This window comes from Bos javanicus, chromosome 19, assembly GCF_032452875.1.
Source record: "Bos javanicus breed banteng chromosome 19, ARS-OSU_banteng_1.0, whole genome shotgun sequence".
NCBI lineage: Eukaryota > Metazoa > Chordata > Mammalia > Artiodactyla > Bovidae > Bos > Bos javanicus.
The window spans coordinates 56,732,209-56,870,434 of NC_083886.1; the positions used below are offsets into that span (position 1 = coordinate 56,732,209).

The 138,226-nt window shown below is 54.8% G+C and overlaps 5 protein-coding genes across 14 annotated transcripts; 2 read left to right on the forward strand and 3 right to left on the reverse strand.

Moving 5' to 3' along the window:
* The first annotated feature begins 8,207 nt into the window (after nt 1-8,207).
* RHBDF2 (rhomboid 5 homolog 2) lies at nt 8,208-33,159 on the forward strand. Of its 5 annotated transcripts, none has more exons than XM_061392750.1 (19): nt 8,208-8,313; nt 18,848-19,045; nt 23,056-23,221; nt 24,071-24,213; nt 24,700-24,895; nt 24,979-25,182; nt 26,072-26,200; nt 26,578-26,690; nt 26,824-27,018; nt 28,029-28,140; nt 28,361-28,435; nt 28,622-28,783; nt 29,725-29,834; nt 30,029-30,092; nt 30,185-30,279; nt 30,481-30,556; nt 30,688-30,788; nt 30,952-31,105; nt 31,794-33,159. In XM_061392750.1, exons 3-19 carry the CDS (start codon nt 23,078-23,080, stop codon nt 32,211-32,213), a joined length of 2,493 nt encoding a protein of 830 aa, XP_061248734.1. In that variant the 5' UTR covers nt 8,208-8,313; nt 18,848-19,045; nt 23,056-23,077; the 3' UTR covers nt 32,214-33,159. The 5 variants fall into 5 exon arrangements, with proteins under 5 accessions (XP_061248734.1, XP_061248735.1, XP_061248738.1 ...); XM_061392751.1 differs by having other exon boundaries at nt 8,215-8,313; nt 18,919-19,045; XM_061392754.1 differs by lacking the exon at nt 8,208-8,313 and adding an exon at nt 8,373-8,697.
* A 661-nt stretch (nt 33,160-33,820) lies between these two features.
* AANAT (aralkylamine N-acetyltransferase) lies at nt 33,821-51,113 on the reverse strand. Of its 3 annotated transcripts, XM_061392755.1 has the most exons (4): nt 48,440-51,109; nt 35,102-35,338; nt 34,657-34,811; nt 33,821-34,319 (listed from the first exon to the last, which is right to left on the reverse strand). In XM_061392755.1, exons 2-4 carry the CDS (start codon nt 35,262-35,264, stop codon nt 34,014-34,016), a joined length of 624 nt encoding a protein of 207 aa, XP_061248739.1. In that variant the 5' UTR covers nt 35,265-35,338; nt 48,440-51,109; the 3' UTR covers nt 33,821-34,013. The 3 variants fall into 3 exon arrangements, with proteins under 3 accessions (XP_061248739.1, XP_061248742.1, XP_061248741.1); XM_061392758.1 differs by lacking the exons at nt 33,821-34,319; nt 34,657-34,811; nt 35,102-35,338 and adding exons at nt 47,089-47,563; nt 47,854-48,093 and having other exon boundaries at nt 48,440-51,113; XM_061392757.1 differs by lacking the exons at nt 33,821-34,319; nt 34,657-34,811; nt 35,102-35,338 and adding exons at nt 47,090-47,563; nt 47,854-48,090 and having other exon boundaries at nt 48,440-51,111.
* LOC133233012 (serotonin N-acetyltransferase-like) lies at nt 46,587-47,169 on the reverse strand (the record flags this gene model as incomplete). The annotated part of the gene is made up of 1 exon (XM_061393087.1): nt 46,587-47,169. A coding segment is annotated over one exon (390 nt), but the record flags the coding sequence as incomplete, so codon positions are not given.
* Nucleotides 51,114-58,119: 7,006 nt separating the features above from the next.
* Nucleotides 58,120-107,741, forward strand: UBE2O (ubiquitin conjugating enzyme E2 O). Of its 2 annotated transcripts, none has more exons than XM_061392759.1 (18): nt 58,120-58,593; nt 95,533-95,592; nt 95,700-95,810; nt 97,857-97,954; nt 98,459-98,522; nt 99,170-99,313; nt 99,587-99,696; nt 99,844-99,994; nt 100,198-100,670; nt 101,009-101,163; nt 101,390-101,502; nt 101,596-101,724; nt 102,252-102,341; nt 103,115-103,811; nt 104,010-104,146; nt 105,118-105,321; nt 105,429-105,486; nt 105,600-107,741. In XM_061392759.1, the coding sequence occupies exons 1-18, from the start codon at nt 58,183-58,185 to the stop codon at nt 106,256-106,258; spliced, it is 3,864 nt and encodes a 1,287-aa protein (XP_061248743.1). In that variant the 5' UTR covers nt 58,120-58,182; the 3' UTR covers nt 106,259-107,741. The 2 variants fall into 2 exon arrangements, with proteins under 2 accessions (XP_061248743.1, XP_061248744.1); XM_061392760.1 differs by having other exon boundaries at nt 99,844-99,919.
* Nucleotides 107,742-108,626: 885 nt separating this feature from the next.
* SPHK1 (sphingosine kinase 1) lies at nt 108,627-113,035 on the reverse strand. Of its 3 annotated transcripts, XM_061392762.1 has the most exons (6): nt 112,597-113,035; nt 110,788-110,982; nt 110,329-110,554; nt 110,139-110,250; nt 109,922-110,037; nt 108,627-109,688 (listed from the first exon to the last, which is right to left on the reverse strand). In XM_061392762.1, exons 1-6 carry the CDS (start codon nt 112,637-112,639, stop codon nt 108,884-108,886), a joined length of 1,497 nt encoding a protein of 498 aa, XP_061248746.1. In that variant the 5' UTR covers nt 112,640-113,035; the 3' UTR covers nt 108,627-108,883. The 3 variants fall into 3 exon arrangements, with proteins under 3 accessions (XP_061248746.1, XP_061248747.1, XP_061248745.1); XM_061392763.1 differs by lacking the exon at nt 112,597-113,035 and having other exon boundaries at nt 110,139-110,233; nt 110,329-110,481; nt 110,788-111,600; XM_061392761.1 differs by lacking the exon at nt 112,597-113,035 and having other exon boundaries at nt 110,788-111,434.
* Between the last annotated feature and the right edge of the window lie 25,191 nt (nt 113,036-138,226).

Below are 138,226 nucleotides of genomic sequence, written 5' to 3' on the forward strand. Positions count from 1 at the left end.
ATTCAAGGGCTAGACGAAAACCCAGCACAATTTCTAGCCAGGCTAACGGAAGCCCTACAAAAATATACAAGATTTGATCCCATTTCAGCAGAGGGCACCATTGTCCTTAACACCCACTTTATCTCCCAATCATCCCCAGACATCTGAAAGAAACTAAAAAAGGCAGAAGGCCCTCAACCCCCTCAACAAGACCTTTTAAATTTAGCCTTTAAGGTTTTCAATAATCGGGAAAAACAGGCAAAGCTAGAGAAGGCCCAACGAGATCAGGCCAAATACCACCTTTTAGCCATTGCCCTTCATGGCTCCAAATTTCCATCAACCAACAAAGGCAGGAAGCCGTGTGGGCCCTGCTTCAAATGCGGCAAAGAAGGCCACCGGGCCCACTCACGTCTAAAGCCAAGGCCCCCTCCAGGCCCGTGTCCCAGCTGTGGCACAAAGGGACATTGGAAGGTTGGCTGCCCAAATCCCCCTTAGGGATCCGGACATCCCCTCCTGGTCCCGAGCAGCAGTCCTCTGACCCAGCTCTGCCCAGCCTCCTTGGACCCGCCGTTGAGGATTAGAGGTGCCCAGGGCTCCAGGCCCCGACTCTTGCCACCTCTAAGGAGCCCAGGGTAACTCTCACAGTGGCAGGTAAGCCGATCTCTTTTCTCACTGACACAGGGGCCACTTACTCTGCTCTGCCTGCCTACTCCGGAAAAACCAAGGTCTCCCAGGTCTCTGTTGTGGGGATTTTCCAATAACCGAGCCTCTACCTTGCACACTTCAAGATACCCCATTTTTGCATTCTTTTCTCATACTCCCCAAATGCCCCACTCTTATTCTTGGAAGAGACCTTCTCACAAAGTTCAAAGCTTCTATTACTATCCCAACCCACCTTCCAATCTAGCCTGGTTGCTGCTCCTTAACACCCACCACCTCTGCAACAACAGGCTCCTTTCTGTTTTCCTAGACAAAACTCTGTAAACAATTCTCACCCTCAACTAGGAACTGTAGCATGGCACCCCTGTAATTACACTTCACATCTCTCCTTCCGTTCAGGCCGATCGGTCTACCACGTCTCGGGAACTGCAGGACATTCTTTCGCTTTCTCAGGGAGACTCCCTTCTACTCCTCTTGTGGGGCTACGCTGGCGAGGTCACTGTCAGTTTCAGAGACTACTAACAAGTTCCCAGAAAGACTCCTATTTGCTATCGATTTCAGCTGTTGTCTTCTTACTGCTGGAATGTTTTTCTCATGTGGAGCCACCGCCTATTTATATCTTCCCATTTATGTCTTCCAGCTAACTGGACAGGAACATACACCCTGGTATATCTGACCCCAGATACTTCAATTGCCCCTAACAATCAGACCCTCCATATCCCGCTAACTCATAACTGACCCCAGATGGGCAATTCATTTCTCTATTGATCAGTTTAGGAACAGCGGCTGGGGTTGGGACAGAAACCACAGGACTCACAACCTCTTTAAACTACTACCAAAGCCTTTCTAAAGACCTCACTGAGAGCCTAGAAGAAATGGCTACCAGCCTTATAACTATCCAAAACCAGCCAGATTCCCCGGCAGCTGTGGTCCTCCAAAACAGAAGGGGGTTAGACCTTCTAACGTCAGAAAACGGGGGCCTATGTCTATTTTTGGAGGAAACTTGCTGCTTCTACACCAGCAAATCAGGCGTTGAAATCAGCAAGAAATCTGACAAACAGGCCTCAAGAACACGCCAACACCTCAGGAATTCATGGGAAAACTGGCTGAACAATTGGAATTGGATGCCCTGGGTCCTACGCTTTCTAGGCCCTCTCCCTCTGCTTACCCTTATTCTAACTTTCAGCCCAGGTTTAATGTGTCTCTTTTCAAAATTTCTTCAGGGCTGCTTACAAGGCTCCACCAGCCGAACTATCCACAAGCTACTTCTAACTCACTCAAATTATCATAATCTTCGACCCCACACAGATCCCCTTGACCCACATTCCAGCCTTTTCTTATCTCATCCCCACGATGCCCCTGTCCCGAAGGAAGCAGTTACAGAAGACTGACCTTCGGCCCTTATCCTAAATCAAAAAGGCTGGAATGATAGGGTCTACATGGGGGCTCATTGTTAAGATGGCTCATTATGTTGACCTCGCAAACAAAGAATAAAATCACAGTGACCCTTGAGACTGACCAAATTGCCCAAATGACTTTCTGTTTTCTCACTGGTGTCTATCTTCTGAAAGGTACAAGACCACCAGATTCCAGACCTTTGGCTACATGACCACAGGACTCAGCTACAGGCTAAAAATTAACCATCCCTTCAGAGAATTCTTCATTGGCGGGGTGTAAGAAAGACCCCGTCGGAACGGGAGGACACTGGTTCTTCCCAAGGGCCAGTCACCCTCTCGTTTTCCCTCTAATAAATTTCCTTTTCTTGCCTGACTGCCCACCTCACTCTCTTTTTCTCTGCACTCGCCTTACAGCAGGCAGTTCTCGGGGTGCCCGGGGTCTTTTAATCCTCAAGCAGCCCTGTAGAGGGTCACAGGACAACCTGAAAGACATTCAGGATGGCAGGGAGAAGAGTTACATAGGCTTTTGCATCTTACCGACATTCACTAGTCCTCTTAAGAGGCGCGCCCGAGGCCTTCTGCCTGTAACCTTTAACTGCCAACTGTATACAGAGGAAAGGAAATCTCCCTGGTCCCTTTGACCACAGGTGGCATCCCTTGGTGCAGTACCGCTTAGCGACACTAGGTGGCGGCCCTGCACCATCAATGCCAGCAGCAAGCGGAGGCAGATGCTGGTTCCCTTCTCTGGAAAACCCCTCCGTTTCACCCACCGAAGTCCATTCTTTCCTGACTTTGTCCTATGGAGCCCGTGGGTGAGGGGAGGTAAACCTAGAGCATAAACGGAAAGGAACTCTAGGGTCTTGTGTTGGCTAAATTCTGAAGAGAGAGGATGACTTTCTCAACACACTCCACCATTTGGGTCTCCAGGTCCCGCCCCACTCCGGTCCCTGGACTCTTAGCAGCCTCTTCACTGGCCTCCCCATCTTCATCCAAACCAGTCTGTTACTGTGTGGTCCATGGAAAGAGCTGGAAAGAGTGTAGGACTTGGGTCCAGCACTCTCCTCTGGGCTCCACCAGCCGTGTGGCCTTAGGCACAGCCCTAAACCTCTCTGAACCTCAACAAGAAAGTAGACATATCCCTTCATTCAATAGAACTTCATTGTGTTCTAAAAAAAATTGGAGGGGATATATGTATACATATTGCTGATTCATTTCCTTGTACAGCAGATTAACACAGCACTGTAAAGTAATTACGTGTGTCAGTCGATCAGTCGTGTCTGACACTCTTTGAGACCCCATGGTCTGTAGCCCGCCAGGGTCCTCTGTCTGTGGAATTCTCCAGGCAAGAATACTGGAGTGGGTTGCCATTCCCTTCTCAGGGGCTCTTCCTGACCCAAGGATCGAACCTGGGTCTCCGGTACTGCAGGCAGATTCTTTACTGCCTGAGTCACCAGGGAAGTAATTATACTCCAATAAAATAAAAATAAATGAGCCTGTAGGAAGAAAAAGAAATTTAGTTTAAATCCTAGCTATGACTAACAAAGAAACCGCTAATATTTTACTCCCCAGGAAAGGTATGTCATCAGAGCTTTTTTGAGTTTGCGAACTGATGACTTCAAGGTCCTTTGCCCTTCTCTCCCAAGGGTCACGATGTCTCATCTCCTTGATCTGAATGTCACGAGGGAGCCTTGGGATTGCTCAGACGTGAAAGGAAGCCTGTCATTCTGCTGGGTTGGTCGGTGGTTTCTCCTCTCTGCTGCCTTCCTGCAAAGCGGTGCGTACAAAGGGCAAAGCTTCTCATTTTAAAACTGAGTGTGTGGTCTTTACTCACAAAGCCTGTTTCGTCATTGTAAAACTCGCCCTGACCTACCTTGCAGGATCGCTGTCAAGATTGAAAAACGTAAACATGTCTGACAAAGCCCCCTTTCACAGAGAGCTATGTGAGTATAAAATAGTAGAATGCAATTTCTCAATTAAAAAAAAAAAAACAAAAACCCACCATTGGGACTTCCTTGAGAGTCCAGTGGTTAAGACTCCATGCTTCCAGTGCAGGGGGTGTGGGTTTGATCCCTGGTGGGAGAACTAAGATCCCACATGCTTCACAGCATAGCCAAAAAATAAAAAATAAACCAACCTCCATTACTTACAAGATAAAATAAAAACACTTTATCCTGATCCTTCAGAGTCTCCAGCACATGCCCACCTGCCTGCCCAGTCTTGCTGCTGTCCACCATCCTCCCAACATGTCCTGTGATGCAGCCCACCCCAGAAACCAGAAGTTTTCCCCCAGAATCACCCCTGTGTCTTCCTGCTTGTTCATTCCACCTGGACTGTCCTTTCCTCATTCCTCCCTATCAAGATCTTTCCTATATCTTTAGGCGTATTAAAAGAAAAGCTTAGACTGTGCTTTTTGGTTAGTTAGAAAATTAATGCATGCATATGGTATGAAATGAAAAACAAGTCTCTGTTTCTCTTCTCTTAATTCCCCTCCCTCAAATGCAAGGTCACTCCACAAACACACTTCCAGAAGTTTATGTGGATCTACCAGCATATATATGTACATTCTCTTTAAATGTAGGTAAATGGAATTATCGCTTCCCTGGTGGTTCAGTGGTAAAGAATCCACCTGCCAAAGCAAGAGATGCAAGAGACTTGAGTTTGATTGATCCCTGGGTCAGGAAGATCTCCTGGAGAAGGAAATGCCAACCTACTCTCTTATTCTTGCCTGGGAACCTACCATGGACAGAGGAACCTGGCGGGCTACAGTCCGTGGGATTGCAAAAGAGTTGGACATGACTTAGTGACTATACAACAACAAATGGAATTATAGCTATACTTATATATTAACATGTAACTTGGATGTATTCCAAATCAACATAGAGAGAGGTGGGCTCCCTGCTTTTAACAGCTGGGTGAGGGACTTCCCTGGCAGTCCAGTGGTTAAGACACTGCGCTTGCAATGCAGGGGTCACTGGCTCCATCCCTGCTTGGGGACTAACATCCTACATGTTATGTGGTGTGACTGGGGGGGGAAGAAAAGCACACAGTTGAAAAAGATCAGAAAAAAAAAATAACTGGGTGACATTAGCACAAATCCCCCCTGTACTATTTAACAACCTTCTCTCCAACAGGTGCTTGCTGTTGCAGCCAATGCTGTGATGAGTATCCCTGCCCCATGTGGCCGGGCAGGGAGACGTTCCCATGGGACCATCCACGACGTCAACCTCCACTGCAATCCCTCCCCTCCTGGGGTCTCCTGCAGACTCTCCTTGGAGTTCCTGGGCTGAGCATTTGCCAGAAGCTAGAGTCAGATGGGGACTAGGTTCAAATACCAGTTGCTCCATCAACATCTCTGCCTGCGTCAGTGTTCTCATCCCTACAAAGGAGACGATAATCATGGTACCACTTCTGGAGTTGTCTTGAGTATTATATGCAATAACGTGTTATAGCCCCTGGATCAGGGGAAGGACTCAGGATGGCTCGCTGCCCTCTCCTTCCCCCTCTGATATCCCATCTACCCTATGGAGTCCCAAGCTTTGCATGTGGGCCCTGGTCTAGTCGTCTGCACCCTGCAGCTTCCCCGGATGTGGATGTGGTGGTGCACAATAAATAAATGGCCCCTGCATGTGCCGTGAGGCGCAGTCCTCCAGCTTTGGCCTGACCCCCACTCCGCTAGGCCTGGGGGATGGGGAGGAGTAGAGGTGCCTTTCTCTGGATGGTCCACAGCACCCCCGAGTCCCTCCCCCTCTTTCCTTACCATCCACCCCCATCCGGGTCAGTGATAAATAGCAGGAAGGTGGGGGTCAGGAGCTTCATAAAAAGCCAAGGCCCTGGCCCACCCTGGGACCAACATCACTGTCTGATTCTGGTCCCCACAGGGACCAGACACCGTCTGCCTCCCCCACCCCTGGCTGGTGTCTCACTTCAAACTTGGCTCCTCTGGGCCAGCCACATCTCTCCCAGGGGTGGGTCTGGGGGGAATAAGAGCCTGCTCAGGGCTAAGAAAGGGGCATTTGGACACTGGAGCTCACCCGAGATCTCAACACCGCCCCTGCGCCCCCACCAATGATTTTATTCGTCTAGTCTACCGCAGGAGGCTAGGCCAGAACATCAGCATCCAGAGGAGGGAACAGGGGCACCTGGGCAGCCAGACCCCAACCAAGGGGTGGGAAGGCCAGGACGGAGTGACTGGGCACCAGCAGGGCGTCATTCGGGCCCACACATACTCGGGGGACCAGTTAGCTGGGTCCTGAGGATAGATGCCTCTGGGAAAGGAAGGTGCAGGGGTTTGGGCCCGGCTGCAGGGCACATGCTTTGAGACGTCCTGCAGAAGTGGGCACCTGGGGTGGAGGGGACTCTGCCTGCCCCCACCCCAGTCGAGCTACAGGGCCAGGGGCGAGGCTGCAGCAGAGGAGGGAGGCTAGGAATCAAAGCTGAGCTCCTCTGGGCTGAGAGCAAGTAGAGAGACTGGCTCAAAGTTGAGGAGACATTGAGGTCCTCCTATGATAACAGTAACAGCAGTAGCGGTTAACAATAGCAGCTGCTCACAATTATGAGCACGTGCCTCCTGCCCTTCAAGGGGCTTCTTATAAGAGACAGGGCCTATTTTTCAGTTCAGTTCAGCCACTCAGTTGTGTCTGACTCTTTGTGACCCCACGGACTGCAGCACACCAGGGTTCTCTGTCCATCACCAGCTCCCAGAGCTTGCTCAAACTCATGTCCATTGCGTTGGCGATGCCATCCAACCATCTCATCCTCTGTCCTCCCCTTCTCCTGTCTTCAATCTTCCCCAGCATCAGGGTCTTTTCCAGTGAGTCAGTTCTTTGCATCAAGTCCCCAAAGTATTGGAGCTTCAGCTTCAGCATCGGTCCTATTTTTTATCAGGGCCTATTTTTATCTCCATTTTTATTTATTTATGCAAGATCTTAGCTCCCTGACCGGGGATCGAACTTAGGCTCCTAGCAGTGGAAGCACAGAGTCCTAACCACTGGACTGCTGGGAAATTCCTTTTACTCCCATTTTATTTATTTATTTATTTTTAAAATGAATTATTTATTTAATTCAATTATTTGGTTGCACCAGGTCTTAGCTGTGGCTTGTGGGATCTAGTTCCCTGACCAGGGATTGAACCTGGGCCCCAAGCCTTGACAGCACAGAGTCAGCCACTGGACCACCAGGGAGTCCCTTACCCCATTTTAAAGAGAAGGCAGCTGCAGGCCCAGGGAGGCTGAAGGATCTGAGACTCCTGTGGCGGTAGAGATGCCGCCACCAGTGGTTTCATGGGTAAGAAGGTGGGATAGGGTGGCTGCTATGTTGAGAACAGGCTCAGACAGGCTCTGCGGCCAGAAGGCTGACCCCGCAGTCCAATCTCCAGATCTTGAGTGCTTTCCTCGGACGCAGGCACCTGTGAGAACCAAGGTCCTGCCCCATTAGGAAGGTTCCGTGTCACTGGGCCAGAGGCCACACGGGTTTGTGTGTTTTTTTCAACTGGGTCTCCCCTAAAGGAGATTCCTGGAACTTTACCAGAGACCCCGCCGCCACTCAGGCACTCAGTGAGGGCTTCTCCCAGTAGCAAACCCCAGGTCCCCTTCTGTCCTCGGCGCCAGGCCTGGACGCAGTGCCGGGGGCGAGTGGGCGGGGGAAGTTGAGTAAGAGCGGGTCTCAGCCAGGCAGGGAGCCTTCGCTGCAGCAGGATGCGGGGGAGGGCGCGTTCGCGGTGGACTAGAGTCTAGAGCAGCGATGGAAATCAGAGGAGGCGTCCCGGAGGCGGCAACCGCAGCAGGACTTGCAAGCGAGACTCTCCAAATGAGTTTGAAGGAACGCCTGAGGGCTAAAAGGCCCGAGGGAACAGGCTCGTTTGATCCAGGGATGAAGGCTCTGGGAGGGGGCTGTTATTGGAGAGGCTTTTCTTGGAAGTTGACGGGATGATGGCACTTCAGACCTAGATTATACGTTTTATCGGGGGAGGAGAGGACGGCGCCTGGATGAGAGTAGCTCCGGCGGAAAATAGGGTTTGCCCGGGCGGGGACAGCGCGACCCTGGAGCTACAGAGGATGCTGGCCTAGGGGACCGAGAGAGGCCCCGTCCCCAGAGCTCGGGCCCGCCTCCAGGACCCGGCCCCGCCCAGGCGTCCGGCCCCGCCCCCGGCCCCGCCTCCGCCGACCGCGCGCAGGTAGGGAAGAGGCGGAGCGCTGGGGCCCCGCCCCCGGGAGCCACTACCCAGCGGCCGGCCGGCGCAGCTTGGAGCTGAGTCCCGGGGACTTGGGGCCGCCGGGAGGTGAGCGCGGGGCACCGGGAGGGGCCGGTTCGCGGCAGCTGGGCGCCGGGCGCCAGAGGGGCCGCGGGGTCGCGCCCGGGGCGGCGGTGCGTGACCGACGAAGGTTCCGGCGCTGGCTCCACGTGGGCCGATACCGGAGGCCGGGGCTGGATTGGGACGGGGCCCCTGGACCGGGTCTGCCGGCCCCTAGGCTCAGCTCGGATAAGACACCTCTCGGGTCCCTGGGCCACGAGTCACCAGAGGCGGGGACAGGATGACTGAGCCGCAGTTTAAAGTCCCAGGAGGAAGAGCGGGGGGAAAGCCCCAGGGCAGGACCGCGCAGTCCCGCCTTGCCCCAGAAGCGCCCGGAATTCAGACCTTCCCCGCCCCTCCACTTTCTCCTGGGTGAGCTGCAGCGGCCAGGGCGGAGTTTGTTCGGCCTCCCCGGGGTGGAAACAGGTGCCGCAGCCAGGCCAGACTGGAGCTCAGAAGTTGGACCCAGGAGTCCTGACTTCTGGACAGAGGGGCTTGGGAAGGTGCCCCCCCCAACCTTCTCCGTTCCCCCAGGGTACTGCGTTGGGTTAGAGAGGAGTATGTCCCTAGGAGCCCGGGGTGAAAGGCCAAGGGAGAAGGTCTGGAGTTGGAGCTGAGAAGGGAGTGTCTGAGGAGGGGAGGGCTTGCGGACTGACCCCCCACGTGGACTGGCTGCTCTTTCCCAATGGCTAGCCTTAGGACCCTGTGTGGGTGGTATTTGCTGAAATGTGATGGGCCCAGCGTCTGTGTTGTGTTACTGTCACTCACGGTAGGTGAGGCAGAGCAGAGTGGAAAGTGAAGCTTCTTTCAGAGCAGTGACCCTCAAACGGGCCTGGGGGAGTGATTTGCCTGCCAGGGAACATTCAGCAGTGCCTGGAGACGTTTTGGTTGTCACACCTGGGGGTGGGGGGGGGGAGGGTGAGTGTTGTGGCTCCCAGCATCTAGCGTGTAGAGGTTGGGGATGATGCTAAACATCCTGAGGTGTGCAGGACAGCCCCCTACCATGAAGAGTTATCCAGCGGGAAGTGTCAGGAGTGCTGTGCTGAGCTTGGCGTGGTACCGGGTCCATCGGATTACTTCTCACTGACTGCCCCTCCCTGCCTCAGTTTCACCAGGTTAGAGGAGAAATAAACCCAAATGAGATAAGCAGTAAGAAGGCGTGAGGGCAGTCCTGTCCTAACAGCAGGCCACCCTTGGTGCCACCAGCCTCTTCCCTACTTAAACCCTGGGCCCTGCATTAAGCAGTTCTCGGTGCCATGGGGGAGGGGCTGGAAACAGGGGCTCTCTCACAGCTGGGTCCTGGAGTGCTTCATCCCCAGGGCACCTCCCACGCCGGGTGAGCCAGGGCAGCCCTGGGGGTCAGACATCAGCACAGTGTGGAGGGTGGGAAGGGGGCAACTCTGTGCTCAGAAACTGCCCAACCCTTGATTGCTGGGCGGGCCTGGATGCCTGACACCATGTGACCGGCTGTCATTTTCCCTTCTGAACCTACTTCTAACTCCTCAGTCACTTATACCAGGAAAATAACACCCGAGGAATAACAGGACACATTCCTTGCCGCTTCACAGTCTGCTTCCTGCCGGCAGTAAAACGTTCCACGGTGGCTGTGGGAACTCTGGGTGAGATGAGAGACCCAGGGTGGGCCCTGATGCTAGACAGCGAGGCCCCCCCTGCTCATGGTGTTAGCAGAGCCCCAGTGAAAGATGGGGGTCATCAGAGCCACAGGCCAGGGGGTTCCCCGGTAGGGACAACTCTGAATTAATTATTTGCCTTGGGCTCCCCGCTGTGCAGGGAATTGCAGCGGGGGCTGTCATAGAAAGGGCAGGATGGGATGAAGCAGCCGTCCACGCCCAGGAGCCCAGGTCCCCTCACTGCCCTCCCTGCCCACTTCTTGACAATCTCCATTCCCACGCCCACCCTCCATCCTGTTTACTTGTGGTCCCTGGCCTCCTGACCTGGGAACCCTGGTGGGGTCAGAGGGCAAGTGGCAGTTTCTGGTTTGACTTTTGCTTTGGGGGGGCTTCTCTTTAATCTTTTAACTTTAAAAGGCTGGAGTGAGGCTTTCACCTTTTCAGCTAAAACAAAAACAAAGCAACCTGTAATAGCAACCTCCCATCTTCTGTGTGCCTCTGAAGGCATAAAGCAGCAGTCAGACTTGCACAAAGCTGTTCAGGAAGTAATCAGCAGGGCCTCACGTTGAACCTGGGCCACCCCTTCCCAGGTCCAGCCCTAAAACCCTGTGCCACCAGCTGGCAACAGAGTACCAGGTGACTTCTACCTCACTTACTCATTTCTGAGTACCTGGTGTGACACACATGGACACACACACACACCGGCACACGCTCACTGCCCAAGGTGGGGACTCCTGGTCCTCTAAGAGGAGGAATGAGTCACGCCATAAAAGCACTGGGGGCCGCTGGGGTCCAAGCCCAGCTCCGGGTCAGTGGTGGTGGCCAGACTTCTCTGCAGGGTGTGTGACTTGCTGTGTAAACTCTTCCCCAGGTGAGGTCTCAGATGAGAGCAAGAAGTCAAGGGATGGTGTGTTTGTGCCTGTGACTTGAATGAGCCATCTGGCACTTCCCTGTGGGTTGGGATGAGGGGTGGCGGGATTAGGGCGGCCCCGCCACCTGCCTGCCCCCTCGTGTAGCATCAAAGGGGATGTACACTCCAGACTGCAGGTCCTCTTGGGTCTCCGTGACGCCCACTTTGGGACAGACCTTAGTGATGCCCTGGCCACCCTTGGGGATTTCCAGAGTGAGCTCACGCCTCTGCTCCCGGTTTCCCGTCCAGCTGGGCCAGCCTGGGGAAGGAGTGGTGACCGCGGTGGGGGGCCTGCAAAGCAAGGGCTGCTCTCGGGACCAGCATAAAGAAAGCATTTTCTTCTCCGCATCAGAGCAGTACAGACAGCCTCCGTGTCCGCGTTCTCTCATTCAGTAAGTTTATCTAGGGACCCAGATGCAAGGCTTGCGGTTTCAGAGCCTTGGGAAGGCACATTCTGAACCTTCCAGGAAAGTTGTTCAGTCGCTCAGTTGTGTCCGACTCTTTGCGACGCCATGGACTGCAGCACGCCAGGCTTCCCTGTCCTTCACCATCTCCCGGAGCTTGCTCAAACTCATGTCCACTGAGCCGGTGATGCCATCTGACCATCTAGGAAAGTGGCTGGCACTAAGTGGGCAACGCAGACAAGGTGGGCCCATCAGGGATGCTGGCCGGGAGGGTGGTGGTGGTGGTGGGAGGGGCTGATTCCCAGCTGGGGGAGCCAAAAAACAAGGCCCAGATTCTGGCAGGTGCCTGGGCTATGAAAGTGTGGTCAATAGGATGGGGCAGAGGGTCACTTAAATATTCTGTGCCTCAGCTTCCCCAGCGGGGTCACAGTGGTCTGCCTGGGAGGATTCCAGTGGTGGTTCATGTGAAGCTTGGGCAGGTGTCTGGCTGCACGAGGAGCGTGGTGAGGGAATAACAGGGACATGTCTGTGTGCCCTTGGGATGGACTCGTGGTGAGGCCAGAGGTCTTACCATGGCCTGTTGGGGGGACAAGCTGAGAACAGGCTGTGGAATGGCATCGTGGCTGTGTCATCCTCTAGAAGTGGCCGGGTCCAGGGTGGGGGACCTCAGCATCATGGAGGCCATGGGAATGGAGGATGGGTTTTGGAGGAGGGAAGGGAGGACCAGGCTGTGAACTGCTGGCCCCCACCCTCCAGCGTGTGCGTCATGTTGCTGGGTGGGGTGGGGGGGGTTGTGGAGGCCGTGACCCTCAGCCCTGCTCCCCGCTGGCCGGGCTGCCTGGAGCTGGGAGCCGGGCCAGCTTGGCTTTCTCTGCCTCCCACATGTGGCCCCAGAGTTTGTGCCACGAGGATCCTCGGGTGGTCGTGCCCTCTCCTGGTGGCTCTCCCAAGGTCCTGCCCCCTGGTGCAGACCCCAGAAGGCCTGGAAGAGAAGGGGTACCTACGCAGGACTGGGTAGAAGCCAGCCTTGGAACTGCAGTCTGGCCCGAGTCCTGGCTCATTAGCTGATGGCTTTATCAGCCAGTGACAATCGTGAGATAAGGACAAGGATGAGAGAATGGTTGTGAAAGCCCTAGATAAGCTGGGAAGTGCCACCAAGCGTTAGATGATGTCATTTCTACTTGGTGGGGGGATGGGAGGGGCTCATGAGTCAAAGGCCTGTGCACCCCAAACTTGCCCCAGCTCCTGAGTCACCACCCCCTGCCCGCTCTTCTGCCATTTCGCCTCACCAGTTCCCAGATAGCAGGAGGCCACAGCCCCACGGCCTAACCGTGTGACCTCGGACAGTTGCCTTTACCTCTCCGAGCCTCAGTTTCCCCACCTGTCAAAGATCTGCTGCCTCCGGGGCACTTGGCTCAGATGTAGAAACCAAGTCAGCCATGGTGGCGGAGCCCAGCCAGGAATAAAAGAAGCTACACATTACCCTCCACCAATTTTCCCAGGCGCTGGGCATTCACGATCTCATGTCATCTCTGCTGCATCACCCCATTTCACAGCAGAGAACACTGAGGCTCAGAAGTCATAACTTGCTCATTCTTCCAGTGGATAGGTGGCCAAGCTAGAGTGTGAGCCCCCTCAGTTCCCATTTCTCGATGAGAGGACCTCAGTGGCTCCAAAGCAAGGTGGAGAGATAGAGCTGGTAATGCGTGTGGAGAGCCCCTCTGGTCTGAGGGGCCTGGCTGGCCCAAGTCTACGTGTCCCAGAGCCCTCGCAGCAGGCATCGGGACTGGGGCCAGCTTCTTCCAGGGATGGAGCAAGCCCCAGGGCAGGATTCTGGGAAGTCTGGTTTATTAGCTCCTTAATGACTGTTTACAAGCTGAAAAGTGTCTGCCTGGCATCTTCACTCTGTGCTAACGGCCGACCCCAGCCTCCAGGAGTGTGGGGCACCCTGCACCCTGTCCTGAGCGTGTTGAGGTGAGCGACCCCGGGCAGCCCAGGGCCCGACAGTGGCTGAGTGACAGCGGGCGAAGCGTTTAACCTCTCTGTGGAATATCAGGCTTTGTCCCTCGGCTCCCCAGCCTCCCAGGGCGACCCCATAACACACCGAAGCTCAGAGACGCCAAGTGGCTTGCTTAATATCACACAGCGCTCAGGGCCGGGCCTCTGACCCCGTCTCCCCGAGTAGGACAGCGTTCTCATTGTCTGGAGCCAGGCCACAAGGCGGGGATGGAAACTGGGTGGCCTCCGCCCTCTCGAGCACACCACAGAGGCCTGTTCTGTGTGCCGGGGTTGGTTGTGTCTGCAAATGCCTCGGGGTCTGGAGCCCCTGGCAGGAGGGATGTGGGCCTCTCCTCCTCCCCGACCCGTGTTGCACCCATCCCCTCCCACCACTGAGCGTGTGCTAGGTCCTACCGGTTCCGAGGACCAGTGGAAACCCAGCTCCCAGTGCCTGAAGATTCCGAGAGAGGCACACTCCTCAGGAGTGTCTGGAGCAAAGCCTGGTTCACGACAGGTCTGGGTGAGTGTGGTGCCCGGTGGTGCAGGTACCCCCACCCCCTCAGGCTCCCTCCTGTGCCCTGGTATCCAGCCTGGATGGACCAGAGCCTTCTGGCTATGCTCCAGGAGCAGTAGAACCAGGAGGGAATAGACCACCTTCCCAGAGGAGGCCAGGCTGCCGGGCAGAGCATCTCAGGACCCAGCCACTCCATCCCTTCCCGCTGTTGTCCTTGAGCAGCCTTCGGCCCCCAGCTGCTAGAGGCTACTACTTTCCTGAGGTCTGGAAGGTCTCTGCCCAGCTGTGTCCCTGGTCTGCTTCCATCAGCAGCTCCTGGAGGCCAGGGATTCCAGTGGGGCCTTGGGGAGGGCACTGTGGTGGACAGGGCACAGCATCGTGGTCGGTTGGGGCCATCTGGTGGCATTTCCCTCCCAATAATGCCTGTCCCCCGTATGTTACCAACAGCGGCCCACACCTTAGGATGGGGGGCTGTGTGGCTTGGGCAGTTCCAGCTGGGTTTTGGAATTGGGATCCCCACAGGGATGGGGCATTCACATCTCTGCCAGCCAGCCCCGCCCCCCACTGGTGTGTGGTCCTGAGCAAACCTCTGGGTAGTACGGGGTGGGGGCTGGGAACACGGCAACCTGTCCTCCTCGCCCCTGCATGCTCTTGGCAGCGGCCTGGAGCCCGGCGCCCACGTCCCGGGTCTGTGGTCGGCCGTGACTCCCAAGCCACCCCAGCCAGGGAGCCCAAGCCTGGTTTCGGATGGGGAAGGTTACCAGGTCCTTGACCCTGTGCTCAGATTCTGTATCTTCTCGAGCTTGAGCAGAAAGCAGGATCAATCCAGGCCTCCCTGGGCCAGGGCCCTCTGTGAGTGGGGCCTCTCCCTGTGGTTGGGGCGCCAACCCACAAGTGGTTTCATTTTTCCTCTCTGTTGGGGGGAGCTGGGCTGAAGGGCGGCCTGTGAAATAAGTCTGCCGGCTGGCTCCCCTGGGGAAGTGGGTGCTTACCAGGAGGCAGGGGGTCCCGGGGAGGGCTCCCGCTGGCCTCTGGAGACAGATGGGCATCCCCTCCCCACTCTCCTTCCTCTAACTCTAATGGTGGGATTTGCGGCCCCCACCTGGGAGACTTGCCTCCCTCCCTTTTCATCTGTCCATTTTTGGTCTTCCTGATCCTGTCCGACCCTCAGCTGGCCTTCTTGGCTCTTTCCTGCCAGGCTCTCCTATCCGCACTCACTCTTGCCAGGGCAGGGAGGCATTCAGGGTGAGTCACTGGCTGCTCGGGCCAGCGTGGGGCCGCGGGTAGGGAGCCCGGCCAGGTGGCACCTTTTACATAAGCTGCCCCTTGCCGGGCCTTGCAGCAGCCAGAGCAGCCCCCCACTTCCCCCTGGCCCCCACCCCAGCTCAGCAGAGCCAGGGCTTTCATTGGGGGATTGCACACTGCCCAAGGGCCTGCTTCCTCCTTGCTGCTTTTTTCACAGCGGTTCCCAGAACAGCTGTGGGGAGGAAAAAAGCAGGTTTCGGTTTCTGTGACAGGGAAGCAAGTGGGGGGAGAGGCCACTTCCTTGCCCTCCTCCCTCACCCCGACATCCTGTGATTCAGCGGGGGGACAGGCAGGACCCAGCTGCCTGGCCACCTCCCTTCCCTCAAGACTGCCCGCCTGCCGCCAGCTGGGGGGAACCTCTGGGCCAGATGGTGGTTTCTTCTTCCTCTGTTCGGGGGGCCTGAGGCCCTCGTTTTGGGGGATCCCCTAACCTTCCTGACCTTATGGTTCAGAAAGCCCCTCTCAGGAGGGGCTGCTCATCCCTCCTCCCAGGGACCCCTCCCTCTCCTGTGTCCCCACGTCTGGCCACACGCAGGCTGAGTCCTGTGTCAAGTTGCCCTGCCTGCTTCTGGCTCAGGAGGTCCTCAGAGCCCCAGGGGGTGTGGAAAATCCATCCAGCGTGAGCAAGACCCGGGGTGGCTTCAGAAACTGCTGGTGTGTCAGGGGGGTGGGCAGGTGGAGAGAGAAACAGGACACCAGAGTCAGATTCCCAGGGATGGAACCACACCTGGGGGCAGGTGGGGCGGGGACAGTGGGCCCATGCAGCCTGGGGATGGGGCAGCTGCCCTGGTAGGGCTCCGGCGGGGGACCCACTGCGGGGAGGCCTGGCTTGCCCTGGCTGTGGCTGCCAGGACAGGGCTCAGCTGGCGGTGCCCGGCCCCACCCTGTGGGGAAACCGGATTCCCTGGCGAAACCAGCGTGCAGTGTCTGAGTCTGCGTTTCTGCCATGTGCGTCTGATCCTAGGCTATGCCTCTGGGCGTGGAAGCAGTGGGGTTTTAGACTCTGGGTGTACCTTGGGGTGACTTGAACTTTGTACTGCACTTGCTCTGGGTATGTACCCCCCTAGTCCAGGGTGGAACCCCTTCCTCTCCCCAGGCCCCTTTGGGGTCTCCTGGGTACCCTGGGACTGAAGGCCTTTTTCTGGGACAGGCCCCCAACAAAGTCCGAATTTTATGGGCAGGTGGCAGTGGTCTAGCCAGGTGGGTCCTGCCCTCAAACCCCCCCACCCCTGACCCTGGGCTGGATGCTGCAGCAGGCCTGGCGGGGGGATCTCAGAGCAGCGGATGTGACTGGTCAGGAGGAAGCCTAGTCCCAGGACGCCACAATTTCCTCTGCAATGAGCAAGCACTTCTGGGGCGCGGGAGATAAATGTTGGGCGGGGCAGGCGCTCCCAGCGCTCCAGCACTTTTTCTGCCATCTGGGCTTCTCCCCGCCCTAGACTGGGTTATGGTGGGCACCCAGAGTCTGTCCACAACCCCTGAATCTACCCCAGGCACCTGCCACCCCCAGCTCCTCCCTCCCCGAGTCCAGAGGCAGGGGCTGGGCTTCTGGTGCCCCCACCCCCCGTGTCTGCATCAGCTGGGGGCATACCCACTACGGGGGGGAGAGTGACAGGCAAAGTGGTGTTTTTATGCCCAATATGTGGGCTCGAGGATGTCACGGCGGGGCATCATTTTGTCCAACCCCCTTGCGTAGCAGACAAGGAAACTGAGGCCGTGGAGGTCACGCTGCTTACAGGCCAAGGCTCTGGGCACCACGCTATGAGGATGGTTAAATGGCTCCGCATGAAAAGGCGCCCCTGCCCTGCCTCTGCTCTCCGGGACTGGCCACTTCTCTTCGGGACTGCTAAGATTTCCCCTGGGTGGGTCCAGTCCCCCCTCCCCCAGCCTTGGATTGAGTCTGCCCTTCTTCTCACCAGGAGCTCCGAGTCACCCAGGGATCCAACTGTTTGGTGACCTTACTGAGCTCAGGTGTGGCAGCCCCAGACTCGCCCCCAGCCTTCCCCCGATGCCTCCACTCGTCCTTGGTGCCAGTTTCCCAGGGCGGTGCCCGCCTGGTGCCCTCTCACTGTGACCTGGTCCCAGGGGGGGCCCAGCGGGAAAAGTTTCCGTGCTGGGGCCCCAGGCGAGGCTGTTGACTTGGAGCGGTCCCCTGAGTGGTGCCAAGTGGCGTCTGAGGCGCCTGCCGACAGCCCATCTGCTCTGGGGTGCAGGTCAGAACTCCCCACGTGTGCGAAAGAAGGAAGGATGCCCAAGTCTTGGCCAAGCCTTAAGCAGGAAGCGTTCCGGGCCACCAGCTGGGCCTCAGATAGCTCTCTGGCACCCCCTCTCTACCCAGAGCTCTCATCTGCAGTTGTAGGACTGGAGGTGAGAGGCCTGCTCAAAGCCAGAGGAGTGCTACCCTGTGGAATCGGGGGTCCCGGGCCCTCCCCCAGCCTCCAGTTTACCCCATGGTGGCCCCTTGGATACTTCTGGTGACCCCAGACCGCTGAGAAGCACAGTTTGCAAAATGCTGAGATGTTCGACCAAGTTCCTCTCCAGGCTGGACTCTGCTCTGTCTCCCTGATAGGAGGCTCTCTGGCGGCAAGTGTATTCCTCATTTAGGGAGAAGGGGCACCTGTTCCCAAAGAGGCTTCAGGCCCTGTAGCCAGAGCAGCCTAAGTCCCAGCTGCTCCCCATCCTGGCTGTGTGAGCTTGGGCAAGTTACTCAACCCCTTTTGAGCCTCCATTCTTATCCACAAAAAGGTAGTTGATAATATCTACCTCAAAGCAAGTTTTGAGGACAGAGTAGGATAATGCATGTAAAGGGTCAGGCAAGGCCTGGCCCACCTGGGGCCCTGACCCCGTCCTGCCCCCAGCAGCCTCAGGGGCTCCATCAAGGGGCCCCTCCTCTGCTATACCAGCATGTCCCCTGTGCGGGACTTCTCAGAAACAAAGCCATGCCCTCAAGGTGTTCACTTTTTTTTTTTCTTTTGGCTGCAGCACACAGCATGTGGGATCTTAGTTCCCCTAGTAGGGATCAAACTCTCACCCCCTGCAGCAGAAGCACAGTCTTAACCCCTGGACCACCAGGGAAGTCCCACGAGTTGTTCACTTTTTAATCCTTTTATGGTGTGTGTGTGTGTGTGTGTGTGTGTTAGTCAGTTGTATCTCTCTGCGACCCCACAGACTGTAGCCCACCAGGCTCCTCTGTCCATGGAATTCTGCAGACAAAAAAAACTGGAATGGGTAGCCATTCCCTTTCCATGAGATCTTCCCAACCTAGGGACTGAACCCGGGTCTCCTGCATTGCAGGCATAGATTTCACCTAAACTAATTGTTAAAGAGCCGAAACGACAGCAAAACACGCCTGAATCCTTTAAACACTGCCTTGAATATCTGCCTTTGTCTAATTGAAAAGAAATCTTGATCAGAAGATAGCCAATAATGCCTGCATTTTTAAAAGTTTAGTGTTTCTAATGAAGTTCTCTAGAAACAAGAAAAGAAAGTAGGGAGCGTATTGATTATGGTTCCCAGCCCAGAGCCCAGGTCTTTATGTGGTTTTGTTAGATACACGCCCAGAGGCCCCTGGCGTCTGGGCAGTCTAAAGAACCTAGCTTATCACCACAAGGGGAGAAGGAGAGGGGTTATTTCTTAATCTCCCACCTTTGAAGCTGGTGGAATTATCCCCATTTTATAGATGAGGAGACTGAGGTCAAGAAGATGGAAAGATGCATTGGTCCTGACATACCCCCTTGAACCTGCCTCCCCTTCCTTACAGGCTGTGAGCACCAAGGAAGCAGCCCTGCCTGACCCGGAGTCATCTGTCTTTCCATCTGTCTCTGCCTCCAGCCACCTCTCCACAGAGCTGAGACTTGACCCCAGAGCATCTCTGCAGAGTGAGGAAAGGACTAGAACATGCTCTAAAGTCCTCAGCAACAAGACTCAGGGAACTGCAAGCTCAGCCCACAGCCTGAAGGTAGGTAACTGGGTAGCCGAGTGGCGTGGACCCCGGGTACCAGCTGCTTTCCTTGCTTGCTTACCTGACTTGCAGCAAATATGTACTGATGCTACCCGTGGGCCAGCACTCTGCTGACAGTAGAGATGCAGCTGTGAATAAGGCAGAAAGAGGGAGACGAGCAGGGTGAAGCGACGGAGAGACACGTGGGGTGGGAGGGGTGCTGCCTCGGGCAGTCCGGGAGGGCTCCTTGGAGGAGGTGGCACTCAAGCTGGGACCAGAATGATGAGAAGGAGCCACCTGCGTGCACAGGTGCTAATCTGATCTGGGGAGAGCCAGCAGGGTCCCAACCAGAGGCCCAGCATTTATGGAGCACGTACTTGTAACTTTTTTTTTCTTAACCGTCTTTATTGAGTTACAGTTCACATTTAATCTATACAATTCATGTAAAACTCATCTACTTCAGGACGTTTTCATCATCTCAGAGGGAAACCGCCGTCCTTTAGCTGTCACCCCCCAGCCCTGAGCCATGACTCATGCTTCTGTCTCTGTAGATGTGCCTCTTCGGGACTGCATTTGGACCCCTGGCGTACGCGGTCTATTTGTGTCTGGCTTTCATTTAGCATGAGGTGCTCCGGGTTCACCTGTGTTTAGCCTGTCTCAGCGAGTCATTCCCCTTCATGGCTGAGTAATAGCCCCTTGTGTGGATTTAGCGCATTTTGTTTACTCATTTGAATGTTTGTTTTTCCCCATAGATCATAGTGCCCTTTTTTTAACTTTTATTTTGTATTGGGGTGTAGTTGATGTGTCATGTTGTGTTAGTCACAGGTGTATGGCAGAGTGATTCAGTTACACATGTACATGTATCTACCTTTTTCAGACTCTTTTCCCAAACTGCAGAATTTTTTTTAAATTGCACTGGGTCTTCGTGGCTGTTCACGGGCTTCCTCTAGTGGAGAGAAGTGGCTCTTCCCCGTTGTGGCGTGCGGGCGTCTCTTTGCGGTGGATCCTCTCATTGTGGAGCACAGGCTCAGGCACACGGGCTCCGGGTTGTGACTCAGGGGCTCCAGAGTGCAAGCTCAGAAGTTAGGATGCGCAGGCTTAGTTGCTCCGCGATATGTGGGATCTTCCAGGACCAGGGTTCAAACCCGTGTTTTGGCAGATGGACTCTTATCCACTGTGACACCAGGGAAGACCCACCGCAGAATACTGAGCAGAGCTCCCTGATCTATATAGTAGGTCCTTGTTGATTGTCTATTTTGTGTATAGTGGTGAGGAGGAAGGAAGGAAGGGGTGTGTGCTCAGTCATATCCCACCCTTTGTGACCCTGTGGACTGTGAAGCCCTGCCAGGCTCCTCTGTCCATGGGATTTCTCAGGCAACAATGCTCGAGTGGGTTGCCATTCCCTTCTCCAGGGGATCGTCCCAACCCAGGGATCGAACCCTCGTCCCATGCGTCTCCTGCATTGGCAGGCTCATTCTTTACCTCTATGCCACTGGGAGCCCCAGATATAGTAGTGTGTATATGTTAATCCCAAGCTCCTAATCTATCTCTCCCCCTTTCCACTTGTATTTTGACGAGCGTTTGGCTTGTTTCCACCTTTGAGTTCCGGTGAACGTGGAGCTATGAACATTCTGGAACGAGTGTCTGTGGACGTGCCGCCTAAGTGCATGTCATGCGTGCAGTCACGTGATGCCCAGGATGTCTCTTTAGGGGAGGGGGTTATTCCCCCCATAAGGTGAGGACCTAGGTGACCAGTGATCAGAGGCAGGTCAAGCCCCAGGCCACCCAGCTCCTGTCTGTGCTTTTGACCATGACCCCCCAGCACCTCCTAATAGAGCGGCAGGTGTAGGGCAGTGAGGGATCCCAGGTGGCCCGATTGGGGTGAGGGTGGGACCGAGGAGGAGATGAAGGGATAAGGAGACTCACCAGCGGCCCCAGTGAGAAGTCTGAACTTGGTTTTAAGTGAGAACTGGAGATCCCAGCCTAGTGTTGAGCATGGTATGATTTGTGTTTTAAAAGGCGAACTCTGCCACTGGGTGGAAATGGTCCTGGGGTGGGGGCTCGAGGGGGCAGCAGATCAGGAGGAGTCAGGGGGCTGCTGGGACCCTTCAGGTGAGAGGTGAGGGTTGGGGAAGCAGGCAGGCTCCAAACAAAGGTGGCTGCTGTGTTGCCCTGACATCCAGCACCTTGGCCTCATGTGGCCCCACCCCGATCAGAAGATGGATGTGAGGGAAGAGAAATCAGACCTGCCCCAGCAGCCCTGGGATGCAGGGAGAGGAAACAGCAAAGGATTTTAGCAAGACAGAGGTCACAGGGCAGAGTGAGAGGTGAGATGGAGAGACTAGTCAAGTCAGAGGGCGCTCGTTCTGTTGGGTCGAAGAGGGTGTGGGAGTCAGTGGCACCTGTGAGGATGGAAGAGCCCCAGATGTGGGTAAATCGCTACTTCCTCCTGGCTGGGCCATTTGGAAAGTTCCACTGAAACTCAAGACGCACTTATTCTTCAGTCCAGTCGTTCCCCTTCCACTGTTTGTCTGTTATAAAACTTGGAGGTGGCGCTAGTGGTAAAGAACCTCCAAAGCAGATTCATAAGGAGACAGGGGTTCAATCCTTGAGTCAGGAAGATCCCCTGGAGGAGGGCGTGGCAGCCCACTCTAGTATTCTTGCCTGGAGAATCCCCATGGACAGAGGAGCCTGGTGGGCTACAGTCCATGGGGTCGCAAAGAATCGGACACGACTGAAGCGATGTAGCATAGCACAACACGTGTGATGTAGGCAAGGGTGTCCTTCACACTGGACACAACTCTAAGCAACCATCAGTCTGGAGCTAAGTAAATCTTGGTACATTCCATTCTTAGAAACCTTCCCAGTCTTCAAGACAGATCAGGTAGATCTGTCTGTCTGCATTGACAGAGGAGGATGTCCATGCTGTAGAGAAATGATAGAAGTGTTAAGTGGCCTTCCCTGGCATCTCAGGGATAAAGAATCTGCCTGCCAGCGCAGGAGACGCAGCTTTTATTCCTGGGTCGGGAAGATCCCCTGAAGAAGGAAGTGGCAAACCACGCCAATATTCTTGACTGGAAAAATCCCATGAACAGAGGAGCCTGGTGGGCTACAGTCCATGGGGTCTCAGAGTTGGACACAACTTAGCAATTAAACAACAACAAGGAAATGTTAAGTATCGTGTCCTTTTCCAGGTGCAGAGAAGCATGCGCACACCAAGCTCTTTCCCGGAACACGGGGTGACAGGCGGGCCAGCAGTTCACTTTCCTTTAGTTGTCTGAGTCTTTTTCTTTTGCAATGCTCGTGTATCATTTTTATCACTAAGATGTAATATTCTTCCTTTGTAAAAAGAAAAAAGTGACAGATGGCAGTTTCACTTACCTTTGAAAGAGGAACTTGGCAGTCCAGGGGGACAGGGACTAGCACGGTGGCTTTCTCATGCTCCCAGGAGTTAGGTTGGACCTTCCCTTCCTCGCTCGCAGCCCAGGGATTCCTTCTCTGAGAACCACCCGCTCCCTGCACAGCTGTGGGTCCCTTGTTTGTGAGCCGCCTGGAGCCTTCTCCCTATACGCCCCAAGCCCTGTCCCAGGGACGAAGGCAGGGCCCTTTGTCCAAGGAATCTGCCTTCCGGGCCCCTGGCCTGCTCTAGCCCGACTGATGGGCAGGCCAAGATCACATCCCTTCTGCATCCCTGGTCCTCACATTCCTTTCTGGGTGTGGTCCTCGCCTGAAGCAGAGAGACCAGAAGCAGAACGAGGTGACAAGTTGGGGACCTTCCAGGCTCCTGCTGGCCTAGAATGCAAATGAAGGGATGAAAATAGACCTTCTCACCATACCCCACCCAGTCCGATCAGTGTGCTGCTGTGGGGTTTAGTATCCGGAGTCAGTTTTGAACCAACTGTCCATGGGTTGTTCTCAATCTGGGCTGCCCGCCATGGCACGCCCTGACACCCTGCACTGTCCCCGTGCCCGCCAACATCCTGCTGCCTCTCGACGATACACCTGTGCCCCCTCCGTTGCCCTTCCAGTTGCCCTGCCCCCTTACCCACCATGGCCTCCGATGACAAGAACGGAGAGAGGGTCTCCTCGGTGTCCAGCAGCCGCCTACAGAGCCGGAAGCCGCCCAACCTGTCCATCACCATCCCTCCGCCCGAGACCTCGGCCCCCAGCGAGCAGGCCAGCATGCTGCCCCAGGTAAGAGGGGCCCCCTCTGTGTCCCCTGGCATCTCTAGGGCAGTTTCACTTCCTGGAAGGGGGCCCTTCCGGAGCCTGTTGGAGCCCCTGCCGTAGGCTTCACCCACTGCTTCCTGGCCCCCAATGTCACTGGGAGTGACTTCTGAACTCAGGAACTCAGTCTCGTGGCTGGCCAGGGAAAATAGGAAACTCCTGTCAGTCCCACCTGGGAATCAGCTGTTTCCGGCCCCAGTCCCTTCTTTTATTTATTTTTATTTGGCTATGCCAGGTCTTAGTTGCAGGATCTAGTTTCCTGGCCAGGGTCCTGAACTTGGGTCCCCTCCATTGGGAGCACGGAGTCTTAGCCACTGGACCACCAGGGAAGCCCTCTGGCCCTGGCTGTTCTGCGGGTGGTAGACTGTCTGTGACTCAGGGGAAGGGGCACCCCGACTCTCAGCGCTTTGCTCATGCAGGAGAACGGGGATGAATCACTGTTGCCAGCATCCCAACCAGTGCTCCATAAAGAGTCCATTGAGAACCCGCTGCTCACAGCGTGGGCTCCCGTGCAGTCCGGGGCCCCGGGGTGGCGGTCTCGTGCCACCCACGCAGCCAAGGGCGCTTTCAAACACACAAAGCCGGGCCAATCTGCAGCTTAGCCATGGCCAGGACCTAGAGAGGGAGCCCTGGGGAAGTAAGTGCCAGGCTCCCAGACGAGGGCCCATCTGACCCTCAGAATGAGAACGCGGCTTGGGGTCAGCTGGGGTCGAGGTTTGTCCTGTCTTGGTTTTCACATCGGAAGCCAGAGTAGAGGCAGCCGGGGAGGCTCGGAGCTCTACAGAGTCACAGCCCGTCTCCCTCTCCCACCTCCAGGAATCCGGAGGGCAGAGGCGCAGGAACCCGGCCCTCCTGAAGAGCGTCAGCCTCCAGGAGCCACGAGGGCGATGGCAGGAGGGCAGCCCAGAGAAGCGTCCTGGCTTCCGCCGCCAGGCCTCGCTGTCCCAGAGCATCCGCAAGTGAGCACACGTTCCGCCCCCGCCTACATGCTCCCCCATACAGCAGACCCCCCTTCCCCACCCGACGGACTCTGACACTCCGGGGCCCCAAGCCCCTTTCTGGGAGGCGTGGACAAGCAGCCCATGTTCCAGGCTGGGGAAACTGAGGCCCGGGTGGCTCTTGCCTGGCAGGAAGACCCGGCAAGGAGGCTGCAGGGGGTCAAGGAGCTGGGGGTGGACCCTGCACTGCAGAGGAGGGTCCCCCTCTCTCCCCCCGGCCCCGGGCTCAGCCCTCAGGCCCTGGACTTTATTCCCCTGCCTCTGCCCATCCAGTCCCTGGACACTTGAGTCGGGGAGTCAGTCTGCCCCCCACCCCTCACTGCGCCCACACATGTCCTGTCCCCTCCCACTGCACACACACGCACCCTGTCACCTCCCCACACACGTGGCCTGTCTTGCTCCCGCCGCCATGGTGACATGCGCCCTGTGCCCTGTCCGCCCCCGCAGGGGCGCGGCCCAGTGGTTCGGGGTCAGTGGAGACTGGGAACTGAAGCGGCAGCACTGGCAGCGCCGGAGCCTTCACCACTGCAGCGTGCGCTACGGCCGGCTCAAGGCCTCGTGCCAGCGGGACCTGGAGCTCCCCAGCCAAGAGGTGCCCTCCTTCCAGGACACTGAGTCTCCAAAGCCCTGCAAGATGCCCAAGGTGGGCTCCAGCCGGGGATGGGGCCATCAGGGGACTCGGCCCAGCTCCCGGCGGCCTCTGCTCACTGCCTCCCTCCCGTCCAGATTGTGGACCCCCTGGCCCGAGGACGGGCATTCCGCCACCCGGATGAGGTGGACCGGCCCCACGCCCCACACCCACCGCTGACCCCCGGGGTCCTTTCCCTCACCTCCTTCACCAGCGTCCGCTCCGGCTATTCCCACCTGCCCCGCCGCAAGAGGATCTCTGTGGCCCACATGAGCTTTCAAGCTGCTGCAGCCTTGCTTAAGGTAAGGATACCTCTGCCTGGCCTGCTCCCTCTCTCCCCCATTCCAGGCACCTGCGTCTGTGCCAGGGCAGTGGCTGCTCCGGGATCCCTGGGCGGAGAAGGGGGCTACAGCCCAGCAGGCAGACTCACCCACATCCTTCTAGCCCCGCTTCTCCCTAGTGCGGGCAGCTGGTTTCTGCACCGACACATACACAGGAGAAATAGGAAGTGAAATGTACAGTCACCGCTCCCTGACCCATGTTTGTGGAGCCCCTGTTACATGCTGGGCACAGGGGCACTGCAGAGAGAATTGAGCCAGTGACCCTGCCCTAGAGGAGCACTCAGCTCAGGTGAGGGGAAGATGTCACCATGCGGTGTGACAGGTGCTGGGGCCCGCCCAGAGGAAGGGCTGCCCCGTCTTGCCCAGGAGAGGGGCTGATGTCAGAGAGGGCACTTGAGAGGTATAAAGAAAGTTTCACCAGGAAGGGAACAGCATTCTCAGCAGAGGGAACGGCATATGCAAAGGCCTGGGGGTAAGAGGCAGTAGCAGGTAGATTTAGTGAAGGGTGGTCACAAGAGGAATCATGGGAGGTGGAATCAGAAAGGTCAGCAGGGGCCCCGTGTGCTGTGCCAGGAAGCCCGAACCTTGAGAGTAAGGGTGCAGGGTGAGTGGTGGGGTGCCAGGTACCCAAGCCCAAAGGCGGGAGGTTGCCAGGAGAAGCTGGCAGCCAACTGCAGACAGAGTACTGTGTGCAGGCCTGGGGAGGAGCTGCAGCCCAGTCCCGGCCTCCACAGACACTCCTGCTCTGCGCGGGGTCCCACCTCCCTGGGAGGATGGCCTTGACACCCCTTTGGTGTCGGGGCAGGACCACCTCCCCTGGGCCTGACGCCCGTGCCTCTGCCCCACACAGGGGCGCTCAGTGCTAGAGGCCACAGGACAGCGGAGCCGGGTGGTCAAGTGCAGCTTTGCCTACCCCAGCTCCCTGGAGGAGGACGTGGTCGACGGGGCGGAGACATTCGACTCCTCGTTTTTTAGTAAGGCAAGCACGGGGTGTGTGGGCCCTCCGGGTCAGGGGGCTGGGGTGGGCAAGAGCTGTGGGAAGAGACCCGACTTCCCATCGCGCTCTGCCGGGAGGCCCTCAGATGTCCAGAGGCCTGTCCGTGGGATGGGGGTGCTGCCTCTCGGAGCTCCCAGGCCCCCCATCTTTCATTGGCAGAGCGAGGGCCTGGGGTGGGGCAGGTGCCAGCTGGGAGAGTCACCATCAGGGCCCGCAAACACGTGCCTCCCCTTCCTCTCTCCCCGGGAGCCTGTCCGACGTTGTCCTGCCCTTGAATTGAGCTGCTGGGGGGGCAGGCCGGGAGACAGTGACTCCTCACACTGTCTCTTGCTGTGTCCCTGACTCCACCCCTACCCCAGGAAGAAATGAGCTCCATGCCCGATGACGTGTTTGAGTCGCCCCCACTCTCCGCCAGCTACTTCCGGGGGATCCCACACTCAGCCTCCCCAGTCTCTCCCGACCAGATTCCCCTGTGAGTTCCAGGCAGTCCTCCCGGGTGTGGGGGGCGGGGTGGAGGGGTTCCCCAGATTGCAGGTCCCTCCTGGTCCCCTCCTCGTGGCAAGGAGGGGGTGAGGGTACCCGGCTGAGACCACCGTCCTTACCAGGAAGGAGTCCAGCCGAGCCCCGGTGCCCCCCACCAAACGCGGCAAGCGCATCGCCTCCAAGGTGAAGCACTTTGCCTTCGACCGGAAGAAGCGGCACTACGGCCTGGGTGTGGTGGGCAACTGGCTGAACCGCACTTACCGCCGCAGCATCAGCAGCACGGTGCAGCGGCAGCTGGAGAGCTTTGACAGCCACCGGTGAGCCGCCGGCCGGCCCGCCTGCTCCGAGACCTGGGGGTGCTCACTGTCCCGGAGGGCTGCTCCCAGGAGAAGGCCCAGGGAGAGGGGCTGGGAGCCATCCAGGAGGTACCGGGGGGCTTCCAGATCCCCCTGGGCCCTCTCCTGGAGCATCCCTCCTTGTTCAGCGAGCCTTTGATGAGCACCTCTTATGTGTCGGGGGAGCAGGGACAGTCCCCGGGGTCACCCTGCGAGTGCGCACGTCACCCGGGAAGAGTCGTCAGGTGTTGCTGCCTCTCCTTGCTTCTGGGCCCGCTTTCTCCCTGGGTCCCAGACAACAAGCATTCACTGAGTGCCACACAGGCCCTGGGACAGCAGAGCAGGGCAAGTGTGGTAGATCAGAGGCGTGGTTAGAAGCGGTGACCCCGAGTGAGGAGCCTGTGGAGAGGGACTGTGTACAAGACCTTCGGGAAGCCAGAGGACTGGGAACAGGCCATTCTGTGTACAGTTAGCAGCAACCTGCTAGACTTTGAACCCCAGATCACAAAAAATTAAGTGATAGCAGGTGTGGAGTGTGTCCCAGAGAAGGAGGACAGAGAAGGGAGTGAACCAGAGGCTGGGGAGGCATGTGGTCAGGAGGAGCAGCAGTTAGCTGGGTGAAAAGAGAAGGGCAGAGCATCTCAGGCAAAGGAAGCATCATGTGCAAAGGCCCCGGGGCTGCAGGGGTGCGTTCCCAGAACTGCAAGAGGAGAGGAAGGAGGCCAGGAAGGTGGGCAGGTGCAGCAAGGCCTGGCCACCAGTGGGAGTGGGCAGCATTAGACTTGATTCCCAGAGCAGCGAGAAGCCACGGGGAGGGTTTCAGCTGGGAGAGAAAGGCATAGAGGTGCGTGTTAAGAATTGCGGTGGTGAAGGACGAGTCTGAGCAGAGCAGTGGAGGGTTGGGAGCAGGTAAGAGCTGTCAGCAGCTGGTGTCACAGGCCTGAGGGTCAGGGTGTGAGTCCAGCTCTGCTGACCCGAGGCCCTGCCCGCAGGCCCTACTTCACCTACTGGCTAACCTTTGTCCACGTCATCATCACATTGCTGGTGATCGGCACGTACGGCATCGCGCCCGTGGGCTTCGCCCAGCACATCACCACCCAGCTGGTGCGTGGGGCTCGGGAAGGGGGTCTCCATCCTGGGAATCCTAGCCTCCCCCACAAGAGGCATCCTTGTCTTGGGCCACCTGGTCCCTCCGAGGCACAGACCTGGCCCAGGCAGGAGGGGGCTCTGGGCTCTCCTCTGCTTTGCCTCTCAGCGCCTTCCTGGAAGCCCTTCCCTGGGACCGAGAAAGCCCTGACCCCGCCTCCTTCCACCCCTGCGCCAGGTGCTCAGGAACAAAGGTGTGTATGAGAGCGTGAAGTACATCCAGCAGGAGAACTTCTGGATTGGCCCCAGCTCGGTGAGGCGCCCAGGCGCGGAGGCATCTCAACAGGGAGCCCCCTGCCCCTGTCACCCCCAGCTGGGCAGAGAGGGGGGTTGTGTCTAACCTGGAAGACCCCCTCAGCAGGAGCACCCTCGGGAGGAATGCTCCCGGCCAGGTCTGGGCCTGAGCTCACCACCCCCTCCCCGGCGGCCCCCTCTCCAGATCGACTTGATCCACCTGGGAGCCAAGTTCTCACCTTGCATCCGGAAGGACCAACAGATCGAGCAGCTCGTGCTGCGGGAGCGAGACCTGGAGCGGGACTCGGGCTGCTGTGTCCAAAACGACCGTTCAGGCTGCATCCAGACACAGAGGAAGGACTGCTCGGTGGGGGCCTGGGCCCTGCAGCCCTGCCCGGCCCCGCTTGTCTGCTGGCTCCACTGGCCCAGCCTGGGGGAGGGCCCGGCAGGGGCAGTGTCAGCACACTGCACCCATCCTTGTCTGCCCTCCCCAAGCTCATGCCCCCTCCCTGGCTTCACACCCCCCTCCCTGGCTTCACACCCGCCTCCCCGGGCTCGAACCCCCCGCCCCCTGGCTTCACACCCCCTTCCCTGGCTTCACACACCCCTCCCCGGGCTCACGCCCCACTCCTCGGGCTCCAAACCCCCCTCCCTGGGCTCGAGCCCCCTCCCTGGACTCACACCCTGCTCCCTGGCTACACACTGCCCTCCCTGGGCTCACACCCCCCTCCCTGAGCTCACACATCCCCTCCCTGGCTTCACAGCCCCTCCCTGGACTCACACCCCCCTTCCCTGGCTTCACAGCCCTTCCCTGGCCTCACACCCCACTCCCTGGCCTCACACCCCACTCCCTGGCCTCACACCCCCCTTCCCTGGCTTCACAGCCCTTCCTTGAGCTCACACCCCCCTCCCTGGGCTCACACCCTCCTCCCTGGGCTCACACATCCCCTCCCTGGCTTCACAGCCCCTCCCTGGGCTCACACCCCACCCCCCTCCCTGGGTTCACACAACCCCCTCCCTGGGCTCACAGCCCCCTTCCCTGGCTTCACAGCCCTTCCCTGGCCTCACACCCCACTCCCTGGCCTCACACCCAATGTAGGCAGCCTGGCACAGGGAGAGTATCAACCTCCCCAGCCCCAGAGAAGTGAAAGCTAAGTCCTGGGAGTGTCAGCGAGGGGTGGGGGTCTGGGAGATGAGCCAGAGACCTGGACAGCAGGGAATGAGCCTCTGCCCTAGAGGGACCCCTGCCCACTCTGATGGGCATGACCTTGTCCAGCCTGCCATGACCAGCCCTTCCCCACCCTCCAGGAGACTCTGGCCACTTTCGTCAAGTGGCAGGATGATACAGGGCCCCCCATGGACAAGTCTGATCTGGGCCAGAAGCGGACTTCTGGGGCCGTGTGCAACCAGGACCCCAGGTACCCACGGCTGAGCTCTCTGAGATGAGGCTGAGTGTCATGTCATTGGTGCCACCCGTGGGGGTGCTGCTGGTGGGCGTGGTCGGCTGGGGTGCTGGCTGGTGGGCGTGGCCGGCTGGGGTGCGGTCCGGGGGGCGTGGCAAGCTGGGGGTGCCGAGGCCCCACATTTTGCCCCCTCCAACGTCTACTTCCAGAACCTGTGAGGAGCCGGCCTCTAGTGGTGCCCACATCTGGCCCGACGACATCACCAAGTGGCCGGTGAGTGTGCGGAGAGGAGAGCGGTCCAGGCAGGGCAGGGAGGCACCTGCCCGCCACACAGCTCCATCTCCACTCCGTGCCCCTCCCGGCAGATCTGCACGGAGCAGGCCAAGAGTAACCGCTCGGGCTTCCCGCACATGGACTGCCAGATCCGGGGCCGTCCCTGCTGCATTGGCACCAAGGGCAGGTGAGCCGGCCTGGGCCGCGGGCCCGAGCCCCTGTGCTCCTCCTCTGCCGCTGTTCCCCCGCCCCCTCCATCCATGCTGTGAGGGTCCCTGAAGAGGGGCACCCATCCTGCCAGCGACGCCTGCTGCAGCCAGGCGCTGGACACCGGGCGAGGGATCGGGACTCAGTCCCCTGACGTCCGCCCTTGCCTCTCCGTCCCCAGCTGTGAGATCACCACGCGCGAATACTGTGAGTTCATGCACGGCTATTTCCACGAGAAGGCCACACTCTGCTCCCAGGTGAGGCGGGGCCCTGGGCACGGTGAGCAGCCTTCGCGCCCTCCCACAGCGGGCATCTGGTCCCAACCCCGCACACCAGGGCCTCCCACCCGGCCGGGTCCCGGGGACTGACTGCCGTGCGCTCGGCCCAGGTGCACTGCTTGGACAAGGTGTGTGGACTGCTGCCCTTCCTCAACCCCGAGGTCCCCGATCAGTTCTATAGGCTCTGGCTGTCTCTGTTCCTCCACGCTGGGTAAGAGGCCCCTCACTGCCCACCCCCCAGGCCCCCGTGGTACCACCTGGACCCCTGGAGGAAGGGCCCCTGAGCCAGGGCACAACCTGCCGGGCCCCGGTGCCCCCCAAGTGCCTGGCTGGTGGCCACGGGCGGAAGCCGATGCCCGTGTGTCCCCGCCCAGCGTCATCCACTGCCTCGTGTCTGTGATCTTCCAAATGACCATCCTACGTGACCTGGAGAAGCTGGCTGGCTGGCACCGCATCTCCATTATCTTCATTCTCAGCGGCATCACTGGCAACCTCGCCAGCGCCCTCTTCCTTCCGTACCGGGCAGAGGTGGGGACTCTGGGCACTCTGGGGACTGGGCGGGGTGGGGCTAGCCCTGCCACTTCCTTCCCCTCCCCACCCCACCCCCACCACTACCCGAGGGACGCACAGCCCCTGCTGTGTCAGGCTCAACAGTCTATGGACAGCTAAGCTGGGGGCTTCCTGGCCAGTTCCTTAGTCTGTCCCTGGGCACGAGGGAGCAGCGATGCCCCCAGGTCACATGTAGGGTCACCTCCAGAAAGACCTTCCTGGACCCCCCCCACCCCAACCCCCACTTCATTTCTCCCAGTGATCACAACCACCGCCGGCCAGCACGCCCCTTAGCTACAGGCTGGGTCATATGAAGTCGCCCTCATGTGGCCGTTCTTGCTAAGAAAGCAGGGTTTGTGGGTCAGTTCCACCTCACGCTCCAGGCTGATTCAGCGTCTGTCCCCGCCACGTGCACTGCCCGGAGCAGGCTGGCTGTCCTGCTTGCTGTGCCCACTGTGCACGTAGGGTGGGCGGAATGAGTCCAGCTGGGTTCCGGCGGTGCTGGCTGCACCTCAGCCCTCAGCTTCGGGGTCCGCACCCTGGGAGGGCCTCACGGACAGGATGACCTGGGTCCCAGGGCTCCAGCCTGGCTGTGCCCAGGGCTCCCCGCGGGCTCCCACCCGGCGCCTGGAAGTGACTGTGTCTGTGCCCCGCCCACCCGCCCCAGGTGGGCCCTGCAGGGTCGCAGTTCGGCCTCCTGGCCTGCCTCTTCGTGGAGCTCTTCCAGAGCTGGCAGCTGCTGGAGCGGCCCTGGAAGGCCTTCCTGAACCTGTCGGCCATCGTGCTGTTCCTCTTCATCTGCGGCCTCCTGCCCTGGATCGACAACATCGCCCACATCTTCGGCTTCCTCAGCGGGCTGCTGCTGGCCTTCGCCTTCCTGCCTTACATCACCTTCGGCACGAGCGACAAGTACCGCAAGCGCGCCCTCATCCTGGTGTCGCTGGTGGTCTTTGCCGGCCTCTTTGCCTCCCTGGTCATCTGGCTGTACATCTACCCCATCCACTGGCCCTGGGTCGAGTACCTCACCTGCTTCCCCTTCACCAGCCGCTTCTGCGAGAAGTATGAGTTGGACCAGGTGCTACACTGACCACCTGCCCAGTGGGGCCGGCACGGCTGCTCCCACCCAGCTCGGAGGATGCAGGGACTGTGTCTGGACCGAGCTGTCTGCCTGCACAGCGCCCTGCCCACACCCCAGAGACCCCATGGGGCCAGCCCTGCTCCCAGGAGCCCTCCCCCAGGAGAGGCCAAGTCCGAGGGGAGACGCTCCTAAAGGCAGCCTTCATGGGGGGCCAAGGCCCCCCTTCCTCAGGCCTGGGCTGGGGGACACTCGGAGCCTGTGCATCTCTGCAGCTCGGGGCCCAGGCCCTGACAGACCTCCACTGCCCGGCCGTCAGGACCCCTCCTGGTCCTGAGATGCTGCTCAGCTCCTACCTCCGGCTCTGCTGGTACGGTCCCCAGCCCTCCCCATTACTGTGAGCTAGCTCCTCCTGGGGATGAGGCTGGGGTTCCCGCCGGGTTCCCAGCCCTGCCTGGCCACGGTCCCCTTCCTATTGTCCCTCCCCTCTCTGTCCTGTGAGTCCATGCTCGGCTTCCATCAGTGGCCTGGTGAGCCTCCCCATTACGCTCCTGGACCAGACCTCGAGGGAGAGGCTTTGGCCGTGGTCTGGGACAGAGAAGGAGCAGAGAGACACAGCTGGACTGGGAAGCTGAGAGCCTGGGCTGTTACCCAACAGAAGCTGAACCCACCAACCCACTCCAGGGCCCCCAGGCCCTCCCAGCCAGCGCTTCCCCTCGAGTTAGTGTTCAGCCTCCTGGGGCTGGACTAATGCCAAGCAGCTCACCACCCTCTGTCTCACTTCTGCCAAGAAAGGGGCAGGGCCACCCTGTGGACCTGTGCCCAGGGGTTGCCAAGGTCAATCAGGACTTTTTTTTTTTACCAATTTATATTATGGTCCTAATTTTTTAAAGTAACGCTAACTTTGTATGGACAACGTCTGAAATGAATTAAATGAATTAAATTCTTTAAGATAGGACTAGCTTTTGACCTGAGGCCTCAATAAAATAAAAGCTGGAACTTTAGGGGTGGGGTGGCGGGGGTCAGCCATGAGGAGCAGGGGTCAGAGGCGTGACCCAAAGGAACCGTGGAAGCTTGTGGGAATTTTGAGGGATTTGTTAGGGGCAGAAACCAGGTTGGGGTCACCTGGAGGGTTTCAGGAGGTATGCTGAGACGATACTGGTAAATCCTTGGACTCCCGCGCTACTCCAGCCCCAGCTGCTTGTAGAGATAGTCAGGGGTCTGGCTGGGCAGAGGGGAGGGCCAGCCTGGCAGAAGCGGTGCTGGAGCTGGGGGTGCAGCTCTTGGCCATTCACTGCACGTCCCCCAGCCCTTCACCCCACACCCGACGAGGCACAAGCACAGTTACTGTGGGCAGAGGACCCAGGGCACCTGGGGTGGTGGGACAGCTGGGAGGTGGCCCCTGCCCTCCCCTCCCACCGGCTGCCCGCACTCCAGGGATGAGGCCCAGAAGGGGCAGCCGTGGGTCTGGGGGCATAGGGGCTCCTTTGGTGAGACGCAGAAGCAAGGCTGCAGGATGCCTCCCACTGTCCCCAGTTCACGGACCCAGCACGTGTGGGCGCAGTATGGATGCAGGGGGTCTGGAGGGCCTGGCATGGACAGAGAGGAGCACACAGTACTTGCGCCCCAGGAGGGCACCTGGGCTGGGAGCACTGCCCCACTTTTTCTTTATTTCACCCATTCTCCCCGTTCTGCCATCCCCTGGGAATCACCGTCTCCCTTCAGACCAAGCAGAGTTGGGGGACGGCAGGACAGAGAAGGGGACCAACTGGGGACAGGGTAGGAGCCCCCGACTGTGGGCTCCCCAGGGGGTCAGCGGTCACTGTTCCGGCGCAGGGCGGCGTGGCCCCGCAGGGAGCAGTGCATCTCCGTGAAGGTCAGTGAGCCCACGACGACGGCACACGGGCCCGCGGGATGGAAGCCGAACCTCTGGTAGAAGGGCACCAGCGCGTCCTCGCACATGAGCACGGCCCGGCGCACGGCCGGCTGGCCGCCCGCGTGCTGCAGGTAGCGCCACAGCAGCACGGAGCCCTTGCCCTGCTGCCAGAAGCTGCGGTGCACGACCAGCGCGTGCAGGTGGGCCGTGCGGCCCCCGGGCCTGTGCAGCGTCAGCGACTCCTGGGGCGAGAGGCGGACACGACTCAGGGTCGCCTCTGTGCACCCCAAAACCACCCCCGCTGGGCCAAGAGCAGCTGCCCTGCGAGTCCCCAGTCAGCCCCCTTCTACCCAAGTTAGGAGCTATGACCCCGCCCCTCTGTGGTCCCCTTCATCAGAGCCTTGAGCCCCAGAGGACTGGGCTCTCTTGCCAGGAGAGGACGCACCGTGAGCTCCTGTGTTGGGTCTGGAGGAAGACATCCCAGGCTCCCGCTCCTCCCCCATCTTCTGCCTCCATGGGAAATGGTCTCCTCCTTTCCTGAGGCCTTCCCGGGACTGGGCAGGTCACCCCCATCCTCACCTGAGTAAGTCTCTCCTCGTCCCACAGGGAGCCAATGATGAAGACCACGGGGCGGCCCTCCACGAACCAGCCCAGGGACAGCTCGGGACACAGGGTCAGGAAGTGCTGGACCTCGTCCAGATTCAGGGGGCAGTTGCCGGAGACAGAGATGAAGGCTGTGTCAGGAAGCACGAGTGGGTGACCCCCTATCCACTGAGCATCTGTGTGGATGCTGGGTGGGCTCCCCGGGTCCCCAGGCCTCCCCTGGGAAAGCATGGGATTCAGGGCTGCTCTTCCCCGCACTCTCCTGAAACACGCGTGTGCTCCTGTACACGCACAAAACACACCATCAGACACTCTGGGGGCCCATCTGCCAAGGACAGGGGACTCCAGGGTCTTCCCCCAAGGGCAACAGGAGCAGTGTTCCCCAGAATCCTTGACCCTGGGGGGCCAGGGAGCTGCTCACCCTCTCGCTCAATCTCAAACACGCCTGCAGCGTCCTCTGGGGTGAGGCAGCGGAACTCGTTGGCGGGGAGTGTGTGGCGCCGCTGGCGGCCTGGGGACCCTGGGATCCCAGACGGCAGGTGCAGAGGCGAGGGTTTCAGGCAGTGGATGCTCGGCGTGGACATCCTGGGTGCGGCTGCCACCCAAGGGGTCCCCAACTTCAGAAGGGGCCTGTGTGACAAGGAGGGTCCCTCCACACCTGTTGGAGAGGGGCGATGGTCAGGGGGCTGGTCCTCATCTCCCAGGGAGTCGTCCAGGGCGATGGCACCTCTTGCCTCTGTTGCAGGAGACCTGGAGTGGGGAGTCTGGGCGCTAGGGCGGAGCGGGCATGTAGGGCATCGATTCCTCCTGCCTTGTGCCTGCTCTGGCTCCCTGGGCCCCTTTCTGTCTGTCTCCCTGACCCCCGTCTATGTGCAGATCCAGCCGTGCCTCTGTTACGAAGCCTGTAATCTGCGAGTTGCACTCTCCACCCTCCTCTGCCTTCTCTCTCCTTGTCTCCAAGCCCTAAGCAGGGGACTCCTGTTCCTGGGAACCTGTGAGAGGATCCCACTTACCAGGACCACAGGGCCAGTTACCCCAGAGGCCGTCCTTGGGCTCAGAAGCCAGGAAAATCCAGGACCTGCTTTTGTAGCAGGTGTGGCCGGGCAGCGCATGACAGTGTCCTCAGAGATTTCTAAGGCAATGCCCCACCTCCATGTCACCCCAGGCAAGACGAAACCAGCAGGGCTGTGCCCTGTCCCCAGCCTCTGAGGGCAAAACCTTAGGCTGGCATGCAGGACACAGAGGGGATTACAGCAGCTGATGAGGCCCCAGGGGTTGGGGAAAAGATCACTTGGGACCGCTCAAAAACAAAAGTCAACTGAGTCCATTCTAAGATCAAATTGGCTTTATTCAGGGATTCATGAGTCAGAAAACTAAGATCATGGCATCTGGTCCCATCATTTAATGGGAAATAGATGGGGAAACATTGGAAACAGTGTCAGACTTTATTTTTGGGGCTCCAAAATCACTGCAGATGGTGACTGCAGCCATGAAATTAAAAGATGCTTACTCCTTGAAAGGAAAGTTATGACCAACCTAGTTAGCATATTAAAAAAGCAGAGACATTACTTTGCCAGCAAAGGTCCGTCTAGTCAAGGCTATGGTTTTTCCAGTGGTCAGGTATGGATGTGAGAGTTGGACTGTGAAGAAAGCTGAGTGCCGAAGAATTGATGCTTTTGAACTGTGGTGTTGGAGAAGACTCTTGAGAGTTCCTTGGACTGCAAGGAGGTCCAACCAGTCCATCCTAAAGGAGACCAGTCCTGGGTGTTGATTGGAAGGCCTGATGCTAAAGCTGAAACTCCAATACTTTGGCCACCTCATGCGAAGAGTTGACTCATTGGAAAAGACCCTGATGCTGGGAGGGATTGGGGGCAGGAGGAGAAAGGGACGACAGAAGATGAGATGGCTGGATGGCATCACCGACTCGATGGACGTGAGTTTGAGTAAACTCTGGGAGTTGGTGATGGACAGGGAGGCCTGGTGTGCTGCGATTCATGGGGTTGCCAAGAGTCAGACACAACTGAGTGACTGAACTGAACTGAACATGAGTCAAGCACCATCCCACCTGGCAAATAGAAAGGATTCCAGGGCTTCCCTGGTGGTTCAGTGGTAAAGAGTCCGCCTGCCAAGGCAGCAGACACAGGTTCGACCCCTGATCCGGGAAGATCCCACTTGCCATGGAGCAACTAAGCCCCTGCATCACAACTATTGAGCCTGTGCTCTAGAGCCTGGGAACCGCAACCACTGAGCCCAGGCAGCCTAGAACCCCTGTTCTGCAACAAGAGAAGCCCCCGCAATGAGAGGCTCGTGCACTGCAACTAGAGAGAGCCCGCATGCACCAACAAAGACCAAGCACGGTCATGAAGAAGCAACTAAATATTTAGAAAGGGGTTCCAAAGAGTTGTACGAAATTGAATGCCTTCAAAGGCTGAAGGAGCCAGGAACGAGGAGAGAACTGATGAGGAATTCCTTGATGGTCCAGCGGTTGAGTCTCGGCTCTTTCACTGCTGGGGCCTCAGCTTCAATCCCTGGTCGAGGAACTAAGATCCAGCAAACCAAATGGTGCAGCCCCAAAAATAAAAATGATTTTTTTTTTTATAATGAAAGAGCAGATGAGGTCTATCAGGAAGAGTATGTCACTAATGCTGACCAGGAAATTCCAGATTGACTGGTTTAGCATTCCAGACCTGAGCAAGGCAGAAGCTGCCAAGAGGTTAGGTATTAAAACCTCAGTTTGGTGCCGCTTAGCACTAGGGACTCCATTTTGGGCTTGTCATTGATTTCTAAACAGTGTTAAGCCTCAGGGGTCAGGCTCTAACCTCTGCTCTGGTGTTCACTGGTTGGCTGGGGCATCACCCTCTGTCCCCTGGGGACCTGGGCGCACCCTCCTCTGAGGGTCCTTCCAGCCCTGGCAGCCCAAGATTGCTGCATTTATAGCACTTGATACCTGCTGAACCCTGGATCAGAGTCTCCTTTAATCCACATGACAGCTCCGCCCAGTGAGTATGAACCCCATGTCAAAGAGAGGGAAACTGAAACTCAGAAAGGTGAGGTGAGCTGTATGGCCCCATCGATTTTCCAAATGACCAGTTCACATCTTCGCATCTCTCCTCGCGGTCATCAGTGTCCTCCAGTCAGGGTCTACCAAGCAAAGGGAGCTAGTGAGCCACCTGTCAGCTCAAATCTGGTTCCCAGATGGGCAGGTGGGACCAGTGAGCCTGGAGACACACACATGGCTGCAACTGTGCAATTCAGACCTTGCTGTGTCCACAGGGACAAGCCTCTGAAGGGGCTCCATCGCTGACTGACCCTGGAGGTCCTTCCGCATACATTACCTCCTCCGTGGTATAGGTAACCAAAGTCTGGTTCTGCACGTGCACCTCTTTCTGAGCGCTTTGGGGAAGATCTCCAAAGGCAGGGTGTGTGTGCTAAGTCACTTCAGTCGTGTCTGACTCTGTGTGACCCCGTGGATTGTAGCCCACCAGGCTCCTCTGTCCATGGGATTCTCCAGGCAAGAATACTGGAGTGGGTGGCCATGCCCTTCTCCAGGGGATCTTTCCGACCCAGGGATGGAGCCCAGGTCTCTGGGGTCTCCTGCATTGGCAGGTGTGTTCTTTTGCCACCTCAGAGGATCAGTGCCTGTCGGGGGGCGGGGCTTTTTAAAAATCCCAGCTGCGTGCAGGATCTTAGTTCCCTGATCAGGGATGGAACCTACGCCCCCCTGCAGTGGAAGTTCAGAGTATTAACCACTGGACCACCAGGGAAGTCCCCTCAAAGGGAGCTTTTGGGGAGGTGCTGGAAATGTAACATTACGTTCTTAAATTTAGCTTGTGTGATTTTGTGCATATTTGTTCTACTTGTTTACTTAAATATCCAGAAGACTGCTTTGCCTATCAGGTCCACTCCAGAGTTCCTGGTCTACCTTGGCTTCACCCCATGGGCTCCTGGTCTACCTTGGCTTCACCCCATGCCCAGGGCTGCCCTCTGGTCTTAGTATCTGATGTGAGCTTTCCCTCCTGAACTAGAGTCTCAGCAAACTGCCTCCTGCTCCCTTCTCCTATGCCACTACCCCAGCCCCTCTTCAGGCCAGCAGATGGCCCCTGGCTTCCCTTTCTACCCCCAACTCACACCCCTCCTGCAGCTCTCAGCCCCTCCCTAGCCAGCACCCAGCCCTGTCCTTCACTGACACACACCGCCTGCCCTATCGGCCCTTGGCTTCTACTCCCGCACAGCAGAGCTGACCCCTGTCCACACACCATGGAAGGAGCCCCTGCTGTCACCAGGACCCGGGAGGCACTCCAGTGCTGGCCCAGCCAGGTGCTGCTGGGCCCACCTGGCCCTGACGCTGGAGTAACCTCAGATCAGCCCAGGTGCCCCCACACCCTTTCACCCAGGGCCCCTCTGCTGTCTGAGGCCCAGCAGAACCTCCAGAGCTCACATGACCCCTGCTTACCCCACCTGCCACTGAGCAACTTCCTGTCTTTCCCCTTCTGGGAACCCACGACTGACTTTTCAGGACTGACCAGAAGACTTCCTCAGGTTTGGCCTTCACACCTGCTGGGAGGAACATGTCCAGGACCTGGGCTGGGCACCCCCACCTCCAACCTGGGGTCCCAGAAAAGGCCTCCTCTGATAGGGGCTTCCCAGGTGGCTCAGTGGCTAAAGAATCTGCCTGCCAAGCAAGAAGACGTGCGTTCTGTCCCTGGGTTGGGAAGATCCCCTGGAGAAGGAAATGGCAACCCACTCCAGTATTCTTGCCTGGAGAATTGCAGGGACAGAGAAGCCTCACGGGATACAACCCATGGGGTTGCAGAGTCAGAAACCTCTTAGCCACTGAACAACAAAGCTCTTCTTAGATCCTGTGGCTCCACCTCGCCCCCTGGTGGCTGATCCCAACAGCCTGGAGCTGTGAAGAAATGCCCACTGTTGAATGCACCTCTTTTGTTTGGACACCATATGGCCTATGCTTTCTGGAAAACCCGTCTAGGCACATGGATCCTCAGAGAACAAGACCAGCAGGATACAAAACACAGCTAAACTGGTGCATGGCTCCCATGGTGGGCAGGAAAGGGCAGGGAAGGCTGATCACAAGGCCTCTCTCCCGGTCAACAGGAAGAAAATGACAATACCCCATTACAGGGAGAGAGTGATGGGAACAAAGATAAGGGTGCCCTCTGCAGTGAAATCAACATCAAGAGTGACAGCAATAGTGCCTGGCACCAGCCAGAGTAAAAATCTGCTGAGGTTTTTTTTTGCTTAGCCCCAAAGCATGCAGGTTCTTAATCCCCTGACCAGGTATTGAACCCAAGTCCCCTGAAGTGGAAACGCAGAGTCTTAACCACTGGGCTGCCAGGAAATTCCCTACCGAGGCATTTCAGACCACTAGACTCGCTAGTCAGAGAAGGCGATGGCACCCCACTCCAGTACTCTTGCCTGGAAAATCCCAGGGATGGAGGAGCCTGGTGGGCTGCAGTCCATGGGGTACCTAAGAGTTGGACATGGCTGAGCAACTTCACTTTCACTTTTCACTTTCATGCATTGGAGAAGGAAATGGCAACCCACTCCAGTGTTCTTGCCTGGAGAATCCCAGGGATTGGGGAGCCTGGTGGGCTGCCGTCTATGGGATGGCACAGAGTCGGACACGACTGAAGCGATTTAGCAGCAGCAGCAGACTCGCTAGAGATGTGTCCTCCCCCTCCCCTGGGCTGTAATTGAATCCGTCAACCAAGGGAGTAGCCTCAGGTGACGTCAGTTAAGTCTGTCCAATTTAGCAAATAAAAATGCAGGACACCTGGTGAAATTTGACCCAGGTATACAGCAAATACTTTTTAAAGAATGAATGATTCCCAGGTGGCGCCTAGTGATAAAGAACCTGCCTCCCAGTGCAAGTAAACTAAAAGATGTGAGTTCAATCCCTGGGTGGGGAAGATCCCCGGGAGGAGGGCATGGCAACCCACTCCAGTGTTCTTGCCTGGAGAATCCCCATGGACAGAGGAGCCTGGAAGGCTACAGTCCACAGGGTCACAAAAAGTCGGACACAACTGAATTGAGTTAGCACGCACGCATACATGTGATATGTAGAACATTTTTATACTAAAAAAGGAGTTTATCTCAAACTTCAATTTCACCAGAGGTCTTGAATTTTGTCTGGCAACCCTGTTTGTGAGGTATGAGAAGGGAAGTGGTCAGCCTGGGCCGGTAAAGAGCCGTGAGGGAGCCGGGGAGAATCGCAGGTCTGCACCAGGTGCGGGGCACAGGGCATAGGGCAGCGCCTATCTGAGCCTTGGGCTGGCTGGACCCTTTGGCTACCAAACCTCATACAGTTATCACCTTCTTTTCAAAAGTCCACATTCTGCCATTTCGCTTTTATGAAAGGCTTACATTAATACCTGTTTTCACTAACCAAAAGAAATCTGAAGAGGATTTTCGCTATTCCATGAAAAGAGGTGAAAATCGAAAACAGCATTGGGGGATCGTTTGGCAGCGAACGAACTGAATGCAATAGCAAAACGCCCGAGGGAAGACGTCCAGGAACCGGAGAAGCCGTTGACTGAGGTTTTCACTGTGATTGCCAGGGCTACAATGATTACAGGAAAACAGGACTAATTTTGAAACAGCATGTAGGTTTAGGGCAGCTTTGCACGTTGACTGCCTACTGAGGGTTCTATGATAGAACAACATGTGAGTCTAAGCAGTCAAGCTTACTGTCCTATTCCCAGCCTTCCTCACCAGCCACGCCAGCCACATCAGCGACATCAGGTACAGCAGACAGCGACCCTGACCTTTGACTTCGAGGCAAGCAGACCTAGAAGACACAGCTGTCAGTGACCTGCCTGCCCTGATGGATTCAGACGTAGTGAGATGTTATTAGATGAACTGCTTCCTCTTGGTCCTGCACGCCAGTCTCAGTCTTCCTCCCCCGCCGCCACCAAGACCGACCCTAACCCACCGTCATGACCACCTCTCGGCCTCCCAGTGTGTTCTATCTTCCCCATTCTGGTAACTGAGTCTAACTGTCGTACGTTATTTCTATTTGATAAACGCTGTGTGATTATCTTATTATTCCTGCCTTCCCTATATGTTAGTGTTATTTTAGGTTTTATGTGTTATTTGGTATGATTTGGAAGGTTATTTGGGGGGTCTGGGAACACTCAAAAGTGTTTCCACATAACTTAATGGTAATTGCTTCTTCGCTTCACGGCCTTTCAGCTTACAAAAGTTTTCATGAGAACTCCCTAACTTCCCGACAGTGGGAGAAACCTGTAATGTACACCTTGGTTTGATGCCCCCGGCCATGACTGGCACCTGTCCAGCTTTCCCTGCTTCAGAACCGTGGTCCTCATACCTGGCTGCCCATTGGAATCCCACGGGAGCTTTAAAAATATTTCAATAGCTGTCTCATCCTCCGAGATTGTGATATTGACATCCTGGAATGGGACTCCAGGCCTGTGTACCTTCCCCCAGGGGATTCTCCTGTGCAGCCTGGCCTCAAAACCACTACTCAAAGCTCATGTTCTCCCAACAGCCTTTTAGTCATGACTTTGCAACCTGCTTGTCTTCCTGTGGGGAAAGAATGTGGGTCACCCAACAGAGGTACCCAGCCCGCTGTGTGCACAGAGCCCGGGAGTTTCAAACCTCTGTAGCCCCAGCCATCACTTCCAGTGGAGTCTGTGGCAGTGGGCGAGAGTATAGACAGACCAAGAGTTTCCTGGCTGGAACTTATGGCAGTCCGCATGTGGGTTGAAAGAGAATTTCCAGACCTAGGGTATTGCAGAAAGGAGTGAGTTTATTAAGAACCAAGAGCAGAGATAATGTGGGCACTGAGAGCACAGCAGGCAGACACCTCCTGACAGGCCAGGGAGAGCGGACGGAAGGAAGAATAGAGTTTATTACTGGGAGATGCCATTAGAACAGCAGGCATGCTCAAGGGAGGGACGACGTTTTTTTGTGGGTTGTCGTTGTCCAGTCACTAAGTCGTGTCCAACTCTCTGGGACCCCCTGGACTGCAACACGCCAGGCTCCCCTGTCCTTCACTATCTCCAGGAGTTTGCTCACACTGATGTTCATTGAGTCGATGATGCTATCTGACCATCTCCTCCTCTGTCGTCCCCTTCTTTTGTCTTCAATCTTTCCCAGCATCAGGGTCTCCTGTGGAGACAATTTTTAAAGCCTCAAGACAAAGAAACTTCCTGCTGGAGAGCTGACATTAGGTGATTGGTTAGAGCGCTATAGGGTAAGCACTGGCTCTCTTGACTCAACTGGGGTCAGGAAGCTGGTTGGTGATGATCAGGGGGCTTTTGGCAACGGTTACAAAAGGGTTCAGTCTGCTTTGGAGGTGACCGTGGTTCTGGACTCTGCTTCTATGGCCTTGGGGCAGGACTCCACAGAACTGCTGGGAATATGTAAGGTTCCCCAGAGGACCCTGCTAGAATAATGGGGGGCATGATGAGGGCCCCCACAGGGATCCTGGAGTGAAATGGAATTCCCGCAGAGGCCTAGACCCACAGTTCAGCCCCCTGGGCCCTTGGAAACCCCACCCTGCACGCTTTCCCTTCCTGGTCATAATATTTATCTCTTGTGCCCACTCCACTGCCCGTGGCTGTTCAGAGGCCTTCTGAGGCTCTGCCCAGGCTGGGGGCTGAGGGGGCAGGAGAAAAATGCCACCTACCTGCAAGGCGGTCACAGGTGACACCACTGTCACTCCAGTGTAGAGGCAAGAGGACAAGGCTGGGTGTGGGATGCAAAGTCAACGCCAACAGATGTGTCTGAGTGGGGACTCTGGCTCGGGGGCGGCGTCCCAGGCCCCTGATGATGGAGTTCTACTCTCTATGCCACGGACTCCCTCCAGCACCAGCCCCCTTGAGAGGGTCCCAAGACCACAGCTCCCCCGGCTCTGACTCAGCTCACCTCTCGCTTCTTCTCCCCAGTTGCTCCCCTTCAGGGGTCCCATTGTCACCTCGTCCACCAGCTCTCCTCTGGGCCCCCCAGCCTACAAGACAGGGCTACACACATCTGGGTGCCAGCTGTGGCTGCCCACCAGGTCTCTCCCACAGGCTCTGTGGTCCCAGGCAGATCCTGGGCGATGGTGGGCTCCTGCTCCAGGACATTCTATGACAGTGGAGCCGGGTTGTCCAGGCCACACGGAGAACCCCAGAGGACCATGGGACCTGACTGCCCACCTGCCCAGCAGAGCCTCCCTCTGACCCGGCTGAGCCCCCACCCTATTAACGCTCTGTAGCGGTGAGATGACCAGACAGACTTGGCTGTCTTCACGGAGGAGAGGACATTGGAGTTTCAGTATGGGAAGGACGTTCTGAAGGGCTGCATGTCCCCACATGGAAAGTGGGGGCTGAGCTGGGGGATGTTCTCTCGGGGCCGAGGGTGGGCAAGATGAGCCAATGACCAGAAGAAAGGCGAGGAGATGAGCAGATCCAGAATCAGGAGCATCACAGAACCCGAGGAGGAGTGGCCAGTAGCATCTCCTGCAGCCAAGAGTGTAGAGAAGAGCTCAGCTTCACCCTGATGGCCGCTGGGCATCCTTCCAGGAGAGAGGGGTGGGGGCGGGTAGGGGCCAGAGGCACCAGGGCTCCTCCAGGTGACAAAGCAGAGGTAGCAACAGGCAGAGGACATCAGTGAAAGGTATACTGACCCACCAGCGTGGCCAAGGCCTGGAGAAGTCTCCCCACCCCACCTTGCCTCCAGCACAGAGCCAGCGGTAGCTCAGAGGCACCGAGGTGGCCTGGCACAGGGTGGCACTGACCACTGATCTGGACCAGGCGAGCAAGGGCCGCGTCAGTGTCAGGGTCCCAGGGAGCTTCTCAAACGGGGCCCTACCTGCTCCCTCTCCTCTTTCGCGTGACAGCTGCGAGGTTCCCACTGCTGATTCCTTAATCCCTGGATGAGAGGGAACAGCCGAACCCCTGATTCATGCTCCGAGGTCACCTCCTTGCTGGGACCCCGCCCTTCACTCCGCCTCTTCTCTGCTTTTGCTCCGTGACCTTGACCACCGCCTGCCAGCATATCCCACAGCTACGAATTAGGCCAAATGAAGTCAGCCTCCTGTGACCCTTCTTGACCCTAAGAGTCAGCAGTTTGTTGATCAGTTCCTCCTCAGGCTGTGGGCTTGCTCAGTGTCTGTGCTTCCCACGCACGCCACCCGGAGCAGGCTGCCTGTCCTGCTTACTGCCCTGGGCGTGCACACAGTCGGTGCTCAGTGTTTGCAGGAAGCGGGGGAGGGAGGAGTCCAGCCATGTTCTGGCAGCTCCAGTGGCACCTCCCCGTACCCCGAGGCTCTCAGCTTTAGGGTCCCCACCCTGGGAGGGGATGACACATAGGGTGACCCAGGTCCCAGAGTTCACGCCTGGATATGCCCGGTCCTCCCCGCAAGCTTCCAGCTGGCACCTGGAAGTGACCCTGTGCCCTCCCCACGCACCCACCCACCCTGCTCATCATATGGCTATAGGTCTACCCCTGGCCTCATCGGCCTACCCTTCACCAGCTGCTTCTGCAGAGAAGTACGAGCTGGACCAGGAGCTACACTGACCACCTGCCTGGCGGGGCCAGCACGGCTGCTCCCACCCAGCTTGGAGGACGCAGGGACTGTCTGGACCGGGTTGTCGGCCTGCACAACGCCCCCCCACACACATCCCAGAGACCCCATGGGGCCGGCCCTGCTCCCAGGAGCTCCCTGCCCGCCAGGAGCTCCCTCCCCCAGGAGAGGCTGAATCTGAGAGGAGATGCTCTTGAAGGGGGGCTCCTTGGGAGACCGAGGCCCCCCTTCCTCAGGCCCAGGGTGGGGGACACTCAGAGCCTGTGCGTCTCTGCAACTCGGGGCTGAGGCCCTGACAGCCCCTGTGCTGCCCTGCCATCGGGAGCCCTCCTGGGGGTGGGCTCCTTTCTTCCAGGGTCCTGGGCTGCTGCTCGGCCCCTACCTCCGGCTCTGCTGGTACAGACCCCTCCCCGTTACTGTGAGTGTGCCCCTCCTGGGGATGAGGCTGGGGTTCCCGCCGCGTTCTCAGCCCTGCCTGGCCATGGCCCTCTGCTTCTGGCCCCTCCCCATAGCAGAATCGGGGTCTGCTGGGCAGAGGGGAGGGCCGGCCGGGCCGAAGCAATGCTGGGGTGGGGATACAGCACTCAGTCACTCACAGTGCCTCCCTGTTGCAGCCTAGGGTAGCAGAGACCAGAACCTGCCCCGGGACTCAAGGGTGCGGCACACTGCACACCCGTGATTGTCCCAGGAAGCATGCCCAGCGGACATTCTTGGAGCGGCACGTGCTCTCTGCCCCGCTTCACTGCCTACCCCAGCGTCCGTCCCCACGGAAACAAACAAGATATTCCTGATCAACAGCAGAGCCTTAACTTTACTCCCTCTTTACGGTAAGCTAATCCAACTCCCCCGTATAGCTATTCCCTAATGATCTCATGTGACTTCTGCCAATAAAAGTGCAGGCTGGAAGGAGCCATTTTGTGTTCCTGCCATGGAGAGCGGGAGGGCTCCCTGACTCCCCGCTGGCCAAATTATATGTGTCTATCTTTTCATTACGTGCTCACCCCCGTTTCAGGTCTATCTCACCTGCTGTGCAGGACGCGGCACCTCCCCTCAGTCCTTTACCCCCCACCCGATGGGATGGAAGTTACTGTGGGCAGAGGACCCAGGGCACCTGGGGTGGTGGGCAAGCAGGGAGGTGGCCCCTGCCCTCCCCTCCCACCGGCTGCCCGCACTCCAGGGATGAGGCCCAGAAGGGGCAGCCGTGGGTCTGGGGGCATAGGGGCTCCTTTGGTGAGACGCAGAAGCAAGGCTGCAGGATGCCTCCCACTGTCCCCAGTTCACGGACCCAGCACGTGTGGGCGCAGTATGGATGCAGGGGGTCTGGAGGGCCTGGCATGGACAGAGGAGCACACAGTACTTGCGCCCCAGGAGGGCACCTGGGCTGGGAGCACTGCCCCACTTTTTCTTTATTTCACCCATTCTCCCCGTTCTGCCATCCCCTGGGAATCACTGTCTCCCTTCAGACCAAGCAGAGTCGGGGGACGGCAGGACAGAGAAGGGGACCAACTGGGGACAGGGTAGGAGCCCCCGACTGTGGGCTCCCCAGGGGGTCAGCGGTCACTGTTCCGGCGCAGGGCGGCGTGGCCCCGCAGGGAGCAGTGCATCTCCGTGAAGGTCAGTGAGCCCACGATGACGGCACACGGGCCCGCGGGATGGAAGCCGAACCTCTGGTAGAAGGGCACCAGCGCGTCCTCGCACATGAGCACGGCCCGGCGCACGGCCGGCTGGCCGCCCGCGTGCTGCAGGTAGCGCCACAGCAGCACGGAGCCCTTGCCCTGCTGCCGGAAGCTACGGTGCACGGCCAGCACGTGCAGGTGGGCGCTGTGGCCCCCGGGCCTGTGCAGCGTCAGCGACTCCTGGGGCGAGAGGCGGACACGAGTCAGGGTCGCCTCTGTGCACCCCAAAACCACCCCCGCTGGGCCAAGAGCAGCTGCCCCGCGAGTCCCCAGTCAGCCCCCTGCTACCCAAGTTAGGAGCTATGACCCCGCCCCTTTGTGGGCCCCTTCATCAGAGCCTTGAGCCCCAGAGGACTGGGCTCTCTTGCCGGGAGAGGACCCACCGTGAGCTCCTGTGTTGGATCCCAGGCTCCCGCTTCTCCCCCACATTCTGCCTCCACGGGAGGTGGTGGCCTCCTTTCCTGAGGCCTTCCCGGGACTGGGCAGGTCACCCCCGTCCTCACCTGAGTAAGTCTCTCCTCATCCCACAGGGAGCCGATGATGAAGGCCACGAGGTGGCCCTCCACGAACCAGCCCAGGGACAGCTCGGGACACAGGGTCAGGAAGTGCTGGACCTCGTCCAGATTCAGGGGGCAGTTGCCGGAGACAGAGATGAAGGCTGCGTCAGGAAGCACGAGTGGGTGACCCCCTGTCCACTGAGCATCTGCTCGGATGCTGGGTGGGCTCTCCGGGTCCCCAGGCCTCCCCTGGGAAAACATGGGATTCAGGGCTGCTCTTCCCCGCACTCTCCTGAAACACGCGTGTGCTCCTGTACACACACAAAACATACCATCAGACACTCTGGGGGCCCATCTGCCAAGGACAGAGGACTCCAAGGTCTTCCCCCAAGGGCAACAGCAGCAGTGTTCCCCAGAATCCTTGACCCTGGGGGGCCAGGGAGCTGCTCACCCTCTCGCTCAATCTCAAACACGCCTGCAGCGTCCTCTGGGGTGAGGCAGCGGAACTCGTTGGCGGGGAGTGTGTGGCGCCGCTGGCGGCCTGGGGACCCTGGGATCCCAGACGGCAGGTGCAGAGGCGAGGGTTTCAGGCAGTGGATGCTCGGCGTGGACATCCTGGGTGCGGCTGCCACCCAAGGGGTCCCCAACTTCAGAAAGGGCCTGGGTGACAAGGAGGGTCCCTCCACACCTGCTGGAGAGGGGTGATGGTCAGGGGGCTGGTCCTCATCTCCCAGGGGGCCGTCCAGGGCGATGGCGCCTCTTGCCTCTCTTGTAGGGGACCTGGAGCGGGGAGTCTAGAGGCTAGAGCATCGATTCCTCCTGCCCTGTGCCTGCTCTGGCTCCCTGGGCCCCTTTCTCACTCGCTGATGTCCTGTTGATGTGCAGTTCTTAGGGGCGGCCGTCCCTCCCTTACAAAGCCTGTGAGCCGCACATTCCCCTTCCCGCCCTCTGCCTCCTTCTCTCCCCCGTCCCCAAGCCCTAGGCAGGGGACTCCTGCTCTCAAATTCTAGGAGCCCAGGGTCCAGGGTTCCACTTACCAGGACTCCTGTGTTGCAGGAGCTCTAATGTTCCCCCCACAGAGCCACCACTCTGGGTGCTGTCCACAGCCTCAGGACCAGAAAAGTCCAGACACTTGTGATGTTGATCTCAGAGATTTCTAATCCCCTGCCTGCCCCACCCCCACGTTACAGGCAGATGTAGTCAGCAGGGCTCTGTCCCCCCACCCCCCACGCCGAGCCCTGTCCCTGCTGGCTGAGGCTGAAACCTCAGATGGCACGTGGATGTGGAGGATTACAGTGGCTGGCTGAGGCCCCAGGGTTTGAGGGAATGAGCACGGGGCTAAGCCTCGTGGGTCCAGTCTAATCCGTGTCCTGGCGCCAACTGACTGGCACAGGTGTTCACGCTCTGTCCCCTAGGCAAGCCCGCTTCTGAGGGTCCTCCCAGCTCTGGCAGCCCAAGCGTGTCATCATTTAGAGGACTTGCTCAGTGGCTAATCAGAACTGCAGAACCAGAGGCAAGAGACCAAGGCTGAGTATGGGATGCAAAGTCAATGTCATTTGATGTCTCCATGTGGGGACTCTGGCTCGGGGGCTGCATCCCAGACCCCTGATGATGGAGTTCTACTCTCTATGCCACGGACTCCCTCCAGCACCAGCCCCCTTGAGAGGGTCCCAAGACCACAGCTCCCCCGGCTCTGACTCAGCTCACCTCTCGCTTCTTCTCCCCAGTTGCTCCCCTTCAGGGGTCCCATTGTCACCTCGTCCACCAGCTCTCCTCTGGGCCCCCCAGCCTACAAGACAGGGCTACACACATCTGGGTGCCAGCTGTGGCTGCCCACCAGGTCTCTCCCACAGGCTCTGTGGTCCCAGGCAGATCCTGGGCGATGGTGGGCTCCTGCTCCAGGACATTCTATGACAGTGGAGCCGGGTTGTCCAGGCCACACGGAGAACCCCAAAGGACCATGGGACCTGACTGCCCACCTGCCCAGCAGAGCCTCCCTCTGACCTGGCTGAGCCCCCACCCCACTAATGCTCTGTAGCAGTGAGATGACCAGAACAGATTTGGCTGTCCCATGATGGAGTGGACATCAGAGTCTCAATATAGAAAGGACATTCTAGGGGCTGTGTGTCCCCACAGGGATGCTGGGGCTGAGCTGGGGGATGTTCTCTCTGGGTGGAGCCGTGGGCAGGATGAGCCATTAACAGGAAGAAAGGTGAGGAGACGAGCAAGCCCTGGATCAGGACACATCCCAGAACCCAAGTACTGGACAATCAGCAGCATCTCCTGCAGCCAAGCGTGGAGACAGGAGCTCAGAGTCTCCTAACAAGGACACCCCCCATGGACTTTACAAGTCCTTCCAGGAGAGAGGGGTGGGGGAGGGTGGGGGACAGATGCAGAAGAGCCACTTTATGGTGACAAAGCAGAGGCCGCAGCAGGGCAGAGGGCACTGACGAAAGATGTATGACCCGCCGGCGCGGCCAGGGCCAAGTTCCCCTCAGCCAGTCCACCCCACCCCCAGCACAGAGCCTGCCGCAGCTCAGCTGCACCTGGAGGGCCTGGAACGGGGGTGGGGCGGGCTGCCACCATGTGACTGCTGCTGGGCTCCCGCTGCAGGACCCCAGGGTATCCACCTGGGGGAAACTGAAAGGTGGACCCCACGAAAAACTCCAGTGACGCCTCCGAGACCCCAGTTTTCCCAACAGAGCAACTGAACGGCCCAGGCAGGCAAGGAAGGCAGCGCTCAGTTCAGGCACTCGTGAAACTGTAAGAGTTGCGTTTTTTGGTGGTTTTGAGGGCAGCATCCTTCTCTCATTCTTCCCCTGCACTTAAGATCTGCCCTGAACAGAGTGCACAGAGCGGTTTGCCTAATCATATTTACCTTTCCAGCCTTCTCAGGTGGCGCTGTGGTAAAGAATCCGCCTGCCGATGCAGGAGAGGCGGGTTCAATCCCTGGGTCAGGAAGATCCCCTGGAAGAGGAAATGGCTACCCGCTCCAGTCTTCTTGCCTGGAGAATCCCATGAACAGAGAAGCCTGGTGGGTTACAGCCCATGGGGTTGTAAAGGGTCGGGCACGACTGAGCGACTGAGCAAAAACTGACCTTTCCAACCTTAATCTGTCACTAGCAGATTCTCCAGGGGATGGAGATCAAGATGGAGAATTGTGTGCAGGAGGTTCACCCGGCAAGCTCCCAGCAGCTTATAAACCCCTGGAAAACAGAGATTGCATTGAATGTGTGGCAGCGAGCTAGATACATAGACGAGGATTCTATCAGCTAGGTGTTGATTCTTCTGCTGGTGAGGATGACACTTAGCTTCTTGACTTTCTGTGGATTTCCATGGAAGCCTCCTTTGGATAGATAGGCTGAATGTGGTCTCGTCCTTATTTAGGGTTTTCAGTATCTGCCATGGTACACAGGTTCCTCAGGAACCTTCCAGACCTTTCTGGAACGGAGGTGTCAAAAGCAGGGAGAGATCGCCACCTCCTGGAGAAAGAAGGGACCTACAGCTCCCTAAGGATCTGGAGCTCAGCTGTGCAACAGAAAGATCCTGGGAGCCCCACACATGATATTCAGTTTTCTAGTAACCACATGAGAAGATGCCAAAAGAAACAGGCTAACTCGATTTTAATAAGATCTTGTATTTAACCCAGTAGATAAGGAGTATTGTCATTTCAACAAATAACTGATATAAAATTATTACACATATTTCATATTCTGGTTTTTTTTTCCTTTTTATACTGAGTCTGTAGCTTGATGTAATAAAACTATCTTGAATCTTAAAAGAGAAAGGGTACATAGTACAAATTTATGGTATGGTGTGGTGCCAATTATATGTGAATCTATACTTGAGGACCCTTTTGTTTTAAAAAACCATTTCTATAGTATATAATTATATATTTATTATAGAATAAATACAAAATACAGATGAAGGATGACAAAAAAGTCGTGTGTATTTTACATTTACAGCACAGGTCAGTTCAGACCAGCCACATTTTAAAATGATGCCTAAATAACTTTATTTATTTATAACATTTATTTATTTGGCTTCACCAAGTTTTAGCTGCAGCATGGGGACTCTTAGTTGTGGCATGTGGGATCTAGTTCCCTGACCAGGGACTGAACCCAGGTCACCTGAATTGGGGGCACCGAGTCTTAGCCACTGGACCACCAGGGAAGCCCAAGATCAGCCACATTTCAAGTGCTCAAGAGCCACATGTGCTTAGGGGCTCCTGCAGAGAGCAGCCTCGATCTAGAGACTAAAGTTTAATGAGACAGCAAAGTCTTGGGGAAGGGGCAGCACATATGTGTGTGTGTGTGTGTGTGTACACATGTGCATATGTATGTATGTGTGTGTAGGGTGAGTGTGCCTGAGTGGGGTGTGTGTCTAGGAAAAATGGAGAACTGGGGACCTGAGCAAAAACAGAGGTGTCCAGTGACCTGTTGGCATATTCGGGACCTTTGAGAGAGGCTGGCTTGTTTTGCACAATCATTTAACATAAATAATTTTTTTAATTGAAGTATAGTTGATTTACAATGTTGTGTCCACTTCCGCTGTATAGCAAACTGATTCAGTTATACATAGATATACACTCCTTTTCATATTCTTTTCCATTATGGTTTATTACAGGGTATCGAATATAGTTCCCTAGGCTCTACAGTAGGACCCTGTTTTTTATCCATTCTATATCTAAGAGTTTGCATCTGCTGACCCCAAACTCCCAATCCATCCTCCTGCCCCTCAGCAACCTCAAGTCTATTCATTCTCTATGTCTGTGAGTCTGTTTGGTAACAAAACTCTTTTGAGCACCTACTATGAATCAGACCTGTGCTAGATTTGGGAATACAAAGGTACAAAGAAGACACAGTCCCACAGGAGAGACAGGCATGCCAACAAATGGTCCTAATAGAGTGAGATAAGTGCAATCAGGCAGGTATGACTAGGCAAGCGGAGGAATCAGTGGGCACAATGGGGCTCTTGGAAGACGTCATAAGATGAAAAGGAGTTCTTTACGCAAAACCATGGGTTGAAGTAGAGGAATGAAAAATGCCCAGCAAAAGCACAGAGGCACTGGAGAGTCAGGATCCTGGCATGAGCAGCTGAGGCTGCAGCAGGGAGGGTGTGAACAGGATGCAGCGGTGGAGGCGTGACAGGAGGCAGCTGGGAGGGATTAACGAAGGAATTCCTGAAGGGCCCCGAGCACCACGCTCTGATGGACCATGGAGAACCACGGAAAGACACTAAGCTGAGAAGTTGGATGGTGGTGTTTATACGTCAGTCTTCCAGGAACAAGGTGGTGAGGGGCGGAGATGAACTAATAGCAGCCGCTAACATTGATCAGGCTCCTACAGTGTCCAGGCACCAGCAAAGCATCTCTGATCCTTAATGTCAGTTAAATTCTAACAGCCTTAGCTAGTAGGTATTGCTATCATTCCCGAAGGAAACCAAAGCTCAGAGAAGTAAAATAAGTCAAGGTCACCTAGTGAGTCAGTGGCAACACAAGCTTCAAACCCAAGTTCATTTAACTCCAGAAACTCAGCCTTAACCACTGCACCATCCCATCACCCCAGCCCCATTGGACCCTTCCAGTGAAGCAGCCAGGGGCTATTTGCGTGTGAAAAGGGAGGTGGAGGGACCAGGTTCTGGGCTTAGCTGACTTACAGAGCTCCATATCAAAGGCTGACCCTCAGGTGGCCAACTTGGTACCTAGGTAAGTGTCCCTGCCATCTACCTGGATGAAGACTCTGGGAGAAGGCAGGGGTTTTAGGGAGAAGATGCCACTTTGCTCCCATGGCTGGTCATCCAGGAAGAGCCCATGCTTTGGTGGTAGGGCAGTGGTGGTGAAGAGTATGGCATGGTTAAGCCACAGCAGCCCTGTTCCTGTTCTGCAAGCTGGTCTGGCAGATTTGCTGTCCTTGGGCCCTGAATCCTCAGGAAGGAGCGAAGCAGGATGAGCTTGCCAATCCTGGGCTCTCACTCACAGCTCACCCTTTCCACTGTCACCCCCAGCACAAAGGGTTTCACCCTGTGGACTGCAACCCATCCTCATGGTCAGGAGTGAGTGGCCAGCCAAAGACCAGCTGCTCCAGGTCTTCATTCTGATTGTACTGCAGGGTGACCTTGGGCACGTCCCGCGGTTAGTTCACCCAGGGCATCAAAGCAAGGAGGAGTGAGGCTCCAGGAACAAGAAGATCCTTTAAAAATTTTGTTAATGATGGTACTGATGAACCTCTGGAGGAGGAAATGGTAACCCACTCCAGTGTTCTTGCCTGGAGAATTCCATGGACAGAGGAGCCTGACGGGCTGCAGAGTCGGACACAACTGAGCGACTAACACACACGCGCGCGTGCACACTGAGGAACCTGTTTGCAGGGCAGCAGTGGAGATGCAGATATAGACAACAGACTTGTGGACACAGCCGGGGAAGGAGAGGGTGGGACGGATGGAGAGAGTAACAGGAAGCATTAACACTACCAAACGCAAAATAGATAGCCAGTGGGAATTAAATGTATGACGCAGGGAACTCAAACGGGTTCGGTGACAACCTAGAGGGGTGGGATGGGGTGGGAGGTGGGAAGGAGACTCAAGAGGGAGGGGACATATGAATACTTATGGCTGATGCATGCTGATGCATGGCAGAAACCAACACAATACTGCAATGCAATTATCCTTCAATTAAAAATAAATTAAAAAAAAATTTTTTTTGACTTTGTTGCAGCATGAAAGCTTAGTTGCCCTGCAGTGTGTGGGATCTTAGTTCCCTGAACAGGGATTGAACCCATGTCCCTTGCATTGGAAGGCAAATTCTTAACCACTGGGCCACCAGGGAAATCCCAAGAGCCCATGATTCTAGAGCAAGCCAGTGGTGGACCTCAAAGGCATTTCTCCAGCCAGCCACTGAGGGTGTGGGAGGGCTCCCCAGGGCCACACCCTTCCTGCCCCCCTTTCCCAACCAAAGACCCCAGTGCTGCAGGCAGCCTAGAGCTCCCAAACATTCACTGCAAGGTGAAAGGGACCTCTCTGGGCCCATCTGGATTTCCTCCTACTCAGAGGTTTGGAGAGGCCAAGCAGGGTAGGGTTCCAGTAGGGGGCAGCGTGGGGCTCATGTTCACTTGAAGGTTCTGGAGAGGCGGTTGTGGCCAGTTAAGGCAGGGAAAGACACAGCCTGCTTCACGGGGATCTGTTCACTTGGCTGCCAGGTCTGCTGCCTCCTGCACCCAGTCAGCCCCTTAGCAAGGGGGAGTGGCCAGGCTGGCTCCGTTTCTGGCAGGCACATTTGTAAATAAGCAAAATTCTCCCAAGAAGTATCTCTATTTTCCACGAAGAGCTAAGTATTGAGCCCATGAGAGAACGGTGATTTTCCGCTGGGGAATACAGGTCTGTTTTATTTTATTTTTTCCCCATTCAACAGTTATGAAAATAAAAATCAGGCAGTCACTTCCATCCAGGGTCACCCCCACTAGCCAGCCTGGACGTGCAAGAGACTGTGGCTGGGGGCTTGGGGTTTGGGAAGGAGTTAAGTCTCACACTTTGCCTGGAGCATCTCAGGGCTGAGTGAGGTCACTGAAGGTCACTAGGAGGTAGGAAGGAATGTACTGAGCTTCTCTTTGGAAAAGGGCTCAGATGCAGTTCAAACTGGGGGCGATAGACAGGGCTTTGAGATAGCACGGGCCGGCAGGGGCCAGAGAGGGCTGCTCTCCCCACCCCAGCTTCAACTCCTTGGGTATATGGAGGAGACAATGTGAAACTGGCCCGATGGAAGTTTGGAACCTCAGACCTTTGATGTACCCACCAAGATGGTACCCTTACTGAGTGCCAGTGCTTACTAGGCACCAGGTTACACATATTAGTGCGAGGATTCACCAGCTTGAAACAGGTTGAGCAAGGGAGGGATCAGCATTTGAAATCAAGGGCTCTTGCCTACAACCTAGCATGTTCCTGGTAGTGGTGGGGGCGGGGGGACAGCACCCTCTGGGGCGGTGCTTCACGAAGTGGGGCTGATACTTCCTCCCGCACAAGTTAAATCTATGTAAAGATGGGTAATCTATGTAAAACACTTATCACAGTACCTGGCATTAAGTTACAGCTCAATACAGGGTAGCTATTATTAGCCATTATTATAAGAAGCTGCAGAATAAACATGGCACATCTTCCTGGAGTGCTAATTTTACTCAAGATTAGGGAGGAAAGGACTTTCTTATTACATTAAAACAAACACTGGCATAAGCTGGAGAAGAATGCAAAACTCACTTAGATTTTTGACATCAAACAAAGACCTGCCCTGCCCCTTCTAAGGTCTTGCTCACCCCCCATCCCTTGATGGATACCTGAAGGAATTCCCTGGCAGTCCAGCAGTTAGGACCCTGAGCTTTCACTGCCAAGGGCCAATGTTCAATCCCTGGCTGGGGAACTAACATTCCACAAGCCTGGAGGCCTGGCCAAAAAAAACACAAGACCCTTAACTTGAGTCAGGAAACCTGGGTTCCAACCTGACTCTACCAGTTCCTACCTTATGCCCTTAAGGCACTGAATTCCTTGGACCCTGTTTCTTACTGGTAAAATGAAGTTAATTACACCTGTATCCAGAATTGTGATAACAAATAAGATCATGTGAATGTGTCTGCCACTGTGCGGGTCAATAATAAGTTATTGATAAATGTTAGGTGATCAGGGGCCAAGGAGACAGAGCTAAAGGGACATGGTAGATGGAACAGAAGCTACTATGTCACTGCTACTAAGCCTCCCAAGTCTTTATGGAGAAAGGAGTAGGGTACTGCGTCTTTTCAGCAATAATTTCAGATGGACATTCTGCACTGTGGTCTGGGACAGGAAGGCCATGATTTGGGAATCAAGCTTTGTCTCTCCATCACATCCTCATCTCCCCTTAAGTCTTTTTTTCCTATACCTTAGTATGTGAATTTTCCAAGATACAAGTCCACTGACAACCACCCCACACCCAGTAATATATCAACACTCTGTAAGTACTTAACTCAGGGCATCTCAAGTACTCAGGTTGCCATCTGCACTCCATGTGTGTTTTAATTAAAAAAAATGTTTTTCCTTTCATGAATGCCCATAACTTTTCCACGAGTATAGTTCTATATCCTCGGTAGTCTATAAACTACCCAATGCCTTTTTTGAAGAACCTAAATACTGAAATATTGACTTATCTTGCTAATTTACCACTCATGGTCTTGCAGAAAATTGTGAAAAAAATGATTTTAACTGAGAAAGGTGAGGAGGGCCATATCTTGAGTATTCCTAATTTCCTTTCAACAACCCAGTATGACTCTGTCCTTTGAGAATGTATCTAAATCTTTTGGAAGTTACTTAGGAGACACACATCAGTATAATTACTTCTGTTTTATAATTACTTTTCATATTTTAAAATGGCAATCTGGAGCAGATTGTAAGTCTAAGAATTCTGCCAGTCTAGAATGTTAGTCTAGGCAGGGGGTTTGAAATATTATAATAATGAAATATATTAAAAATTCCTTTATTGGGGAACTATATGCCAGGCACTGTTCTATTTCACTTAATCCTGTCAACTGCCAGATGACAGAGGTACTGCTATTACCTCCCCAATTTTACAGATGAGAAAATTAAGGTGAAAAGAAGTTTATCAGCTTGCCAACTTCATAAGGTTAGTAAGTGTCTATGCCCAAAATTTGGAATCGACGGCTTACACCCTTAATTACCCCTCTCTCCTCCTTCTTGCAACGCATAAGCCTCAGGGAGCTTTGAAGTTATCTGCTGCTGCTGCTGCTGTCATTTCAGTCGTGTCCGACTCTGTGTGACCCCATAGTCGGCAGCCCACCAGGCTCCGCCGTCTCTGGGATTCTCCAGGCAAGAACACTGGAGTGGGTTGCCATTTCCTTCTCCAATGCATGAAAGTGAAACGTCAAAGTGAAGTCGCTCAGTCGTATCCGACTCCTAGCGACCCCATGGACTGCAGCCCACCAGGCTCCTCCGTCCATGGGATTTTCCAGGCAAGAGTTTAAAGCCAAACCATAGGGGCCACTAACACTTGCTTACGTTTCCAATCTTTCTCTGGGACTCCTTCACCAACTTCTTGACCAGTCCCTAAGGGGTCATGACCTTCCAGGCTTTGCAAGGAATTCCCTAATGCAGTACACTGTAGATACACTCTATATTTAGCCTTGCTTACAAGCTGCCTTGGAGTTGCCTTTAAGCTATTCAATGTGTGTGTTTCGTCTTTCCAACTAGATTGTAAACACCTAGAGGACAGAGGCTGTATCTTGTTCCTTCTGTATCCCTCCCAGTGCCTAGAACTAGACTGGAGACGTCCAGGGAGCTCATTAAGTGTTGTGGACCGTCTCCGGACCGTCCTCCATCCTATCTCGACTCCTCCCCTCTTTCTCGGTGAGCACTCCACTTCCCGCCCCCGGGTCCCCACCCCTGCCTCCTCTCTCCGTCCTTTCACTCCCTCTGGCCCCGCCCCGCCCTCATGCAGTCCATCCCTCCCCACCCCGCCCCGCCCTCACGCAGTCCATCCCTCCCCACCCCGCCCCGCCCTCATGCAGTCCATCCCTCCCCACCCCGCCCCTCGCCAGCGGCAGAATCTCCAGCGTCCCCTAGCGACCAGGCAGTAGCCCCTAGCAACCGCATCTCGGTTCCCTGACGACGGCGGCACGCAGCCACGTCAGCGCGCCGTGGCCCCGCCCCTCGGCGCCGGCAGGCCCCGCCTCCCCGTGCCTTTTTCGCCGCCGCTGCTGCCGCCGCCGCCGCCACCGCCGCCGCCCGAGACTCGCGCAGCGCAGTTATGGCGGATCCCGCAGCGTCAGCGCCCGCAGCCCCGGCTCCCGCCCAGGTCCCGGACGTGCCCCCGAGCCCGGACGCAGCCCCCGCCTCGGCCCCGGCGCCGGCGTCCGCGGCGGACTCGGGCTCCGGGCCATCCTCGGACTCTGGCCCCGAAGCCGGCTCGCAGCGGTTGCTCTTCTCCCACGACCTGGTGTCGGGCCGTTACCGCGGCTCGGTGCACTTCGGGCTGGTGCGCCTCATCCACGGCGAGGACTCGGACTCGGAGGGCGAAGAGGAGGGCCGTGGGAGCTCGGGCTGCTCGGAGGCTGGGGGCGCGGGCCACGAGGAGGGCCGGGCCAGCCCGCTGCGCCGCGGCTACGTGCGCGTCCAGTGGTACCCGGAGGGCGTCAAGCAGCACGTGAAGGAGACCAAGGTGCGGCGGGCCGGCGGGCGGGGGCCGGGCCGGGGGGCCGGCGGGGGACCGAGTCGGCCGCTCGAGCCCTGGGCCGAGAGGGGAGGCGTGCAGGGCGCTGCCCGGTAGTGGTGCCACACTGCAGTGGGGCCGAGATGGGAGGACAAGCCTCCGCGGCGGGGACGCTCCGGTGCAAAGTCATTGCACCAGCCTTGGGCCACCGGGCCCCGGGCTTCTCCCACGCTAAAGACTGGCGAACTGGCAAGCCCGTGCCAGGCTGCTGCGGTGTCGGCCTCAAGATCCTGTATGTGAACCCAGTCCGGTGGGGGAACTCCTGGGGCAGGCACGCTCTCGGCTTTACACCAGAGCGGCGTTCTGCTGACCCCCAGAGCAGCTACCTACTGCATTATGCATCCAGAAAGGAAGGCCGTGCCGGTCCGTGCAGGGAGGGCTTATGGGCATTCCAAAACAAAAGATAGAGGTGAAAATCTCGGCAGACTTGAAACCCCAGGAAGTTCACTGGATTGCAGAATGCGTTATTATGGGTGAAGAAAAGCAGCCCCTTTGTGTTTTAGCTTGTTGCCTGGTTTTAACTGCTGCAGGGAACTTTGAGTAAAATCATTAACAATCGGAACCCTGATATTAATAGCCCTGAGGGTGCAGGGAGGGATGTGGCAGCTACTGACTGGAATTGATGACTCTCTTAAGTACAGATGGACTCCTTGGGGAAAAAAAAAAAATTCTATAGAACCCTGGATGGAGAGGAGCCACCCATTTGGAAACCTGAAGGATTTGTCTTACCTGAGGCCATTAAGCAAATAGCAGACTCCCCCGTTCATCATCATAAAACTTAAACCGTGAACCAGGGTTGGTTTGGTGGCTTTTCACATCTTGTTTTCCCCCAGTGTGAACTCCTATCAGTAATTCACAGACACACACGCCTCTTGTATCTTTCACCCCTATTTCATCTCCTCCTCCTCCTCTCCTTCAAGAAAACATTTCTTGGCGAGAATCAGGCCTGGACTGTTTTAGCTGCCCGGGGTGTTGAGTGGTCTGATTTCAGGGGAGGGCACTTTAGAAGTTAATCTGGGAGACGAAGGCGACCTGCACAGGATTCTGTGATGACTGGTCTGGCTGGGAAGAAGTCCCCACTCTCCGGAAGAGCCTGTGATCCATTTCCTAGTGGCAGAAGTCACCACTGATACCAGCAGGGTCTTTTTCCTAGCCAGTACATGCGCATCCACGGGCACAGAAATCCCTGCACAGGACCCCTGGCTTCCCCTCAGAAAAATACAGATCAGGCGGTAGCTTCTCTGAGTCGGAGAGAAAATGATAAGTTCACGCAAAAGTATGTGGAATAGATGACCTTTTGCTGCAGAATGCTGGTTAAAAATTACTGCCAGTATTGTTGGGAAGACAGGAGTTTTTGCCCTATGCACTGCATTTGTGTGTTGTTACACTAGCGAAGGTTGTGTCACTGGTGAAGGGTTGCCGGCATCTTTCCACTGGTTCTTAAAAAACGTTTTTTCTAACCATCTCCTCTAGAGGTTTGTGACTTCTGGGATGGAGCTCGCTGGCCTCTGCCAGGGCCTGCTGCCCGGGGACTCAGGGAGGCAGGCCCGGCTCGCTGCTGGGAGCTGCAGTGTTTCTCAGTTGTTGTTCCTGTTCGTCTCGACTTTGGTGGTTAACTTTGTTTACAGTTATGCTCAGTCTGTCTCCTCACACAATGTGTAATTCTATGAAGTTTGACTTAAAATAATCTATTTTGGAATTAAATAGAAAATAAGTTTAAGGCCCCAGGTTGGATATATTTTGAAGCTGCCCTCTTGTGACTTGCTCTGAATTCGGTGAAGTCCATCGTGGCTCCAGCGGTGATGTGTTCTTTGTTATTGTAGTTTCTGCCGCTTCTGAGCTTGGCAAAACCTCAGGGACATAGGGATCCTGGGATGGGGTGACACGTAGTGCCCATGAGTAGATGGCAGGAGCTAGTGCTTCCGTCAGGACTTGAGAATGGTTTTATTGGCGGGAAAGAAGGGAGTTTATACCCGGTAGGTAGCTCTCTGTTACCGCAAACCACAGGCACAGATGACCCTGACCAGTTCTGCTCCTGAGGTTTTGTTCCTGAGCACCCACTGGGGTGGTGGGGTGGGGCCTGGGACCGTGTGACATTATGGTTTAGGAAGACTTTCCCTCTCACTTCCCACTCCTTATATACCCATTGAAGGGACAGTGTGCTGTAAAGACCATTAGACCGAGAGTGATTCCTACTCCATCACTAATCTGGTTATGAGACTTGAGAACCCAGTTATTGATAGGATAAAGCAGTGCCAGTCTTGGGAAACTTTTCTTTTTAAAGCTGCCACCTATTGCCATTTTATAAATAGTGTCCTTTTAATGTGAATTGTTTGGTAGGCTGTGGAGTGTTTTTTGTAGTTTTCGTGTTAATATGGCAGACTGTGAGTACTCTTAGTTTCTTAATTTCTTTTAAGTTTTTGATCAGCAAATTGAGAAAGAGAGATGAAGAGGACAGTCAGCAAGTCCTATCCCCTCCTGGCCACTACCGTGAAAGTTATCAACAGAAAAATAAGTCGTTCTTCTGGAAACTGCAGGATTTATGGTCTAACTCCTGAGGCTTCAAGCAGCGAAAGTTATAGGCCTCTTTAGGACTAAAAAAGAGGCACCCAGTCTGTGCTCCTTCCTTTCCTTGAGCTCCTGACCCCTTCAGTGTGATAGCTGATTTATCCACTTGAGGCTTGTCCTGTTCGGCCATGGGTCTCCTGTGTGGAGACTTCGGCCTTCCCATCAGTGGTCATCCTTTGAGTAGATTTTTGGAATGAAGCCGAGTGCTGACAGCCTCTTGCCCTTCTTGAGCGTTGGCTAAACATGGTGGGTCGTCCTGATCTCCACCTGTCGTGGTTGGACAGGCAGCCCCTGTAAGGAAGAGCGCCAGCTGCTGTTTGAGCAGCTTTAGGGCCTTCGTGTTTACACTCGTTTGCTTTCCCGTCTCTCGTGCGTTGTCTCTTGCTCTCAGTTGCCACAGTTTTCACGGTCTGTCTCTCACGATCACCCTCCTTTTGTGAGGTGGTGTGTGTTTTTGTGTGTGTGTGTGTGGCATTCCTGGTGACAGGTCCCTCTGGAATTGGCTTTTGGGTTTATTTTTGGCTCCTACTCAGGCCAGCATTTCCACGGGGAAAGCTATTTAGGTGTAGCATCATAGCGTGTGAGGTTTGCTTGCCTCGCTGGTCCAGTGCTGGACCCATTAAAAGCAATTGTTCTCAGTGATGTAATAGGAAGAATTTACGTAAGGTTAACCAGGGTGCAGGGCTGAGCGCATCTGATTGCATTCTATTCAGGTAGGATCACAGCGCGGTGGCATCTCACCACTATTCTGTGATTTTAATCTTTGTCCCTTGGCTTCTGGTTTCTAACTTGTAGGCCTCAGTGTCTTCCTGGCTTCTCTGTCTGGCCCTCTGCCTAACTCAAGGGCACTTTCACCCAATGAGGGACATGTGTTTGCGTCCTGTGATTGGAAGTAAAAACCCTTGGGTGCTCTTGCTGGCTGTCACCTGCTCTGAATGACCTTGGCCTCGTCACTGCCTCCTTTTCTCTGTCTGCAATAAAATACGAGGTCTGTCTTTCTAGCCACTGAACTGAGCCTGCACAGGTGGAATAACCAGCAGCTTAGCTGGGTGGTGCCCAGAGCAGCCTCTTGGCTGTTGGCAGACACTGTCCTGATGTCCATCAGACAGGGCCAGCCGCGCCCCTTCAGGAGGGCGCATCCATGTGTCGCAGGTGGTGCTCCTCCACAGGGAAGCCAGAAGGTGCGCTCTGTTTCGGTGATGTAGGCATTCCTGTTTGATGATGCTGCAGCTTATGACCTGGTGGATTATACCTTTGACTTCTTCTTTAAGCCTCGTCTATAAATACTCATGATCTTCACTCCTGTTACTTTATAAGAAAACAGTAATGGACATTTAAAGTAACACCTGGCAAAGTCTACCAGCCTCCAGGAGGGGACGGAATGAATGTGTGTATGTAGGTATATATATCTTCCAGAATCTAGGGGCATCTTTTGAAATTCCCAAAAGACAGAAAATGAGATTGTGAATTACAAGGATGGCAGAGTATTGCTTTTGTATTTAAAGATTACATAATGCTTGTTCTTCTTCTTACTGTGTTATTATGTGCTGGACACTTGGTAAGTACTTTATGCGTTTGGCTCACTTATGTGTACAACACCCCTGGGAATTAGGTACTATTATTACTGTTTTAGAGAAGGAACCCGAGGAACAGAGTAGTTGTGTAACTTATCCAGTCACACTGATAATAGTGGAGGAACCCAAATAAAGTGGAAGTAAATATAGTTTGCCGTCACCTGAGGTTTCATAGGTCGTTAACTAGAATTGAGTACCCCCATCAAACATGAGTCACTAGCCCTGTGGTTGGCATTAATTATCCAGTCTTTTCACACTTGGATGTCCCAGTGGACTGGGAGGGAACCACAGGCGAGGAGAAAGGGCAGGGTGTTGGGATGGGTGGAAGTTGGACCAGTGGCCACAAGGGAGGCCGTCTTGGACAAGAGCAGAAGTGTGGGGGAAACACCCTGTTTGCACTGCAGGCTGCTTCCAGCCTACTTTTGTCATTCATTCCCTAGCCCCTTGGTCATTATCCAAACAACTGTCAGAAGACACTTTATTTCTAGAGAACCTGTGAATACCTCTAGATGTTGAGTGAAAGAAACCTGTGCAAGTCTGATTCCCTGCCTGCAGGTAACCGGCCTTCCTGTGTTGTCTTAGACGAGGGTGATGTCAGGAAATCCAGCGTGACCTCCTGCCCAGTCTTGACCTCCTGCCCAGTCTTGCTGCCATCGTCACCCTCCCGCTGGGAATGCTGAGTCCTGAGCTGGGTTCAGGTGGGCTCCTTCAGTCCCCTCTCCCGGGCCCAGCCCCTCCCCATCAGGCTGCCTCCACTCCCCACCTGTTTTTGCTTTAGGACACTGAGGTCCTCTGGTGCTTTCCCCACCCCGTGTCCCCGGCAGTCCTGCCTTTCTGTTTGTCATTTTCCTGTTCTATCAAGAGGAACTTTTTCTTTTTTATAACTTTACCCACGGGCCTCATGGACTCCGGTGGAATATCCATGGGGCCCTCGCTTTACAAAAGGGATGCGGGTGCAGTGTGCGATGTGCATTGCCATCACTACAACACTGGACCCATGACCAGTGCCGCTGACCCTGTGGTCCCCTCCGAGTTGAATTTACGGTGATTTCGGTGATGAGCGGGTTCTCTTTTAAAGAGCCTTAACCCTTGGAAGACACAATCTGTGCTCCTGTTCTGATTGAAAGAAGCTTTTCGGAGTTTGCTGCCCAGATCGGAGTGGGAAGATGCTCAAGCGGGAGAAATGGCCAGCAGGACGTTTCCAGAATGCTTTTCGCTTTACACGATGCTGTCACTCACATTGACTAGCAGTTTGGTGTTTTTAACCGTAGCTCCTCCCTGAGGCTCCAGCGGCCTGGCGGCTGGATGCCAAGCCCTGAGAAGGACGAGGTTTTCATGCTCCTGAGCCCACAGTGGCAACTCTGACTGAGCTGGAACACACGTTCAGAATTGCTTTTCTCGCTGACATTTCTGCCAGCCTCAGGGGGCTCTATTAGGAGCCACCTGACACGTGTGGTTGCCAACAGCGAAGAGCAAAACGCTTACTGGAATTTTTTGTAGTTCAGAATAGAACTGAATCACGTTAGTGGATGGCCCTCTGAATGTATCCACTCCAAGGTCATTTGCCCGTGTTTTGCTCTTCGGCTACACCCTGCGGTTGAGGGTTTCGTGTCCTTCGACCCAGGCTGACTGAATGGATCTCTTGGTCCACTGGGTCTGCAGGTCCACTGTGTTCTTCTGAAGCAGGATTGTGAAAAAGGTCTTACGATTTAAACATTGAGGCAAACCCCTGCTGTTCAGAGGGGTTCAGCTCGGCAGTAAGTCCTGGGATGCGTGTCCTTTAAATCCAGTTGACTCGTTGAGGGGTTTTTGGTGTGTTTGCATATTTTGAAAGACTGAAACATCTTATTTTCTGCAGCAAGATGAAAGGAACTAGACACTGGATCACTTATGGTTTAAGTTGATGGCATAGCTATATCTGGTAAAAATTCATTCTGACTATGACAATCTGAGCAATTAAAAAAATTCAAGATACTGAGTAGTGCTTTAAAAAAAAAAAAAAAAAACTGCAGTCAATCCTATTCAACAATAAAATGAAAACCCCCAGCTCCTGGAGAGATTTCCTGCAGTCTGAAGAGCGTTCTTCATTTGCATCCTGCAAGTGAGAGCTGGTCCTTCACACTCAGCAGTTCTGATGAGGTTCTTCCTTCTAGCTTTAATTTTAATCCTTTTTTGTGGGAGATGCTGCTGTGATGAGGGCTGGAGGAGCTGCCTTGACAGGCGTGTCCACGGGACTATACTTACTGGCCCCCTAACTGCAGGTGGGAAGGAAGACAGACACACACACACATCTGTGTCTCGTGTGTGGCTTCCAGGAGCATCAGGACCTGACATACTCCGGGCTGAAAGCAGCTCTGACTGTTTAATTACTTGAGGGAGTTTGAGGGCCCTGAAGGCTGATGATGTCATCTTCAGGACAAGGGAGAAAAAGCATCTCACCCTCCCCCAGCGTGCTTTGGGGGCACCCACCACCCCCGGCTGAGAAGGCCTGTTTGCCTCCATTTCCCCATGCCCGGAGCACCCCAAAGCCTTTCTCCTTCTGGCCTCCCACTGAAGGGTGTGAACAGCTCTTCTGAAGGTCACAAAGGCCTAGGGAATTCCTGGTCATGGTACTTAGAGCTTTTTCTCAGTCCCTGCCCTGTTGACCCTCCAGCCTTGTCAGTATGGTCCATCAATCACCCTCTTAATGGAAACTCTATTCCATTGAGTTACAACTCTTCTGGCTGTAGTGAATTTTTCTCTCTCTTACCTTCTTTCCTCTTAGGAAATTTTGAAGATTCCCCTCTCCTCTGGGCTTTTCTTCAGCCTGCTGTGCTGTGTGCGGTGCTTAGTTGCTTGTCGTGTTCGACTCTGGTGCCCCTTGGACTGCAGCCCACCAGGCTCCTCTGTCCATGGGGATTCTCCAGGCAAGAATACTGAAGTGGGTTGCCATGCCCTCCTCTAGTGGATCTTCCCGAACCAGGGATCGAACCCAGGTCTCCCACAATGCAGACTGAGCCACCAGGGAAAGGCTGCTGGTACCTGCATGTTCGTCCTTACTCGCACATTCCCAGCTGCTTCCTTGATGGCTCCATCCTGTCATCTAGAACCTCCAACTTTGCGAGTGTTAACTGCCCTCTCCACCTGCAAGTCTGTGGAATTGTAAACATTTCTTTTCCCAACTTTTTATTATGAGACAGTTTTAAACAGAGAGAAGTTGAACGACTAGGCCAGTGATTACTAATTACCAGCCAGCATGAGTCAGTAGTTAACCTCGTCCTCGTGCCAAGTTTGCTTTATCTGTGTCTGTAAGAGTATGTAAATACGCTCCTCCAGAGCCCCTGGTGAGTCAGGAGCAGACATGACGCTCACCTCCAGGTACTCGAGTGTACATCTTCTAAACATCAGAACGTTTAGGATCACTTAAAATTCTCCTTTTTGGGCTCCCATTCTGACCCTTTTTCCCTGTTATAAATAATGCTGCTAGGAAAATGGGTGTACAGATATCTCTTTGAGATCCTGTTTTTCAGTTCTTTTGGGTATACACCCAGAAGTGGGATTGCTGGATCATATGGTAATTCTATTTTTACTTTCTTGAGGAGCTGCCGGAACTGTTTTTCCATTGCAGCGATACCATTTTACATTCCCACCAACAGGGCACAAGGGTTCCAATTTCTCCACACCCTACATTTGTAATTCTTATTTATTTATTTTTTGATAGTAGCCATCGTGCTGAGTGTGAGATGATACCTCATTGTAGTTATGATTTGCATTTCCCTAACGATTAGATTAGCGGTGTTGGGCATCTCTTCATGTGCTTATTGATCACTTGTGTGTCTTCTTTGAAGAACTTTTATTCAGATCATCTGCCCGTCTTTGACTTGAATTGTTCTCTATTGTTATTGAGTTTTAGGAGTTCTCTCTATATTTAGGAGTTCTCTCTATATTCCCTGGTAGCTCAGTCAGTGAAGAATCTGCCTGCAATTTGGGAGACCTGGGTTCGATCCCTGGGTCAGGAAGATCCCCTGGAGAAGGAAGTGGCAACCCACTCCAGTATTCTTGCCTGGGAAATCCCATGGACAGAGGGAGCCTGGTGGGCTACAGTCCACGGTGTCGCAGAGAGTCGGACACGACTTAGCGACTAAACCACCACTGTCTGTTCTGGATGTTAATCCTTTGTCGGATACCTGATTGCAGGTATTTTCTCCTTCGTGGGTGTTGCGCTTTACTCTCCTGGCAGTCTTTTGACGCATAAACTGTTTTCATTTTCCTGAAGCCCCAATTGTCTGTTTTGTTTGCTTTGGTTGCCTGTGCCTTTGGTGCCAGGCCCCGACTCGTCTGTCTTCAGATCTTTGTTGGAAACGCCCCTTGCTTGCCCTGCACGTCCTCGCTCCTGCACTGGTTCCGGCTCTGACTGCCCCAGCCCGGACTGCCTCCTGGCCTCCGGACCCCTTTTCAGCCCAGCAGGTAGGCTGAGCTCCCGGGCGAGCGCCCCACCCCCAGCCTCCGGCCCTGCCTTTGCGTGTCTTCGGGGCTCCTCACCTACTCTCTGCCCCTTCACTTGAACCCCAGGTCGCCTGTGCTGTTCCCTGCGTCTCACACCCCGTGTTCTCTCCGTGGGGTGCTTCTTGAGAAACAGGGCTTTCTGTGAAAGCTTACGTTCCGAATGACTCACATGGAGGACTAACTCCTTCAATTAAAAATGGATCTAACCACCCTGTTTACCTGTGGGGCTAGGGGGAGCGGGGAGAGCATGGTAAATGATCCCCAGTCACACCTGCGAAACCCGATGGCGTGGAATCTGCTGGCTGCTGTTAACGCAGGTTCTTCTGACACAGTCAGACTGGGGTGGGCGGGCCCGAGGACCTGGAGGGGAATGTCCTCCCTGTGATGCAGAGTCTGCTGGTTGGAACTAACTACCCTTTGAGTTGGACTGACATATATAGGTGCTTAAAACCCTGTTGTTGTAGATTCAGGTTTTTAATCTACCCCGCACCCCAAGTTGTAGGTGTGTGTATATATATATACACACATAGATCTGATTTAGGGTTCTTGTCTCCCCTCTGCTTAGTCTTCTAGTAACAGTGTTAATGCCAGAGATTGGCCAAAGATGGGCCACAGGAGGGAAGGGACATTGAGTTGCCCTCGATAAGCAGGCAGTGCTTAAGGGTCCTAGTAGCAGAAAAACCTGTTTTCTTCCCCTTTACCCTTTTGCCTGGGCTTCCCTGGTACCTCAGACGGTAAAGAATCTGCCAGCCAACTCAGGAGACCTGGGTTTGATCCCTGCATTCGGGAAGATCCCCTGGAGAAGGGAATGGTAACCCACTCCAGTATTCTTGCCTGGAGAATCACATGGACAGAAGAGCCTGGCGGGCTGCAGTCCCTGGGTCTCAAAGAGTCAGACCCAACTGAGTGACTAAGCACAGACATACTCCCTTTTGCCTACTGACCGGTATTTATATGCAGCTGTCTCCAAGACGTGTCGTTGGATTTAATTTCTTTTAAGGGTGAAAATACATGACAGTTGTTATGAACAGAATGCAACCAGTCTAGGAGGAAAAGGGCTGAAATTGCCGTCTTGTGTCCAGCCCGTATCCGTGGCTCACTGGCTCTGTGCCAGGCAGCATCATGGTTGCTTTGAACGTATCATCTTTCTCTTTCCCTAAAGTGGCAGAGACCTGGGTTTCCCAAGGGCTCAAGCAGGTGATGCCCCTCCTGTAATAGCACCAGGGACAGAGGGTGAGGACATTCAGTCTTGGTTGTGCTGTGTCGTGGGTGCCTGGAAGCAGCCACATGAAGAGAGAGACCCGCCGTGGAAAAGCGTATTCAGCCTGTTCCCCATCTTTCTTTTATTCTTATCATTGTCCTATTTCATGTCTGCAGTATAAACTCTCTTGAGGTTTATAGGAAAGTTGTAAGGACCACGGTATACCCTTCTCCCAGCTTCCCCCAAGGTTGACATCTTATGTAATATGGTACATTTGTCAAAAGCAAGAACTTAGTCCTGGTTCCACACCATTAACTGAAACACACACTTGTGTTTGGATTGGTTTTCCACTCATGTCCTCCTTTTGTTCCAGGATCCAAATCTACGACTCCACAGTGCACTTAGCATAATTGCCTTTTGAATGTTGGAAAAACCGTTCTAATTGCTCTTGCTCTTTATCTAATCCACACTCCATCCTTTGCCCTAAGAGTCATTGTACTGAAGAATTTTGCTCAACAGCTTTTGATGCTGGAGAGAAGGGGTCAAGCTCTCTAGAAAGAGACAGTTGGGAGCCACACGAATCGTGGAGGGCGCCGGAGGAGAGCAGAGGGCAGCAGGGGGTGGACAGGTGAATGCAAGGGCGTGGGAGTGCAGCATCCAGGTCAGGTGTGCGGGGAAGACGCAGGCTCAGTGGCCTCTTGTCAGTCTCTGTGATCATCCCTGAAGAAAATCGGTGGGATTATTCTCTTATTTGTCTTAGATGGTAGTTTGTTTTTTGCTTTTTTCTGATTGCTCAAGTTATTTTGAGTTACTTATACACACTTAGTACACAGTTGCAAGAACATAGAAAAATTGGTTTAAAAAAAGTCACCTATAATTCCACCACTCAGGTATAACTACTGCTTATCACTGCAGTGGATGGTTATTCTAGTCTATTATCAGCGTATCAATATTTGTTTACAAAAGTACATACCGTGCTTAATCCTGCCCCCACACCACTTAACAAACTTAAAATGGACCATGTAAATGGACCATTTGCACATGTCCAGGGGAGTTCCAAGTTTGCAGTACTTGTGTATTTCCACAGAACAGTGGAAGCTTTAAACCCAGAGAATCGTCTTCTCTTTGCTGGTTAGTGCTCTGGAACACACCGTTCCCACGACAGGCAGTGTCGTCTGCGTGGAAGCCCGGTCACGTTTGTTGCTGGGCGGGCTACCCCACCTGCTTCGTTTGATGTGCACTGATTCTCTTGGGCTCGAACCTAAAGACTTACTCCCAGGTTGTATTCTATGAAGTGAATTTTTAAAATTTATTTAGTTATTTTATTTTTCGCCGCCCTGGGTCTTTTCGCTGTACGTGGGCTTTTCTCCAGTTGCAGCAAGGGGGGCTACTCGCTAGTGGCTCTGCGGGGCTTATTGCTGCAGAGCGCGGGGCTCTAGATGTGTGGACTCGGTACTTGTGGCTCACGGGCTTCGTTGCCTCACAGCATGTGGGATCTTCTGCATCAGAGACGAAACCCATGTCCCCAGCATCGGCAGGCTGGATTCCTATCCACTGAGCCACCAAGACAGTCCCCAGATTGTATTTTAGAAACAGCACCAGTGACAGAAACTTTGGCCACTTTTACCTTGCTTCAGCCTTGGGGTCTCAGTTCTGAACCTTCTGCGGAACCCACGGTCACGCTGGTGCGCTGTGGGCGCCTCACAGGGGCTTGTTCAGCCCTTCAGGGTCCTCTCCTCTGTTGATCGCTCATCCCATAAACTACATTCAGATGCAGTTCCCCCTGCTTTTTCTGCATTCTCTCTATTAGAATTGTCACCCATACCTTGGGGCCTTCATAGTCTCCCAAGTTGGGTGTTCAGAGGCAGATATGTTTCTTTTTGGTAACATTTTCATTTCACAAAAAATTTTTGATAACATGATTCTTAATGTCTGTAATTCCATCCGATGGATGAACCTGTTTCTCTGATCCGTCTCTTTCAACCAGCTAAATTGTTGCCAGGTTTTCAGTTTTAAATGATGGGACTGACATCTTATACTTTTTCTCTTTGTCTACTTCTGTAAGTTTCTTAGGTTAAATCCCTAAATGAAATTACAGGTCAAGGGGTAGGAATACATTTTTAAGACTTGATTGACTTTACTACACTGCCCTCCCCCCAAGTGGTCTCCACTTACACTTCATCTTAGAACGCCTGTTTGCCAGCACGATGCTGAAGCCTTTTGTGACTGAGGCAGGAGCACCCGGCTAGTTGGCAGCATCTAGGGGACTAGAGCGCAAGTCAGCTGACTGTGCCCCGGTTGCCAAGAAATAAGCCCTTCTTGTGCCAGCGGTTGGCCCTGAGCTCTGCAGGCCGGGCGGGCCAGTCTGTCGTGCCTTCAGCTCACGGCGAGCATTTTCCGCAGGCAGAGGGCTGGACGAGGGGGCCGTGAGTAAGACGGGGGTGCAGGAAGTGCTCCCTGGGGCTTGGAGTCGGCATGGAGACCTGTGATGGCTCCGCGTCCACAGCTCGCCCCGTAGACAGAATCTTGGACGGTTTCTGGGACTGGACGAGATCACCCTGAGCACCACTCAGCATAGCGCTGGCTGGCAGCTGCCGCTGCCGGGGAGTCATTTAGCTCTGCTTCAGTTTCCTGGTCATGTTTGGGAGCCCACACAGTAAATATGATTGCAGGTCCAAGGGGGGATATTGCTAATTAGCTTGTCTGCCCTTTAAATTGAAATCTTAATGCTCCTGTGTGTGTGTTTAAATAGATAATATATGCAGATGGAACAACATTCAAAAGGCTTAAAGAGGATGTCATGAAATGTTTGTTTCCTTTCTAACATTTCTTCTCCCCAGAGACCATCACTATGACCAGACTTAGTCTGTTCTAAGCATATATATTTAACAAGACTAGGCATATATTAACACCCCGCTGAGAATGTCTCTGTGATGGTTCTGCAGCAAGACTGAATTAATTAGATTTTTTTTTCTTTTTTCAATATGTATTTATTTGGCTATGTAGGGTCTTAGTTGGGTCTTAGTTGCAGCATTTGGATAAAAAAGTTACCTGACCAGGGATTGAACCCAGGCCCCCTACATTGGGAGCGTGGAATCTTAGCCACTGGACCACCTAAGGTCTACTGGAGGTCCCTAATTAGATTTTTAAAACTATTTGCTACTTTTTTTCTCCCTGCTCCTGCGTTTTATTGAGATTGGATTGATGTGCAGCTTTGTATAAGTTGAAGGTATACAGCATAATGGTTTGAGTTAAATATATCATGACATGATGACCAGAATAAGTTTAGTGAATATCCATAGTCTCATAGATACAAAATAAAACAAGAAAATTCTTTTCCTTGTAGTGAGAACCCTTAGGATTCACTCTCAACTCTCATATATAACACACGGCGTGTTAATCCCATCTGTCACGGTGTACATCACGTCCACAGTACTTACTTTTAACTGGAAGTTTGTACCTTTGACCGCCTTCCTCCAGTCCCCTCTGGGTTGCCCTTGGGAACCGCAGATCTGACCTGTGTCTGTACGAGTGTGTCTTTGAGGTGTGTTGCCCCTGGGAACCGCAGACCTGACCTGTGTCTGTGCGAGTGTGTCTTTGAGGCGTGTTGCCCCTGGGAACCGCAGACCTGACCTGTGTCTGTGCGAGTGTGTCTTTGAGGCGTGTTGCCCCTGGGAACCGCAGACCTGACCTGTGTCTGTGTGAGTGTGTCTTTGAGGTGTGTTGCCCCTGGGAACCGCAGACCTGACCTGTGTCTGTGCGAGTGTGTCTTTGAGGTGTGTTTCACCTGCGGTGCTGTTCCTGGTGCACAGCGTGCTGCTTCAGTATTTTTGTACATTTCAAAACGGTCTCCGCTGTTCTCTGCCTGTTCTGACTGCACGTGTGTATATTGTCCTCCGCCTCCCCCCTTTTTTTTTAATACCATGGCTTTCTGGACAGCTGTCTGCACTCGCCAGGTCATACTCCAGGCCGGCCTGGGTGGGCTTTGCCCTCTCTGTTAGCTTTGCGACGTTGAGTGATGCACTTAGAGTGTCCCGTCCCTGGCCTGTCCTTCCCCACTTTCTCCTCTCTGCGCGGGCAGTGTGCCATGTTGAGTTGGGTACCACATAGGGAGAGACCACTGTGCTGTTGGGGGCAGCAGGACCAGCGTTTATTTTCTCTTGGCACCTGCCCCCAAGCCCTCTGTCTAGGGTCTTCTCAGTAGCCAGAGGTGCCACTGATGTGAGTGGGGGCTGTTGGCGGTCCTTGAATCAAAAGACCCGTGGTGGAGCCCAGGATGGGTGGGTGCGGAGCGGGGAGGGGAATGGCAGTTGTGGTTTGGTTTGTTCGTTTGTTTTCAAGTTTAAACGAAAAAGCATTCCCAGAAACTTCCTAGTGCCTTTTGTGCCCACTCTTGGCATTTTGCTCACGAGGCGTGAAGGTTCAGGCTGGGGCCACCCCAGAAATCCTTCCAGAAGCCAAGGCTAAATAAACTCTTGAGGGGACCCTCCACAGCCCCAGAGCAGACTGTGCCATGGGCAGTGGGCTGTTTGCTTTCTCCAGGGCAGGCGTGAACCTAGTGCTCGGACTCTCTTCCCTGTGGCTCCAGTGAGACACTTCCCAGGTGGCGCAGCTCACAGAAGCACTGGGACTGTGTCCTTGGCAGTAGTTCCCAAGGTTGGCGTGTGTTTCCTCCATAGAGGGGCTTCCAGCTTCCCCGCCTCCCATGGACACTCACACCTTAGGTTCCCCTCTTCTGTGTTGGTGACCCTGGACCATAAGGGCGTGATCAGTGCAGGTGGGTCTTCGGCTGAGGCCCGGAGATGGTTGATATTGGCTGCATCCCAGGTTTTAGGGTGTCGAGGTCCATGGTAGCAGGGAAGGGACTGGAGGGGGTGATTAGATTTGGTTTGACTCCTTAATTTTGTAATCGGGGAACTAAGACCCCGAGGGGCTAAGTGGTTGAGATTAAGGTTGATGGAAGCTACAAATGAACCCCGACACTAAGCCTTAGGACAGAGGAGTCCACGGGAGGCGCCCATCTAATTCTGAGTAGAAGTCGAGGGGGTCAGTGGTGTTGATTTTAGTTTTCTGGTGATTTTAATTGTAGTGGAGACAGTTTCTGGTTTTTGACTTGGAAAAGAAAATCTATAGTACAGAGGATTTAGGGGATTTACACCATGACTCAAGAGACATATTCCAAGAAAACTTTCTACTCAAGAACATACAACCATGGGAGCACCGCAGCATGTAAGACAAATCCTAACAAGTATGAAAGGAGAAATTAACAATAACACAATAATAGTGGGAGACTTTAATACCCCACTCACACTTATGGATAGATCAACTAAACAGAAAATTAACAAGGAAAAAAAAAACAAACATGTATCTATAAAGTTCACTAAAGCAAAGCACAGTAAAATGAGGTATGGCAATAAAAGGCGTTAAATTTATCAAATAAAAAAAAAAAAATAAAGTGCTAAAAAATTAAAAAAAAAGAAATAAGCAACTGGAAAATTTCTCATTGAAGAGGGTGAGTGAAGATGCAGTCGATGTGAATGGAGAAGGTGTATAAATCATGATGTGAGGATGATTTGGTGAAACAAGCCTTGTTAGCAAGTATTCAGAAGATGGCACTAAATATTCCTAATGTCATCTCAATTTGAAATAAGGTGTGATACTGACTTACTGAGCCACTTATTTAATTTTTTATACATGGAAAGAATGTCTTGATTTTCCAATTTCTTCATAAAACATTTTTTGAGATGTGAAGAGTAGTTTATTGTTAAACATTTCATGAAATGTGTAAGAGGCTTGGCAATTGAATGAAAATTGCAAAATATGAAAGATGTATTAGTTCCTCAGTACCTTTTGTAGCACAGAGAGATTCGGGGTCATTTAAAAATTCAAGCAAATAAACAGTCATTACAGTCTAAACTAAAGAATATTAGTAAAAAATAAATAAATAAATAAAGCTGAATATAAAAAAAAAGAAGGATAAAAGAACATACAACCAGGCAGCTTAACCTGAGCTTGGGGGAAAAAACAGCAACAGCCACCGGCTTTATTGAGATATAACTCATATGCCCACGTGGCACTAGTGGTAAAGAACCCGCCTGCCAATGCAGGAGACGTAAGAGATGTGGGTTTGATCCCTGGGTTGGAAAGATCCCCTGGAGGAAGGCATGGCAACCCACTCCAGTATTCTTGCCTGGAGAATCCCATGGACAGAGAAGCCTGGCGGGCTGCAGTCCACGGGGTCGCAGGGAGTTGGATATGATGAAGCAAGCGACTTAGCTCACATACCATAAAATTCACTCTCTTAAGAAAGACAGTTCAAATGGTTGTTAGTATATTCAGAGGTTTGTACACCCACCATTACGGTCTAAATTTAGAACACTTTGATTACCCCCCAAGAAAGAAACCCTAAACCCATCAGCAGTTACACCACATCCCCCACTCATATCAACCGCTGGGAGTAAGCACTTTGTGTCGTCCTGGGTTTGCTTGTTCTGCACGTTTCCTATAGTTGGGAACATGAAGAGTCGGCCTCCTATGTCTGTGTGGCCCTCTGTGTCTGACTGCTCTCCCTTAGCCTGTTTCCGAATTTCCTTCACGTTGTAGCATATGACAGTGCGTGCGTGCTCAGTCACGTCTGACTCTTGACAACCCCATGGGCTGCAGCCTGCCAGGCTTCTCTGTCTGTGGGATTCTCCAGGCGGGAATACTAAGAGTGGGTTGCCATTTCCTTCTCCAGGGGGTCTTCCTGACGTAGGGATCAAACCCACATCTCCTGCACTGGCAGGCAGATTCCTTAGCACTGAGCCACCGGAAACAGCACAGAGCAGTGCTTCATTCCTATTTACAGCCAGGTAGTCATCCACTGTGGGCTTCCCTGGTGGCTTGTTTTTATCAGTCTTTGGATGATAGCCATCCTGGTGGGTGTGCAGTGGTATCACATTATGATGCCATGTGCATTATGACTAATGATGCTGAGTGTCTTTTCATCTCCTTGATCGCCATAGATGTATTTTCTTGGGAGACATGTCTATTGAGATACATCCTTTGCCCGTTTTTTAGATCGGGTGATGTGTTGACTTGCCTCTGAGACCCTGCATTTGGGTCTTGTCTATCCTTTAGACCCTGGCAGGTGGGCCCTGTCTGTGTCCCTGGGGTCTGTGCGAGGTGTCTTGCTTTACACTGGGATCTAACTCCCTTTCCTGTTATAGCTTTAGGGGATTTGAGACCCTTATTAAAGGGTCTCAAAGACCTTTAGGTTCTACATCTTTCTAAGAACAAAGTTCTGATTGTTGTACCTCTGACGCTGCACAGTCACTCTAGAATGAGAATGAGGTTGTTGAATGGGGCTTCTTGGACAGCGGGGCAACCTTGCACATATGTTCCAGTTGCTTAAAATATGCATGGTATGCCATTTACAATTGAAGGTTTTCAAAGGCATAGACTGTATCATCTTTTTTCCTCCTTGACTCTCTCATAGTACAGATTGTAATATTTCTTATGCGGTAGGTGATGAAATGGGGTTCTCTGGGTAAAGAATCCATCTGCCAATTCAGGAGACGCAGGTTTGATCCCTGCATTGGGAAGATCTCCTGGAGAAGGAAACGGCAGCCCACTCCAGTCTTCTTGCCTGGAGAATCCCATGGACAGAGGAGTCTGGCGGGCTACAGTCCCTGGGGTCACAAAGAGTCGGACACGACTGAGCGACTAAACAGTAACAACAGTGGGGATGAAGTGCTCGTTGCTTGACATGAGTGTGCTTTGGTCACCGTCGTTTCTGGAGCCGTTTGGCAGGTGGCCGTGCTGAGACGGTGCAAGGATGCCTGTGTGTGACGCGGGGCTTTGTCTGCGAGGCCCTGGGCTTTCCGAGTGTGTCTTGGCTGCCGCCGCTTCACAGATCCACCCTCCTCAAGCAGCATGGCCAGCTGCCGAGGGGCACATGTGCTGCTATTCATGCCCTGTGACTTTCTCAGTGGTTGTTTTGAGGTTAGCATGTAAGAGTCTGGTCTCATTTTGTAAGTGTGTGAAGTGTTTTTTCTCCGTGCCTGTTGCCTGACAATGACTGCAGGTCCCTCCCTCCCAGAGCCCAGCTTTGTCCTGTATCAGTCCTGATTGGAAATCACAGCCATCTATGGAATTTAAAGTTTCTTTGACCTTTGAAACAAAAGCCATTTGTAGGAGCAGACAGGTGGCCCTTTCAGAGCATTGACGGAGTTTGGAGTGGAGTTGTGCTTCTCTTCCTGTCCCCCATCTCAAATCTTGGAGTTGCCATTACTGGAAGAGCCCGTCGACGCCTGATGTCTAGCAGATAGTGTGCGCGTACTTGTAGCTGAGTGTCGAAACCGAAGATTTCTCATTTGAGTTGGTGATTTCTTGTTTTTGCTGACATGTTAGCATCTCTCCCATCTGCACACATGTCCCGTTGTTGTTGTCGTCGTTCAGTCGCTAAGGCGTGTCCGACTCTGTGACCCCACGAACTGCAGCACGCCGGGTCTCCCTGTCCTTCACTCTCTCCCAGAGTTTGCTCAACCTCGTGTCCGTTGAGTCGGTGATGCCATCTAACCATCTCATCCTCTGTCACCCTCTTCTCCTCCTGCCCTCAATCTTTTCTAGCATCAGGGTCCTTTCCAATGAGTCAGTTCTTTGCATCAGGTGGCTAAAGTATTGGAGCTTCAACTTCAGCATCAGTCCTTCCAATGAATATTCAGGGTTCATTTCTTTAGGACTATAAAAGTGAAAGTGTTAGTCACTCAGTTGTGTCCGACTCTTTGAGACCCCATGGACTGTAGCTTGCCAGGCTCTTCTGTCCATGAAATTCTCCAGGCAATAATACTGGAGTGAGTAGCCATTCCCTTCTCCAAGAGATCTTCTCAGCCCAGGGATCAACCCTGGGCCTCCCCCATTGCAGGCAGACTGTTTACCATCTGAACCACCAGGAAGGCCCTTTAGGGCTGTGGTTGTGTGTAAATACTTTACAGAGTTCAAGTTCAGGAGCTCTGGTTGACGTAGGGTGCTTGGGTTCACACGGGTGATTGAACACATTCATTTATTTCCACTTCCTCCAGAAACCCTTCTAAAATGACAGTAAAGGAATTTTTAAAATGTCTAAACCCACGAGGACAAAGAATAGGAGAGAAGACAATAGACAGGAGGCTTTGAGCTGTGGAACATGGTCAGTGGAAGGCGGCAGAGCAGGAGCTGGAGTGTTGGTGCCGAAGCGACCTGCCCGGGGGAGCGGTATGGAAGCCTGGGGTCCCTCAGTGCCGGGACTCCGTCTGGGCCTGAAGATGGGGCGATTCGCTGAGAGTCTCCGTGGGAGGAAATGCAGTTCCCTGAGTTACCTGTCTGCTTGTACCAACCAGAGAATACTTATCTCCTCTGCCCACAAGAGCAGAGGCTGATGCTCTGGAGAAATCCTCAAACCAGACACTCTGGACGAGGCACCTCAGGTGGAGCAAAGTGGGCAGCCAAACCCTGAGAGGGGATTCAGGGAAGTCTGTCCAGTTGAGGGGAAATCCCGGAGCCTGAGTCCAGGCAGGGCCCGGGATTGGAGGACTCCCCTCTGGAAGAAGAAACGGTGTCAGAGACAGACCTGTGGTTGCTAGCGTTTGGCAGGCCCTCAAAGCAGAAGCTGGATGCTTCAGCTAATACGCTCAGTGTGAGTCCAGAGGCTTGCTTGTGTGCACAAAGCTTCCATCATCTTTTTATTGCCTCAGCTTTCCAATTTTTTTATTTTGAAATAAAGGTAGATTCCTAAGAAGTTGCAAAAAATGGTCCAGAGAGGCGCCCTGCACCTTCACCCAGGTTGCCCCGGCGGTCACACCGTACGTAACCCGGACAAAACCAGGAAGTTGACATGTCCCGGATGCTTGTGTATGTAGCTTCACGTAACCACCACAGCGGTCAAAGTACAGGCCTGTTCCATCATCACAAAGAATTCCCTGATGACTCATTTAAAAATAGGGATGGACAGCAAGGATCACTGCCTGTTTCCCAACACGAAGGGTAGAGGCCAGAACAAGCAAAGACAAAGATATATCAGAGGAAACAGCTGATAACTGCAAACAGAAAAACCCTCAAAACACATAGCGAATAGCCTCAGAGAAATAAGAGTCAGGATTTTGTCAATGAAATAAAACCGGATGCTATAAAAGTCAGAAGAGGAAATAATTCTTAGAAATTAAAAACACAACATTAGAAGGAAAAAAAGCGTTGACAAAGACTCCCAGGAAATAGATTATCTGACATCTAGGCAATCTAAAGAGAGGGAAAACAAAGGGCAGAAATGTATCAAAGAAATGAGAAATGTTTCCAGAATTGATGATCACAAGGTTCCAGGGTGGTGAATGGGAAAAGTCCTAACTGGCACATTCGTATAATTCCAGAACACTGGGGATAAAGCTTCCAAAGCGACCAAACAGTCACTAAACAAGTCTGGGAATGAAGATGCATCGAGTTCTCAACTTGATGGGAAGCCAGAAGGCAATGGAGTAGATTTCCAGTGTGACGTGGTAGATTAAGCTAGTGCACAATAGAACCACTCTTAAGTGCGATCGTTTAGAAGTGCTGTGTGAAATACAACAAAGATGTTAAATATAACTGAACAAATGAGAAAGAAATGAAATAACAAGACACAGAATCAAAGAGGGAACCTAACACCAGAGGAGGCTGCTAGTGTCCTGGCAGCTCTGGTGGAGGGGTGTGTGTGTGTGTGTGTTGCTCAGTCGCATCCGACTCTTTGAGACCCCATGGACCATAGCCTGCCAGGTTACTCTGTCCGTGGAATTTTTCCAGGCAAGGATACTGGCGTTGCGTTGCCATTTCCTCAGTCAGTTCAGTTCAGTTGCTTAGTAGTGTCTGACTGACTCTTTGTGACCCCATGGACTGCAGCACACCAGGCTTCCCTGTCCATCACCAACTCCCAACTTGCTCAAACTCATGTCCATCAAATCGGTGACACCATCCAACCATCTCATTCTCTGTCATCCCCTTCTCCTGCTTTCAGTCTTTCCCAGCATCAGGGTCTTTTCCAGTGACTCAGTTCTTCACATCAGGTGGCCAAAATATTGGAGCTTCAGCATCAGGCCTTCCAATGAATATTCAGGGTTGATTTCCTTCAGGATTGACTTGTTTGATTGCCTTCCTGTCCAAGGAACTCTTGAGAGTCTTCTCCAGCACCACAGTTCAAAAGCATCAGTATCTTCAGTGCTCAGATTTCTTTATGATCCAACTTTAACATCTGTACATGACTACTGGAAAAGCCATAGCTTTGACTTGTAGGGACCTTCATTGGCAGTTCCTATTCTAGGGGACCTTCCTTACCCAGAGATTGAACCCACATCTCCTGTGTCTCCTGCATTGCAGGCAGATTCTTTACCCATGAGCCATCAGGAAAGCCCCGGGGATATTTACTGGGCTCTGAAACAGGCCCAACAATAATATAACTTGGGATTCTTTTAAAAACATATAGAATTGAAATAGAAATCCCCATTAAAGGGCTATTAACTGGTAAAACGGGAAAAAACAGACATGAGAAAATCTCCCCCATGGAGCCAGAGAAATGATGAAGAAGTTTATCACTATCCTGCACTCAGGTGCTGGGGGAAGTCTCCTGTGAGCGATCAAAACATCTTAAGTTTGAGGTCTGTATTATAATCCCTACGTGTTTTAGGAATCCCCAAGCCAGCACCAGGCTGGTGATACTCCTGGAGCCACTTGCAGAAAGAAAAGCAAAAAGTTTGTAGAATGACCCTTGCACAGCTCAGGCCACCTGGAATCCTACAATTTCTACAAATTACGAGCCCGTGCCAATAAATTATTAAACATATAGAAATCGTAAGCAAGAATCAGGTGTCACAGCAAAACAGGAGGATTTCCAACATTTTACAACTTCAGATGATAGAGATCTTAATATAATGTTTAAGGTGATCGGAGGGTTAAAGAAAGATTAGAAATCAAGAACAGAATAGGATACAGTACATTTAAAGAAGCTGTTTTTTTTTTAGGACCACATACAATCTCTACGATAAAAACTCTAGCCGTTGCATATAAAACCCAACAGAGATGTTAACCGGCAAAATAGACACATCCCAGAAGAGAATTATGCATGAGCCAGAAAAGAGATCTGAAGAAGTTACGTAGACTTAGCACAGAGATCCAGAGAGGTGGTGCAGAGGGGAGGGCGCGAGGAGGACCCAGGCCGGCTCTGGTGGAGTTCCCAGAGGGCTCGGGCGCATCTTAAAAGCAGCTTGAGAGGAAAACAGAGATTGCTCCCAAGGCTCAACAGTGAAGCCCAGCAAGTGTCTACATAGTAATAGGGAGGTCAGACCACGGTGGAAGAAAATCTTCACGAGGACGATAAGACCAGCATATCATTCTATCGCGAGAACAGAGCACAGGTACTGGGTGGGAGCGAGGTTCAGGAGAGAGGGGACGTGTGTATGCCTGCGGCCGATTCGTGTTGGTGTACGGCAGAAACCAACACAACATTGTAAAGCAACTATCCTCCGGTTAAAAATAAATTAACTTTTAAAATATATAAGCATTTTCACAGAAATAGAAACCCAAGTTCATTCACTCACAGACTCTTCACGGACTTGAGGAAGAAGGAAACTAAACCCAGGTCAGAGACAGCAAAAACTTGTGGTCGAGCTGAATCGTGGCCAGCGTGTAAAACTGGAGTCGTTACTGACTTGAGGAGGGTTAGAAACTAAAATGCTGACAAACGGTCAGTGGAGATGAGGGAGAGGGTCATGGGAGTCAACATGAAGATCTTTGAACTGTTAGGGAAGAGTGGGAGGGCAGCTGGTTTCCTCTAGACTTTCTGAGTCAGTTGGACACGTTAAAACGTTCACGGTAGAAACAGGATTGAAAGGTTTCAAGCCAATAGAGGGAGAATGTTCAGCATTATAAAAACTAGGTCATTTCACTGGAAAAAAAGAGGAAAGAAAAAGTGTGGTAGACAGAAAGACAGGTAATGGAAGGAAATGGAAGGAAATCCACACGGATCACAGTGAATAATCGGAGCAACAGCGCCAGGTAACACTAGAGGCCCTCAGTTTGGACGAGCAGAGCCCTCGACGCTCTGTGAGAGCGTCACAACCAGCCAGTCGCCTGGCAGACGTTTCTGCCCGGCCCGCGAGGACTGGAGGCGCGTGCTCCCGCGGACCTTCCTCCGGAAGCTGGTGGGAGGTGGGCTGCACCTAGACCAGGGGGTGTCCTGGGATCCAGGCCATGAGATCCCACCCAGGCAGGCATTGGAGAGGGGCTGGAGGCTGCAGGAGAGAGAGGGGCAAGACCAGAGCCGTCCTGTTAGACCGGGCCCCCCAGGGTGGGGTGGAGGGCTGACCCCTGGGCCGGGCCGACGACCGCAGTCCACGTGTGACGGGACCCTGCCCTTAAGCAGCGGCTGTTCTAGTTGGAGGAGCAACTCACATGTTCAGAGGTGGCAGCCATCAGAGGGTCTCTCACTGGCCACGCATGACATTTATGAGGCTGAAGCCGAGCCCTGCAGCCTGCCCGAGCTGGCACAAGGCTCGGCTGGCCTGTAGGACGCCAGCCTCGTAGAGGGGGCCAGACCGGAGGCGCTGCCCTGGTTTCCTTACAGGCCGCACTCTTGAGAGCCTCCCTGGGCAGCTCCCATCAGACCTGTCTTCGAAATGTTAAAGAGAGGCCCTTCCCCAGCCGATGTCCCCTCCCTGGTCCCTCCTTCCAGCCTAGTTCCTGAAGGAGCTACCACCCTCCACTGCCTGCTTCCTTGGGGGGCCAGTGGCTCTCTGGTGGGGGTTCTGCTGACCACTGCCTCTGTCCCCAGCCCAGTTCCCACGGGTTCCCGCAAAGCCATCTGCTTCCAGGCAGGGCAGGTGCTGCGGGAGAAGGAAGCGGGGCGGTCAGAGGAGGCCTTCCTGATGGGATGACGCCCAAGCAAAGACTGGAGTCAGCTGTCTGGGCACGTGTAAAAGCCGTGATTGTCACCGTGGCGGCGCCTCGTGTGTGACTGCTCATTGCACTTCCGTGCCCCCGCCTCCTCCCAGCTCTTCCCAGCCTGATGTTTCATTAACACCAGGCACACACAGCGTCTGGCATCCTTGTGGGTGTGCAGATTGTCGTGTGAGTGTGTGGATAGATGGATGGATGGTCCACAGTCGCGTGAGCAGCCTGTGACAGATGTCAAGGGAAGCCAACCCAGGCTTCTGCAGGGCGGGCTCTGTCCCTGCCTGGCCGCTGGGAGAGGAGAGGCGGATCTGGAGCCCAGGCCCGAAGGAAGCGGGGTTCACGCTGGGTGCCCCGTCGCACCCTCTCCCTGTGTGGTTCACTGCACAGCTCTGTGCTTCACCTCCCGTTTCAGGGCAGTTCAAACTGACCAGTGAAGTAAGCCCTCCAGTCGTTGGCAGAGCATAAGCAGGGGTGGGCAAGAGAATTCCATTTCTATTACTCGCCACATGCCACTCATGTCCTGGGGGCTTCCATCTCAGAACCATCACAGACCTGCCACCTGCCATCACCCTCATGTGACTCAGTTGGACCTTGAAAGGATCGTGGCAGAGTGCTTGTCCCGTCTTCTTCCACTTAGATTGATGGGGGCTGCTGGATGCCGCCTGCGGGAGGTGGGGAGGATTCTTCAGACGCCAGCCTGGGGTCATCTTCTGGTTCTTCTTCACACTTCCGGTCCCGCAGCCTGTTGGCCAGTGCTGAGGGCCCAGAGATTAAGAGAAATACGGCCAGCCCCGGTCGGAGGGATGGGCTTTTCTGGTGGCACAGTGATGAAGAATCCTGCCAATGCAGGAGATGGCGGGTTCGATCCCTGGGTCAGCAAGATCCTCTGGAGATGGAAAGGGCAACCTCCTCTGGTATTCTTGCCTGGGAAATCCCATGGAACAGAGGAGCCTGGCAGGGTACAGTCCATGGGAGGGCAAAGAGTTGGACACACCTGAGCAACTTAGCATGCGTGCAGGTTGGAGAGATAGCAAGGCTGAAATGTTTCTCGTAAAAGGTATATTCCGTGTACCCGGTACGTCTCCAGCCCTTCTCAGGCAGGGGTGCTGATGCTCCAGGGCGTTCGTCGAAATGTGTTAATGCATTTTCATCGATGCTGATTGCTACGGTCCTTTAGAGAACAGAAGATAGTCACCTTCTGTGCCTTGAGGGCTCAGATGACAATGACTCTGGCCTTTCTGTCTTTGGAGGAGTTGTGAGCTTGCAGGACTGAGCTGGGTCTCTGGTACCTATAGGTGCTTTCTCCTCACCTCTCTCCAGTGGGTGGTGGCGAGTCCTTTCCTTGTTCCCAGCCACGCCAGTTACCACACGCTCAGCCTAGAAGCCAGCTGCTCAGTAAGCATTTGTGCTTCGTTCTGTTAGAAATCTTTTGCTCAGAGGGCAGGCTACCTGATCCTCCCCTGGTCTAATTCTGGTGACATGGGGTAGCTGAGAAAGGAAGACGTGACTGTCGAGGTGGGCGCTGGTGAGTGGTGAGGCCAGTCAGTTGCTCCCCGCGGGGCCAGCCTGTCTGTGGGGCTCCAGGTGGCTGTGCCGCGGACCGAGGGCATCAGGCCGGTTCAGAAGGCCATCAGCATTTTGGGAGCAGCTGGCTGTAGGACCGTTGCTCAGGGATGTGAGGCCCTGGCTCGCTTTCCATCCTGGGGGTGCTCACCTTGCTTCCTCCTCTCCTGTCTGTGCCTTGGCCAAAGCTCTTGCTTCCTGGGCAGGGGGTGGGGAGAGGACATGTTTGCAGCCCCCCACCCAGTTTGTGTTAGAAAGATGGAGTTTTGTAATTGAGGAAAGCAGAGGATGACAGTTATTCCGGAGTGAGTCCTGGAAGCTCCTGCCCCCCTGGTGTGGATCCCCCTTACCGGCCCACGGGGCAGCTCAGGGGGTGGGTGGGATGGGGGCACAGAGCCCTCACGGATGGTGAAGACAGAACTGCCCAGGAGGTCAGCCCCACCCCCACTCCACCGCCCAGCCCACCTCAGTGAGAACCTGGCCCTGGAGGAAGGACTCCGCCTTGGACCAGGGCTCTGGTGTGTATTTTTACTGCCTTTTCCTCCCATATCTGCATTTTTAAAAATAGCAATGCTGAGTGAATCCCTGTCAGTCTGAGTCTGCTGTAGAAGGTAGGGTGCATTTCGCAGGGAGTATGGCTGTTGATCAGCAGCAATTCTCAGCGTTTGGGAGTGTGGACCGCAGGAGCTGTGGGCTCTCCTGGGGAGAGGCGTCCCCAGCCTGCCACTGCGGGAACAGGCCCAGCTCTGCCGGCCAGCGATGACGTCATCTTGAAGGTGATGTCACTTTTCTGCGGGTTTGAAAGAGGGGAGGTGAAGAGGAGGGAGCAGGAGCGTTTGGGAGCCGAGGTCCCAGTGGTCGTCCCTGAGAACTGGACCAGGCAGAGACTGAGCTTCCTGCCAGGGTGGTTCTTTCTCAGACTCGGGGTTCTTACCCGTAAGGAGAGCCACGTTCGATGCACCAGCTCCTGCCCGTCCGGCCACCGAGCTCTAAAATCCCTGCGGTTCTTGTGGCCGCAGTGTGGGGCCCAGAGCTGCCTTCCTGCCTGGAGGTCTCCAGCATGGGAAAACCGAGTCGCCCGGGTGTCCAGGGACGCTTGCTGGCAAGTTCCGCTCTTTGCCACCTAGGCAGCAGCCCGCCTGGGTCAGGTCCCAGGACTCTTGGCCCCCAGGGTCTGGGGCTTTGTTCTTGGCGTCTGTCTGAAAGCTGATGGAGGCCAGAGTCTGGACCACCTGAACAGAGGTCAGAGTTGGGGCCACATCGTTTAGAGAACCTGGTCCCTATGTGTGCTCAAGGGCTGACCCGCTGAAGTGTGTCAGGTATACTTGGGCGGGGCGGGTGTGAGCCCAGCCTTGCTTTGCTAGTTATTGTAATCCACCTCACTTTTGCATCTTGATCCCCAGGTTTTTCATCTTTAAAAAAATTTTTTTAATTAATAACAGGGACCTCCCTGATGGTCCAGGGGTTAACTACAGGGAACAAGGGTTTGATCCTGCTCAGGGCATGGCGTGCGGCGAAAAAAAAAAATTAAAAACAAATGTCCCTGAGTAGTCAGGGCCCTCTTTTGTTTTAGAAGAAAGTAGAGCTATTTTAACCAGGCTGGTAATCAGACTCACCCAGGGAACATTAAGAAATAGATTGCTGGTTTCACCTAGAGATTCATTCAGTAGGTTTGGGATTTTATATATATATATGAATCTGTATTTTTGACAGCGCCCTGAGGATTCTGATAGTTGCTTTAAACCTTAGTCCTCCTCCCAAGGGACCTGCCGAGGTGGCGTCCGTTTTTCTTCATAATCTTTTGCTATTTCAGCACAGCTAGGTTAAATATATCTAGCCTTCTCCACTCTGTTTTTATGGGGCCATTGGTTCGTTTCCACCAGTTGCCCTTCAGAGATCAAACACAGTGGTGGGTGTTCAGCCAAAACACTGCCTTGCTGTTGCTGATTTTAGGGCTTGGCGTTTGCAGGTGGGTGTCCAGTGGTTGAGATGCATTTTGAATCCCTCACTCTCAGAATCATGTCCTCCTTCAGACCTGTGATAATATGAATTCTGGCTGAGACGTCCTTCTTCCTGTGTGAGACCTAGAGGAGCTCAGAGGAAAGAAGTTTCGTGCTTAGTCAGACAGAAAATCAGGCCAGGGTCTCGTGTGCTGGACTCTGCTCACTGGTCACCCCTTCCCCTCCGACAGCACAAGGGCTTCGTGAGGCTTCAAGGCTCCTGGTCCTGGTGGGGGCCGGGGGCGAGGCTCGCTCCATGAGTGCCAGCTCTGGGACCACCCCCTGCATGCCGTCTCCAGGCCCTTGCTGCTGAGCGGGCCGTGAGGACTCCTTTCCCCCCCACCCCAAACCTCACTCCCCCGGACCTGAGAGCACCCATGCTGACCCCTGGCCCGGTGCTATCTTCTCCTCACCGGGTCCCTGGATCACACCTCTCCCAGGGTAGGCACCTCAGTGCCGCCGTGCCACCAGCTGAGCGCTCCATCTCCCGCGCGCTCTGATTCATTCTTGGCTGAGTCTCATGATACACCTCACTCTTGGTCATGGAAGTGGGTGTGTCTGCTCTCATTAAAAGGGGAGGAGAATTGTGACCGTATAAACAAGAAGGTGGTGACTGGCAGACTCCAAGATTTCCTGGGATTTTCTTTGAAAGAGCTCCCTGATACTGAGATCCTTTCAGTTTACACAAGACTTTTTAGAAATGCCTTCTAAATCAAGATGCACCTGTATGTTAATTTTTGCTTCTGTTTCTGTCTTTGTAGATGTTAGTTTTGTGTATTTGTTTCCTCCAGCTGAGGTTGAGTTCCTGGGGAGAAACCTTCAGGGGTGCAGTCCACGCTCTGCCTTGGCGCTCCCGTCACAGGGCCTTCTCAGGCCGGCGGGGGCGGGGGGATGGGGGCGGGCTTTGGGGGTGCACATTCCCAATGGACTCCCCACCTGGCCCCTCAGCAAGGGCAGGAGCTGGGCAGGTAGACCCCAGGGCTCCCAGGCACTGAGGGGACGACCTCTGGAAGGGGCTGCCCATCCCGGGACAGCCCAGGGAGGTGTCGGGACTTAGTCAGCCCCGCAGCCGGGGCGTGGCGGTGCTGTGGCCTCCGTGGCCCTGGCTCTCAGCGTGGCCAACCGCAACCTCGCTCCCTGTGCCAACGAAGCTGGAGGGACACTTCCTCCCCGCTACAGGGAGTCTGCTCTTTTGAGGTCAGTCAGGGTTTTAGGACTTAAAAATCAAACCAAGAGGTTAACAGCAGCCCCCAGGAGCCATTCAGTCTCTGCCAGGGTCATCAGGCCACTTGGTGCCTGAGTGACACCCGGTGCCCTAGGGTGGGTATCCCTTCCACGCCTTGAAATAGTGACGGCAGGTGTCTGAGGCACAGACGGAGGTTGGTGTACATCTCGGGAGGCTGTGCTTCCTCCACGTGGGGTCCTGACGCTTGAGGGAGGGCTTGGCTGCCCCGCTGGACTCAGACGCAGACCCCTTTAGCTGTTTCTCCTCCTCTCTGCTGCCTTTAAAATGCCAGTCAGAAGAGCCAGGATTTGCGGCTACGTATCACAATCGCATTAGGAGCCTCTTCAGAATGCCTGCTTTCAGATTACCATCCAGGGGACCGACTGGGCAGGGAGCCTGGGCTGGGTCCCTCCTTCCACCCCGAGGCCCCTCTGTTGAGCCGCTGTTGAGTGAGAACATGGTGATGTGCCCATGTGTCACCTGGAGACCTTGTTACCCCGTGGGCTCTAAGGTGGCCGGGCTGGCGGGGGCCTCCGAGCCTGCATTTCCAGTGAGATCCAGGAAGATGCCTCGGGCCATGACGAGGGCCACTCCTACCAAATGAGGAAGGAGATAGCAGATCCAGGGCCCTGGAGTCCTGGTGCCGGTGGTCTGGGGCAGGCCCCTCACCTCTCTGAGCGGGCGCTGCCCTCCCCCTGAGCGCTGTAGCGTCTGCAGACCCAGCTCTGCTGCCTGGGCTTCCGCTGGTCCACTGCCAGGCACAGCTGCCCGGCCCTCCCTCCCACTTAGGCAGTGGGACGGGGTCCCCTTCTGTCCCCTTGGGCATGCTGAGTCTTGGGCCGTCTCTGCAAGCTGGCAGGCCGCAGCTGCAGTTTCCAGGCAGTGATGCAGCCACGCTGTATTGCCTGGCCCTGATTGCAGGCTTCTGGTCTGCAGCATGCCATCGGAGCAAGGGGGCCCTGGGGACAGGGCCACCACCCTGGTGGGTGAGAGTGTAGACGCCTGGCCAGCACAGCTTTCATCTGAAAGGGTGTGTGTGTGGGGGGGGGGTCCTCTGCAGCCTGGCCCTTCCCACCTGCCCTTTGGCAACAGAAGTTTTTGTGTTATTTACTCGTGTAAGTGTTTTCAGGTATTTTCATTTTGTCTCCCCCCAACTAAATGTTAAGTTTTGTAAAGCCGGGACACATACCTTCGTATTTGTACTCTTATCTCGTTCTGAAATCTATAGAAAACACTAAAAAACTATTGAATTGATTGACCTCAGTCTTCAAATTCAGCGGAGCTTCTGTTGAGTGGTTTCTGTAGCATGGGATTGACAGAATTTTCCAGCGAGGGGCACCAGCGTTGGTCTGTTCTCCCACTGCCCAGCCGTTTCCAGCTCTTCTCCCGCAGGCACGTGAGGCCCTCCAGCCATTTGTGTTTGCTAGTGAAACCTTCGATCCTCAGGTGGGCAGCTTGCTGATGGCTGGATTTTTAGGGACTTTCAGTCACATGATGGTCAACTGCTGTGAGAAAGTCATTACTCTGGCATTCACTAGGCTCACTGGCCAGTCAGGTCCCCAGATCCATTCAGAACTGAAAGCTGACAGAGGAGCCCAGCTCCAGCCCATAGTTAGTACCGTTTCCTGCCACGCCCAGTGGGACTGTTCTGAAAGCCAGCATACTGACATTTTAAGTAAGGTCAGAAAGAGTTAAGAGTTTCCCCAACCCCACCCACAGTGTCTACGTGTAAACGTTTGGATCCTAGGATTTTTGATCGTTTGCTTGGTTCTGGCTCTAGACGAGCTTCTGACTAGAAGAATGTCTCCCTCCACTTGATATAACCGGCTGAAACCCAAGCCAGAAAGGACCAGCCAGAGAGGATCCGTGGAGCAGCTGGGTGGGGTGGGGGCTCTCAGACACCTTGAAAGTGACCCACCATTGACTACACCTTTTACGTCGTGACCCAGAACTCATGTATGTTATTTATGCAACTGGAAAAGTTTTCTCGAGATAGTGCTCACCCTTCCTGTATGTGATAAGCCCAGTGTTGGCCATGACCCACTAAATTGATTTCATAACCCACTAACAGGTCTGAGCCCTCGGTTGGAAACAGTGTTGCTCAGGAATTCCCTGGCGGTCCAGTGGTTAGGACTCCCCACGTTGACTGCCAAGGGCCTGGTTCAGGAATGGGGATCGCACAGGCGAAACTGCATGGCAAAAGAAAAAAAAAATCTCTGCTCTAGGGAGCATCCATTCTCGGATTCGCAAGGCTTTTCCGGAATTCTGCACCAAGGCGTAAACTTGCCAGCCTGCCAGCACGGCTCCTCTGGCCTCCAGACCGCATTTGTATTGGAAGGAGGTGGTCAGTATCCCTGGGCCTGCCCTTCTTTCCCCACCCATCTCTGCACCAGATCCTTCTACATCCTTTTAAAAGACTGTATACATTCCTTGTTTCGCATTTTGTAATCTTATCAAGCCTTGAATCCGTAGGAACACTAAAAAGAATTTCACTTACCTCAGTCCTAGGTTTTAGCGAAGTTCCTATTGAATAGTTTTCCTCTAGTCTCACCCCCCAAACTGAGCTGGGCTTCTCAGCCAGTGGCCAGCGTGCCCCCGCCCCCGTCTCGCTCTGCAGTGCACAGGGCAGCCTCCGCAGTGAGCCCGGGTTCTCACAGCCAAGTGGACTCAAGGGCAGCAGAACTGGGACCTACTGCAGCCTCTGTGACCTCGGCTGAGGGAGCGAGGGGAACTGGTTAGGGGACCCGAAGTCCCCCCACCCAACCCCACCCCCACCCCTCAGTGATCACTGTGCTGGCTCGAGGGGCAGGAGGGATCGTGTTTCTCCGATTGTTTGTACCCCTTGGGAATAGCAGGCCTTTAGAAATTTCCAGCATTGGTCTGACCTCATCATATTTCTTTGAGGAATCGTTATTTGAGTCCTGGCCTAGGTAAACAGCCTCATCGTCTGAGTGTGTCTGCTGGACCTGCCACTTCCCCACACCACCCTACCCCAACCAGGGTCACAGAGGGCCCATCCCCCCCCAACACACACACACCGTCTTCCACGTCTTCACTCACTCGCCAAGGGTGCCTTGTAGGGCTGGCAGACAGCTGGTCCTTGAGCCCCGAGTTTGAAGCTACTCCCATTATCAGTTGAGGATCTGGTGCGGTCCATATCACTAACCCTCGGAGAAGCCCACGTGGTTCTCTTGCTCTGGGTCTGAAGGACACAGGCCCCTCCTCTCCCATGTTTTGACCTCCAGAGTTTGACAGGACAGTGGTGGGTGGGTGGCTTCCAGCCTCAACACAGACGTTCAGGCTCCTTTCAGGGCCGTCCTCTGCCTGTTGTCCAACTTCCTACTGCTTCCCCGCGCATGCTAGGGGCCTTGTTAGTGGGTCCTGATCTTAGGGACCAGGCACAAAGGCCCCTTGTATCCCTCGGGCATGTGCTTGGCCCCCACGGAGCATGCTAACCCATAGGGCCACCCAGTCCTACAGGATGTGATGTTCAGATCCACTGGAAAGGAGCATCTTGTTTCAGCTTCCTTGTGTTTTCAACCAGTTGATCAGCCTTAGTTTGTCTTTTTCTCTCCTTAGAACATTTTTATTCAGTGATTTAGGTTCTCCCAGGTCAGCCAGGAGCAGTGTTGTGATTGAGGGTCTAGACCCTGAGCTGCGGCACCATCAGTGCCCAGCATCAGAGCCGCAGCGCAGGGGAGCTGTGTGCGCCTTGGGCGGCCCGTGGGGCAAGGGGCAGAGCCCTTGGGAGCCTAGAAAGGGGCGGGATGGACGTGTGCAGCCTCCCTGCAGGTGGCCGTCCCCCACGCGGGGTCCCCACTCCCTCCTGTGCCGCTACATTGCTTTCCGGCTTGAAGCTCCCCGTCAGTTCTGATCTCAGGAAGCAGCCAGAGGGCGATCCCTTAACCCACCTCTGGTGTCCACACCGCTGGGCTCACCTGGGAGCAGCCTCGGGGCTCCTCAGCCTCCACACCGGTGATGCTTTGGCTGATCATTCTCCGCCGTGGGCTGTCCTGTGGTTTGTTGGATGTTTTAACAGCATCCCTGGCCTCCACCCACCAGGAGCCCCTTCCCCCAGCCTTGACAGCCAGGTGTCCACAGACATTGCATGTGTCCTCTTGGGGGCGCAGTTGCGCAGTTGAGAACTCTGGGCTGCCTGGTCCCACTGCCTGCTCTGCAGCATCTTCTCTGCCCAATCGCCAGGTGATTCTCCCAGCATGCCCCGCCACAGAGAGCTGCAGGAGCTTCCGCCTCACTCAGGGTGGACTCTCGGGTCCTTCCCCGGTGCTTTCTCTGAGGCCTGAGACACCCGGCCTCGCCTCCTGCTCACTGCTGCTGTCACAGCCTCTGCTGGCCATTGAACACTCCAGGCACAGGCTCCCGGGTCTTTGGGGGCGGCTCTCTTGTCTGCTTGGCAAGCTCCCTCCCTTAATACACCCAGACCTCTGGTCACATGTCACTTTGGAATGGCCTTTCCTGAGCACCCACTTAAAATAACTCACTCGTGCTCACCTCCCACTTCCAGTCACTCCCGCATACGTTGCCTGGTAGTGCCTTGATTTTCTGTATGGCCTATGGCACTACCTGGTGGGTGGGTGTGGGTGGGTGGGTGGGTGTGTGTGTGTGGGTGGGTGGGTGTGTATGTGTGTGCGCGCGCGAGTAATTCTTCCTGTGCTTCACTGAATGGAAGCTGAGTCAGAGCAGGACCTGTCTCAGCAGTGCCTGTTCTCCTGAAGCCTGGCTCCCCCACCCCCAAAGGTGCAGGAATTCCCCGCTCCCCATGGGTGGTGGGCATGTTGTTTGCTACTCGTTTCCAGAGGAGGCAGTGGAGGCAAAGGACATGTGTTCTTGGATTCCACCAGGCACATCCCTCAGACATGTCCCAAAAGTGTCTAAGCACAGGGAATTTATTATACCCAGGATCTTATAATAAGCTATAATAAATGTACCAAGAAAAAAACTCACAGAAACAAATCTCCATGCTATACACTTGAAACTAACACAGGATTGTAAACCAGCTGCTGTTGCGGTTGTTCAGTCGCCAAGTTGTAGCCGACCCTTTGCAACCCCATGGACTGCAGCGCGCCAGGCCTTCCTGGCCCCCACCATCTCCTGGAGTTTGCCCAAGTTCATGTCCATTGAATCGGTGGTGCCATCCAGCCATCTCATCCTCTGTCGCTGTCTTCTCCTCCTGCCCCTCAGTCTTTCCAAAGTAATGCACGTTCGTTTTAGAAACCACCGGTAGCCCCTCTTCACTCAGACACTGTGTTATTTTGGTGTGTTGTGTTGTCTTTTTTTTTCTGTTCAGAAACCTCCAACAGCTACAACTCTCCTCCAGAAATGTTAAACCATAGTTGACCACCTCAGAGCTTATTCAGAATTCTAAAGCTGATCATGATAAAAACTACATCAGAGTGCACCCAACAAAGAATGAGACTGTGTCTGGCTTAGTCTCCCTGTGAACCTGGCCGTTTCCTGGAGCAGGCGCAGTGCCCCCCTGGTGTCGGCCCCGTGTCCAGCACCTGTGGTCTGGGTACTGGATCTCTGGAGGGCGGGAGGAGCAGAGGGTGCTCTGCTGAGAGAGACCAGGAGGCTTCTCCCACCTGTGGCCTTGGCCTTGGCGGGTGCTCGGGAGCCCTCATGACGTCCGCCAGCTGAAGCCACGACAGCTGCCTGCCATGTGCTCCAGAAATGAACAGAGCAGTTACTGCTTTTACAACCAGGACAAGGATTGCTGTCTTGCAGAGTGCATGGAGCTGCCAGAAATGCGGTCTGCTCCGTTCTTGTCTCTACAGCTCTGGGAAGGGAGGAGCTTTTTCTGTGGTTAAGAGAATGGACTTGAGCTGGACTGCCTGAGTTCAAGTCCAGGCTGCATCACTTAGGAGCTGTGTGCCCCTGCCCACGTGACTTCATCTGCTCTTCATCCCAGTCTCCTTTTCTGAAGGCCAGGATGGTGTACTGGTTCCACGCAGTTGTGGAGGATTTCTCAGGTTGAAACACGTGAACTGCTTGGAGACCGCGTGCGTGTGGAGCGTGACACACACCAGGTGTGCTGTCGCTGTGAGGAGAGGCCTCCAGAGCAGGGGTTCCTTCCAGAGACTGTGAGATGCCAGGAGCTCGTGCCCCGGGCAGGCAGAGGTGAGGAGGGTGAGGGGAAGGCCTGGTCCATGGGCGGCGCCCAGCAGACGTGCAGAGAGCCGTGCCTGGTGTGGGGGCACGCGGGCGCCCAGGAGGCAACGCTGTGGAGCGGAGAGGAGAGCCTGGCGAGTCATCCTGCCCTCCCGGGCGTTTTGTGCTCTTCTGGGATTCTCAGGGGAGGGCACGTGGACACAATCGTGGCCCCGGCGCCCCGCTCTCCTCCCTGCCATCCCTGCCACTCCCACTCGGCACGCACTGTGTCATTGTCATTGTCCTGCAGCATTAGAATCTGGAGACCCGGCTTCACGGTGGAAGGGAGTCTGGCTCTGGCAGGAGGCCGAGTGCAGGTCAGGAGAGCCCCACCCGTGGACACATTGGCTCCCCAGCACCCGCCCTCCACTCCCCGGGAACTCTGTGACCTGCCTGTCCCACATCCTGGCAGCACTTGCGCAAGGGGAGGAAGGAGAAAGCCCACCCCTGGCCTGGCCACGATGCCAGCTTTCATGAGCTGTGACATTCTTTCTTGGGCCTCCGAGCAACAGCCTCAGCATCCCCTCCGCCCACGGGGGCAGCAGGGCTGGGCCGTGTCCCTGCCGGGACTGTACCGACTCAGGGTCCGCCCCGGGCCGCTCCCATCCTTTCCCCAGGACACTCTCAGGGACCGACCCCAACGTGAGGTGGGGCTGCTGTACCTCACGGCCAGATGCAGGGTCGCCTCCCACCCCTCGCAGCACAGCCCCTCTCCTAGAGGGCTTCCCCTCGCTGCAACTCCTGGTTTCCATGGCAACTTGGAAAGACCTGTAGTTGTGGCTTTTTGAAGTCTAAAATGGGAGCAGAGGTTTGAGATAGAGCGGGACAGCACACTGAAAATACCATGTCCTACCCGGGGATTTGGACCCAGAGGGTTAGAGGACAGGATGTTGGTTGAGTTAGCAAAACGGCACCGTCATTCCAGTACCTTCTTGGCAGAGTTCCACATGGCCCCTGGAAGCCTCCTGGGGTCTCGGAGCCTGAACTTGGGGTCACCAGCCAGTGGGCGCTGGCTGAGCGCTGACCGTGAGCCAGGCGCCCGGGGGCCGTCTGTGCTTTCACCGCCTTGTGAACCTTCTGCGCCCCCGAGGGCTGCTGCGCCGTCTCGTCTCCGGCGAAGGTCCGCTGTGCCTAACCCGGGGCTTGCTCCCTGTGGGAGCATCTCGGTCGCCTGTTGGTGGCAGGCCCGTTGCTTCCGCTTTCCTTGTTTCATAAGTCACATTGCACGGATGCAGGGGTTTTGGTGACCTTGAGTGTCTCCCTTTTCAGTACCTCAGGCCACCTCATGGAGGTCGCCTTTCCAGGCCCCAGGTTCTGCAGTGGCGAGAGTAACCCTGAGGGTCTTCAGCTGGGTGTCTGTGGGAACAGCTCCTCCCCCCTCCTCGTTTGGGGTCTTGGAGGTTCTGCGCTAGGGAGGTGGGCAGTCCCAGAGCCCCCCTGTTCCCAGGATACAGTGAAGAACCCCAGAGGAGCCTCCCCAGGCTTGGGGGGCCAGTGCAGAAGGTGGGCTGGCTCAGTGGAGAACCGTCGGGCTGTTGTGGGGATCCTGTGCCCAGGGGCAGGTGGGGGGACAGTCATGGAGGGAAGGGGTCAGCACTTGCTGTGCACAGAGGTTGGCGTCCTGAGTTACTCATCAGCCTACAGTGCTCCGCGGGACTGTCGATAAGGAGCAGGCTCCAGCTGGCTGGGCAGGATAGCCCAGATTAGAAGGTGGTGCGGCTGATAGCTGCCTCGGGGTGCCCTCCAGCCCTGCGTCATGCTCCTCCTCCAGCCCACCCTCCCCAGCACTCAGCGGCAGGGGCGCAGGGCAGGCAGAGGCGGAGGCAGGACTCCGCTCATAGCAGAATGTTTTGCTCTCGTTTAAGTGAGGCTTTCCATGGTCTGTCGCTTAGCCACCCTTTCCGGTGTGATCAGTTCCCTCCAGTGAGCCCGACTTTCACCGTGGACCGGGGAGGCTGCCCCTGGTCTATCCCTGATCAGAGTGCGGTCCTGTCCCCAGATCCAGGTGCCGGGGAAGGGCGTGTGGGATTTGGGAAAGCCCCGGGGAACTCGGGGTTTTTGCGCTTGGCTGCACGTAGTGAAGCGCTGCTGCACTAAGGAGCTGGTAGCTGGGAGGAGGCCGTACCCCCTGCGACTGGAGGCCGAGCTCTCACTCTCCGCTCTCTGTTCCAGCTGAAGCTCGAGGACCGCTCCGTGGTGCCCCGCGATGTGGTCCGGCACATGCGCTCCACTGTGAGTCCCCGTCCCACCCGGCGGGCATGGCCCTGGGGCAGGTCGGGGCAGGTCTGGGGTGGCCCCCAGGGCACCTTCCCTGGGCCTGGATGCCTTCTCGCCCGCAGGACAGCCAGTGCGGCACCGTGATCGACGTGAACATTGACTGCGCCGTCAAGCTCATCGGCACCAACTGCATCGTCTACCCCGTCAACAGCAAGGACCTGCAGCACATCTGGGTGAGCCCCCTGCCGGCCTCCCCCCCACAGGGCTCTGCTTCTCTCCGCAGCATCTTCCAGGTCGAGCGGCCAAGCCCAGTGCTCAGCCTCTCCTTGCAGCTTGTGGCGCTTCTCACGTGTCAGCCATCCGGACTTGAGGTCAGGTAGCGCTTTATGTCTCTGGCAGACAAGGCTGGTTTCCTTTCTCTTCTAAGACTTTGTGTCGTCGTTTTTGAAACAATTTTTTCCAGTAGTTTATGCATTTCCGATTCCAAGCTTGCTGAAGGTTGTAGGTGCCGTGTCTCCCGCAGCCTCGGGAGCCACACCTGGTGCCGCGTCAGCACTGGCTCCTGCCTGTTCTCCCTCTTACCCACCCCTCTCTCCCCGCCTCTCTTTTCTCCTCTTTTCTGAAACTTTGTTTTTAACCTTTTTTTTTTTTTGGCCACACCATGCAGCGTGTGGGATCTTAGTTCCCTGACTAGGGAACGATCCCGTACCCCCCTCCCTGCCTTGGCCACGTGTTAACTGCACAGCCAGGGAAGTCCCTGCTTTTCTGAAACTTCTGAAAGCAAGCTACAGATATGATTCTATCTGCCCCCGAGTACTAAGTGTATATTTTCCCAAAACAGAAACACTCTCCTATTTAACCACCATTCAAACCCCTAGATTGGGACCTTGACCCGTTACTGTCCATCCACAGACCCACTCAGTTGTTCCATCAATCTCCGTTTTCCCCTTCTGACCCGGCCTCCATCAGGAGCGCACGCTCAGTCGTCAGTGCTTTGACCTCCCCAGGCTGGAGCAGTTCCCAGTCCTGCTTTGTCTCCCTGTCCTGGGTGACCCCGAGCATGGGGCCGTCCGACAGTGCCCGTGACAGCCTCGGGCCCCGCGCTTCTGGCAGAACTGCCCCAGAAATACCGCTCAGCTCTTCCCTGGCCCTGGAACGTGCCTCGGCTGCAGTGTGGGGACGTTCTCTTTGCTCCCCAGTCGTGTTGAGCTCTGCTGAGCTGCCTCCCAACAAACTCAGATTTCACCCCTTGGCCAGCGATCATATTGGTTTTGTGGGGAGATATTCCGGGATTGTGTCAATAAACTGGTGGTTCTCAACTCCCATCCACCAGCCTTAGCCTCCATTAACAATTCCCACCTGACCCAGCCAGCAGCCTGATGGCTGCTAAATGGTGATTTCATGACACCATCACTGCCTGCTTTATTATGAGTTTGGCATTCTACCATATGGAAGAGCTGTACTTTCTGTCCCATTTATTTCCTCATTTTTTACATCAGATGCAGAGACTCCTGTTTTATTCATTGGTTGTAATCCGTTACTTGTTCTGTTGCTTCAGTGATCCCACCCAGATTTGGCCAGTAGGAACCCCTTCAAGCTGGCATCTGTGCTCTTTTGACATGTCTCCACCATTTTTTTAAAAAACACTTTACTTTCCATATTGTTTGATTTCTGATCCAGACTAGAATCAGCCGTTTCTTCAGCGAGCCCTAGTTTCTTTCAAAAGCCATGGTCTCAGTGCAAACTGGGTGTGCTGATTGCTCCTGGGCCCCATTCAGGGCAGCGCTAGGGAATCCACGTATGTGTGTCTAGGTGGATAAGTGCACACGTCTATATGTGTATGTAGGTGGATAAGCACGCACGTCTAAATGTGCCTGTGCCCATCTTGTGACGTATTCAGATGTGTGAGCCCGTCTTGATCCCTCTGACCCCAGTCCAGCTCCTCTCTCTTCCCCTTCCTGTGTTAGTGGCTGCTGTCCCCAGCAGGGAGACTTGGCTCTTGATATCCTCCATATAGTTATCTGTTTATTTAAATCACTTTACTGTGTAACCACCCACCCCAGCTCACTCCCACTCACGTGTCCTGTGTCCTCAGAAGGCCGTCCAGCCTCTGCCCCTGTGGGGGCGAGCAGCTGGGGACTCTTGGGGGAAGCTTGCTGCACAGTTACTAGGTCCGACCCACATGGAGCCTTCCTGCCGTCTGTGGGGCCAAGAGGAACGAGGGTTCTGGACACCAGAGTCCTCCGTCGTCTCTCACCGCCTGTCTGTCTGGTCTGCAGCCCTTCATGTACGGGGACTACATCGCCTACGACTGCTGGCTGGGCAAGGTCTACGACCTGAAGAACCAGATCATCCTGAAACTGTCCAACGGCGCCAGGTGCGGTCTCCCCACCACACAGGAGCCCTCGCAGGGCGGGGCCGCTGGGGAAGGGGCAGGGGTGCGTCCTAGGTCCCCCGAGGGCCATGCCAGGGGCTGCGGGCCTTGCGTCTCATGGTCCGACCCTGGGCTGGTCTCCTTGTCAGCCTGGCTGGATTCTCCGGCTCAGTTCCTGGTCTTCGCTCTACCCTGGCTTGGGGAGACCCTCGTCATCACATAGGACCCCCAAGAGGGGCTGATGCTCTCCTTTAGGCACTTTAAGGGGGTGAACGCTGAAATCTGCTGGCTGAGTCCTGTTTGTTTTAGAGAGTTCCTTGTTCCAGTGCAGGGACTAAGGTGTGGGCGGAGGGTGAATTACCCATTTTAAGGCCTGCAGAGGCACTGACGCCTCCACACAAGTCCTGTAGACACTGACCAGCTCCTTCCGGGGTCCTGGCTGCCTCGCCTCCCCTGAGACTCAGGGACTGGGTCCGGTGCCCACCAAGCCCCCGCCCCCTATTGCAGGTGCTCCATGAACACGGAGGATGGCGCCAAGCTCTACGACGTCTGCCCGCACGTCAGTGACTCTGTACGTTGGCTCCACCCCAGGAGCCTGGGGGGCCGAGGGTGGGGGGCGCATCTCCTGTTCCTCAGCCCTGGGCTCTGCAGGAGGGAGCTTAGGGGCTTCTCGGCAGAGAGCCGGGGTCTGGCCTGGGGCGACCAGTGGTCTCAGCCAGTGCTTTCCTGGAAGGAGGGGGTGTGTATCAGAAGGTGTAAAAGCTTGGGTGTTTGCAGGAAGCAGTAGAACTTTCTTTGCGTTTTGTTAAGTTTTTATCTCATCCTTTTAAAATCTCCCTTTTTCTTGGAGTGTACACAGTATTTTACTGTGATGTGACATTTTAGAGCAGTGGTAAATGACAGTTTGTAAGTAATACTAGGAGAGTGTGTGTGATCAAGCAGGTTTGGGGACCCCCGCTCTTAGAGCTTTGTCCCCCCAGACCAGCAGCATTGTTGTGGCCCGAGAGCTGGTTATAAGCAGGATGGGCCAGCCGTGCCTTTTAGTGAGTAAAACCCCTGGCGGTTTGTGTGCATCTGAGGTCTGAGAGGTGCTACTCTGCAGTCTTAGGTGGTGTGGAGCATGGAGGCCTGGGGTGGACGGCAGGTGTGGACACTGCTGCCCCCGCCCCCTAAGAGGCAGCACTCACAGGGACCCTCCTCTGGCCCCCAATCCTGCAGGGTCTCTTCTTCGATGATTCCTATGGCTTCTACCCGGGCCAGGTGCTCATTGGCCCTGCCAAGATCTTCTCCAGCGTCCAGTGGCTGTCGGGCGTCAAGCCGGTGCTCAGCACCAAGAGCAAGTTCCGCGTGGTGGTCGAAGAGGTAAGGAGGAGGCGTGGCAGGGAGTGAGGCCCGGGCACTCCTGCCCAGCCTGCCTCGCCTGGAAGGGGGCTGCTCTGAGGACGGGGAGCCCGGGCTGAGCGAAGGAGGGAGGTGGCCAGTGGCAGGTCCGCTGGGCCCTTCTGGAGGGAGGAGGCCTCCGTGACCTCTGGGAGGGTCTGAACTACGATGTAGACCTGCTTCCCGCTCTGGAGGACGGCTGCGGGAGCGAGCGGCGTTAGTCTGCTGACCGGGCCTGTCCGCCCGCCTCCCCAGGTGCAGGTTGTAGAGCTGAAGGTCACCTGGATCACCAAGAGCTTCTGTCCAGGGGGCACGGACAGCGTCAGCCCCCCACCCTCTGTCATCACCCAGGAAAACCTAGGCAGGTGAGCGGCCCCAGCACGCCCCCTGCTCCAGCAGCCCCAGAGGTGGTCCCCCAGCAAGTCTCTGGGCCACAGGCACAGGTGCCGGGGGGCTTGCCGAGGACCCCCTCGCCTAGCGTCTGCCTTTCCCCTCTCCCTCTCGCCTCCCAGGGTGAAGCGTCTCGGATGCTTTGACCATGCTCAGCGGCAGCTTGGGGAGCGCTGTCTGTATGTCTTCCCAGCCAAGGTAGAGCCGGCCAAGATTGCCTGTGAATGTCCAGAAAAACACTGCGCCCAGGGGGAGGGCTCTGTGGCCAAGAAGGTATGTCCTCGGGGTTGGGGCTTGGCGGGCGTTTGAGGAACTGGCCTTGAGCCATTTCCACAGCAGGAAGGTCTGTGCCTTAGGCCTTGGGGGGCAGCCCTGATGACCCTTGCAGGCCAGTTAGGTGTATACAGCCGTCACCCCTCGACTGAGCTGCCTGGAGTCAGCTCTCCATGGCGCCCGCCCTCCTGCTCTGCCGGCAGGTGAAGCGCCTCCTGAAGAAACAGCTTGTGAGGATCACATCTTGCTCCCCGGACGTCCAGTGCTCCAGGGACCATTCCATGGAGGACGCAGGCAAGAAGGGGGCGGCCAAAGCCAAGAGCGAAACGGCCTCCGCCAGCCCCGAGGAGACGCCCGATGGGTCCTCCAGCCCAGTGGAGATGCAGGACGAGGGCCCAGAGGAGGCCCACGAGGCGGGTGAGCAGCTGCCCCCCTTCCTGCTGAAGGAGGGTGGGGACGACAGGCTGCACTCGGCCGAGCAGGACGCGGACGATGAGGCCGCCGACGACACAGACGACACCAGCTCGGTGACCTCCTCCGCCAGCTCCACCACCTCCTCCCAGAGCGGCAGCGGCACGAGTCGCAAGAAGAGCATCCCCTTGTCAATAAAGAATTTAAAGAGGAAACACAAGAGGAAGAAGAATAAAATCACACGCGACTTCAAGCCGGGGGACAGGTAGACTCAGGGGCACCCTCTTTCCTGGCTGGGTGTCTAGCCCGAGACCGTTCCCTGGCACCTGCACGCAGGCGGGCTCATGGGTGCACATGTGGTATGAAGCCCCATGCGGGCTCAGGGGTGCCTGGGGTCGGCCAGGTGGGATGGAAGGATCTGAGAACGGGAGAGGGTGAGACTAGGGTTGAGGGATTCTCTGGAAGATGCTGGGCATGGAGACTGCAGGGGAGCAGCGCTGTTTCCTCCCTCCTGCCTGAAGCTGAGTTCCAAGTTGCCAAGCCCACAGGGAGGGCACGTGGGGAGGGAGCATCCCTGGCCTTTGCTCACTGGCCCGCCTGCAGGGTGGCTGTGGAGGTGGTGACCACGATGACCTCGGCGGACGTGATGTGGCAGGACGGCTCCGTGGAGTGCAACATCCGCTCCAATGACCTCTTCCCTGTGCACCACCTGGACAACAACGAGTTCTGCCCCGGAGACTTCGTGGTGGACAAGCGAGGTAGTGCCGGGCGCGGCTCAGGAGGAAGGGTCAGGATGTCTGGCATCAGGCCTCCCCTGGGAGGTGGCTCCCGCTATGGACGGGGCAGCCTTTCTGGCCTTCTCTGACCAAGCCAGGGAAGCAGTGGGTCCTGGGCTCCTGTGCTTTACCTGCAGCCGGCTGTGGGGGCAGCCGGTGGCCCCAACAGGGTGCCTTAGCTCACTCCTCGCCTGCTCTGGGTCCACAGTCCAGAGCTGTCCGGACCCCGCTGTCTATGGCGTGGTGCAGTCTGGGGACCACGTGGGCCGCACGTGCATGGTGAAGTGGTTCAAGCTGCGGCCGAGCGGTGACGACGTGGAGGTGAGCAGGGGCCGCCCCCGTGTCTCCTTCAGGGTGGGCTTTGGTGAGCTGGGCATAGAGCCCCCAGGCTCACGACCGCCCATCCCGCCCTAGCTGATCGGAGAGGAGGAAGACGTGAGCGTCTACGACATCGCCGATCACCCTGATTTCCGGTTCCGCACAACTGACATCGTCATCCGAATCGGTAACGCTGAGGACGGAGCCCCGCACAAGGAGGACGAGGTAGGGCGTCCTGCACGGCCGCTGCAGTACCTGTCCATGCCGCCAGAGGGCGCCCCGCCCCGCGAAGGAGGTGCCCGGCCCCGCCCCGCCCCGCCCCCTGTAGGGCCCGCCTGCCGGTCTACACAGCTGCTCCCCGGGCTCCACGGGTGGTTTCTTAGGGGCGCCCAGCCCTGTCCTCAGTCCTGTGAGCGTGGTGGCAGGTGCCGTAGGAGCACAGGAGAGGCCTGGGGAGGTGACTCTGAGCTGGGCCCCAGGGAACAAGTGGGGACATGTGGTGAGGTCAGGCAGATTCTGGGCAGGGGAGAAAGGGGTACCAGAGCCCCAAGGCTGGAGCCTCATCCAGGGGGCATCCAGAGAGACCAGGCTCAGTGGACAGCGAGTATTGGCGGTGTTTCAGCCAGAGGGCTGTGCTCTCAAGTACTCACGTTGGTCTCTGGCCGGCGCCCACACCGCTTCCATTCTCACGGCCCTGCCTGTGCCCTCACTCTCGGAGAGCTGCCCCTGACCCCGTCCTGTTTCCACTACAGCCATCGGTAGGCCAGGTAGCCCGCGTGGATGTCAGCAGCAAAGTGGAGGTGGTGTGGGCTGACAACTCAAAGACCATCATCCTGCCCCAGGTGAGACCCCCGGGAGCCCATGGCTCAGCTCCAGACTGTGACAGCCAGGCCAAGGGCTCAGGGCCTTCCTGGAAAAGGAATCTTCTTTTGGGGAGCAGGGTCTTGGGGAAAGGAAGGGCAGTGTTATACCCAGAGCCCCGGATGAGAGTCGGGAGAGCGGAGAGGCTGCCTGCAGTGGGCCCAACCGTCCCGCCCCACCTGGCAGGCTCCTGGTTGCCAGGCATGTCTAGGTTCTCACAGATCTACCTGGATCCCTATTTCACTGCACTGAGAATGCACAGGTTGCGCCCTGTAAGAAGCAGCCTTCCCCCACCACTTCTAGGAAACTGTCACAGATCGGGGGGCAGGAATGGACAGGCTTTCGCAGCTCCATTTCTGTGCCCCTCGTTTGATCTGATGCTCACACCCCAGCTCCCCTCTCCCTGTGCCAGTACAGGATGGACGAAGGGGTGGCTCCCCCTTCGTCTAGGAGGCCATTCCAGGAACAGGAACAGAGTCACAGAGTCTGCCGCGGTCCAGCGGACCAAGTGCGGTCAGTGACGAGGAGGCTGGCACTGGCATTTGCTGTACCCTGGACCCAGGGGCTGGGCTGGGGTGCCTCCCAGAGGCCTAGGGACCACCTAGCGCAGAGGCCCAACCGCGAGGCCAGAGCAGGAAAGGGAGAAAGGGCGGCAGGGCTGCTGAGGCCTCAGGGCGCCCGGTCAGTGTCAGCTCTGAGGCTCGGGGTCCCTGGCAGAGGGCCTCTGACCAGCCCGCGCCCCATCTCCCCTCAGCACCTGTACAACATCGAGTCTGAGATCGAGGAGTCGGACTACGACTCAGTGGAAGGCAGCACCAGTGGAGCGTCCTCAGACGAGTGGGAAGACGACAGTGACAGCTGGGAGACAGACAATGGGCTGGTGGAGGATGAGCACCCCAAGATAGAGGAGCCCCCCATCCCCACCGCCGAGCAGCCGGCAGCCCCAGAGGAGGACAAGGGTGTGGTGATCAGCGAGGAGGCCGCCACGGCCGCCATCCAGGGGGCTGTGGCCATGGCCGCCCCCGTGGCCGGGCTGATGGAGAAGGCGGGCAAGGACGGGCCCCCGAAGAGCTTCCGGGAGCTGAAGGAAGCCATCAAGATCCTGGAGAGCCTCAAGAACATGACGGTGGAGCAGCTGCTGACAGGCTCGCCCACCTCCCCCACGGCAGAGCCTGAGAAACCCACGCGGGAGAAGAAGTTCTTAGATGACATCAAGAAGCTGCAGGAGAACCTCAAGAAGACCCTGGACAATGTGGCCATCGCCGAGGAAGAGAAGATGGAGGCGGTGCCGGAGACGGAGCGCAAGGAGGACAAGCCCGAGGGGCAGTCGCCAGTGAAGGCCGAGTGGCCCAGTGAGACCCCGGTGCTCTGCCAGCAGTGCGGCGGCAAGCCTGGAGTCACATTCACCAGCGCCAAGGGCGAGGTCTTCTCGGTGCTGGAGTTCGCACCCTGTGAGTTCGTCTGGCCTCACTCCAGGGCCAGGGCGCCGTGTCCCTGGAGTGGGCCCCAGTCCCCATGCCAGGAGAGGGCGGCGGGGGAGGCGGGGGCTTTGTCCACCTGTCTGGGGAGCACATTCAGCCGCCGCTGCCCCTCCGGTTGGCGTTTCCAGGCCTCGCCTGAGGGACTGACCACCCTCTTTCCCCCTCTAGCGAATCACTCTTTTAAGAAAATTGAGTTCCAGCCTCCAGAAGCCAAGAAGTTCTTCAGCACAGTGCGGAAGGAGATGGCACTGCTGGCCACCTCACTGCCTGATGGCATCATGGTCAAGACATTCGAGGACAGAATGGCAAGTAGGCGGGCTTGGGCAGGCACAGGCGTCCGGGTGGGCACTCCGGAGGCTGCAGCCTCAGGCCCTGGGCCTGCAGGCCTGGGGGACACCCGCAAGGCCGCCCGCCTGCAGCCCCTCCTCACAGGGCAGGAGAGGCTCCAACAAATCTCCCACAGCTGTGTCTAGACCAGACAGCCGCCCTTTTAAAGCTTAGTTTAAAATTATGTAATACGTTACTTGACTTCTCTCTTTTTTTGAAAAATTAGAATGTTACAGGAAAAGCTGTATTATCCTTTGACCGGTCCTTGACCCAGCCCCAGGGGCAGTGACTTTAGGAGGCTCACCTCCGGCCCAGCCCTGGAGAAAGGGGCCATGGGAAAGGGACCGCAAAGAGGGATGCTGTGGAACGGGCCTGCCGGCACTCCGCCGGTCCGCTCAGCCCTGGCGGTCTCTCGGCTGGTGGCGTTGCCCTGGTGATGGTGCCCCTGCCCCGGCCCTCAGCCTGGGTCTCTGATGTGTGTGCAGAGCCTCCTTAATGACTGACAGAGCATTGTCCTCGAGTCCAGATCCTCTCACCCCTCTAGATCCCTCGAAGCCAGTGCAGCCGTGCCATCCTGGAATGATCTTTCCTCTTGTTGGTTGTCGTCGTTGTTGCCTTCATGGGGTGGTGGGGTGTGCGGGGGGAGGTCACAGTGGTGTTTGAGGAATGCAACTTACAAGTAGTAGTTTATTAAAAAAAAAAAAAAAAGTAAGATAAAAACCAGTTTGGAAAATTCCTTTCATGCCAGGAGTTAAGAGGTGCCAAGTGGGTCTGTACAGAGTTGTCTGCATTCAGCTTCTCTGTCGCTGTCAGCGGGTGTGTGGATCCTGGGGCCGCTCCTGCTCCCTCTACAGCCGCACGGCACCCTGGAAGACTGGAAGTGGGCTCCATGTGCGGGTGCCCGATGCCCACATCAACCTCCCCACTCTCTCCCTGTACCCCCCTCTAGGACCTCTTCTCGGCCCTGATCAAGGGCCCCACTCGCACCCCCTACGAGGACGGCCTCTACTTGTTCGACATCCAGCTCCCCAACATCTACCCGGCCGTGCCCCCCCACTTCTGCTACCTCTCCCAGTGCAGTGGCCGCCTGAACCCCAACCTGTATGACAACGGGAAGGTGTGCGTCAGCCTCCTGGGCACCTGGATTGGAAAGGTGGGTCAGCGCTGGCTCGTGGTGAGGGTGGGGGCGGGCCAGTCCGGGCAGGTGTCTGGGACACAACTGATCAGTGTGCACCGTGTGTGCGTGTGTGTGTGCTGCAGGGGACAGAGAGGTGGACGAGCAAATCCAGCCTTCTCCAGGTGCTTATCTCCATCCAAGGTAGGCGGGGTGCGGCTGGAGGGCACCATCACTCTGGCCGTGGCGGCCCTTGACCTCCCGTCTAGGGGTGGAGGTTGGGCCAGCCCTGAGGGACTTCCCCTTCCCTCTTGCAGGTCTAATCCTGGTGAACGAACCGTACTACAACGAGGCAGGCTTTGACAGCGACCGAGGCCTACAAGAGGGCTACGAGAACAGCCGCTGCTACAACGAGATGGCCCTCATCCGCGTGGTGCAGTCCATGACCCAGCTGGTCCGGCGGCCACCCGAGGTCTTTGAGCAGGAGATCCGGCAGCACTTTAGCACCGGTGGCTGGCGGCTGGTGAACCGCATCGAGTCCTGGCTGGAAACCCACGCCCTGCTGGAGAGGGCCCAGGCGCTGCCCAACGGGCTCCCCAAGGACAGCAGCTCGCCGGAGCCACCGGCTGTGGCCGAGCTCTCAGACTTCGGCCGAGAGGAACCTGAGGACGGGGGGCTGGCCCCCGGGGAGGCCTCCCAGGGCTCAGACTCGGAGGGCCCGGCCTCAGCCCCCAGGGACCGCATGGAGCAGGCCTCGGAGGCCCCGCCCGACGCCTCGGTGCCGCCCAGCGTCAAGCCAAAGAAGAGGAGAAAGAGCTACCGGAGCTTCCTCCCCGAGAAGAGCGGCTACCCTGACCTCGGCTTCCCCCTCTTCCCGCTCTCCAAGGGCTTCGTCAAGAGCATCCGGGGAGTCCTGATGCAGTTCCGGGCTGCCCTGACGGAGGCGGGCATGCCCGAGAGCGCGGGGGACAAGTAGCCAGCAGCCCCGGAGGAAGGCACGTACGTGGCCGCAGGGAGAGGCCTCCCCCCTTCCCTCTCCTCCTCTGTCCCAGTGCAGGCCCCGCCCCCTGCCCTTTGCCCCCTCCTCCCAAGGTGAGTTTGCTGCTGACGTGCAGGAAGTTTCTTGAGATGCTGCCATTTGTATTCCGAAGCAATCTTCCAACAGGCAGGTGCCCTGTGGCAAAGGAAATCAGAACCGCGCAGCTGATTTTCCCCTTGTAGTCCCAGGCAGAGTGCCCCTGCGCTTCCTCCCGCGCCGTCTCGCCCTCAGGGCAGGGGTGGGCTCTCCCTGGGGTCTGACACAGGAGAACACAGGCCACGTGGACGTGCCTTGCATGAAATGTGGGTTGCCGCGGCGGTTGCCCCGTCCCGCCTGCCCTCTCGAGTCCCGCTGACGCTTCCTGGTGTCCCGGGCCCGCCCGTCACCACCACCTGCCAGGTCTTCCCTCGCCCCCCAGCTCGGCCACCCTCCCCAGAGCGGTGCCGCCGCCACTGACTCCCGGCTGGGCCCTGGCCTGTTGAACTTGCTCTCTGCGAGAGGTGGGCACCAGGCCGGGTACATGGCGACGCCTGGGAGGTGGTGGCCCTCGCACGCTGCCACGGGGTAAGGACAGGGAGCTGCTGCTGGGAAGACACGGCTATAGGTGCCTTGCCCTTCCTGCCCCTCGGGGTGAGGGGGATCGCAGCTCTGGCTTTGAGGTCCCCGGAGGCGGGAGCAGCAGCACAGACGAGGGCCTCTCCCGTGGACTCGGGCCCTCTCCCCTCCTGTGTCCAGTGCTCACGCCGGCAGGGGTGGCACGCAGCTCATGGAACTCAGAGTGGGCCAGCCCTCTCCCCGCCCCAGACAAAAACACAGCCTGTCAGCCCTGCGCTTAAAACCGCAGGCTCGATGTGGCAGAGTGGCGGCCAGCAGGGTTTTCCCTCGCAGAGCTGGGCCCCGAGGTTTACAAGTTTTCTAAGCGTTTGATAATGTGAAGCTCCAGGTGAAGGGGATGCCATTGAGCACATTGCAGCTATGTAATTTTTGGTGTATGTAATGTAATATTTAAGATTGAAAGAATAAATCAAAAAATATTAACTCTTACTAGAAAAAAAAAAAAAAAACAAAATAAGAAGCCAAAGCATGATGTGTCTTGTCCGCCTTACGCTGGCTCCACACCTGGGCCGCCGTGAGCACGCGGCCGGCGGCAGCGCGGGGGAGGACGGGGGCCAGACCAGGGCTGCGGCGATTGGAGGCTGGAGTCGGGGTCTTGTTTGAGGATCACTCAGAGTGACTGGCGGGGCTGTGCTTCCCGGTGCGTTGTTCACGTGGAGATGTGAATGCCTATTGCTTAAGATATCTGTATAAAGTGCTGTGTGATTAAACTTTTTTTTTTTTTTACTTGCATTTTTTTTGGTTTGGCTCATTACAGTGTACAAAACAGACAAGGTGGCACCATTAAACCTGCCTCTGCCATTCATCTGGCTCTGTCGCCTTTCTTTCCCTCGGGGGCACCTCACACACCCTCCCCAGGGGAAGGAAAGATCCCTGTGGCTGGGGCGGGGTGGGGGGGCGTCTCAAGGCAGCAGCCCCTTCCCCACCCAGCCTGCTCCCAAGCCTCTTCATCTCCTGTCAAGGACTTGGAGGGGCCGGGAAGTGAGGGTCTAGAAGCTCAGTGGGTGGGTGCTCTTGGCCTCTGAGCAGGGCCTGGGTCCTGGAGCCCCCTTTCAGCAGGGCAGCAGCAGCAGCTCTGTTCCCCAGGGGCCTCTGACCAGGTCCACCCGTTCAGCTCCTTCCAGATGCTGGGGGGGGGGCTGGCCTGGGCTCGAAGCCACTCTGGATGGCTGGAATCTACCTCTCCTCACCACTGCTTCCTTTTAAACCCCAGCCCACCACTCCCCGACAAGGACAGACGAGGAGGGCAGGGGAGCCCCAGAGCCCGCCCTGGACAGACAGACTCCTTGTAAAAAGGGGACAGCTCTCTGCCATTTTGACCTCTTGCTCCTTGCCAGTTTTCCCCAGTGCCCCTAACTCCGGGACAATCTCCCTTTTGGCTGAGATGCGCTGGCTGTATGGCCCTAGGTAAGACATACTTGCTCTAAACCTCAGTCTTCCTACCTGTGCTAAGAGGCAGTTGGCTCCAGACCAGATGGGGTATAATCATCACTGGGGCAGGGCCCCAACCCCTGCAAAAGCAGCCTGGACCAGCTCTGGTCCTGTGCCCACTACCAAAATGACTTCCCAGGGGCCGGTACCACATGCTGCCCCATCCAGGAGGGACCACTGGGTTGGTCATCATGTTAAATTCTAGAGCCCGGGCAGAATTAAGACCCCACTCTTCGCACCCTCTAGGATAAGACCAGCAGGCTGGGAATGTCACTTTATTCAGATCTGATTCAAGGGTGGCTTCCCTGCTCCTACCCCAACACTCCATCTGGCCTTCGGTGGGCAGAGCCTGTCCTTCCCACCCTTCTCCAGTCTTCCTTCTCCTCCTCCTCCTCCCAACTCACCACGTGGGCTGTGGACAGGCCCTCCAGTCCTGGGGGAGGAGGGAGAGAGGGGTGGCGGGGCCTGAGCACAGAGTGAACCAAGTAGACAAAGGCAGGGGCAAGGCCCACAGAGTCAGGGACGCTCTGATGGGGGCGGCGTCTGCTGAGACTTCCTGCGGGGTGAGGGCTGTGGTTTCAGAGAGGGTGGGGGCTCCCTGTAGCCACTGACCATCCAGAAGTAGTTGGGGAGAACCTGGCCCTGGACAGCCTCGCTGATCAGCAGTTCCCCATCCACAGTAAACACACCCTTCCCATCCTTGGGCTCCAGGCGGAAGGCAACCACAGGCACATAGACCAGGTGGGGGCAGTGGCACTCCATGTGCCTGCCTTTCTCCATGGCCAGGAAGAGGCGCAGCAGCATGGCCCGGGACACACCAGCACGCACGTAGAACAGATGCATGGTGCCAGCCGAACAGCGGCCCATGGGGGCGGTGAAAAGGTCACTGGCCAGGTGGGAATGCAGGAGTACCAACACCAGCACAAAGTCCTGCTCTGGCACCACCGTCCAGTGAGGAGGCACTGGCTGCTCCAGGGGCACCACATGGGTGTCCGCGGGGTCCTGCGGGGCCCGAGCCGGGGAGGGGCCCCTCCTGGAAGCCAGCGTTTCTGCCGGCAGGTAGGCCAGGCTGCCCCGGTAGGTGCGCAGGGCCACCAGGCGCAGGCAGGCGCCTAGAGTGAAGCGCATCTCGCCCAGGCGCCGAAACTTCTCGCTCTCCAGATCCACGTCGGCGATGAAACCCCACGCCAGGCTGAGCACAGAGAAGAGGCGCTGCCCGCAGGCGGTCTGCAGGGATAGCAGGTCCATGGGCGCCAGCAGCCGGCGGCACAGCAGCTGCGTGCAGTTGGTCAGGAGGTCTTCCTTAGTCACCTGCTCGTACCTGCAGGGGAGGGAGTCGGATGAGGAGCTGGGGCAGGCCAAAGTAACCTTGAGCCCCTGGGGGAGTTGACAGCGGGTGACAGCCAACTGGAGTCACTGAGAGAGAGAGAGAGAGAGAGGACCCTGGAACAGAGGCTCAGGGCTCCAGAGACGAGTGGTAGCTCGCAGGCACTCATAAAAGAAAGCCTGGCAGGACCTGAGGGAAAATAAACCCGCTTGGACCCTGGCTCTCACCCGGCGTAATAGTTCAAAGAAGCGGCCACTGCATTGCCAGAGCCTGCCGGGAGGCTACACAGGGGCTTCTGGATGGCGGTCTCCCAGTCAGGCCGCTCCATGAGCCCGTTCACCACCTGTTGGAGCACAGGAGGCCTCAGCCTGGGAAGCTCCCCCCACCCGCCACGGCGCCCCCACAACCCAGACCCAGGCCCAGCCTCCCCTGGGAAGGCCTCACCTCGTGGATCAGCCCGTCTCCGGACATGACCACCAGCGCGTCCCAGCGTCTCAGGTCCTCCGCACGCACCAGCTCCCGGGCGTGGTTCCGCCGCTCTGTGCAGAGGGTGCGGCTATCAACGTGGGAGGTTGGAGTCGCGGGTCCCCCGGCTGGGGATGCTCCCCACGCCCGCTCCCGGGAAGAAACTCACCAGTGAGCATCAGCGTGAAGGAGACGTCGGCCTGGGCCAGCAGCGGCTGTACGTGGCTCCAGAAGAGCTGCAGGGCTTTGCCCTTGCCCCCGCGCGGATTTAACAACACCAGCACGTGGCAGGGCCTTGGGAGCGTGTTCCGGGAGCCGCCCGCTGTAAACACAAACCGGAACCGCCACTAGGGGCTGAGGATCACAACGCGGGCACCCGGGTGGAAACGCGGCGCCTGAAATCCACGGGTACTTGATCCAGCTGAGCCTGGCCAGCGGCAGCGGCCTCCAGCGGGGCACTCCAGCCAGTTTGGCTGGGCTCAGACTCCCACCAGCTTCTAGTCTCATGGGGAAAAGGGCTCGCCTCCAGGGTACCCAGCCCCTCTTGTTCAGTTGACTCCGGCCAACTTTCCTCACCAGGGAGAATAGGAATCCCCCTACAGGCCTTCCCCGCCAGGCCCCCACAAACCTGCATCCATGACCTCGCCCCGCTGCCGAGGGGTCCCCGGCGCCGTCCGGACGCTGTCCGCCGCGGCGGCTCCTGACTTCAGCTCCTTATCGGTGCTGCCCAGGCGGGCCTCTCGGTGACGGCCATGGGGCTCGCCCTCCCCGCCCGTTGCCGGGGCTGTGGGGGCACCCGCGTCATTCCCTGCGGTTGCCGGATCTGAGGGAGAGGAAACCGCGCTGGTGGAGTCTGGAGCGGCCCCCTGAGGTAGGGGGCGCCCCATTAGGTTCTGGGACCACGCTCCGGGAGCCGCGCGCACCGGCATCGCCTATTTTTCCAAGAGGTCCAGAAAGCCGAGGTCCAGTGCCACCAAGGGCGTTCGGGTCCTGGAACTGAGCTCCCACCACCACCACCCCCAGGGGGAAAGGGTCTTTTCCTGAGAGCCTGTCTTTTCTAGGACCTCGGGTTCCGGCCCGACGATGAGTCAGAGCCCCGGCTCTCTCCGTGGGATCGGGTCTTCAAGCCCCTCCCCGGGGGCCGCCAGGGGGAGGGGAGTCCAGTTGTGTAAAAAAATCCCAGAAGGTGAGTGGCCATCGCCGCGCGCGAAGTTCGGGGCGAGTGATCCTCGGCCCGAAACAGCCGGGTCGCCGCGTCCTCTACCCCGAGCGCTGGAGCTGCCCGGATCGCCGCGCGCGTTTCCAAGGGCCGGGCTCTGCGGCGCCGCGCGCAGCGCTCGTGGAAACGGCGCCGGAGTCGTACAAAGGCTGAGCCGGAGCCGGGCCGCCAGCCACCACCTCCCTCAGCCAGAGCCGAGTGGGCGCGGAGGCCATGTGCTGCACGGCGGCTCTCCCGGCCGCCCAGGAAGCCAAGAAGGGCAAGAGAGCAGGGCAGGCGGCCAGCCCTACCCAGTCGGTCCAGTTTCCTGGGGGAAGCGCTACCTCCGTTCCCCACAATCGCCTAGGGCTGAACACAGCCAGTCCCGGGCTCAGCCTCGCATCTGCGGAGCAACCGGAGCGCCGAGTAAACGCTGACTGCGCGGCCTCGCTGCCTCCAGCCTCAAACTTTTCGCTCAACTTCGGGGAGGGCGCCGTGCCTAGCCTCCCGGCCTGGCCACGCCCCGCGGCCCAGGCGTTCGCAGGGGTGGAACCCAGGCCCCACACGGCGCAAGCAAGCGGGGCCCTGGCCTTGCCGCTCCGCCCCAGCCCGGCCCGCGCCCACGGCTCGGCCAAGCGCTCAGCCCTTTGGCTGGGTCCGGGGACTCTCGGACCCAGTAGGAAGGCGAGCGACGCGGCCGGGCGGGAGACGTGGAGGCTGCTGGCTAGGCGCGGAGCCCCAGGCCCGGCTACGAGCGGCGCGCCGCGAGCGCAGCGTCCCGGGCGCGCGAGGGTGAACGCGCATCACAGGCCGCCGCGCACAAAATCTGAGCGGCCCCCGGGTGGGGCTCCGGGCGCGCGTGGCTCAGGGCTCTGGTTAGACCCTTGCCTGTCACTGGATAGTCTCCTGGCGGAACCTGCCCCGCTGCCCGCGCCCCCCAATCCCACCCGGATTTCGAGGTCCAGGCCCTGCCAGGTACCCCTCATTTCGTGCTGGGGTGTCTCTGCAGCCGCTCCCATCCTCCCCCAGAGTTATTTTTAGCTTCCTGGACCGCACGGCCACGGAGCCTGAGACAGCCAGAGGAGCCATCCCGGGAGGGAGGGCCAGGAGCGCGGGGGGTACGCGGTCCGGAGGAGGGGGCCTTGTTAAGAACCTCAGAAGTTGGGTGCTTTTCCCAGAGGACAACATCGATGCTCGCCTGAACCAGCGGGCGCTCCAGGCCCCGCTCCCCTTAGCCACCTGAAAGGAGCTTGGCGGTGTAAACAGGCCTAGGCGACCCCATCCGGATTGGGGAGCCAAGCTTGGGGGCGTGTCCTCCGTCGCCCTGCTGGCTCAGCTGGGAGCTGCAAACTGGCCCGGGGCCTCGGGTGTCAATGGGGTGTGATCAACACATCCCCGGCAAGTAAGTGTCCGATCTGAAAGTGTCCACGACCCGCTCGAGTAAGCTCCCTGTGGGGTAGTGTGCGGCGACCCAGAGGAGGAAGTTGCCAAGGTCAAGTTACCAAGTTTCTAACTCCCTAACCAAAGTTTGAAAAGACCAAACCGCTGTAGGAGGCTTAGCTGGTGCAGGCCCCGGCTGCAGGGTGCTCACGCGCCCACACCTGCCCCCACCCAACACCCATTCACACGTCTCGCTTCCCATCGCCCCTGAAAGTCGACAAGAGGCAGGTCTCGGCACGGCTCCGAGGTACCGCTTTGCGAGAGGACCCAGGCGTCCCTGTTCCCCAACACCTGGCGGGGCGGGGCCCGGGATAGGGGAGAGGCTCAGGCTGGGACGCGTGGGTCCCGGGGCCGTTGGCCTGGCACGCGGCCGGGTGGTGTCCACCTCCGCCCTGCGCAGCTCTGGGGGCAGCCCTGGCTGGGTCGTGAGCGTCCCGAGCGCGTTCCGGGAAGGTGACTCAGCGATGCTTTCACGGGTCGAGAAACTCTGCGAAACTAGGAACCCGAGTGGGGAGCGGGGCGGGGCGTCATCACCCTCTAGCAGCGCCGCAATCGGAGTCCACCGAGGTCTGATCTTGAACCTCCAGGCTCCCCACCCCCCGCCCAGGAATCCAGCGCCAGGAGCCAAGCGCCGCGCTGCAGCCGCAGTGCCGCGGTCACGCGACGCGGGAACGCCAGCGCCGGCGAGAGGAGGGGGCTCCTTGCGGGAGCCCGGACTGGATCCCTCGGCTCTCCTCTCCCCCTCCTCCCTCGCCTGCCTGCTCCTCCAGCCAGGACGGTCAAAGTCAGGGCTTTGGGCGCCTGGAAGACGCGGGACGCGGCGTGATGCTCCCGGGGATCTCGGATCTTGGAGAGGGGCGGCCTCCCTCTTCTCCCCACGAGCGCTTCCATCAGTCCTGAGAAGCCGCTGCTTAAACCTCGGAGTCTGGTGGGACTCAGACCCAGGAAGCGAGGACGTGGCCGTGCACGAGCCTAGTGAGAAAGCCCACCTGCCGCAGGGTCCCTCCGCCTCCCTAGCTGGAGCCCCCGGGGTTGGGGGCGGGGTTAACTGGAAACCCAGCGGCGAGGGAGGCGGGGCGGCCTGCTGGGTTGTTATCCGGCCTCCAGGAGCCCAGTGGGAGGGAGGTGAAGGGCAGAGCCCTCTGGCCCCGGTTCCAGTCCGCACAAAGGCTCCTCTGTCCTCCCGGCCGCCTCTCCCCAACCCCCGTCCCCACCCCCAAGGTCCCTGCTCCGCCTGCTTCTTTCTCGTCCGTCACCTCCTTCTTCCAGCCTCCCTCCCTCCGAGCCCGCCCCGCCCCCAGCCCCTCTCTAAAGAGGGTTATTTCATCTCCAGAGATCCTCGTCAGTACCCATGGCCCAGGAGACCGGATTGGGCAAGAGGAAGATGCTTTTCCCCTTTTGATAATTGGGGGAAGTGAAACCCTGAGAGGTGAAGGGTCTTGCCTAGCTAAGCCACTGAACCAGCTCCCTACAGAGCTGAGAAGCAAACCCAGATCCCAGCCCCCAGCCCGGGAGGCCCAGCTGACCCCAGGCTTCTAGCTGGCGTTTGAGTATCCATCCGCTCCACGTGTTGCTTGCCACAGAGCTGCCTCATCCACCCCGCTGCTCAATCGCTCTGAGAAAGAGGAAGCATCTGGAAGCCCTCTCCAGGCTTCATCCTCCAGGTTCTGATTAAGCAACTAGCTGCTGTGGCCACAGGCCTGGCATGAGACTTGATCTGTCCCGGTCACCAACCATCAGGTACACCTGTCTCAGAGGTGAAGGAGACTGCTGTTCCAATTCCCCCAGTCACCCTCCCTCCTCCTTGAGGGTAGCCTCCCCAGGACACACCTGATCCTTTTCTGTTCTTTTAAAAAAAAAAAAAAAAGCAAGCAGGCATGCACTGGGCCTGGCCCAGCTCTCTGGAAACTTGGAGCCAAGGCTGCCAGATGGCAAATGACTTGCTTTTATTAGGAGAGGTTTCCTGCCATCTCCTTGGCTACCCACTCCAATATTCATTCTTGCCTAGTGAATTCCATGGGCAGAAGAGCCTGGCGGGCGACAGCCCATGGGGTCGCAGAGAGTTGGACACGACTCAGCAACTAACATTGATTTGTTCATTCCTGCCATCTCACCTGTTCCTGAGGTTCCAGCTCCCAGGCTGAACTGCAGGACCCCCGCAGCCTTCCTTGACCTCAAGGGCTTTCTGCCTGGAAGGCTGCAAGGGCAGGGAAAGGGAGGTGTCCAGCCTGACTGTTTTTAAGACTGGTCTCCTGGGATGGACCCAGATGTGGTTTCCCATTCTGAAATCCCAGTGACCCTGACACGCATTGAGGGTGGCAGGCTGTGGGTGGAGAGGTGTGTCCTGCATGGGCATGCAGGAGACCAGACTAGTCACACGAGATTCCTGACCTGCAGGCGGTGTTCCAAGTTTCTGTCTCTGTGGTGGTTCAGCTGCTCCAGGTGTGGTGGGGTGAGCCTAGATTTATCTCGGAGGTGGCCTCCTCCTCCTCACAGGTGTCCTTGCCGAGGCTGCCAGCCAGCATCTCTTCTGGGTCTCTGGACTCTGCCTCCCACACACCCCACATCTGAGCAGGCCTGCTCAGAGGGACACATCCCTTTCAGGAAAGTTCACTAGCACAGCCTCCCCTAAAAGGCCTCACCCCTGCCACTCATTTCAGCTGCTGGTCTGGGATCTGAAGGCGTCTGTGTTAGTTTCCTTGAGTTGTCATAACAAGGTACCACAGACTGGGTGATTTAGAAATTTACTGTGTCACGGTTCTTAAGAAATCCAAGATTAAGATGTCAGCAGGGTCGGTTCCTTTCAAGGCCTGTGAGGCAGCGTCTTGTTCCAGGCTTCTCCCCTAGCTACTAGTGGTTGACTGGCCACAGGTGTTCCTTGACCTGTATGTGCAGGCTTCCCAGGGGGCTCAACGGTAAAGAATCCACCTGTCAATCCAGGAGATGTGGGTTCGATCCCTGGGTCTGGAAGGTCCCCAGGAGGAGGACATGCCAACCCACTCCAGTATTCTTGCCTGGGAAATCCCATGGACAGAGGAGCCTGGCGGGCTACAGACCATGGGGTCACACATTGGACGAGACTGAGCATGCACACATAACCTGTGCATGCATCACGCAACTCTGCCTTGGCCACCACATGACCCTCTTCCCTGGTGAAAGACCTGGCTGAAATTTGTTGTTTCAGGGTCTACATTATCTTCTGCGGGCCTGTTCTTTTTTGAATGCAAATTACTCTGGGAGGAAAACCCAGTTAGTTATGAGGACTCTAGTGTGAATGGATGTATCAGTTTTTAAACTAAAAAAAAAAAATCGAACAGTCCTAGGTGTCTCCAGAGAGGACAACAGTGCAGGCTCCTGTGGGTGCCACAGGAAAGGGACGGGAACTGGCCCTGCCCGCCTCCCACTGTTGAGGGACCTTCCCCAGGCTTGCACACCACCCCCGCTCCCCTGACTTTCCGATCTTACCCTGCACCTCGGCTTATGGCGTCTCTGGTTTTCTGAGCAGATGGGTTTCTTCCACAGTCCTTAGAAGAACAAAGCTGGGTTTTGTGTTAGTGTCCTGGGTTCTCGTTGCTGCACCAATTTCTCATCTTGCAGTTCTGGAGGTCACAAGTTTAGAATGGATTGGCAGGGCTGAGCTGCCTTCCTGTTCTAGCGTCTAGAAGCACCTGCATTCCTTGGCCTCGGATCCCTTCTTTCACCTCCGTGCTGGCAGTCTAGCATCTCCAAGTCTCCGTCTGACTTTTGCTTCTGTTGTCACATCTTCTCTGACTCTGACCTTCCTGTGCTGTGCTAAGTCATTTCAGTTGTGTCTGACTCTTTGCGACTCTAAGGACTGTAGCCTTCCAGGCTCCTCTGTCCATGGAATTCTCCAGGCCAGAATACTGGAGTGGGTAGCCTATCCCTGCTCCAGGGGATCTTCCTGACCCAGGAATCGAACTGGAGTCTCCAGCATTGCAGGCAGATTCCTTACCAGCTGAGCTACCAGGGAAACCCCCCGATCTTCCTGCCTCCCTCTTGTAAGTTCTCCCGTCTGTGATGACATTGACCCTACCTGGCTAACTCAGGTTGAGCTCCCCGTCCAAAAGCCTTAATTTAATTTAGTCACAACTGCAAAATTGCTTTTGCCATATAAGGTAACATAGTCATGGGTCGCATGGAACTATGACACAGACATCTTTGGGGGGGGCTGTTATTCTGCCAGCCACAGTGGGGCAGGGAATGTCTGGGAATCCTGTCCTTACTTGGCGCCAGAACCTTCTTTCTAGCATTCCGCATCTCCTCAGTGGTACCAGCTGAACACAAACCAGGAACTTGGTTTCCCTCAATTCACATTCGTCATGGTGGGGCCGAAAACATTCTTGCTGAGGTCATTGACACGTGATTCTGTAGACTTTGTGGTCTTTGACTCATCAGACAGAGGCCCCCGCAAAGAACACCGGTTTCCATTTTTAAAAACTGCACAGGAGGGAAAAAAGAAATTGCCTGAGAAGGAGCAATTGGCATATTTACTGAACATAGTAATTATAGGATAACAAATAACTTTTCACCTGAGGAAAGGGTGGGGCACAGACCTGCCCATCCATTTCCAGTTTGGCAGAATTCCCCACTCTGCAGGAAGGGCTTGCCACCGGCCCAGCCCACTGGGTACCACACAAAAGACGTGGTCCTCACAGCTCCTGTCATGAAGCCGGACAGCCCAGCTACTTTTATACTTTGTGGTGAGGCTGGACCAGGCCAGCCACGTGGAGAACGGTGGCTAGGAATATTTCATAGGTTCTTGCTGACATCAGCTCCGGTTTGGGCTCTCTACAGTGGGCTCTGGCCTGTCTCCAGCACCCAGTCCCACATCCTGAACACTAGTGAGGGGAGAGAAGGTCCCCTTCTGAGGCTGCAGCCAGCCCCTGCCCTACCCAACTGTGTTTTTCTTTTTAAAGAAATAATTTTATTTATTTTTGAATGTGCTGGATCTTTATTCCTGTGCATGGACTTCTTTCTCTAGTTGCCACTCCTAGTCGTGTGCAGGCTTCTCATTGCCGTGGCTTCTCTCGTTGTGGAGCACAGGCTCTAGAACACACTGGCTTCAGTAGTTTGGGCGTGTGGGTTCAGTCGCTACAGCTCCCAGGCTCCAGAGCACAGGCGCCATAGTTGTGGCGCATGCGCTTAGGGGCCCCGCGGCATGTGGCGTCTTTCCAGATCAGGGATTGAACCCATGATTCCTGCATTGGCAGACGGACTCAAGCCCTCAACTGTGCCTTGAAATCAGTTACTCATTTATACTGGTTTATACTGGTTCGACTTCCCTGGTGGCTCAGACGGTAAAGCATCTGCCTGCATTGAGGGAGACCCAGGGAAGATCCCCTGCAGGAGGAAATGGCAACCCACTCCAGTACTCTTGCCTGGAAAATTCCATGGAGTGAGGAGCCTGGTCGGCTACAGTCCATGGAGTCACAAAGAGTGGGACACGACTGAAGCGACTTCATTTCACATATTGGTTCCGAGAGACACTATGCGACTGGTCGTCTCCTTCAAGGGAAGAGCAGCCAGCAGCCGTGTCAAACTGCTTTGGGTGATTCCCAAAAGGAGAGCTTCTGGAAAGCAGGAAGAGAGACCTGGCCGCTCTGCAGCCAGGCAGCGGGAATGCTGAGCCGCTTTTATTTGGTCCCCACGTCCAGGCCAAGGGGATGGGTGTGTACACAGTTTTCCGGGCGTTTTTTGTTGTGCAGTGTTTTCCATTTTAACGTCGCTCCAAAGCTAAGCCTCGTCCTTGGGTTGTTCCCAAAGCAAACAGGCTGGATGCAGCGTTTTGGCGCTAATGGTCTGGGGTGGTTTCCTCCTACCTGGGAATGGACCACTTCCACAGAGCAGAGGTGACATCCTCTCTCACCCCCTCCAGAGATGGGGAACACCCTTTCAAGACACCCTGCTGGCCCCTGGTGGGCACCTGGGGTTGCATCCCTCTCGCCTCTCAGGCCTCCTTCACAGAAGCCGATTCACTGGAGGCCAAAGAGGGGCCAGCGCCCTACTTTGCCAAGCTGCAAAAAAAGATGGGCGCCTGGAGTGGGGCTTGCCTGCCCCTGACACTCATTATCCACATCCCGAAAATAGAAATTCCCCTTCCCTGGAGGCTGGCCTCCTGAAGGTCAAACCCTTCGATTCTTTCCAGACAGAACCCTGGTCATTTAAGTAATGATTGCACAGGATGGGCTGGACAGCTGGGGCTGAGGAGAGGGGCCCCGGGGCAAGGGACACGGTAACCTCATTCCACACGTGTGCCCCCGAAGCTTTGTGCTGCCAAGGGAGTGATGCTGTGCCGATCCGACAGGAGAGCCACTTCCAAAAGCGGCTCGTTGTCCTTTTTGCTGCTTGCCCTAAAGTGCTGACCACAGCAACGTGACCAGCTTCTTGAAAATGAGTCGAGCTGTCATTTCTCCTTCAAGGCACCATCAGATGATCCTAGCAGCCTCCTCTGAAACTCCCTGTCTCAAAACAGAAAGGGAGCCGAGTGATTACCTGTAAAAGCTTACAGACTAAGGAGTGAAGTTATTTTAAAACAAAAGATGGAATGGGCTTGGGAGGAGCATATAATGGGAAGCATATACGAAGAAAGTATCCTTTCTTTTCTGTTTCTGTCTCCTTCCTAGAGCTGCCGTAAGCATGGTTCTGTACACAGAAGTCCTCGAGAGAAAGGCTGTGGGCTGACCCCTCCCAACTGCAGCAGAGGATCCAGGGGAGGGAGCCCCGTCTGGGCGCCAGGTGGCTGTTCCAGCGATGCAGAGAGCCCAGGAAGGACACAGTCAAACACCCCACCTCCTCCTGGCTCTGCGCAGCAGGCTGATGGGTCCCGGGAGGGAGGGACAGACAGACGGCTCTGATGCAGAGTTTAAAGGACATATCCATCTTCCGGACTCGGCATGACCTAGAAAAATCCACAGCATCAACTTGGCATTTGCCAACAAGCGCAAAGATCCTATCATCTTAGGCTGAATTCCAGTTGCCACGTGACAAGTATCTGTGACCACTTGGTTCTCAAATTGAGGACTTGGAGCACTTAAGAAGGGAAGACAATCTAACTGTAAAATAGGATTAGCATGGAATCAGATCTGCCACCTGCATCTCTTGGCAGGAGTAAGTGTTATTCCTAAGGGGAGAAGCATGTTGAGTCCTTGGGGGTGGATCTGTTAACCCGATTTGCAGCCATTAGCGGTGCAGGCTGGCTGGCCCCCAGGAGTCAGGCAAACCCTAGGACACGAAGGTCTCAGGCAGGACCCTAAGTGGAAGCGCAGGCTTCAGGCTTCATTGTAGTCAGTTGTATCTGGCTCTTTTCAACCACATGGACAGTAGCCCACCAGGCTCCTCTGTCTATGGAATTTTCCAGGCAAGAAAACTGGAGTGGGTTTCGATTTCCTCTCTGGGGACCTTCCTGACCAAGGAATGGAGCCTGCGCCTCCTGTGTCTCCTGCATTGGCAGGTGGATTCTTTATCATTGAGCTACATGAAAGAACAGCAGCATCATTTTAATTCTAAACTGAGACTTGGATGTTATGTGTACTTAACAAAGACAGGCTGGTCACCCATGAAAAACTGGTCCTAACAGATGTGGAACAGGGTCTTCCCTGTAGCTCAGATGGTAAAGAATCTGCCTGCAATGCAGGAGACCTGAGTTCAATCCCCGGGTCGAGAAGAAACCCTGGAGAAGGGAATGGCTACCCACTCCAGTACTCTGGTCTGGAGAATTCCATGGACAGAGGAGCCTGGCAGGCTACAGTCCATGGGGTTGCAAAGAGTCAGATAGAACTGAGCAACTAACACCACTACTACTAATAGATGTGGAGAACGAATCTGGAGTCCCCGCCAGCCCTTGAGGAAAACATATGTTAAAATTGTTTTTATTGAAGTATAGTTGATTTACAATACTGTGTTAGTTTCAGGTGTATAACAAAGTGATTCAGCTATACATATACATGTTTTCTTTTTCAGATTCTTTTCCATTATAGGTTATTATAATACATTGAATATATTTCCCTGTGCTGTACAGTAGGTTTATTTTGTGTATATATAGTGGTAGTGGTGTGTATCTGTTAATCCCAAGCTCCTGATTTAACCTCCCCACCCTGCCCCAGGGCTTCCCTGGTGACTCAGTGGTAAAGAACCCACCTGCCAATATAGGAGATGTGGGTTCAATCCCTGGGTTGGGAAGATCCTCTGGAGAAGGAAACAGCAACCCATTCCAATATTCTTGCCCTGGGAAATCCCATGGACAGAGGAGCCTGGTGGGCTACAGTGCATGGACTCACAAGAGTCAGACATAACTTAGCGACTGACCAACAACAACCCTGCCCCAAGAAAAATATCTTTGTTCTCCCCTTTGGCCATGCCGGGTGGGTTATGGGATCCCAGACCCTCAGCAGTGGAAGCCTGGAGTCCTAATCACTGGACCACAAGGGAAGTCCCAAAAAATCTCTTTTAAAAAGGAGAGACCTGGGACTTCCCTGGCAGTTCATTGGTTAACATTCTGAACTGCCAATGCAGGGGACAGGGTTTCAGGGAACTAAGATCCCACATGCCACATAGTGTGGCCAAAAAAAAAAGAGAGAAACTCAAGGTTCCTCAAAAAATTAGACATGGATTTACCATGTGACCCAATAATTTCACTTCTAGGTGTTTACCCAAGAGAACTGAGAACATGTGTCCACATAAAACCTTGTACACGAATGCTTATAGTAGCTCTGTTTACAATACCCAAAAGGCAGAAAGAACCCAAGTGTCCATCAGCAGATGAACGGGTAAAAGAAACATGGCTTATCCACATTAAGGAATAGTGTTTGTCCATGACAAGGAATGAAGTCCTGATCTGTGCTACCCTGTGAATGAACTTCAAGAACATCATGTGAAAGAAGTGAGAGAAGGCAGACAAAAAGGCCATATATTGTGTGATTCCATTTAAATGAAACCTCCAGAATAAATAAATTCACCAAGACAGAAAGCAGGTTGGTGGTTGCCAGGAGGACAGTGCTTAACGGACATGGGTTTTATTTGGGATGATTTTATTTTGGGTGATAGTTTTATTGCGGGTTTTATTTTGAAACCAGATAGAGCTCAGAGAAGGCAATGGCACCCCACTCCAGTACTCTTGCCTGGAAAATCCCATGGACCGAGGAGCCTGGAAGGCTGCAGTCCATGGGGTCGCTGAGAGTCGGACACGACTGAGCGACTTCACTTTGACTTTTCACTTTCATGCATTGGAGAAGGAAATGGCAACCCACTCCAGTGTTCATGCCTGGAGGATCCCAGAGATGGCGGAGCCTGGTGGGCTGCCATCTGTGGGGTCGCACAGAGTCGAACACTACTGAAGCGACTTAGCAGCAGCAGCAGAGCTCATTGTTGCACGACGTGAATATGCTAATTAACTTGTTTATTTCCTGTTATATGCATTTCTTCCCTTTTTTTTTTTTTTTAATGAGGGACTTGAACCAGCAATGTCCCTTTCAGGATCATTCTTCTGTGATGCACAAAAACGTCCATTTCTAATGATGCAGTTTAAATTATGATTTGACTGCTGTTAAAGGAAAACATTTATTCCAGGCACTTATTAAAGAAGGGTAAGGTGGACTATATTCAGAACCTCTGTGATAGGGGCAGGGACCAGTACCTTGGGGTCTTGCAGATGGGTGGGAGGGAGCAGAGATTGAGTTCAACTGTGAATACAAAGACAAGCGGGAATATAAGCCAAGGAGTAGGGTAGGGGTCAGTGGGGTGGAAGATTACTAAAAGAAAACGTCAGGGATCAGGGGAGATTCTCACTAAATCGGCCTGGCAGAATTTCCGGTGGCTAGAATGCCACACTCCCAGTGCAGGGGGACTGGGTTCGATCCCCGTTTAAGGAACTGGATCCCACATACCGCAACTGAGAGTTTGCATGCTACAACTAAAGAATCCACATGCCTCAACTAAGACCCGGTGCAGCCAAATAAATTAATTAATTAAAAAAAAAAAAAACTTGCTAAGGCAGGCCAGGAGGCTCAGACATCACCTGAGGATGCTGGACAATGGGGAAGCCAAACATTTTGAAGGTGACCAGACCTGGAGGATGGGGGTTCAGGCTAAACTGACTTATCAAGATTCTTGTTACAACTGGACTTTGCATGGAAGGACAAAAGGGCCCAGGGTTTGAGACCTGGTCAAAAAGAGGGCTCAGGTGAGCCAGATTAGATCAAAGAGAGACTCCTGCTCCTTGGCACTGAATTATATGGAGTCCCGTATGTCAACTTCATGGAACCTCCCAGAGGCTCGTTCCCTCTCCTCACAGGGGTGAGAGGAGGCCACCAGCACTTTGGTGGCTTTATTTGGAGGGACTTACCTTGTCTCAAAAGTTGTGTCACCTTGTGGAGGCCCTAAAAGGCAATCCTTGGTTTTCACTGGTTCTTTTTTTTTTTTTTTTTCCCCATTTCTCTGTATTTCCCTACATAGTTATGAAGTATGTGTGGGGTTTTTATTTATTTTAGTTTTTAGGGTTTTTTGGACCCCTGCTGTGCAGCATGCGAGACCCCTGACTAGGGATCAAACTTGTGCCCCCTGCAGCGGAAGCACAGAGTCTTAACTACTGGACCAACAGGGTTGGGTTTTTTTTTCTAAAGAATGTACACATCTGTATAACTAAATCGCTTGGCTATGTGGGATTTTTATTGAGGTATAAATATGTACAGAAAAGTACATGTTATAAACTATGAATTTACGAACCAACACACTGCATCAATAAAAGAACACATCCTAGAAACCCCTGGTGCTCCCTCCCAGCTCCTCCCCACCCCAACCACAATAACTACTCGTGCAGTGTATTTTTATATTGGGGAAAAAATACTTTAAATTTAAACAAAGCAAAAATATATTAGAGATGGAAAAAATTTTAATCCAGCACTTTTTATTTGTGAGTGAAGTCACTCAGTCGTGTCCGACTCTTTGTGACCCCATGGACTGTAGCCTACCAGGCTCCTCCGTCCATGGGATTTTCCAGGCAAGAATAGTGGAATGGGTTGCTATTTCCTTCTCCAGGAGATCTTCCCAACCCAGGGATGGAACCTGGGTCTCCCGAATTATAGGCAGACGCTTTACCGTCTGAGCCACCAGGGAAGTTTATTTGTGAAGGATCTTCCAAATGGCTTAGACATGGTAAAGACAGAACTGTGAGTTTGGCCTCAAGTTGCTCCCAAGGGAAAGCAGGAGGAGGCAGCTGGCAGTAGCCATGGGATCAACTGATGGCCCCATCGCTTTCCTGGGTCAACTGGGCAGCACTTTGGCAACCCCCCACAGCGGGGCTTCAGGACTACAGATGCCTGGGCTCCATCTGCAGAGATAGTGATTTGACTGGTCTGGGCTTCAGAATTTTTCAAAGCCCTCTAGTGATTCTAATACACAGACAAATTTGGGAACCACTGACTTAGCTTACAAGGAGGATGTGAAGCCTGCCTTCCAAGCAGGTGGGCAGACTCAAAAGCCTCCCAGAGATTCTGTGACTACCACAAAAATCCATCTTCTTCAAGAGCATCATGAATTGTCATGGTCCCCGCGACTATTTCACCTCTGGAAATGAGTCAGCTGTAGTACACAAGTGACACATACTCTTACAGCCTCTCCCCACATCCTCCCCGACGCCGGCGTGGGAATGTGGGAACAGTGACAAAGCTGGCTGCCACCCAGGCTCCAGGAAAGTGGGGCGTGGGGGCAGGGGGCTGGGGAAGGGAGGCTCTGCTGTTATTACAGTCACTCCCACTAGGTGGCGCCCGAGCAGACGCTCTTGTGAATATCTTAAAAAAAAAACAACTCCATTAAACCTTATTTCCCTGTGCTCCTTCTTAGTATTGAATTGGTATTTAATTACTGGTGGGATTCTGTTTTCCCTGAAAGGAAGATAAAATTGCCTTACTCTCCCCAACTCCTCCAACCCCCCCACCCCTGAAGGTTCTCACTGGGGCCGAGGGAGGGGAGGTTAACCTCTGATGTTCCTGCTCCTCCCACCTAGACACACTGTACCTTCATGATATGGGTCAGATTTCTAAGAACCTGACCGTGTGTCTATAGTGGTTGTTTGGAATAGTGGTTTAAAATTTACGGAAGAATGGGAACAGCTTGACAGCAGGAAGAAATGGGCAGAAAGGGGAGAACAAGGGGTGGAGGGCTGGAATGCTTTCATGTTACCCATCTTATGAGCTGATACTGTGCCTAAGCTAGAACTTGGGATTGGAAGAGTGTTTGGCGTATATCTTTCCACCAGCCCGGATATGCCACTTATGCAAACCCTTCCTGGACAGTCACTAGAAAGACAATTAATTTTTCGTCCAAGAAAGCACCATATGTTTCTGAGAGTTCTTGACTCCCTAGGGAAGTGTTCTAATTACCTGCTTCCAAGTGATAAATCACCCTAAGCTGTAGTGGCTTGAAGCAATAATTTGCTGGGTCCTCTGCGGTATGGCGGAGAAGGCAATGGCACCCCACTCCAGTACTCTTGCCTGGAAAATCCCATGGATGGAGGAGCCTGGTGGGCTGCAGTCCATAGGGTCGCTGAGGGTCAGACACAACTGAGCGACCTCTCTTTCACTTTTCACTTTCATGCATTGGAGAAGGAAATGGCAACCCACTCCAGTGTTCTTGCCTGGAGAATCCCAGGGACCGGAGAGCCTGATGGGCTCCTGTCTATGGGGTCGCACAGAGTCAGACACGACTGAAGCGACTTAGCAGCAGCAGTAGCAGCTGCGGTATGGATGTGAGAGTTGGACTGTGAAGAAAGCTGAGTGCCGAAGAATTGATGCTTTTGAACTGTGGTGTTGGAGAAGACTCTTGAGAGTCCCTTGGACTGCAAGGAGATCCAACCAGTACATCCTAAAGGAGATCAGTCCTGGGTGTTCTTTGGAAGGACTGATGCTAAAGCTGAAACTCCAGTACTTTGGCCACCTCATGCAAAGAGTTGACTCATTGGAAAAGACTCTGATGCTGGGAGGGATTGGGGGCAGGAGGAAAAGGGGACAACAGAGGATGAGATGGCTGGATGGCATCACCAACTTGATGGACGTGAGTTTGAGTGAACTCTGGGAGTTGGTGATGGACAGGAAGGCCTGGCGTGCTGCAATTCATGGGGTTGCAGAGTTGGACACGACTGAGTGACTGAAATGAAGTGAACTGAGGGATGACTGGACTCAGTTGGGTGGTTCTCACTTAAGGATTCATGTGGTTGCAGTGTCAGTGGTCTGAACATCTGAGATGGGTCCCTCCTGTGGGACCCTTGACGGGAGCTATCAGCTAGTTCAGCTGGGGCCAGCAGCCAGAGCTCTTGCATGGTCCCTCCAGGTGACATGGAGCCTGGGTTCCCAGAGCGACAGTCTCACGGGCATCATTCCAAGATGCCCAGCAGAAACTGTGTGGCGTCTCATGCCCTGGCTTTGGAAGTTCCAGGCTGTCACTTTCGTCACATTCTACAGCTCAAGCAAGTCACTAAGGCCAGGGCAGATTCCAGGGAAGGGAGCCAGGGCCCCTCTCCCTCGGTGGGGGAGGAGGGGTCTATGGAGGCCATATTTAGGGACTCAGTTACTTATCTCAGGAAGTGGGAACTGGGACAAATTTAGGGAACTGCTTCACCCTGAAGGAAACTGTTTTTCAGTTTAAGAACAGACTCCTTCAAATGTATTTTCAGGAAACCCCAGTGCCTGGTTGATCAAAGCCCCAGCTTCCTTGGGTGTCCGTGCTTTAACTGGAACCAGCTACCCAACCAGACAGCATTCATCCTTAAGCCCTCTCTCTCCATTGGAAGCTGCTGATTTTCCACTTCCTTCTTAATACAAGTGCTAACATTCATCATGCTCTCATTTGTGCCAGAGACTGTGCTGAGCAATGCATGCACTTAGCCCGTTCCATTGAGAAGACTTGTCTTGTTGAAGTGCCTGTTAGGAGTTGCTTGCTTGTTTGTATGTTTCCAGTAACTACCACCAGCTGTGTTCTGTCCAAACCCCCTTGGTCACTTGAGTGTAAGGCTCCCTGTTAAGGCACCTCAATCTGATTTCACTTCTCCAGTCATTTTGTTTTTGTTGTTGTTATTAAGGCAGCCCCACTTGGGAGTTTAAGGCTTGTCCATTTAAAAAGTTAAACTTGGGACTCAGATGTAGAGAACAAACTTACAGATACCAAGGTGAGGGAGGGGGAGATGAACTGGGAGCTTGGGATCGACATATGTATACACCAGCTATAAAACGTAACTAAGGCGAACCTACTGTCTAGCACAGGGAACTCTGCTTAATGCATGATGGTGACCTGAAAGAAATCTAAGAAAAGAGGGAATATATGTATATGTATGAGCTTCCCAGGGCTTCCCAGATGGTGCTAGTGGTAAACAACCCACCTGCCAATGCAGGAGACATAAGACACGCGGGCTCAGTCCCTGGGTTGGGAAGATCCCCTGGAGCAGGGCATGGCAATCCACTCCAATACTCTTGCCTGGAGAATCCCCTGGACAGAGGAGCGTCATGGGCTACAGTCCATATGGTCGCAAAGAGTCAGACAGGACCGAAGAGACTTAGCACACATGAGCTTCCCAGGTGGCTCATTGGTGAAGAATCGCTGCCAATGCAGGAGACAAAGGAAATGTGGTTCAATTGCCGGGTCGGGAAGATCCCCTGACGTAGGAAATGGCAACTTACTCCAGTATTCTTGCCTAGAGAATCCCATGGACAGAGCAGCCTGGAAGGCTACGGTCCTTAGAGTTGCAAAGAGTGGGACACAACCAAATGACTGAGCACGCACATACGTATACTTAGAGCTGATGCATTTTGCTGTACTGCAGAAACTAACAGAACATTGTAAAGCAGCTATACTCCAACAAAAATTAAAGACTAAAAATAAAAGTCAAACTCGGGAATTCCCTGGTGGTCCAGTGGTTAGGACTCTTCACTTTCACTTCCAGGGCCACAGTTTCTATCCCTGGTCAGGAAACTAAGATCCCAAAAGCCACGTGGTATGGCCAAAAAAATAAATGAAGTCAAGCTTGTCTCAAATTACCCTTGCCGAAGCACAGGCCTGAGGTTTCAGCACTGAAGCAGGGACCAAGCATACCTCTCACACCACCCTCCTCTCTGCTTACTTGGGGCACTGGGGAGAGAAATGGAAAACAGAGGTGTTTCCTGTGGTCACCAGCTGGGGGCAATGATGTGGCTGTCCTGTGTCCTGGGTCTTTACTGCTGACCCAGCTCATTCTCTGGAGCAGGGTTTCTCATCCTCAGCACTACTGATGTTTAGGGCTGGATTATCCTTTGTGGTGGGGCCCTGTCCTGTGCATTGTTTGGCAGTATCCCTGGCCTCACGCTACTGGACGCCAGTTGTTCAGCCCTAAGTCTTGTACCACTCCTCAAGTTATGCAACCAAAAATGTGTCAGCCATTACCAATATGCCCTGGTTGAGAACCAGTGCTCCTTAGACTTGGTGTGCCCAAGGGGGTGCCCCATGGGCCTACTGACAGAGACTCTCTTCCATGGGGCTCCCCTGGTTACATATTCTTGTTGACCCTTGGCCTCATGCAATATTGCTCTGAGGTGTTCCCCCGCCCCCAAACCCCAGGATCCAATTCTAGACTGCCCTGGTGGTAAAGAATCCACCTCCCAACGCAGGGGACGTGGGTTCGATCCCTGGTCTGGGAAGATCCCATATGCCACAGAGCAACTAAGCCTGTGATTGCAAGTACTGAGCAGGCGCTCTAGAGCCTGTGTGCCACAACTACTGAGCCCTCATGCCTAGAGCCCGGGCTCTGCAACAAGAGAAGCCACCGCAATGAGAAGGCCAAGCATGAGCGCCAGAATAAACCGTAGCCCCTGATGGCTGCGACCAGAGAAAGCCTGCATGCAGCGATGAAGACCCAGTGCAACAAAAAGTAAAATTTTTAAAAAGCCTCAAAAAACCACCAAGACTCTGCAATTCCATCCGTACTCTGGATCCAGCTCTGGGGCTGTAGGGGAGCGGGGGTGGAGATGGTCCCAGTCCTTTGCCTCCTGGCTGACTGCCCACCACGCCAACTCCCCTGGACACTCTCCAAACTTCAGGAGCCCCAGGACAGAGCCACCAGCCCACGGCCAAGTAGCCAACCCAGTGGGAGACGAGGTGTTCCTCTCTGGTGTCCCACCCACTTTACAATGACTCCACTGTGTCCCCAACCCCCTTCACTCCCACCTGTTTCCCAGAAAAGCCCGCCAAGTCTTCATGCCACCTCTCACCCCTCCCCGTCCCTTTTCCTCTGGAGGCACCAACTACCCAGGGTTGGGCCAAACTTCACAGGTTAAGGGCTCCGTCCTCTGAAAGACTGTCTTCACTCAGCCACCAGCCGCCAAGTCTGGGGGGTCCCCAGGCCACACTCACTTTTTACCAGTTTGCTACAAACCTGGGGGTTCCACCTACTCCCTCAGGTTTAATAATTCACTAGAGTGACTCTCAGAAAAGTGGTGTGCTTGCCATTACCGTTTAATGATAGCAAAAGGATACAAAGCTGAACCAGTCTCAAGCAAGGTCTGCTGGTGGGGTGGTCCCAAACTTGAAGCTTCTGACATCCTCAGGGACATGTTACCCTCTTGGCACGTCTGCTGCTGCTGCTGCTAAGTCGCTTCAGTCGTGTCCGACTCTGTGCGACCCCATAGACGGCAGCCCACCAGGCCCCGCTGTCCCTGGGATTCTTCAGGCAAGAACACTGGAGTGGGTTGCCATTTCCTTCTCCAGTGCATGAAAGTGAAAAGTGAAAGTGAAGTCGCTCAGTGGTGTCCGACTCTTCGTGACCCCATGGACTGGAGCCTACCAGGCTCCTCCGTCCATGGGATTTTCCAGGCAAGAGTACTGGAGTGGGTGCCATTGCCTTTTCTGTCTTGGCACATCAGTATGTGACAATATGCAGAGCATTGGCAACCAAGGAAGCTCACCAAGCTTAAGTGTCTGGAGTTTCTATTGCTGTTGCTGTTACTGTTGTTCAGTCCCTAAGTCAGATATGACTCTGAAACCCCATGGACTGCAGCATGCCAGGCTCCCCTGTCCTTCACTATCTCCTGGGCTTGGCTCAAATTCATATCCATTGAGTTGGTGATGCTGTCTGACCATCTCATCCTTTGCTACTCCCTTCTACTTTTGCCTTCAGTCTTTCCCAGAGTTTTTATTGCAGTTTCATTATATATGTACACCATTGACTGAATTCAATCTCCAGTTCCTCTCCCTTCCCCAGAAAGTGAAAGTGAAGTCGCTCAGTCCTGTCCCACTCTTTTCGACCCCTTGGACTGTAGCCCACCAGGCTCCTCCATCCATGGGATTTTCCAGGCAAGAATACTGGAGTGGGTTGCCATTTCCTTCTCCAGGAGATCTTCCCAACCCAGGGATTGAACCCGGGTCTCCCGCATTGTAGGCAGATACTTTACTGTCTGAGCCACCAGGGAAGTGAGCTGATAACACATGGTTTATCCTAAACCAACAGGTCGAGTTGGAGGAGTCCATTGTGAATAACTGACACTCCCATCACTTAGAAAATTCCAAGGATTTAGAGGTGGCCTCCCAGGAACCAGACAAAGACCATCCAAATGCTGGGTTACACACAGGATTCACAGAGTCAGTGCTGCATGGGATATCCCAACCAGCCCCTGGCTGCTAGTTCTCTGAACTTACAATGTGGGGTGCATTTTACTCTTGGCAGTAGGCTCTGGCAATTCTTGGAGAGCAGGAAAGATCCTGCAGGATGCCCACCTCCATCTTGTCGCATATACATCAGCTCATTTAGTACAGCGGGTCTCCCACACCCCTGCCCCTAGGCAGGTGTTACTGCGATCACCCTTCCACAGGTGAAGAAACCCAGGTGCAGGCTGAGAGACTCCCCAGGTGAACCAGTAGAACAGGACTGAGTCCAGGTCTGTCTGACTCCAGAGCTGCCCACTCACGAGGAGCTGAGCTCTGGCTTCCCCCGAACTCCCCTATCCCCTGGCTCCACTGTAGTCATGGCAGCTCCCCTCATGGCCTCCAAAACACCTCCCTTCCTCCTGCAAAGCCGTGTCCTGACCCTCTGCTACGGGGTTCACCACCCCGAACCCTCCCCCTGTGGTCGCCCACTCCTCATCTGGGATGTCTCTGGCCTCTGCTCTCAATCTTCCTGACTCCAATTCCGAGAACATGCAGAACATTAGGTTCTGGGAGCTGGACGCCTGCCATAATCTCTCTCCGATATAGAGTGCTTCCCATCCGCGTCAGACCTCAGCCTTGACTCTCTCGCGGCCGCCCCCAGACCACCAAGCCCTTCTCCAGGGCTGAAGTCCACGTGCCAGGCTGTCCTGCTCTCTCCCTCCTGCAGCCGCGCTGTCATTCAGGCCTGCCTTTAAACCCTTGAGCACCTCCTCTCGCTCCTCCGATCCACCGTCCTGAGGCTGTGGGGAGGGGGAGGAGGGGCAGCGTTTACGGGGGGGGGGCACACGCGGCTCCGTGATGCTGCCAGGACTCTGCGAACCCCCGTTTCTCCTCGGCCACGGCTCCCTTCCAGCATCTGCCGCCAGGGGCGCTAGCCGGGCCCACACGGCCGGCGGAGCGGGAGGGCTGTGGCTTCCAGTCCGCTCCCTGGTCGGGCTCCCGAGCATCATCACCCTGATGTTTGATTCCTGGCTCCAGAGTCCCTGTGCTCGGAAAACCAGCCTCTGTGCCTCACAGAGATACCGCACCAGCTGGGCAGTGACCCCTCGCCAGAGATCCGAGTCCCAGCTCCCTGGGACCCTTCTTCCCGGCTTCTAAGGATCCCATAACCCTGACCTGTCCTCTTGGTTCTCCAGCCAAGGGAGTAGGGTAGCTGCTTCCTGTGCTTCCCCCAGAGCCTGCTTTCTGCTGCTTCTGTCCTGCAATACCCATTTAACCAATTCTGTGTTCTAAATTCTTTGTTAAAATAATGAATGTGCTTGTTTTCCTGGTTGCCCGTGACTAATAAATATGTATAAACATTTCTCCTCTTCCTTCTCTGGGGGCTCAGAATCCACCAGTGCAGGAGACCCAGGTTTGATCCCTGGGTTGGGACGATCCCCTGGAGGAGGGCATGGCAGCCCACTCCAGTATTCTTGCCTGGAGAATCCCATGGACAGAGGAGCCTGGCGGGCTGCAGTCCATGGGGTTGCAAAGAGTCAGACACAACTGAGAGACTTCACTTTTCACCTAATTATCTCCAACATGCCAGACCCTGTTCTGCTTGACATGTATGGACTCACTTAACTCTCACAAAACCCTTCTAAACAGCAATTACTATTATCCCCACTTCAACAGTGGAGAAGGCAATGGCACCCCACTCCAGTACTCTTGCCTGGAAAATCCCATGGATGGAAGAGCCTGGAAGGCTGCAGACCATGGGGTCACTGAGGGTTGGACACGACTGAGCGACTTCAATTTCACTTTCATGCATCGGAGAAGGAAATGGCAACCCACTCCACTGTTCTTGCCTAGAGAATCCCAGGGACGGGGAGCCTGGTGGGCTGCCGTCTATGGGGTCACACAGAGTTGGACACGACTGAAGTGACTTAGCAGCAGCAGCCACTTCAACAGGGGAGAAAACTGAAGGGCAAAGGAAGACAGAATTATTTGCTCAGGGTCACACAGCTGGTAAGAGTTGGGCCCAAGATGGCACACATGTACGCACCCTCTCAGGGTGTCCCTGGGGCATTAAGTGAACACATGGTTTCCCAGTTTATGGATGGACTAGAGCTATTTTTGGATGTTTATATCATGTGGAGGTTTTAGCTATTAGAGAGCCTGCATCACCTTGAACCTGACAAATTTAGTTTACTTGAGCCAGGAATCTTGCAACTTTCTGAATTATTTGGTCCATGATTTGTTGCAACCTACCTCCTTAGGGATTTGATTTAGGTCATACCTGAATGGTCTAGTGGTTTTCCCTATTTTCTTCAATTTAAGTCTGAATTTGGTAATAAGGAGCTCATGATCTGAGCCACAGTCCGCTCCCAGTTTTGTTTTTGCTGACTGTATAGAAGGGAAATGGCAAACCACTTCAGTATTCTTGCCTTGAGAACCCCATGAACAGTATGAAAAGGCAAAATGATAGGATACTGAAAGAGGAACTCCCAGGTCAGTAAGTGCCCAATATGCTACTGGAGATCAGTGGAGAAATAACTCCAGAAAGAATGAAGGGATGGAGCCAAAGCAAAAACAATACCCAGCTGTGGATTGACTGGTGATAGAAGCAAGGTCTGATGCTGTAAAGAGCAATATTGCATAGGAACCTGGAATATTAGATCCATGTTGCTGCTGCTGCTGCTGCTGCTGCTAAGTCGCTTCAGTCGTGTCCAACTCTGTGTGACCCCATAGACGGCAGCCCACCAGGCTCCCCTGTCCCTGGGATTCTCCAGGCAAGAACACTGGAGTGGGTTGTCATTTCCTTCTCCAATGCATGAAAGTGAAAAGTGAAAGTGAGGTCGCTCAGTTGTGTCTGACCCTCAGTGACCCTATGGACTGCAGCCCACCAGGCTCCTCCATCCATGGGATTTATCAAGGCAAATTGGAAATGGTCAAACAAGAGATGGCAAGAGTGAACGTCGACATTCTAGGAGTCAGCGAACTAAAATGGACTGAAATGGGTGAATTTAACTCAGATGACCATGACCATTATATCTACTACTGCGGGCAGGAATCCCTTAGAAGAAATGGAGTAGCCATCATGGTCAACAAATGAGTCTGAAATGCAGTACTTGGATGCAATCTCAAAAACGACAGAATGATCTCTGTTCGTTTCCAAGGCAAAACATTCAATATCACAATAATCCAAGTCTATGCCCCAACCAGTAATGCTGGAGAACCTGAAGTTGAGTGGTTCTATGAAGACCTACAAGACCTTTTAGAACTAACACCCAAAAAAGATGTCCTTTTCATTATAGGGGACTGGAATGCAAAAGTAGGAAGTCAAGAAACACCTGGAGTAACAGGCAAATTTGGCCTTGGAATACGGAATAAAGCAGGGCAAAGGCTAATAGAATTTTGCCAAGAGAACACACTGGTCATAGCAAACATCCTTTTCCAACAACACAAGAGAAGACTCTACACATGGACATCACCAGATGGTCAATACCGAAATCAGATTGATTATATTCTCTGCAGCCAAAGGTGGAGAAGCTCTATACAGTCAGCAAAAACAAGACCAGGAGCTGACTGTGGCTCAGATCATGAACTCCTTATTGCCAAATTTAGACTTAAATTGAAGAAAATAGGGAAAACCACTAGACCATTCAACTATGACCTAAATCAAATTCCTTATGATTATACAGTGGAAGTGAGAAATAGATTTAAAGGACTAGCTCTGATAGATAGAGTGCCTGATGAACTATGGACGGAGGTTCGTGACATTGTACAGGAGACAGGGATCAAGACCATCCCCATGGAAAAGAAATGCAAAAAAGCAAAATGGCTGCCTGGGGAGGCCTTACAAATAGCTGTGAAAAGAAGAGAAGTGAAAAGCAAATGAGAAAAGGAAAGATATAAACATCTGAATGCAGAGTTCCAAAGAATAGCAAGAAGAGATAAGAAAGCCTTCTTCAGGGATCAATGCAAAGAAATAGAGGAACACAACAGAATGGGGAAGACTAGAGATCTCTTCAAGAAAATTAGAGATACCAAGGGAACATTTCATGCAAAGATGGGCTCAATAAAGGACAGAAATGGTATGGACCTAATAGAAGCAGAAGATATTAACAAGAGGTGGCAAGAATACACAGAAGAACTGTACAAAAAAGATCTTCACGACCAAGATAATCATGAGGGTGTGATCACTCACCTAGAGCCAGACATCCTGGAATGTGAAGTCAAGTGGGCCTTAGGAAGCATCACTATGAACAAAGCTAGTGGAGGTGATGGAATTCCAGTTGAGCTATTTCAAATCCTGAAAGATGATGCTGTGAAAGTGCTGCACTCAATATGCCAGCAAATTTGGAAAACTCAACAGTGGCCACAGGACTGGAAAAGATCAGTTTTCATTCTAATCCCAAAGAAAGGCAATGCCAAAGAATGCTCAAACTACTGCACAATTGCACTCATCCACCCGCTAGTAAAGTAATGCTCAAAATTCTCCAAGCCAGGCTTCAGCAATAAATACGTGAACCGTGAACTTCCAGATGTTCAAGCTGGTTTTAAAAAAGGCAGAGGAACCAGAGATCAAATTGCCAACATCTGCTGGATCATGGAAAAAGCAAGAGAGTTCCAGAAAATCATCTATTTCTGCTTTATGGACTATGCCAAAGCCTCTGACTGTGTGGATCACAATAAACTGTGGAAAATTCTTAAAGAGACGGGAATAGCAGACCACCTGACCTGCCTCTTGAGAAATCTGTATGCAGGTCAGGAAGAAACAGTTAGAACTGGACATGGAACAACAGACTGGTTCCAAATAGGAAAAGGAGTACATCAAGGCTATATATTGTCACCCTGCTTATTTAATTTATATACAGAGTACATCATGAGAAATGCTGGGCTGGAAGAAGCACAAGCTGGAATCAAGATTGCTGGGAGAAATATCAATAACCTCAGATATGCAGATGACACCACCCTTATGGCAGAAAGTGAAGAGGAACTAAAAAGCCTCCTGATGAAAGTGAAAGAGGAGAATGAAAAAGTTGGCTTAAAGCTCAACATTCAGAAAACGAAGATCATGGCATTTGGTCCCGTCACTTCATGGGAAATAGATGGGGAAACAGTGGAAACTGTGTCAGACTTTATCATTTTGGGGCTCCAAAATCACTGCAGATGGTGACTGCAGCCATGAAATTAAAAGACGCTTACTCCTTGAAGGGAAAGTTATGACCAACCTAGATAGCATATTCAAAAGCAGAGACATTGCTTTGCCAACAAAGGTCCGTCTCGTCAAGGCTATGGTTTTTCCAGTGGTCATATATGGATGTGAGAGTTGGACTGTGAAGAAAGCTGAGCACAGAAGAATTGATGCTTTTGAACTGTGGTGTTTGAGAAGACTCTTGAGAGTCCCTTGGACTGCAAGGAGATCCAACCAGTCCATTCTAAAAGAGATCAGCCCTAGGTGTTCTTTGGAAGGAATGATGCTAAAGCTGAAACTCCAGTACTTTGGCCACCTCATGCGAAGAGTTGACTCATTGGAAAAGACTGATGCTGGGAGGGATTGGGGGCAGGAGGAGAAGGGGACGACAGAGGATGAGATGGCTGGATGGCATCACTGACTCGATGGACGTGAGTGTGAGTGAACTCCAGGAGATGGTGATGGACAGGGAGGCCTGGCGTGCTGTAATTCATGGGGTCGCAAAGAGTCGGACACGACTGAGTGACTGAACTGAACTGAACCTCCTTAACGTTTGTTTGTTTTTAATAAGGTTGTTTTTGTTTATTTATTTGGTTGTGCCAGGTCTTAGTCCTGGAACATGGGATCTTCAATCTTCATTGATGTGGGATCTAGTTCCCTGACCAGGAATTGAACCCAGGTCCCCTGCACTGGGAGCTCTGAGTCTTAGCCATTGACCACCAGGAGAGTCCCTTGTCTCCTTAATGTTTATCTTCTATCTTATCAGCCCCTATTGACCTTTTTCCTCCCTTCATGTCTTTCCCTATGAGCTCCCTCACCCCCTTGCCAGTGCTGCTATAAATCTGGAGATATGGGCAAGGAAACATCTCGTTTGGCAGAACTCTAGAAGGCACTATGGTCTCACCTTGAACCAAAGTCTTCAGCAAGTATGGGTATTGGTGATGCCCTGAAATGTCTCTGACTTCCCAGGTGGAGCTAGTGGTAAAGAACCCACCTACCAATGCAGGAGACATAAGAGACACTTATATCTTCACAGGTTCGATCCCTGGGTGGGGAAGATAGCTTGGAGGAGGAAATGGCAGCCCACTGCGGTATCCTTGCCTGCAAAATCCCATGGACAGAGGAGCTTGGTGGGCTACAGTCCGTGTGGTCACAGAGAGTTGGACACGACCGAAGCTACTTAGCACGTATCGCCAAAGGCCTTCACCAAGAGTTCCTGGAAACCTCACAACAGACCGGTTCTGTCCTACTGAGACTCCACACTGGATTCCATTTCAGACTTTCCAGTGGCCGTCAGGGCAGCTGCTCTCTATCACTGCCCTTGCTCGAGTTGGGAAGGGTCACTCCCGGTGCGCTTGGCTCTGTCTACCCGGTATTTTGCTCTCGTCCCCAGCGTGGTTTCTGGTGTCCTATGGAGAGAATCAGCTAAGAGATCCAAATCGGTATTATTTTTAGAACTAAAGATCATTTGGTCTCAGCTTGCTTAGTCCTGTTCAGGAAATGAAAGCAGGGAAAAATCTCATATTTTTTTCAAAGTTCAAGTCAGAGTAGTGCGACCTGGAGGCAACACTTCTGAATCACTGCCTAAAACGTTTTCCTTTGTCACAGAGACTGACCTTGTCTTCCAAAGGGTTCATTCCCCGGGGACAAGGCTGAGTCTCTTGAAACACACCCCTCTTTGTCTGCTTGTTCTCTCGGACAATTCTTTGTGTCAAATCTGAACCTGTGCTTTCTCTCCCAGTTTTTAGAATAGATGAGATTATGTTTCCATAATTTATGCTGAACCTGCAGCCCAGTTAACAACAGGTTTTGTTGTTTTTTTTTTTTAACTTGAAAACCGAAATTGAGTTGAATGTGGAAAATGTCCTCTTGCACTGAGCAGAGAAAGCTGTTTTTGTTTTGTTTTGTTTTTGTAGGAAATGTCCAGCACATCTGGAAGATCAGCCTGTTCTTATAGAGAAAACTTTAAAAAAAAAGAACGGGGCAAGAAAAGTCTCATTTCAAAATGCAAAAAAAAGAAAAAAGAAAAATTATTTACAAAATGAGCAGAGGTATTTTTTCCCTCGGTTCAGACCTTGTATTGGTCAGGGTTCTCCAGAGAAGAAACAGAATTGATATGATTATCTATCTAGAAAGCAAAAAAAAATTTTATTTATTTGGCTTGGCCAAGACTTAGTTTCAGCATATGGGCTCTATTACAGTTCCCTGATCAGGGAACGAACCCAGGCTCCCTGCATTGGGAGAGCAGAGTCCTAGCCACTAGACCACCAGGGAAGTCCCTAGAAAGCAAATATTAAAGAACCAAATGGAAATATAAAAAAACTCCACAATCAGAGAACAAGCAGATGAAAAATAATTAAGGTAATAAAGAATTTGAATACAACTAACAAACTTGATCTAACCAACAGATATAGGACATGCACTTCCAAACCATGGAACACCTATTCTTTTCGGATGCAGGTAGGACATTTACCTACATAGATCACGTGCCGAACCACCAAGAGAGTCTCAACACATGGCAGAAGACTGAGTTCACTTAGAGTGTGTCCTCTTACCAAGTGGAATTAAATTAGAAATCAGTCATAAATCTCTAGAAGTTTCTCAAAGTTTAAAAATCAAGCAACATAC

Excerpts from the sequence above, each read along its gene's own strand:
- SPHK1 (XM_061392761.1), bottom strand. The coding sequence starts at position 111,088 with ATGCCGGTGCGCGCGGCTCCCGGAGCGTGGTCCCAGAACCTAATGGGG. Across the intron at positions 110,251-110,328 it reads CTTCACGCTGATGCTCACTG|CCGCACCCTCTGCACAGAGC; the intron begins GTGAGTTTCTTC and ends CCACGTTGATAG. Across the intron at positions 110,038-110,138 it reads GAGACGGGCTGATCCACGAG|GTGGTGAACGGGCTCATGGA; the intron begins GTGAGGCCTTCC and ends GTGCTCCAACAG.
- UBE2O (XM_061392759.1), top strand. The coding sequence starts at position 58,183 with ATGGCGGATCCCGCAGCGTCAGCGCCCGCAGCCCCGGCTCCCGCCCAG. Across the intron at positions 58,594-95,532 it reads AGCACGTGAAGGAGACCAAG|CTGAAGCTCGAGGACCGCTC; the intron begins GTGCGGCGGGCC and ends TCTCTGTTCCAG. Across the intron at positions 101,725-102,251 it reads CCCCGCACAAGGAGGACGAG|CCATCGGTAGGCCAGGTAGC; the intron begins GTAGGGCGTCCT and ends TTTCCACTACAG.
- RHBDF2 (XM_061392750.1), top strand. The coding sequence starts at position 23,078 with ATGGCCTCCGATGACAAGAACGGAGAGAGGGTCTCCTCGGTGTCCAGC. Across the intron at positions 23,222-24,070 it reads AGGCCAGCATGCTGCCCCAG|GAATCCGGAGGGCAGAGGCG; the intron begins GTAAGAGGGGCC and ends TCCCACCTCCAG. Across the intron at positions 28,141-28,360 it reads AGCACATCACCACCCAGCTG|GTGCTCAGGAACAAAGGTGT; the intron begins GTGCGTGGGGCT and ends CCCCTGCGCCAG.
- AANAT (XM_061392755.1), bottom strand. The coding sequence starts at position 35,264 with ATGTCCACGCCGAGCATCCACTGCCTGAAACCCTCGCCTCTGCACCTG. Across the intron at positions 34,812-35,101 it reads GTTTGAGATTGAGCGAGAGG|CCTTCATCTCTGTCTCCGGC; the intron begins GTGAGCAGCTCC and ends TTCCTGACACAG. Across the intron at positions 34,320-34,656 it reads ACGAGGAGAGACTTACTCAG|GAGTCGCTGACGCTGCACAG; the intron begins GTGAGGATGGGG and ends CTCTCGCCCCAG.